Consider the following 120112-nt stretch of genomic DNA (forward strand, 5'->3'; position numbering starts at 1 on the left):
ATTTCTCTCTAATTTCATTAGTTATTCTTCCACCTCTTTCCTGATTTTCTATTGGCCAGTGGATTAAGAAACTATATAGTTTGGGTTCTTAATTTGAGCAACCTAAAGTTGTGTGGCTCTCCCTACAATAGTTTATCCATGTTGGATATTGTACTTGTGCCAGTGTCTTTGTTAGAACAATGTAAATGTAAAGTATGTATAAATTGCATTTCAAACCCTTAGTCACAAAGCCATAGGGCAGGATTTATGATTGCTGAGGTGGTAACTGTTCTTGAGGACAACATTGTAATGGCTGGCACAAAATGGTTGAATTGCATCATAAAATAAAGCTTCTACTCATTTCTCAGCAGCACAACTGGGCATGTTTAATGCGTGGGCAGCCCTTGTGCGCCTTTGTTGGCCATTCAAAGCCCATAAGTCAAGCATGATTGGCTTAGGTTCCATGAAACTTAGTTTTTTGTTTGAGTCTATGGACCATGAAACAATTTTTTTAAGGTTCTTGAAAGTTTAATGCTGGAAACTCCAATTCCTCTTATGCTTGCAGCCCAAAAATTTAGATACTTTTCTCCATTTTTTCCAATGTTAAGAATAAGAATATAAAATTAAAGAGTGCCTAACAAGAAAACCAGTGTACAAAGGACACATATGAAGAGCATTGAAGACAACAAGAACTATAAACAACACCTTAACCCCTCCCGTATAAACAAGTGAAGAATCAAGAATTGAATAAAGTTACAATCCAAAAAAATATTTGACCACAAGAAGATATTTTCAAATGGGTCACTCAATGGCATTTTCAAGCTCTCTATGCCCTCAAAATATCTTTTATTTCACTCCCTTCAAATGGATCAAAGAGGAAAAAGGGAACTAATCTCATGCTGATATGATTGACCAACTCCTTATTCTGCTTGCTGAGGACTTTAAAGGCCATTCCTGTTTCATCAACTAAAAATGTAGGTACTATGTTGATACAAGTCCTAAGTTGCTTCAAAACAATGAAAAATGCTGTTCAATTTCATCTTTGGGATGCACTTTCTTATAAATAAGCCAGAAGAATCTACCTTATTCATCTCATGTTAGCAAAATTTTCAACTATTACATACCTTAACGTATCCTCGTATTATAGTCATAGTGATATCAGGTCTCATGCAACAATTTAGGCACATGTCTTTTCCTAATTACATTTTTCAAAGCCTTAAATAATTCTCATGCTATTAGATGCCTTACTAACTTCTTATATTCCTTCTATTATCTTCTTGCATCTCTAGATAGATGAGGCCGATGTGTACAAGGAGACCAAGCAATACACATATAAAGATGGTGCACAGTTTGTCTTCATGGACCTGGTATTGCCCATTTTCCTTATCATATAATTTATTACTCACTTCAAACCTATCAGCTTAACTTGTGCCAGCTGCTTCAGTTATTCTGATTCATTTTCACTTATCAATATGTGAAAAATATTTCTTCTCATATGATTGCAAGATGCTGGCTCTTATTACTGCTTTCCACAGAGTACATTTGAAGAAATTCGACTTAATGAGTCTGATGTTGGAGAGAGGACAAAGTGGCTGAAAGAGGGCATGGACTGCAATGTGCTATTTTGGAATGGAAAGGTACCAAAGATTTTGAATATTTAAGTATTTAAACTTTTCTCATGATCTTTTCATTCAAGTTTTCTGTCACGTGTAAAGAGAGAAATTTGTGTTGAATGTGTTTAGGAGAGTTTGCATGGATAACTAAGTTCTTGGAATAGCACTCTTCAAATGGCTTACAATAATGAATCATAATCTGATGAACATTAAGCATCACAGATTTGAGGATGTACATGGAATTCACATGTTACATGCATTAGCAAACTTGTACATGGTTACCATTCATTTTATGAGAGGTGAAACAGCTGATTGATTTTTTCCCATGGTAATCAAATTAACTATTTATATGGTTGCAGATTATTGATTTTGAACTCCCCATTACAGTCAAGCTGACTGTTGTCGATGTTGATCCTGGCGTTAAAGGTGACACCGCACAAGGTAATGCGATTTGGTTTCTATTGAAGTCATGACACCATGGCCTACTGAGTTTACATGCCCATCAATCCATGCCTTGGGGATTACCAGTGGATGGATTCGGTCCCATGCAAGAATCTGATCTTGGAAATGATAAAACAGATGATCATTCTACCATTGCTCTGATCTGCCACAAACAGATCAGATGTCCTAATAGGGTTATGCAGGGCCTAATTCATCTGCTGTATGACCATAGTCTTGGATTGGAATAGTTTAATTAGGTTTGAAAAGTGCTTATCACCTATCAATCAAAATATTGACAACTTTGTTTTCTTCATCCAAGTAGCAGCAACTTAATATTTGGGCAGGGATGTGACAATCATAGAATTCAGTTTTTTTGAAGTAATAATATGCCATCATTGGTTCACCCATTGTGTATTTGGCAATGTTTCTTCAATTTTCTTTTTTGCTTTTTTTTTTTTTTTTTCCAATTCTTGACATTCCTAATCGCAGCTCACCTCTTTTTACTCTGGGAATGCTCAGTTTTCCCCCCGCAATACTGGTTTAGTAGTCCAAAGTGTCTGTACGTGGTTGGTGATTGTAAGAATTTGTGGGGAGGGAAACAGTTTGTTAGACAGCTTTTGCTTCTAATTTGGCAAACAATATTTTCTGGCAGGTTTGTGGGGAGAAAGAGGAAAAGGATTTGGACTTCCATTCCGTTGTGTATTTTTTGGATGGTTTGGAAGGAGAGAAATAGATTAGCTTTTAGGGGGGGGCTCTCTAGCTATTCAGAAGCTAAAGAATTCGTTTGTTTGTAACTTGTGGAGTTGGGCTAGGGTGTATATGGGAGAGGAGTCCTCTTCGCTTTTAGGTTTTTTGGAATGGCTTGCCGTTCCCTAAGGGGTGGTGAGTGTTGTTTTTGTTTTTGTTTATGCGTAGGCTACTATGTATACCTCCTGTATGCTTTGTGGCTTTTTGCCTAGTTTTATTTTTATGCGCTCACTTATCAAAAAATATTTTCTGGCAGGTGGATCGAAGCCAGCAACTCTCGATACAGGTGCTGTTGTCAATGTCCCTCTGTTTGTAAATATAGGCGATGAAATATTGGTGGATACAAGAACTGGGGAGTACAGGAGTCGCGCATAGCCTAAGAGATCCCTTATCTCTCGTCATCTCAACAAGATTCTACCCTTATATGTTTTTGTTAACTACCAATGCACTGTACCCATTGAATGCAAGGAAAATAAATTAGAGAGGCTAGATAGTAAAACAGTTGTAATCTTATTTTTTCTACTTTACATTGTCTGATTGATATGGTGAACTCTTTTTTTATGTCAGAAGGGAAATTCACATTCATTTCATAAGACATTTCTGTTTAGAGAAGGTTATGAACATGCTCGCACATTTGTCCTAAGCATTAGAACTCATCAAAAGTTTCTGGGAAACGCTCTGATTGACATGGTGAACTCTTTTTTTTTATGTCAGAAGGGAAATTCACATTCATTTCATAAGACATTTCTGTTTAGAGAAGGTTATGAACATGCTCGCACCTTTGTCCTAAGCATTAGAACTCATCAAAAGTTTCTGGGAAACGCTAGTGTGAACTAATGACACTATCAAATTCATTGAAGGCATGAGCATTTTTGAAACCACATGCAGCTGATAGAAGTATACAATACAAATAGGAATGTACAAACCATTGATCTGTCAAGTCCACCATTTGGTATGAAAGCTCACAAGCAACAGTAGAACCTACAAGTACACTAACCAACAATAGCATTCTTGCGGCTTGAATACTTGCCTGGCCTCTTGTGAGGGATCACACCTCTCTTCAGAGCTGCACCATATACAGTACAAGCACTCAACCATCTCCCCTGTTGGTTGAACTCATCAATCAAAAGGTTATAACAAATCCTACTGGGAATTCTCCTCCCTTCGCATATGAGAACCAAGATCGACAGTGCCTCATCAACCCTTCCCTCACTGCAAAGTGCGCGAATGACACTGTTGAAGGTGATCATCCTGGGAGGAGAATATCCAAACCCTACCATCTCATTTAAATACATCAAAGCCTTGTCTACCTCCTTGGCAACACAAAGGGTTTGGATCACTAGGCCATATGTATTGGGGTAAATGGCACAGCCCGCGTTAATCATTTTCTCAAACACTTCATGGGCATCTTTCAACAGCCCTTCTTCTTTCCATGATCTCCTGCACAATCCCCTCAACATGGTGTTCATCATCCTCTCATCCACTTCGAAACCAGCCTCCACCATCTCCCTGTAAATTCGCAGCGCCGAATGAATTTTGCCCCACTTCAATAGTCCATTCAACAAAGTGCTATAACTGATATAATCAGGCATGCAGTTTCTTTCTTTCATGTTCTTCAATAGATGAATCCCCTCTAATGGCCTTCCTTCCTTGCAATACCCATTGAACAGGGTATTGAAAGTGACCACATTTGGGGTCATTCCCATTTCCAGAGCTTCAACAAGCAACTCCATTGCCTCATCCGACCTACCCACTTTGCAAAACCCATCCATAACAGCTGTATATGAATATAGGTCTGGTTTTACTGAAGATTTCTTGATTTTCATCAAGAATTCATACGCATCCTCCACCCTCCCCACATAGCACAACCCCTTTAACAGGCAGTTATATGTCTGAACATTACCTTTGCATCCAATTCGACCCATGAACTCCAAAATCTCCACAGCTTTCTGCAATTTACCCCTTCTGCAGAATGAATTGATCAGAATAGTGAATGTTGCTACACTTGGTTGAAACCCAATTTCCACCATGTGCTCAAGAACTCGTTTTGCTTCACTCGGGTCATTTTTCTTGCAGTGGCACTTGATAATAATGGAAAAAGTCCAAGAATCTGGCACCATCCCATAGGATGATATATCACAGTAGAGTTTCAGCGCAAGGTCAGGCTCATCTGCTATGAATAAAGCCAGGAGCACATCATTGAAGACAGACAGGTTCTGAAATGCCCGTTCTCTCTCAAACACATGGATAATTTGGATTCTTTCAGAAGTGGGTAAGGCTCTAATCCTATCAACAAAGTTTTGGACTTGTAATCTAGTATTTCTCCTATCAAAGTCCATGCTATGTGGTTCTTCCTTGATGGGTCCGTCAATGGAGACTCCATTTGGACAAATCCTATCAGTTGCATTGGCGATACTGAGAGTGCTTTCTGATGGATTCCTAACAGGGAATGAGAGAGTGGTGGCATGGAGAAGCAGCTTACCTTGTTGGGTTTTGTTGTGGTTGTTTCTGAAGAAGCAAGGGCTACTAAAAATCAAAGAATGAATGGGTGAAGGATGTGAAGAAAACACTAGTTGAGAAGGCATGTATGTGGGATTCGTGAATTGGGGAAGAAGGCTATTGCAAATCATGATATACACCGCTCACCAAAGAGGGTAGTGGGAGGGGCATTTTGAGGCAAATGAGCTGTTTGAAACTACAATTCATCCCTGAAGATATTCTCTACGCCTTCACAAGGTTGAAGCAACACCATTAATTCAGGTCAAAAACAAGTGTTAAATACCCCTCGAAAATCTGTCGACACCCACATATTAATTTATTCTTTAAAAAATAGAACTTAAATATGGAAGGGCAAAATGACCTTCTCTTCATCCTTCTTCCTATCAAATTTGATAAATTGGCGATGAAAGCTATATTTTGTATTATTTGTTTTTGAACTTTATACAAAAATGTAAATGAATTGTATAAGGAAAGAAATGAATAATATTCCTAAGATATTGGAAAGTATCCTAAAATGAAGAGAATCAAATATTATTAATATTTTATTTTTGTGAGAATTAAATATTTCTATATTTTGTGAGAATCTAATATTATTAATACTTGATTTTCTCTAGATTTATGGAAATATTGGTGGAAGTGTCTTTTTACCCTTTATGTGCTTGATTATGTGTACTTCCTCATGTTAGAGTAGGAACAAACATGAACTTCTAATTTGTCTTATAACATTTGACAAAGATTTGGTAAAAATATCAGCAAGTTGAGAATGTGTGAAAACATAGTGAGTAACAAGAGTGCGCATAGTCACCTTATCTCGTACAAAATGATAATCAAACTCAATATGTTTAGACCAAGCATGAAACATAGGATTAACAAACATGTAAAAAGCACTAACATTGTCACAAAATAATTGTGGTGATTTAGAGAGGGACACACTAATATCTCGTAAAAAATAAGTAATCTAAATTAACTATGCTATGGAGAAAGCCAAAGAGTGATGCTCAACCTCAATGCTTGAGCAAGCAACAACTAGTTGTTTCTTTGAACACCAAGAGATACAATTTGTTCCAAGAAAAACACAATAACCCATGGTGCTCCTTCTTGTAGTAGGACAACCTGCTCAATTAGCATCACTAAACCAATAAAAGAGATATTGGACTGGTGGATAGGTAACGTAAATCAAAGTATTGGGTTCCTTTAAGATATCTTAAGATTCCCTTTATAGTTGTCAAGTAAGCCATAATGGGGTTACTAAAATATTGACATACCTGATTAATTGTCATATGAAAGTTAAGTATTAGACGGGTTCAACAATAATTTAGAAAGTAGTAACATCATTTAAGACATTGTTTGAAAGAGAAGGCTCGTTAGTAAGAACCTGAGGTGGGGCAACATGATTACTATTAAACATCTTAGTTCTTGAAAGTAGGTCATGTATGTACTTTTGTTGAGAAAGGAAAACTCCATCAAAACATTTAATCTCTACAATAAGAAAGTAACGTAAAAGGCCAAGATTTTTATTTACAAATTCATGGCTTAGTTGTGCAAGGAGACTTGTAATAAGAAGACTTGTAATAAATTGGTTATTGTTACATACAACAAGAACATCATCCACAAAAATGAGGAGAATTGTAGTTATGTCATGAGTGCAATAAATAAACAATGACGAGTTCACTTTATTGCAATAGAAACCAAATCGGGGCAAAAATTGTGAAAGGTGATTGAACCAAGCACAAGACACTTATTTCAAACCATATAATGATTTCTTTAATAAATACACATAATCAGGAAAAAAAAATCAATAAAGCCTGAAGACTACTCCATGTAGATTGTTTCCTTTAGTTGCCCATGCAAGAATAATTTTTTTACGTCCAATTGATGCATGCTCCAATTTAAAGAAAGAGATAGAGCTATGACAAGACACACGGTGGTTGGTTTAACCACAAGGTTGAAAGTTTCATTGTAGTCCACTTTTGATACTTGTATGAAACATTTTGCAACCAAGTGACTCTTAAAACAATCAATAAAACCATTTTCTTTATACTTAATATGATTTACCCATTTGGAGCTAACAACATTGATTCCAGATGGTGAGAAACAAACTCCTACATGTTATTATCATGAAATGCTTGAAGTTTATCTTTCATGACATCAGTCCAACTTAAATCCTTGAGAGCGATCTTTAAGGTCTTTGACTCAAATGAAATGAGATCATATACACAAGAAGAGGTTGGCGATGAAATGGGAAGAGCAATATAGTCACTGAGGTAAAAAGGTGGCATTCTAACTCAAACAGGTTTAGTTTATGGCACTAACTCAATTGGAGAGACTCATGAAACGTCATCGTATTCAAATTTAACTTTAGTGGAAGGAAAAGAATGTGTAAGACCTTCATCCACAATTGGAATTGAATTCTCTAAAGTTGAAGTATATGGAACCATTGGAATAAGGGTAGAATTTGCAAAAAAAAATGAGGTAGTTGCACTGTTCAAGCTAAGTTGATTTTCTTTGTTATTTCCTACAATATTTGGAATAAAATCTACAATAAAATTAGGGCTACAAAAATAAAAGGAATCATTTGACAAGGTAGTTTCCTTATTAGTTGAATTGAACCATTCATCCAAATAAGGGAAGTCAAACATTTCCAAATTTGTAAAATTAGAGACCACATGTAAGGACTTGTAAATAATGGTGCCTTCATCAAAGACAACATGTCTAGAAATACAAACCTACCTTGTTTGAGGCTCCAAGCATCTATAATCCTTATGAATCGGGTTATATTTGAGAAAGACACATAGATAGGTCCTGTTGGTAAATTTTGAACCACATTGATAATGTAATGATGAAAAACATTGACATCCTAGTACTCGTAAGCCATTGTAATCAGGATGCTTTTTGTAGAGCTTAAAGTAAGGAATAACATTGTTAATAGTTGAGGAGGGCAGCTTGTTTATAAGATATACAGTTGTAAGAAAGACTTCAACCCAAGGAGATAATGACAAGGTGGCATGAAAAAACATGGTCAATAAGGTTTCAACAATATGTTGATGTTTTCACTCGACCATTTTGTTTTGTTCAAAAGCCCCAATACATGAACAAGTAGCTCCATTCCATTATTCTAAAGATGCTTAAGAAAAATATTAGAGCTAAATTTTCCTCCACTTTCACATATGAAATGCTTTAATTCTTTGATTAAATTGATATTCTACCAAATTTTGAAACTTATGAAAACAAACAAAAAATTCAAATTTCCATTTCAAAGAATAAAACCATGTGAATCATGAATAATCATTGACAAATATTGCATAAAAATGAAAATGTTGATTTATAGTCACAGGAGCTGAGCCCCAAAGATCACAATGTATCTTATCAAGAGGAATTTTAGAAAATTTATTTGAATAACAGAGAGACAATTTGCGACTCTACCCCATTTGACAACTAATATAAATAGAAGGTTTAGTTGCTCAATGGTTATATCAATTAATTTCTATTCCTTTAATAAGGAAAGAACTTTTTAGTTTGGATGTCTAGGTTGTTGATGCCAAATTGATAAAGAATCATATTTCTTTATTGCACTAAATGCCTCTTAATTGTTTCCATTTAACATATATAGTTGTCTTTTCTTATGCCTCCTTATTGTCCTTTAATTTTAGTCCTTAACAACAAAGTCACATGAGGTGAATTCAAAAGTACGTAAATTATTTGCAGTAAATTTTCTAATAGATAACAAAATTTTCTTTAAATAAGAAACTTCTAACATGTCTTTTAAATCCAATTTTCCTTCATTATTCCAATATGAGAAATATGTAGACTATTTTCATTTCCAACATAAATAACAACATTCCCATCATATGATTTAATATGAAAAATTTTACTTGCATTGTTGGTCATCTGTGAGGTAGCACCAGAATCAACAATAAATAACTAATCATTTGAGTCGTTCATGGCAAGAGTAGCAAGAACTTGTGGAAAATCTTTAGATTGATAGGAATAATATAATCTATACCAACAATCAATAGCAAGATGATTTGGTTTTCCACATATTTGACAAGTTACTTTACTATTATTATTTGAGTTTTAGGACGTTGTTGTTGATGCCTTTCTTTTGGTTGAGTTGTGTTGTTATTTGACCATTTAGGAATGTTGACATTGCTTTGAGGATTATGGTTGCCATTATAGTGCTTAATAGGTGTGAATCCCCTTCCCTTTGAGTTGAAATTTCTTTTACCCACTCGGCCATTTTGATCACGACCTTGTTGTCCAAAGAAAAATTGTGTATGCTTTAATAATATTTTCTCTTCCTCTTTTTGGGTGGTGAGTGATTGTTTATGTCCTTGAAGAGCTAGCATAAACTAGTTAAAGAAATGATAAGGTGATTTAATAAGCATAACAAGTAAAAAAATTCCGTTCCTTGTCCTAAACCATGAGCCAATTGAAAAACTTTATTTTGGTTTGAAATTGGCTTTTTGACTACAACAAGATTGTCACATATATTTTTGAAGTCTCTTAAATATTCTTCAAAAAACAACGACCTCTTTTTGAGAGTCATCAACATATTTTTCAAATTCTTTTCTCTTTCTACTATAATAGAAAACAATTGCTCTTCAAAAGACGTTCAAACTTCATATGTTGTTTCAACACCAAAGATCATGCTCAAAACGTCTTCTTTCATAATTCCAAGAAGCCATGAAATAAGAAGTCTATCGTTATTGATCCATAGTTGGTATTGTGGGTTAGGACTTTTGATTTTTTCATCATCTTTAATTTTTTCAGTATGTTTTTCTCCATTTAATAGATGATGGAGAACATCGAGGCTATGAACAAAGGGAGTGATTTGACTTTGCCACCGTAAGAAATTTGTGGTGTTCAACTTCATAGAGATGAAACTAGAACATTGGTGAAATGACTAAGTATTGAGTCCAAGTTCTATGTTTAGGAAAGAGGAAAAGAATGAAGAAGAAGATATATATATTCCAAGCTTGATTTGCATAATACCAATTCTTGGGTTTGTTATGATACTTGGGCATTACATTTTTGGGCTTTGTTTTTCGTTTGGGACCGCATGCTTACTTGGGCCTAATTAAGTTTGTTCAACATTGGATTGGGCCTATTTACTAATTATATTGGGTCTGTATTTCCTTACTAATCCATTTTTTTTATTCAATAAAAGGTTCAAAATCAATTTTTTTTTTAAAAAATATTTTAATGAAATAACAGTCCAGAAAATATTCCTTTTAATAAAAGTCTGGACAGTTCTCTTAATGAAAAGTTCAGAAAAAATGTTTTTAGACGAATTTTAAAAACTATTTTTAATAAAAACTTGGAAATTTATTTGTTTAATAAAATTGTCAAGACAGTTAATTTTTAAATAAAATTATTCAAAAGGTTAATTTTTAATAAAACAGTTCAAAATTTTGATTTTTAAATAAAACTCCATAAGTTTTATAAATTAAAATTATAGAATCATTTTCTTAATAAAATTGGATTGAAAATATTTTTGTATATAAAAAAAAAAATCAATTCATTTGTAAATAAAATCAAATTGGAACATTCTTTGTTATTAAATTTGTAATTTTTTTTTTAATAATTGGTGAAAATCTTGTTTCTAAATGAAATCCAAAATCTTTTAAATAAGAATATAATTTAACGACTTTTAATGTGAAAAATTGGGATCTTGGAAACAAATTTGTGAAATTTCTTTCCCTAAATAAATAAATTGATAATAAAAAAAATATATTTTTGAAAAATTAAATCCAAAAAGAATCTTTTTAATAAAATTGGGTTGAAATTCCATTTTATAAACTTATATATATCTTTCTTTAAGTCCGTAGAAAATCATTTTTTAAAACAAAATATGAATCAAAACACTTTTGAAAATAAATTTATAAAAATGCATTCTAGAAAAGTAAACAGAATCATTTTTTTATAAATAAAATCAAATTGACCCTTTTTTTTTTTGTGTGAAAATTGTATTCAATAAATTCTTTTTATAAAAGATAAGAGAAATTCTTTCAAAATAAATTTGAATGTGAATAATAGTTAAGTCTTTTGCAAATAAATAAATTAAAATCATTAATCTGAAATTGTTTTTAATGTAAATATATTCTTTCAAAATTCTTTTAAATTATGTTGTGATTTTTTTGAATAATAAAACTTTTTTTCTAATTAATTTAATAAATCAATTTATATAATTCTCCTGTCATTTGTATTGTCGTATATTTACATCTTACTTTTCTTGATATTTATATTTAATTAATCAATTGTCACAATTCCTTCAATTTGTTTAATAAAAATAATAGGTATGGAAGATTAAAGAGTTGTTACGGTTTATTGTTGCATCTTCCAGATGGTAACCTGACTTCCAAATTTTTGTTTTGTTTTTTTTTTTTTTTCACAAACTTATCTTTTCCAAATAAATTTATATAGAATTTTATTTCTTATTTTGTTTCCCTTATAAAAATATACTAAAATAGGCGATAACTCCAAGTTTTTTAAAAATGTAATTTTTAACAAATAAAAACAAATCTCTTCATCGAGTAGGAGTAGACGTAAAAATGTTGGTCCATACACCATCACAATAATTTAAAGAAAAATTATTTATTGATTTGATAATGAATTTAATGATATATTATGATATGATGGTGGGTCAATGGATAATATCTAAATGTAGAGTTATAGAATTATGATATCTTTTATAAGATAGGGGGAAAACCTTCTTTAATTTGTTTTAATTGTGTATATGTGTTTTAAAATTGTGAAATTTCATTGAGATTGAGTACCAATATCTACGTGAAAAGGACGAGTATTACAAATGATATCAAAATTTATCATTAACCCCGACTTCAACTTAGAACTCTACTATAATGTTTTGAAAGGATCTTGCAATTTTATGAGAGAAAGCCGGGTATTAAAGACCTTGGTGGCATATTATGATGTTTAATGTTTATTGCACTAAAATCAGGGAATTATGATCCTTGTTATTTTCTTTATTTGAACCTTTTTGGGCCCTTCTATGTTTTATTAGAGTGAATATTTTAGGTTGACATGATTCATTCATAAGAAGAAAACAAAAGAAAATCTAGAGAGCTACCATTTGTTTTTTTTTTTTTTTGGATATTATAAAAGAAAAGAATCTAAAGAACCTTTAAAAATATAGAGCAACAAATTTAATCATTGAAGAACTCTTTTATTAAAAATTTATCAAGATGGGTTAAAATGTGCATAAGAGTATCTTTAATTGATCTTGTAGGTTGGGTGTGATCTAGACCATGGAGGGAACACTTTTTTGTATTTTTTTTTCTATTCATGCCTTTTGTTATCCTTTGTATATGGGACTTGGTGTATAGTTATTTATAATTTTAGTGATATATACTCTTTTTTTTTTCTTATATAGTTACTTCTTCTTTCAAGTGTAAGATAATATCAATTATAGCTCTCCCCTCACTACCCGTGAGGATGAGTTCACGCTTACCTAGCCTAGCCAATACTTAAATTGGATTCTACCTCAAATTTTCTAATTTACCCCAACATTTTTCACTTATTTGTGGGCAATTTTTGGATATCAAACGCAACTCCAAAAAGGAAAAAAAAAAGAAAAGGAAAGGATAGGCGATATACGCGGACAACATGATAACCAAAACTCGAAAAATAATAAAAATTCAACGACGCAGAGATCTACTAAATGCCTTCCAAGACACAAGGTCCTTATGATCCGGTACCCCTCTCCTTCCTCCCTTTTTCCCAAAAACTGGACTCAGCAACTTCTTCAGCACCCTCTTGAACCCGGACCCACGACGCCCACGTCGCACCTCCGCCCCCACCGCAGGCGGCTGAGGCAGGGGCGCAAATGACCGAGCCGCCCCTGGCTCCGACAGGCTCCGACCCAGCATCGCCCGCGTCAGCTGCAACTCAAATGACAGCCTCTCGAACTGGTCCAACAGTGTGCTCTGCTCGTCTCCAAATTTCCCAACAACAGCCGCTATTTCTTCCATTCTCTTCATATCGACCATTAAGCTTCAATCACATTCACATCAAACTCCTTCTGATGGGTTCACAAAGTATTTATTGGATGGACAAAAAGGTACATGAATATAGAACAGTTTGCTCTCTACTTTTATATGCTGACAGCAGCTGGTTGCATTTATTTGACAGTCCTTGGAAATTGAAAATATTCAAATATCGGTTTATTTGAATGCTTTCCGAGGATAATTCTTATTAGAGTTTCAATCACAACCTTAAACCCCATGGGAAGAATTCCTTGGGCAAAAACGGGCCAAACACTTTATTCTTTCTTGCATGACACAAGTTATGTTTTGTTCCTACAAGCTTCTTCCACACAAAAGCATTAACAAAAAAAAAAAAAAAAAACACAACTCAATATTGGTTTTAGATTGTAAAAATATAAAAATGCAGTCCTAATATTCTAATTCCAACAAAGAAATGTCACAACCTATATAAAAATAAAAATAAAAATAAAAAGAGTCAATTTGGTAACTATTTTTTAAAACAGTTTTGAAAAATAGTTTTTAAAAACGGTGTTTAAAAACTGTTTTCTAATGTTTACAAAATAAAAATTTGAGTGCGTTCCATAATGATTTTAGAAAATGTTTTTAAACTTTCTTATACTTTAAAATTTTTATCTTTCAAGTATTAAAAAAGATAAAAACACTTTTTAAAATTGCTATCAAATGCACAATTTACTTGAAAATCGAAATTATTTTAAAAAATTTTAAATATAATTTAAAAATGATTTTTATATATAATATTTTATTTTTAATCATTTTACATGTTTATATAATTATTTTTTAATACAACTATTAGAAAACAAGTGAAAATAATATAAAACAATTTTAAAAAGTTCTTTAAAAATACCATGTTTTTTGTTTTTAAATAGAAAATAGTTTTTTGTTACAAAATGTGTTTTTTTGATTTTTTTTATTAAGAATAATACAAAAAATTGCTCCCGAAAACAATTGTCAAACAGGTCCAAAGTATCCACTTTATTTTTCCTTGAGATAACAATAAAACCACCTTTAGTCAAGCCTAAGCCAACTGATTAGCCTAAGAATTTAATAGGTATATTATCTTTGTTGTTAATAAATACAATTACAAAGTTTTTAAATATATATATATATAATTAATTTTAAAAAATAATTAAAATTTGTTTTTTTTAGATAAGTTTTAAGGGAGATAAATTATGTATATTTATTTTATGTGTGCTAACTACACGTAATTAAAAAGCGGCCCAAGCTTGGAGCCCAGTGTAGTATATTTTGGATGGGTTTCGTTGATATCGTGGACCATTTCTCGGGGTTAAATGATTGGGCCAGAACATGGGCTGGGCTCGAATTAAAAAAGTCTGTTCAAGGCCCAGTCTAGACGGATCAGGCTCGGCCTAGGGGGGAAATGGGTTTGGCTTGAGGTTTGTAAATGAGTCCGACATATAGGAATTGGAATGAAGGCCCATTCGGCCCATAAAACCCGAACTGTCGATTCTCGCTGATTCACCCACTCAATTGCGTCATGGTGAGCTGGTGGTTCTCCACTTCCACTGGTTTTGAATCGAAAACAAAAACCTAAACTTCGATCTCCTTATACCCTCAATAACTCCTTCCTTTATTTAATGCGTGAAGTCTAAGCTCAGTGATTCGATTTCAGTTGCTATTGGCTAAGGACTTGTAATTTTCCAGGAAAAGGAGGTTGTTTTCATGATCACAAGTCTGTTTGGATGGATAGAAATGAATTTCTTCCTGTGATTTTCTTGCTTTTTCTGGTTGTAAATGTTTCTGGTGGTTCAGTAGCTGGTAAGTTCCGAAAATTGGCTGATGCTGAGCCAAAGGAGGATTCCACTGCAACCAAGGTAGTACTGAAAACAATTCTCTGATTAGAATTGCTTATTTTGAAGTGAAATAATGATTGCGATTCTGAGACGTAAACCATTGTTTTTAGATTGATCCGCCGCCGTCTCCAGTTTCTGTTGGCAATCAATCGGAGCCAAACCCGATTGATCCAGGCAAACTCGGGAAGGAGAAATCGAAGGATGCCCCAGTACCCACTACCAACTCTTCAAAAGCAGATTCAAAAGGGAAGCAAAAAGAGAAAAATGATAATAAAGCCAGTTCAGAACTGGGAACATATGGGACTTGTGATGGGTTACTTGAGAAGTGCACGGACCCCAAGAAAAAGATGATTGCTTGCATTCAAAGTTTTGAAAATGGTATTTTCTCATGGATTATGGTTTTGTTGCAATGTGGTGTTGCTTTAGGTAGAATGATTCTGTACTTGCATTTAGTATCAGTTTTAGTGAATGGGGTCTGCAAGTCTCATTTTGGAAAACTACTAAGAGCAATATCAAATTAAATGAACTAAATTTTTATTGACAAGATTTGTTGGGTATCATACTGAGTTGTTATCTAAATACTATTGTCTTGTCAAAACTTCTGATATAGAAGTATTTCAGAGATTGGCCTCAATTTTGTTACATAAGTATGAGAATATGATGGCTTAAACGCATTGAGAATTGAGATAAATGGCAGATTCAGGGCTAGACAACTGTGGAACATCCGTGCTGGAATTTTAGAGCTAGCAGCTCATTAACACTTGTACAACTTAGAGATTTTACTATTTCAAATGTTGAGTATAAAGTTTGGCAGGCATGTGTAGGAGTCTAAATGATGTCAGTAAAACTGTTACTGCTTCTGGTAGAACAATTTTGGACTTCTTGGAGGTGCATTTGCTTGGTAGCAAACACCATATCTGAAATTACTTATTGGGTCGAAAGGTGGCAGTCAGGAAGTGCAATATAAATAGAACAGCAATTGGATTGCAATGTTGACAACAAAATAAATGGTTTAGCTTCAAGCTTTTCTATTACATAATATGGAGGAAATCAGGAATTCAAAATTCCACTCTTATTAGTGAGCGGTAACCTGGTTACTGTGGTTACCATTCTCCCTTGTGTATCATTTCCACTTTTCTGCTTGTGGAGTTAGATGCAGCATTCTCCTGTAGTCTGAATAGTTTCAATGGGGATACCGAAACAAATGCATTTTTAGCTATTTGCTTTGTACTTCGTAGTTTTTTTTATAAGCAAATATTGGAAGTGGACTATAATTTAAAGCATTTCATGGTTCCTGTTTTAGAACAATCACAGTGGATTCTAATCTTTAGGTGTCTATGTTACGGCTGTCAAACAGAACTTAATATATTAGTTAAAAGCACGGATTCCTTTTTGAGATATTGAATTGTGTTGATGTTTATTCTATGATATGTTGGTTACTCCTCTATCAACATTTATTGGCATGTCAATCACTAGTTAAAGTGTAAATCTGTCCATGAGGGTAAAGAGCAACTAAAGTGTAACTTTGAACACAAGTGTCTGCTTTTGGTTCGGAAACTTCAACGGGTCTACATTTGTTTATTTCAGAATTGTGTGGAAGGATATGTGATTGTCCTGCTTATGTTTTGGAAGCTATTGATATTTGTTTTTTGTATTGGCCTTGAGTCCTATCTAAAGTGCAAGATGATGGAGAAGGTTCCAGGTTTTATTCCCATTTAAAGGCCAAATAGAAAAAACTTTAAAAAATTATATTTTTAGATTGATTTCTATTGTTATTTCACATGCACAGCCTTAGAGGCATGCTGAATATATTCTTGTTCATATAAATTTGTTCAAATCCATACTCAAGACTCAAACCAATGTGAATATTTTTATGTTTATAGATTCACGAGTGCACATATGCACAAACATATCCTCATCTCAATGTTTGGAGGAGTTCTTATCTCTGTGCTCCAAGTCCATATGAGTGTGTGATAGTTGTCCATGCCTGCATTCCTGGCTTTTATTTCTTTCTGAGTGTTTAAGATGTGTTATTGGACACATTCTTTAATAACATTTTGTTTCTTATTGGCCTTCTTTGTATACTGCCGGTGTACTTAGGGAGTGCCCCCTGTTTTGGCGTGTTCTAATATGATTTTTCTCTTGGTTTATAAAAAAAAAAAACATTTTGCTTCTTATAAAGGATTGATGTCTCACTGGGCATTGACTTTCTACTAAGCTATATCTGATTAGGATGGTTTCTGCAGTTCTACGTAGGATGAGTTAGTACTTCTGATGCTATATTATTCTGTGTGGGTGCTTTTTTTGTTGTGATAAGCTTTAGGCATGTTTAGTCACTCAAATTATCTATCTCAAATGGCCTCAAATCTAACCTCCTGTATCCATTTTTGCTACCCTTTAGTGGGGCCTTGAGTTCTTTTGCCATCCTTCGAGTAACTTGTTATTAAGGATTCAAAGAAGCTAATAAAACATCATTTAATGTCTTCTGCAAATTTGGAATGCTGTCTGACTGTTTGTCGCTTAACTTATTTTCTGTTATATTTGTTGTTTATTGACATGGATTCAATTCCCCACAGAATATTGTGTTGATATACCATTAGTTTTACATATTTCTTGTCAAGGAGAGAGATCTTCATTGCCTTCCATTTTCCTTTGTAACAGGATCCAAAGCCCTCATTGTCCAAAATGAAGGAGAGAACACTTTGAAAGTGAATCTTACTGTCTCGGATTCTGTGAAAGATGCTTTGGAGGTTCTAGTAATACCAAAACATCAAACTAGAAGTGTATGGGTCCTTTCTCTTCTGCTACTGTCTTTTTCTTTTGATCATTATGAAAGCCATTGGAAAAAGAATGATGGCATGAACCTGAAATACAAGCCTTTCTGATGGAACACTACTGAACTACTGTTCATATGATGGTTTTTAATCTTAGTGTAGTATCAAAAGTGTCACCAGTTTCTATTGCATGCATTAAATAGAAACATTGTCAAGTAATAATGATGAGGAAAAATAAGCTTACAAAAATAGTCTATTTTTGGGTGGTTTTATAGGAAATTGCATGAGATGACATGGTGGGGTAGTGGAGTGGGGTATGATTTCTTTTTTTGCTGTTTCTTGGATGAAATGATAAAGCAAGGTTGATTCATGTGTTCAATTTTTCAGCTTAGATGAGATTCATGTTCTAGAATTTTAACAAATTCACTTATTTGTGTCTTTACTGTATTGGTGTTAGAACCAGAGAATTGGAAAGAGATAATATCTCTGATACGAGAATAAAAAACACTAGGGACTTCAATGCACAGCTTGGTAGGGCACAATGGAGGGGCAGTTTTGCATAAATCATTGTCTGATCCTTTTCAGTGTTCTGTTCTCAAATTTGAGTATTCTTGCTTTCTGTTAATATGGCATATCTATTCCACTCCTTTTCTAGATCAAAATCCTCCTCTAAAATAACCAAATTGTTTTTATAACTGATATAGAGGATCACCTCCAGAATTAGATGATTCCTAAAACTTCTTCAAAAGTAGTTTACAATAGAGGAACTTTGGAGTCCTGGCCACAAGGACTTTGAGGAATCATCCAATTTTGGAGATGATCCTCTATTTCAGCTATAGAAATAATTTGTCCATTTTTAGAGGAGGATTTTGATTTTGAAAATGAGCAGAACAGATATTTCATATGAAAAGAAAGAAAGAATACTCCAATTTGAGAACAAAACAGTGAAAAAAATCAAACAATGATTTCAAAAAAACTACCCTTCCTTGGGTCTTACCAAGCTATGCTCTAAAGTCCCTGTGAAGAGAGAGAGAGAGAGAGAGAGAAAAGGGAGAATCCCTAATTATTGTTATTGAAAAATGGTAAAGAATACACATTGGACTTGGTATATATATATATACATGTTAGTGGGACCCATAATACAATAAGGAAAGAAAAGGAAAAGGAAAAGTAAATAACCTAAATAACTATACACTATCTAACACTCCCCCTCAAGCTGGAGCATATATGTTATATGCACCAGGCTTGTTACAAATGTATTTAATTCTAGGACCTCTGAGAGATTTAGTAAAAATATCTGCTAGTTGATCATTTGAATTGACAAAACTAGTTGTCACACATCCTGATGCGATCTTCTCTCTAATGAAGTGACAATCAACTTCAATGTGTTTGGTCCTTTCATGGAAGACTGGATTGGATGCAATATGCAAAGCGGCTTGGTTGTCACAGATGAGCTTCATCTGTTCATCCTTTCCAAATCTCAACTCCCGAAGAAGATGTTTCAGCCATATGAGTTCACATGTTGCCAGAGCCATAGCTTGATACTCGGCTTCAGCACTAGATTTGACCACTACATCTTGTTTCTTACTCTTCCAAGATATTAGGTTACCTCTAATAAAAACACAATACCCGAAAGTGGAACGTCTATCTGTGGGTGAGCCAGCCCAATCTACATCTGTGTAACCAACAACTTGGGTATGACCTCTGTTCTCGTACAACACACCTTAGCCTGGTGTGCTTTTGATATATCGAAGAATGCGGATTATAACATCCCAATGGCTATCACATGGTGACTGTAGGAATTGACTAACCACACTTACAGGAAAAGAAATGTCTGGACGAGTAATGGTGAGGTAGTTCAGTTTACCTACAAGTTGTCGATATCTCCCAGGATCTCCTAAAGGCTCCCCCTGTCCTGATATAAATTTGACATTTGGATCCATAGGAGTGTCTACCGGTTTACAGTCTAACATACCGGTTTCTTCCAAGATGTCTAAAGCATACTTCTTTTGGGAAAGAATCACACCGGAACTGGATTGAGCTATCTCAATCCCTAAGAAATACTTGAGTTTCCCCAAGTCTTTAGTCTGAAAGTGGGTGAAAAGGTGTTGCTTTAGTTTCTGAATACCATTCTGATCATTGTCTGTAATGATAATGTCGTCCACATAAACTACCAGATAAATACACTGCCCCGAAGAGTTATGATGATAGAAAACAGAATGGTCTGCTGTACTGCAAAACATGCTAAAGTCCTGAACAACAAAACTAAAACGGCTAAACCATGCTCGAGGAGATTGTTTCAAGCCATATAGAGAACGGTGTAACCTGCACACTAAACCAGACTCCCCCTAAGCAACAAAACCAGGTGCTTGCTCCATATAAACTTCCTTAGCAAGATCCCCATGAAGGAAATCATTTTTAATATCTAACTGATAAAGAGGCCAAGAACGCATAGGAGCCATGGAGAGCAATAGACGAACAGAAGCTATCTTGGCAACAGGAGAGAAAGTGTCACCATAATCAGAACCATAAACCTGAGTATAGCCTTTAGCAACCAAGCAGGCCTTAAGGCGATCGACCTGACCATTAGGGCCAACCTTAACTGTGTAGACCCAACGACAACCAACTGTAGATTTACCAGAGGGTAAAACAACAAGATCCCAAGTGCCATTGGAGTGTAAAGCAGTCATTTCATCTACCATTGCTTGTCGCCAGCCTGGATGGGAAAGAGCCTCAGGGGTGCACTTGGGAAGAGAAACAGAAGATATAGTAGAAACAAATGCAGAATAGGGTGAAGATAATCGATGGTAACTCAAAAAATTGTAAATGGGATGAGGATTACGAGTAGATCGATTACCTTTCTGAAGAGCAATGGGTAAGTCAGCAGAAGGAGGCAGAGCCGGGGCAGGAGAAGCCGAAGGGATAGGAAGTGAGTCAGTAGGTACCTCGACCAAAGAAGGAGGAACAGCGACACGATGACGACGATGATAAACCTGAAGTGGGCGAGAAGACACTGCATCAGGTGGGGAGATAATGGGAAGGGGTAAGACATCAGAAACAGGAACAGACTCAGAGGTGGAGAAGAACGGTGAGTCCTCAAAGAAAGTGACATCAACGAAGAGAAAGTAGCGATGAGTCTCAGAGGAATAACAACGATAACCCTTTTGAAGTCTGGAATATCCCAAGAAGATGCATTTTGTGGCTCTGGCAGAAAGTTTGTCCTATCCAGGAGTAAGAATATGAACAAAGCAAGTACAACAAAAAACACAAGGAGGAAGGAAATAAAGTGGTTGGTCAGGGAAAAGAAGAGAATGAGGAGTCTAATCGTGTAATACAGATGATGACATACGATTAATCAAATAACATGCTGTAAGAACAACGTCTCCCCAAAAACAAAAAGGAACATGACTATGGAGAAGGAGAGTACGAGTTGTCTCAACAAGATGTCGATTCTTACGTTCAGCTACCCCATTTTGTTGAGGAGTATGAGCACAAGAAGACTGATGAATGATCCCATGTTGGGACAGAAATAAAGTAAATGGTGTAGAAAAATATTCCTTGGCATTGTCACTGCTCAACACACAAATAGAAATATTGAACTGGGTTTGGATTTTAGCATAAAATTTCTGAAAAATAGAGAATAACTCAACTCGATTTTTCATTAAAAATAACCAAGTACATCGAGAATAGTCATCAATGAAAGTGACAAAATATTGAAATCCTAAAGTAGACGCGATCCGACAAGGACCCCAAACATCAGTGTGGACAAGTTCAAAAGGAGACTTTGCCCGATTATTCAAACGCTTTGGGAACGAGACACGAGTATGTTTCTCAAGCTGACAGGACTCACACGCAAGCGACGACAAAGATGAAAAACTAGGGACCATTTTTAGGAACTTGGATAGACTAGGGTGGCCCAGGCAACTTTGGATGAGGAGGGGAGCATCAGTGGAAATGCAAACTGCAGGAGTTGAAGGCGCGGTGAGGTGATAGAGGCCTTGAGACTCACGTCCTATGCCAATCATCTTCCCTGTACTCCGGTCCTGCAAGGTCACAAATTTATCAGAGAAAGTGATAGAACAGTTAAGAGTGCGAGTTATTTTGCTGATGGAAATAAGATTAAAAGGACACTCAGGAGCATAAAGGACAGAATGGAGAGGTAGGGAAGGTAGAGGATGAGCGAAACCAAAACCTTTAGCCATAGTTTGGGAACCATTAGCGAAAGTAACAGTAGGTAAGACAGAAGTAGTAGTAATAGAAGAGAAAAGATCCTTATTACCAGATATGTGATCAGAAGCGCCAAAATCTAGAATCCAAGGTCCAAGAGAAGATGTGTGGGTAAGATAAGCAGAAGCATTACCAGTCTGGGCAACAGAAGCAACAGAAGCTGACTTGGTGGCCTGATAATGGAGATAGTCATCAAACTCACTGTCAGTGAGGGAAATACCTTGAGATGTGGAGGAACTGGGAGGTTGAGGCGATTGAGGATCAGATGACTGGGCCACGTGGGCAGTGCGGGGAGGTTGCCCATGTAACTGATAACACCGATCACGAGTATGGCCAAACTTATTGCAATAGGTGCAATGAGGACGTTGGCCTCTACCTCGGTTACCACTGCATCCTCCTCGAGAACCAGTTTGAGAAACTAATACAGAAGAATCTGAAGTGTTATCAGATGACAAAGTCTGAGTGGAGGAGATACGGAGGAGGCGAGCAAACACATCATCCAAGGATGGGATGGAGGAACTGCCAAGAATCTGATCGCAGACGGTCTCGAGATCTGGACAGAGGCCAATAAGCGTAAGAACCATGAAAAATTTGTCAATCTGTGTTCGTTGATTCCCAACATCAGTAGTAAGAGGCATTACGGTCAAGAATTCCTCCTTAAGAGAGGCAATCTGGCCAATATAAGTAGATAAATCCATGTCTTGTTGTCTAACATTGACAATAGAAGAAGCCACCTTATAAAGATGTTGGATATCATTCGTGTATAATCCTTTCGCCTGATTCCAAAACTTAAAGCATGTTTTGTAGGCCCGAAGATGAAGCAGAATCTTAGGATCAATTGATTGCCATAACACACTACATAATTGTGCATCTATCTTTCTCCATTGTACTCTGTCAACCTCAGGGATATCTGCTTCCTGCGTAACAAGGTGATCCTCATAACCTTGACCCATAAACCAAAGCTCCACAGAGGCAGACCATGACAAATAATTTTCACTCCCAATCAATTTCTCCGAAGTAATCATAGGAGATTCAAATATGACAGAGGAAAAAGTGAAACTTTTAGTAGCCATATCTACTTATCTAGTGAACGAAATACGTTTGGATCGAAGAGAGCCCTAATACAGCTTATCGCGGACTTCCTAAGACACATGCAAGGCTTGGGGTGGAGAGGAAGTCACCGGAGGTCGCCGGAAAGGCGGTTTAAAGGGCCGGCGGAGACAAAAAAACCCCAAAAAATGCACTTTTAGGGCTCAGATGACACAAGCGCAGATGGAGGGTGGCTACATGGCGTCAGGTGAGGCTGGAGGTGGAAGCACGTGGCCGGAAAGTGCCCCACACGCCCTCAAGTGCCGGTGCGTGAGATTCAGGCCGCCGAAGAAGATACACGCGTGGATGACGCGTGGCTGGGATTCTTCCTTCAGTGCTTTGAGAAAAGTTGAAGATCTCCTCCTTGCGCACCTAATGGTATGGTTGGTGTCGGAAAAGGACTTCATCGGAAAAGTCACCGGCGGTGAGGGTTTTCTGACAGCGATACGGTTGATCGGAAGCTTTAGGAGATGGGAAGGGTGACCAGAATGAAACACGGTCACTGAAAGATTTCCCAGAATGGATTCACGGATAAACCGGAAATAATTAGGGTTTTTTTTCTCTCTAGGCTCTGATACCATGTGAAGAGAGAGAGAAGGGAGAATCCCTAATTATTGTTATTGAAAAACGGTAAAGAATACACATTGGACTTGGTGCAGTGGGGTATGGTTTCTTTTTTGCTATTTCTTGTATGAAATATGGTAAAGCAAGGTTGAGATCTTGTTATTGAGTTCAACAATTGGTCATGTGTTCAACTTTTCAGCTTGGATGTGCTAGGAATCTTGGATTACTCCGTTCACTGGTTTTGAATCTGATTAGGCGCATGCAAAAACTTCCTAGGCCTCTAGATCTATGCACCACGGAAACAAATGATATCAAAAAACATTTTAGATCTAGAATATTAGTGATTAAATGTGCTTACCAAGATTTGGATGTTCCCATACTATAGGTGAAGAGTGGAACAAAATATTGAAGAAGAGTTTGTACATTAAGTCTTCTACCCAATGGCTCCTCCTTGAATCTTGACACTTAAATGGTGATCTAAAAGATGGAGGCTATGACTCTTTCTCTAGAATGTAAGAGAGAATAAATGAATGGACAACAAAAGTTTGAAACCCTAACTCTTAAAGGGATATTTATAGGTTTCCACTGGCTTAAGTGACTTGAGCATACCTATAGCTTTAGTCACTTAATTTAGCCCAAATAGCCCAAAAAGGGTCTTGATTTATTAATTAACCCACTAAGGTTGTAATTAATCAATTAGTCTAGTTCAAAGATAAAATTCACCAACTCCTATGTAACCTTTTTTTCCAAACGCCCTTATGTACATAAGTGAACAAAAAACTAATTTAACCCTCATAAACCGTGCCATCAAGGAACCAGTGGGACCCATAAAATAATATTGATTTATTCAAAATCCAATTTTAAAATTGACTTAACATCCCACTGCAAAGAGTTAATTGCACTTTTGTACCCTATATAAATAACAATAAGACACAAAGTGCTGGGGTCTATGACTTGTTATCCATTGTATACAGTCTGCATATGAACTAACGTCACTAGGTGAATGTTAATAGCTTTTCAAGATTACATGTAACATCCTTGAATTACAAATCCTCCTATTGTGTGATCAATTAACATGTCTTAGCTCACAAAGAGCTCATGTCGAGTTTCATTTAAGGAATTTCTATGACCATAGTTTACCTAAACACACTTCTTTAGTATCACCCAAAGGGATGCGCTATCTCAAAGTCTACGAGATATCATGGTACTTCTATTGAATATACTTGTTGCTACCAAATTCCATAAAAAATGACTTAATTCATAAGGAATATATGATTATTTTAGGATTTTACCCTTAGGTCAAAGTTACTGCAATTTTGGCACAAATTTAGTATTCCCTCAAAGTTGAGAGACAATACAATATAGCAGCTTAATAAATTCATGATTACCCAAGAGTCTTATGTCATAACTCACCATATGTCCTATTCAATATGTGACCGTACACACTAGTGCAGTCACCATAGGGATCTCATCTCGATGGTTAATGCATTACAGCCTCAAATGGATTGCTTAAGTCCATGAATTGGTTATGAATTAATCATCTGCTTGTAAGGAAATCATAATTTAGATCTTTTGTACAACTCCTAATGCACCCAAGTCATATACAATGCAAAAGATGTCAGACTAGAATGCTCATAAGATATAATGCATGGAATAGAGATAGATAAAGGTGAAATTGGGATATTATTAAATAAATAATAAATTCTGAATTTGTTATATCATATCATGCTTTTAAGGACTCTATCATAACAACTGAGATTCATATTTTGGAATGTTGAATAATTCACTAATTTGTGTTTGTGCTTTACTATTTGAGATTAGGGAACTGTATTGTTTATTCTTAAGCAACTTTACACTTCATTTCTTGTTTGTTTTTCAGATGAACATCTTGTCAACTGGAAGCTCTAAGCTAGTATTAAATGCTGGAAATAAAGATTGTGTGTTTGAAAACCATCTTATTTCTGAAGGAAACTTTTTCCAGTGGCTCCCTCATTCTGAGCTAGTAACACCCATCTATGGTGTCTACTTCTTGTTTCTAACAGCTCTAGTTGTGGGAGCGATGTGGACTTGTTGCAAGTTTAGAAAGAGGAGACATCAGGGGGGAGTTCCATATCAAGAGCTTGAAATGGGTTTGCCAGAATCTTCTCCAGCTGTTAATGTGGAAACAGCAGCAGGTTGGGATGAAGGTTGGGATGATGACTGGGATGAGGATAAAGCAGTGAAGTCACCAGGAGGACGGTATGTAGGTAGCATCTCATCAAATGGCCTTACTACTAGGTCTTCTAACAGAGAAGGATGGGAAAATGATTGGGATGATTAGAATTGTATCAGTGAAGAAGGAAGAAGATTGTCCAATAAGAAGAAGACAAAGGATAGGTTTACAAGGAGGAATCAAAATATTGAATGTAAATCGTTTTCACAATTTTCTTTTTAGTGTTTGATAGTGGAAGTTATAGGACAGTTGAGCACAATTTTGGTTATTCCCCAGAAGTGTGTAAAAAGGGGTTGTTTTCTTCTGAAGAGTAGATGATAATGATACTATTATTATATGTAGATGATAATGATCATTTTGAGAATGCTTGTCCACAGACTTGTCATGTTGGAAATGTAATTCATTTTCCCTGATGGTTCCACTAAGCCTAGGTGGCCTGTTCTGGTTGTGGAAATTCTATTCATGGAGCCGTTGGCTTTGGTAATCAGTGCCTTTCAACCAACAGAGTTTTGATCTCTTGTCATTTAAGGTTGCCAGTCGGTGCTTAAGCTAGTGACCTATTTATTTATATAGTTAGGTTAGGTACCCCACTTTGATAACGGAAATGTTGAAATCAATTTATGAAGGCCCCTCTGGTGCTTCAGATGTGGTAAAACTTGAGGATGAAATACTCTTTTTTTTATTGGGTAGTTGAGGGTTGTTTGTCTAACGGATATATGAGCAAAAATACACCTAATTGTATGCAAAATCATATAATGGAAGGGAGCTTCCCAAGCATCATTCTTATATGTTCACCACTTCAAGGCCTCAAGTAGAATTACCACTCGACCAAACAGAAGGGATAAAAAGAAAAAGGAAAAGAAGAACAAGAATGGAATCACTTGTTTATTTAGAGGGGGGACCCAAATTAGGAAACACAGGGTGTTGGTGGCTGTCCTTCAATCTAAATGGAACCCCACAATGCTCCCCCACAAACAAAATAGATATGGCATATTTCACCTTTTTGTTGGGCATCTCCCCTGAATTGCTGTGGCCTTTTATTTTTATTTATTTTTATTTTTTAAAAGTTCCAAGCTTGATTTGGATTAAGCTAGCTCTTTCTTCCATTGCCTGTACACAACTTAATTCTCTTCATTCAAGTTGATAACCAGCTTAGCTCCATTATCAACAACCTTAAGAATTAAGTTAACTACTATGGACTTGGACAAAAATGCTTCATTATATTGCCTCATGCCACATTGTCATAAGGGAGGTCTCTGAAGTATTATACAAGACTCCATGATTCATATGGAGTCTCACCTGTTTACTACAGCTCCTCAGTCTTGACTCTCCACTCTTCAAATTTAAAAGGCCAACAGTATGGCAACATCATGACTCCATTCCAATTGCAAATGGCTTCACTAGCTAATTCAAAAACTGCCTTTACTCTTGTTAGTTCTCAAGTGTGTTCCATTCATTAAGCTGCTAAAGTAATTTCCTTGTTCCTTTGTCCCTGCAAAGAAACTAATGTGGGCAACCCATTTTCCTTTTTAAGCCTGCATGTCCATAAGAACCTCCCCCCAACCTCCCCACCCCCACAAAAAAAAAAAAAAAAGAAAGGAAAAAAAAAAAAAGAAGGAAAAGTTTCATTTCTCAGATTAAATGAACCTGAGATTTGTAATGGTAACAAGTTCATTTGTCTCCCACAATGCCTAACATTATATAGCCTCAAAACCAATGAGAGCATGGAGACCTATCACTCTTCTGACTCTCCATAAGCACGTAAAACAAGGTTAAAAGAAAAAGTTCTTCAAACACAAAAATTGAGCACTTCCCCCCACAGTCCAAGAAGGGTCTACTCTATTTTTTCACGAGATGCATGGATTGCTTTTGCAACTTTATGAACCCTTTGACTGCAATCCTTCTGGTTTTTAGACTGTAACTATGATAAACAATAAATAGTTTTTTTTTTTTTTTAAAAAAAAAAGAAAAGTTGTTTCTCCTCCTTTGAGAACAGAAACATTAGAAGTGCCCATTGAAAGACCCGTGATGATTTTCATGCACTAAATATTCCATTTCAAAAAGCTAATAAGTGCTTTTGAGGACCACGCATGTGATGTGCTTTGATGATGTTGAAACCATTAAGTTCCCTTGGGGTCCAACACCATTTTCGTTAGATCTCCCCCACCCCCCACCCCAAAACCCACAAAAAAAAAAAAAAAAACACCCTTCACGCCCCAAACATTAATAAATAATGATCAACCATACTGAACACAGGGGCTGACTCTGTGGTGTGAGCCTCACCCACCCATGCAAGAGTGCACTGGCCACATGATTAGTACCAGTGGGCAGACACAAATGGGCATGATGCTGTTTTGAATGGAAATATCATTTGGGACCAAGTCTTGGGTGTGAGGAAGGAAAGATTTCCCGGGAAAAAGAAAGGGAAGTTGGGGGGCAACCATAGAGTAACTTTGTTGAACTTCTTCAGTATTTGAATAAATTTGAACAAAAGTTGAATAAAATAAAGCAAAAGAGTGCCCTTCTGCAAAGATATTGCTGTATTGGAAAATGACCCTCACCATCAAATTATCTCCTTTCTTTACTAAATCTTTGTCTCCCGTGCCACAGTCAAGTGTTTTGGATGATTCACAAGACTTACAAACTCCTTCCGTACATGAGAAAATACTGTGAAGATACACTCACCCGCAAAGAGAAAAGAGGGTGAGGTAGGTAGAATAGGAAGGATTTATTCTTTAATTATGGAATCTTGAGGGGAAATGCAGGTGGGTGGGTGGGATGTTAAAATCATTTGAATGGTGGCATAGCTTTTGACAAGTTCATGTCATTATATGGGCACGTGCAGGTTAAGGAGAAGAATGGAGGGATTATTAGATTTGTATTCATACATCAAATGTGGAGTCCCACCTACAATATAAAAACAAAGGCAACAAAGTAAAACAAAACACAAAGATTCATTTCTATAGAAACAAATATGGTGGAGATAATATCAAAGGGTCCCAAATTGGTACCGGTGAAAAGGAATCCGGTAATATAACTGTAACCAGGACAAATAAAAAAATACAAACAAGAATACAAAACAACAAACAGAAGGTTGAAAAGAAAAGGACTTCCAACACAATCTATTCTCCTTCTAGCTAATCAAACAAACCGGATTCCTATTCCCCGATGAACCCCCATTACCTGGTGTTTTTTTGTGTTTTTTTTTCTTAACCTCTACAAACTTCAATTCATTCTAATGCTTGGCCTTCTGACGGGCATTGGATCAGTTCTAAAATGTTCACCACTTCTCCCATGTCTGGCCGATTTGATGGCACCTGAGATGCACATATCAGCCCAAGTTTTATCACTGGAATAGCCTCATCAGCTGGAAATTCCCCCTGGAGCTTCCTGTCAACACATTCTTCCACCTTACCTTCATCAAGTGCTCCCCTCACCATGTCACAAAGAACAACCACATCATCCTCCATGTATTCCACGGGTCTCCGCCCGGTCACTACCTCCAGAACCAAGACACCAAACCCATACACATCGCATTTCTCAGTTATTTTCACTGTTCGACATGCAAATTCAGGTGCCATGTATCCAAGTGCACTCTGAATCTTGCTGCTTAGAACATAGCGGTCTAACATTGGTAACAGCCTTGCCAAGGCAAAGTCTCCCACCTTGGGTTCACCGCCACTGTCTATCAGAATATTAGTGGATTTGAGATTATAGTGAATTATGTTCAGCTGGTGCAAATGGGCCAAACCTTTTGCGGTCCCAAGAACTATGTTAAACCTCTCTCGCCAAGAAAGGCAGCTTTTGCCTGGAACCTCATGGAGATGTTTATACAAACTCCCACTGGAGATGTATTCATAAATGAGCAGCTGTAAGGATTGAGTCCAGTAATACCCTTCGAGTGCCACTAGATTATGGTGCCTGATCTTTCCAAGGTTTTTCACTTCCCTCTCAAAATCTTCTTGGGACTTGATCAAACTTGAAACAGTCAACTTCTTGATAGCAACTGAACGCCCATCTCGAAGGATTGTTCGATAAACAGCTCCAAACCCACCACGACCGAGTTCACAATCCTTGTTGAGTAATGCATGTGCCCCAGCAACAAAGTCAGCATCACCAGAGAACATGACAAGCTTGCCATACTGAGCATCATTAGTGGGGGAATGACTAAAATCATCCCCACCAGATACTATTGGGCTGGCAGCAGCATGAGACATAGATGACCGGGCGTGGATGTTGAGGATAGTGATAGCTAAAACACCAAATGCAATGAAAATGGCTGCACCAATGGCAATGAGAGCAGAGATGCTGAGTATAATCTTGTGACGGCGATTTGAAGGGAAAGAGCCGGCATTAGAGGAGTTGGAAGAAGAATCAGGATTAAGGACAATGGGTTTGGGATGGACAGAAGGGCAGGAGCGGTTCACAACAGAGCCACAAAGGGATGGATTACCAGAGACAGATGATGGGGAGATGGTGTTGAAGAAGCCACCGGATGGCAATTCACCCTGGATGTTGTTATGAGAGATATTGAAGGATAGGAGGTGGGAGAGATTTGTTAGCTCCTTTGGTAAACTTCCTGAGAGATTGTTAAATGACAAGTCCACATTTTCAATGCTGGTGAGGTTAGCAATGGCTGCAGGGATTGGACCTGTGAGGTGGTTCTGAGATAAGATCCTACACAATTCAAATGAAAGGCACAAAAACAGGCACTTATCAGAACTGTTAATATGTAGGCTGCTAGATATAAAATTGAGAACAAAAATTGAGAGTAATCAACTAAATAACAAACATTTTATCCATGTTACCAGACAGGAAGAAAAATCATCATATTAACCAAGATCCACAAGGGTTCATCTTTAAATGAGAAGATACAAGTGGCTTTTTCTTATTTTTTATTTTTTATATTAAAGGATTCCAGATATAAACATCCTAATAACGTAAGAAAATCAAAAGTACCAACAAGCCTTTCTATTCGACTATTTCAAGTCACGAACTCAGAAATGAAAACTTTTTAAGAGTCTCAGGTATCAAACGGTTAGACATGCTTTTTTCCACCGTTTTTTTTTTCTTCTAACTATTCCTGCCACCTGACTTGGCTGCTGATGCAGTCACCTCATGTAACAATGCATCACCGTGTGAAATGACAACTTGGATCAAAATGCTCCAACAATGGAGGGTGGCAAGAATAGTTAGTATACGGATTCTGCTATATGGCACCACTTAAGGCAATATTGTGGATAGTTGAACTGATAAGACAGTGAAAGCTATGTGCATATATTTTCTATCAGGAGTATTGAGAAAATACAACCAGAAAAAATAAAGATGTTTCCACTATTCAGAAAGCTTCCATCAATCTGAATCAGTTAAAAATAGCACCAAAGAATATTTTACAACGCAGGAAAAAAAAAAGGCAGAAAGAGACAACTTACAAAGAGGTCAGTGACTTGCACTTCTCAATCTGGGTTGGAATTTTCCCAGTAAGAAAGTTCTTCTCCAGCTTTAGTTCCTTCAGCAAAACTGCACCTCTGATTTCAAAAGGAATGCTTCCATTTAGCTGATTGTTGCTCAAATCAAGGACATGTAAAGTTTTTAATTCACCTATGCTTTCTGGAATAGAACCAATCAGAGAGTTTCTCGACATATTCAAGAACTGCAAACTACTAAAAGCCGCAATCCCGGATAAAATTTCACCAGATAAGGCATTTGATGATAAATCCAAAACCTGAAGTCTTTGATAAGAGGCAGCCATTGACGTTAGAGGAGAGTATTCTACACTTCCATTGAGTTTGTTCCCCGCAAGTGAAATAGTTTGTAAACCCAAACTAAAAATCCAGGCGGGAAGATTACCTGTCAACAAGTTGTGGCTAACATCCATAGCCACAAGGTTAGTGCATTTTGTCATAGACTCTGGCAAACTTCCACCGAACTCATTAGAGGATAAATTTAGTTCCTTCAACAATAAAAGGTTTCCAATTGAATTTGGAATCTGACCCGAAAACACATTCGCAGAAAGATCCAGAGTCCCAAGGTTTCTCATCCCCCAAATCCAGTCAGGAACTTCTCCCGTCAACAAATTACCCCGTAAACTAAGATAATTGCACATTCTAAGTCTCTGCATCGACTCTGGAAGCCCCCCGGAAAATAAATTTTCACTCAAATCAAGCAATCTCAAAAGCAAACAACTTCCAATGCTGTCTGGGATGCGGCCTGAGAACTTGTTCTTCCCCAAATTAATTGCTCTTAGACTATTCAAACTTCCAATTCCTTCTGGGATCTCACCCTCCAGAAAATTATTGGATAAATCAAGCGATCTTAGCCCATACAAAGACCAGATTCCATCGGGCAATTGCCCAGAAAGCTGATTAGAGGAGAAGTTCACTCCCCTCAGTGTCTTGCATAAGCTCAACGTATCCGGGATCTGCCCTGAAAGCTTGTTCCCAGCAAGCGAAACAACGATTAGCGATCCACATTGTCGAAAAAACTCGTCTGGTATTGGTCCAGAGAGGTTGTTCTCACTCAAGTCAATAACTCGAAGGCTTGCAATGCGCGCGAGACTGGGGTTTATAGTCCCAGTGAAGTTGTTCTTCGACAACGACAGTATCCGAAGGAATTGCAGCCGCAAGAGGCCTCTACCAATCCGACCCGAAAGAGAGAAGTTGTCAAGGAGGAGCTCCGAAACACGGTTGGTCCGGCGATCGCATTTCACACCGGCCCAGTTGCAGGGGTCGTTGTCGTCATCATTCCAAGATATGAGCTTCGACTCCGGATCTTGGAGGCCAGCCTTGAACACAATCAACCCCAAAACGTCGTCGTTGAAGCCCGGGTCCAGAGATCCCAAAACAACAGGAACTATAAACAGAACAGCAAAAAGTGTCACCACCATTTTCCCTCTCCACTCAAGCCTGAAAAACGCTACTCCTCCATGAAAGCCTACGACACCAACCTCAGAAAGCCATGGACGCATGCAATGGAGCAAAAATGACACCGTTTGAATCGCAAAACAAACACCTCAAAACATAAACCCCAGCTACCAGAAACAATTAAATTTCACAAAGAAGAGACCATTTAAACCGGACGCCGAAAAAGAAACACCGCCGCCGGAAGGCCAGTGTCCCACCCGATACAGCTGAATCAGGCGAGAATGCCGAAAGATTACAACGGCGGCGGCGGAATAAGAGAGGTTTTGAAGGGAAATTGAAGGGGAAATAGTCGCAAAGCTGGCCGGAGAAGGGAAGATAAGTAGAAGGCTGGAACCCTAGTGGGCATTAAAGAGAGCAGTGGTATGTGTCTGTGCTGCTGCTGGTAATCTCTGAAAAGCAAGAGAAAAATAAATAAAAACAATAAATAAAAGCATTTAAAGTTGGTAACGGCGAAAAGTGAGGGCAGCTGTGGAGCCTTTATTACTTCACCTACGTACGTGGCGGTATTCATTCGGTCAAACCGGAATCCGAGGTGTCATCCCATGTGGCCCCTCCATCCCTCGTGGCATCTTTTCCGCTTGGTTTTATGTCTTAAAACTATAAATTATCCTTAAATACATCCTATTCAAGTTTAGTTAATCCGTGATTAGTCCTTCTCCAAGATTAAGGAAAGCAACTATTTCATTGATTACATATAAAAATAATAATATCTTAAATTCTCGAAACGAAACCTTGGGATTATTAAGAGCCGAATTTTTAGATATTTAAAAAAAATTAATATTTTTCCCTGTGGGAAAAAAAAAATAGTTTTAAAATTAAAAAAAAAATTAACATAAACTTTTTTAATAGAATTATTCCTACCCATTCTTTAAAAAAAAATAATGCTGCTATTTAATACTTTTTCCCACGTGTCGTCTCATAACAGCATTTGAAGAGATACAGAGACTTGAGAAATATACAAATTATAAAAAGACATAAAAAATCAGAAATCTGGGTCATCACAAAAACCAAACCTTTTGTCACACCACGTCGAACAATCAAACTAGAGAAATTAGAAAAATAAATTCTTAATAAATCTTCTCAATTATGATAAATTCTAAAAAAAGAAATCAGATAATGATGACAAAGTGTTAATGCTGATTCCTGCAAGTTAGATCTGCGCAGAGTGGTCGAACTTTTGCAGTACAAGCTGTCTCTGGAGCACATTTCTCTTTTCCATTTTTCTATCTTCCAATTTTCAAACTCTCATCAAAGCTTTGTGTCAGGTACTATTTGTTTAATCTTCTTCTGGGGGCTTGACACGGTTTGACTCGGAGATCTCAAAATTGGCAATTTTGGATTGACTTTAAACAGAGATCCACTCCCCGTTAATCTCCCAACTTCATTCCTGTAATCCATGCTTATTAAAGTTTTAGATCTCCTAAATGTGCTTCTCGGGGCTTGCCATGAAGTGCAGATGAGTGGCGTGAAGAGCGCTGTCACCAACCCCACCCCCACCCATATTTTTTTTTTGGAATCAAATTACAGATTTGTGTGACCGATGGACCCTTGATTTTTCTATGGAAACAAACAGGGTTGGTAGTCAGAACATAAGTGAATATGTCCACATTGAGAGAGAGAAAACTGTGGGAAATTTCCCAATTTGTCCATCAGTGGATTGGTATAATGACTATTTATTAGGAACTATTCACCGTGGTTTAAAACGTTAACTATAAGTTAGGTGGCATCAGCACTCGGTGCAAGCATTGGGCCCCGAGAGACTTGAGCCCATCGTCTAAAAGACAAAATAATTATTGAATATCTTTGATCGATTTTGATTTAGTTGAATCACATTAATTCTATAGATTTTTCAGACTTGAGGTGAAGCTTGAGATGATGCCCATGGTTCTTGTGTCGGCAGTGTGGTGCTTGCAATTTTGAAAATTGCGTTCTTTTTATGAAGGAAAAATGTGATTCAAAATTATGAGATGAATTCACAAATTATACCATCAAGAAGACGTGTACAAGAATCAATCAATGTAAGACATGTAATCATGGAAGAAAGGTTGCAACTTAAGCTACGTTTACATAAAATAAAATAAAATTAAAAAAAAAAGTGAAAATCATTTCTAATAGGGTATTTAATGGAAGGAAATCCCTCATGGTGTTTTACTCTCAAAGGGGAAAACAGAACATCAAGGAGACAAAATTTGAGTGTTAGTATAATGTTTGAGTAGCTCAAATAGTCAGTAGTAGAGTGGAGGAACAAAAAGCCTTGGTGCCTTGCTTGGAAGGCTAGTATAGCATATATCCCTTGCTTCGCCCCCATTGCTTCCTCCACGTGGTCTCATGGAGGAGTATCCGCAAGAAAATGTCATCCAACTTGTATAATAATTTTTTAGGTTTTATTTAGGAAGTGATTTTTAAAAATGGTTTTTAAGCACGATTTTTTATTTTAAGGTGTTTTATGATGTTTTATAAAATAAAAATCTGTTTCAAAACTTAAAATGATTATCCACATTTTAAAAATAATTTTTATTTGTAAGAGATATTTTGATTCTACAATGGAAGTTATTTTTAAAATTATTTTTCAAAAATTTAAAAAATCAAAGAGTTCTTTCATAAACCGTTTTTAAAAATAATTTTTCATTTTGATTTTGTACAATGCACAAATTGTAAATTCAATTTATATAATCTAAACCAAATTTACTTCACATCTTATTAAAAATAAAACATTTTTGAATAAAAAATAAATAGTTTTTAATAAATTATGAATATCAACCCAAACTTTGATGTCAATAATGTTAGTTCAATAATGCAAAGATAAAACAATCAGATATATAGTATACAAGGTTTTAATGTGGTTCGGTCAACCATGCCTAGGTCCACGGATGAGAGATAATGATTTCATTATACAATATAGAATATTATAGATGACAAAATCATATATAACTATTAGGTTCCTGAAATATCTCATGTTTCCCCACTCCTTGTATACCCAACTATGAGCCCTCTCAATAATGATTTCACTATACAATAGAGAATATTACAGATGACAGAATCATATATAACTATTGGGTTCCTAAAATATCTCATGTTTCCCCACTCCTTGTATACCTGACTATGAGTCCTCTCGCTCCACCGAGTACCTCCCATTCTTTCTCGCATCTCTATCCACCTTGTACAATCTTTACAGGTCCATCTACATTACATCTTATAACTTTTTCCTCTCATAACTTAAAATATTTATAGAGATATTTCTAACAGTCTTACTTATCCTATAAGGAAGTCTAATATTATAATGATATATCAACCTATAAATATTTTATATAATATTCTTTACAAAAAAAGAATTTATACTAATTAGGAATTTGGGACACTTCCTAACAATCTCCACCTTGAACCAAATTCCATGAAGTTAATCTTCAAGCTCTCCATGACACAAACATTTTTGTATCATATCAGCAAGAGAGAGCAATCGACTCCACCATCAGTGAAAATTCATTTTGTTTTCATCTTGTGTGCTCTGTGATCTTTTACTCTTGCGGAAATCTTCAATCCAAGCTCTGATACCAGTTGTTATGCCAAGCTTTGATGCCAACAATGTTAGTTCACGAACACAAAGATAAAACAATCACACATACGGTACACGAGGTTTTAACGTTGTTCGGCCAACCATGCCTACGTCTACGGATGAGAGAAAATGATTCCACTATATAATAGAGAATATTACAGAGGACATAATCAGATACAACTATTAGGTTCCTGAAACATCCTATGTTTCCCCACTTCTTGTATCCATACCTTACTACGAGCCTTCTGCTCCATCGAATACTTCCCGTTCTTCCTCACATCTCTATTCACCTCGTATAATTCCATCTACATCTCATAACTTTTTCCCTTCATGACCCTGGAATATTTATACAGATATTTCTAACAACTTTCCTTATTCTATAAGAAAATTTAATATTATAATAATATATAAACCTATAAATTTTCTATATAATATTCCTTACGAAAAAAGGAATCTATACTAATTAAGAATTTGGAATACTTCATAACAAATAATATAATAAAATCATAATTGATATTTTTTATAAACATGATAAAAATATAGATATTAATATTAAATGATTTATTTTCTCAAAAAAAAATTTAAATTTAATAATTTCTACTACTATTTATATGATTTTATAAATATTATAAAAATAGGGATATTATAATCTTATAAAAGCATAATTAATTGATTTTATTAAAATTAGTAATTGCTAATACTATTTTATTTTAAATAAATGTCAAAATAAATAAAATTTAATTTTTTTTTATGTATAAATAAACCAAAACTTTCATTATATGCATACATGTATTATTCAATTATGAAGATCACATTTTAAATTACTGTATTTAATCTATAATTAATCAATCGTTTTTTTTTTAATTTCAAATTATTTTTAAAGATTACAAGATTTAATAAGGAATTTAAAACATTAATTATGTCTATTATTTTCATAGTCATTATTTATATATATATATTGAGTTTTAAATTATTTTTTAAAATTATTAACTTAGTAATAATTTCAATACAAATTCTCACTTGATTTGAAATTTATTTTCTCTAATGAAAAAAAAATCAGGAAAACAATTCTCCATTTTATTTTGTTTTTAAAAATTGTTTTAAAGGAGCAATAACCAAATGGTAGTGTAATTTTTTTAAAACAATTTTATTTTTAAATCATATGCCCAAATAAGTATTATTTAGCAAAAAAAAATTCCAAAGGGTTTTTTTAAATGAAAATAAAAAATTATTTCAAACTATCTACAACATGAGTTTTTTTTTCAATAGAACTAAAAATAAAAATAAATATCTTAAACCATATTTATGAATATTATTGACAATTTTTTGTTTTCATCTTACATTCCCATTTTTACTTAATATTGAAATAGAAACAAATTATTATTCCAACATTGCATTTCTATATACATCCAAATGCAATAATTGAAATCACCAAATTCATTCATTTTCAAGAGAGAAAATACAAATAAAAATAAAATATCAATTTCCATTATCATATACCAAACATACCCTAAATGCATTTATAGTCAACTAGTATTCAACATAACATATGGTCCGGGGGGCCAGGCATGCAGTGGGCGCTCCCCCAATTCCTGATGTAGGGCCCTATTGAGCCCAAAAAAGCTCGAATCTGAACTTCGCTTGAAATTTTATGGGTTAGATTTAGATAATGGACCCATCCAACTCATCCCAAAATCATCTCAAAAGTCCGAAAAGCACGCTTCATCCCACCCAAAGCTCGAAATCTTGGGCTTGGGCTGGCCATGGCAGCCCGAATTTACACTCTAATTAGGAGGGCCCATAAACTTCTTAGATGCCCATGGCCCACAAAGATACGAATGGATTATGGATGCTTAATAGAAAATTTAAATAAGTTTCACTTTCCAATCTTATCGAAAAAGACACGTCACCTCAGGGCCCTCAACGTATTGAAGCGACTAGCGAGGGAAGACTTCTCCATATTGCAGTAGAATGCTTACTTGGCCATAATTAATAGAAATGGATGAAGAATACTTGCTTCATACTGCAAACATCAAAGAAAAATTCTCTAGCATGGGAGTACAAATCCTCTCCCTCGAATATAAATGGACGTTTTTTCTTCTTTAGATGAATACTTGCTTCGGACTGCAGGCATGGCATAAAAGAAAAAATTCCAAAGAAAAATTCTCTAACATGGGAGTAAAAATCGTGTGCATCGCATCTCATGGTGATGCACCTTGCATATATACGATGGGAAAGCAAAGCACTGAGCCGAGTAGGACAAAAGCGATAAGTTGCCAGGAAATGATTGAGTGGGGTCGCATCATAAAATAGGTGCTGATTACGTGTCCACCTAGCATCCCAGGTTGCCCCCATTTCAGCCCCAAGACCCAGCCCAGTGGCGCATCTCACACACACCCAGGCGCTCTTTACACATTCCCCCTCCGTTGCTCCCGCTTCTCCCCTCATTTCTCTCCTCAGTTTCTTCGCCCCTCTCTTCCCACAGAGCTCAGTACAATGTCTGTAACACTCGAGTCCATCTCACTCTCTAACCCTAACCCTAATCCTAGCCCTACCACCGGTTCTCCCTTGAGGATAACACCTTATCACCCATCATCACAATCATCATCATCTCTGCGCTTCGCTTCTCTCCTCGGGCCTCGGCCTCGACCTCATGGAGTCTCCGCTGTGGCTCGCACCCTTTCTCCCATAGGTCTCGGCCATGGTTTGGTCCCACTCACTCGTCGGACTTCGTGCAACCGTTTGGTGCTGGCATCTGCAGCTTCTCGGGAGGATTCGGTTAGTTCTACTTCTTAATTAGGGTTCTGTAGCTCTGAGCAACTCTGTGCGTATTGTTTGTTTGATTATCTCCGTCTTATCTTCTTCTTTTATTGCTTTGCTTTTTGTTCGGTTTTGAGTTTGCTGCATTTTGTTTCTGTTGTTTGATAATGAATTCTGGCTTTCCTAGAATTTGGTTGGTTTTTGTTGCAATTTAAAGGTCGTGAAGAAGCTTATCCTATGTTTGGTTGTCCAGGAAGTAGAAGGAAAGAATATGAAATGGAACTTTTTGAATTTATGTGTTGTTACTTGAATTTTGTATTATTTTTGTCAGAAACATAATGGTAACTTACCTTGTCGTCTCTGGTCTCTTTCCCTCCAATTTTCCCTGCCAGATGTTTGGAATTATTGTGGGGTTTCCAGGCTTAGACATCAACCCAATTGAAAGAAGTGGAATAGTTGGGAAAAGAAGGTGATTAACTAGATAAGGCATGGTAGTCATACGAAGCTATATTTTCCTCTTCACTAACCACTATCTCGTTCAATGATAAAACATCTCTCAATTTCTATGCGTGTCTTTTTATTTATTTGGATGACTGATTTTCTGAGTCAAGCATGCAGTTTATTTTTATTTATCTTTTTGCTTATGTTGTTTTTCTTTTTCTACTTCCTTTTCAAATTTGATCTAGTCTTTGTTTTCCAGTCAAAGATTGAAGTGGAGAAGGAAAATAATAATGTTGGAGCAGGAGCTGAAGCATCAGAGGAAGAATGGCAGAAGACACTAGCTTCTTTAAAAGAACAAGCTTTGAAGATGCAGTCTGTGTCACAAGAAGCATATGAGATATACTCTGAAAGAGCAAAAGTCATTTTAATTGAAACTTCAAAGCAGTTGAAAGCTCAAGCAGACAAGGCTAGCCAAGATTTGAATGAGCTTGCAAAAGTATTTGGTGAAGATGGTAAAGAATATCTGTCTTTAGCAGCAGAGAATTCCCCTGTCCCACTGAAGGATGTTGTGGAAACATTTACTTCCCCAAGTGATGATCTGGATAAAATTTCTAAAGTTCGTGACTTTTACCTTGGGATACCATATGGTATGTGTAATGTATGACAATACATGAATATATTTGACGTCCTAGTTTTCATTGTTTCATGTTTTTATCTTATGGGGTTTTGTGCTTAAATCCTAACCCGGAGTTTGTATCAAGATTGAGAGGATAGTGTGCGGTGTCCCTGTTTTGGGATTTCAATCTTCTTCATTCAATTTTTTATGCTTTTCAGGTGTGGCTCTTTCTGTTGGAGGCTTACTTTCCTTCATGCTAACTGGAAGCATTCCTGCCGTTAGGTTTGGTGTTATACTAGGTGGTGCTCTTTTGGCATTAAGCATCTCAAGTTTGAGAGCATGGAAAAAGGGGGAATCACTTGCTCTAGCTTTGAAGGGGCAGACAGGTTAGTAATCCAACAGAATATAGTCATTATACAATCAAAACCATATGGCATTATGGAAAAGAGATAATTTGTCATTAACTGATTATTTAGTAGGCTAGCTTCTAAAATATGCTTCATATTGCCATATTAGTTCGGTATTAGAATGTGTCTTTACTATTAGAATTGCTAGGGTTCTTTGTTCATCAACCATTTATTTTCCATATCAAAATAGGAGGAAATGAACGGAATTGATTTTTCTTTCTTTCCTTTTTTTTCACTGGTGTTATGTGATTAATTACATTATGCGTCTGATTTTGTAAATTTATGGAACTTTACCTCAATGTTTGAAGGCTTTAAGTACGCACAAAATTAGGTATTGAATGCCTGATTTTGAAGTTCATGTTATTTTTATTTTTCTAGTTACTTGATAGTATGTCTTTGAACAACAGAGGTAAGGGCCAGGCATTAGGACCTCTACACCACTTTATGAAAATGTTATGGGGTTTGCCCCTTGATTGGGTTCAGGTGGAATGCCCTAAATCTTAGCGTGAGAAACTTAAGTGCACTAATGTTAAAGCTTCAGTTCGTGTCTTATGTAATATATGTGCTTTATGCCTTGACGGCATTAGTTAATAAAGAAATAAACATATCACTGAATGAAGTCTTATAGTACACTTATTTTTATGCATTAAATATAATTTTAAATACTCTTAGGAATTTCTTTACATCAATTTTTTACCTATAAAAAAAATTCCTTCCTTTTCCAATATTTTTTTTTCTTTGGAAGGTTTGGTCTTGGTTTTTTAAACTTTTTCTTTCCTTGAGATATTGCAATTTTGTTGAACTGAAAGTTCTAATGCAATTTAATGAATGTGTGCTTTCTCTAACCTCTCTTTTTTTATCCATTCCTTGTGAACAATTTGTATGTTAGTTTTTCATGTATATGTCTGCAGTGCCTATCTTGCAGTAGTATAAAATACCTAAACTACCCGTTTCACCTCATGACACCCAGATTTAGAATTTAGCCTTTTCAGTAAGTGATTTTTCTGATTGCATGGTCACACTGACAGTGGACAAGGGTCTAGAAAGCCTTTGCTCCAATCCCTACGTTTGGTCATCTTTGTTTGGTCTTGTGATAATGCAATACCCTTTCAGCAACATTGAAACAACTTCCATTTTGCATAATCTATATGACCTGAAAATTTTAGGTACTGTGAAAATAAATGTGTCGATGTGTCTTAAGCATTTGGAAAATGGATAATTTGTTATGATAGCCGTTGATGAGCATATCTCTAATTATAGTCCAACTTGATTAGTATCCTGGTATCAGGCTGGAATTTGGTAATTCGTTACATTTTTCTTGCCTTTAAAATAACTTCTCTAACTTAAATTGTGGATCCATGTGAGTCCATCATAGTTGGTTATAGCACTATGCATCTGAAAAGGGATGTTTTCCCTTGAGCCTGTCGGGTGAAAAATGCCTGTCCAACTCTGTCATTACATGTTTTAACATCATAAACTTGTATATTTTGAGGTTGTTGGTCTGGAGATCCCTCCTCGTTCTGGTTTTTGGGAAGACTGAAATTGCTGTTGTTTCATAGACTTCAGATGTGGAAAAAAAGTATTCTCTGCCATTAAGGTTTTGGTCCCTTCTATAAAATTAGTGCCCAATTTAGATACATGCATATTTCATACTACTGTGCCCTCACTGAGGAAGAGAGTCCTTGTGTGCATGTGGTACACAGTTTTTGAAGGCTTCTATATAGTACTTTTAGTTCATATCATACATATTTAATTAATTGTTGTCAGTGACTTTGTACTCATTTTTTTTTTATTAGAGACTATTTGTCCTCACAATTCCCTGCACCTATAACAATATTATCTGCAGTCTCTCTCTCTCTCTCAAATTTTCCTTACTACCCCTGTAACAACGAAACAAAAACTGTGGCATAGATGATTCAACTTAGAGTTCAATGTTTTGTTACTTATATATTGCTAAGACTGCAACTTGGGCGAGTTAAAAGGTTAATTAGTACCAAACCCAACCCAAGGTCAGGTTGGGAATTCCTAACTCGTACCAAACCTGTGGACAATTTGAGTTCCAATGGATTATCGCAAGTTCCTATGGGTTATCAAATAAAAAAAATTATTTAAAATCTATAAAGTATAAGTTATATCATGAAATAAGATATAAAAGCTAAATATCTCAAATTCATAATATAAATCATTAGTTACTAATTTAACATAAATAACTATTTATAAATTCATATGTCAACTATCAAAGATACTTTATCAGTTTAGGGGAAATGATAAACTCATTAATCTAATATAATTTAAAATTAAGAATAAGTTAGAATTATTTCTTATCATTTTTATGTTTTTTTGTATTTTAATAAACAATATATAATACAATTATAAATAAATAAATAATAATGTGCCGGTTTGAGTTTTGATGGGTTGCTTGGACCTTCAACCTCCATCAACTCTAATATTTACAGATTTGGTGTTTTTCTAACCCAAGCGAGACCCTAACCCATTCAAACCTCACTTACACCAACTTGAACATCAGGTTGGGCATGGATTGGACCCGCCCTAGTTGCGGCTTTATATATAGCTAGTATAGCATCTAGGTGCTATTGTACAACCAGTGTTATTAATCATAGTTCATTCTGTTATAGATCTTATAAGTCCATCCTCGTGCTCTGATTTATTATGATTTTGGGGCCTGGTATGCTTACTCAGAGGTACATACATCCAATGCGATAGAACATACGGTTTCAAATTGCATGGTAATAGGAGACGAGTGTTGTTACTTGTAACCCTGGATAGAAAAATCTAAATTATTAAAGAGTCCATTATTTATTCTTTCTGATTGTTATGTTTAATGGTTAAGGAGTAAAATCTATTATAGAATTTGAGAACGGTTGGAGAAATGCCTTTTTTTTTAAATGAAGAGGATGAGGTAATTACTTTAAGCATCTTTAAGTTAAAATGAAATATTAATGATGGTAATAGGTAGACCTTGTTGTGGTGGAACTGGTTGTCCAAGATTGCTACTTATCAGCTATTATGGTGCAAGTGGTAGTCTATCTGTCTCCACATTTGCCCGTTGTCAACATCTAGACGTTAAGGTCGTGGTTAATAATGTGATTATGCAATCATTTGGTATTCATCAGGATAGTATTAATTTTGGATGTAGATGTGAAGCCAAGGTGTGTTTGATCCTTTCACTTAAAATTTCCAAGTTAACGATTTCATTTGGAGATTAAACTGACGATTGTTTCTGGAAATGCAGGACATTTTCACATTTGTTTTTATCTTATGCATGTTATACTTTGGTTTGGAATTCATTTTTTTATCTGGTCTGTTTATTCTGCAGCTATAGCAGGTATTATTTTTCTGAGGGAGATATGCTTACTGTCACTGGTAAGGGGCTCTTCATCAAATCCTCTCTTTTTTATTTCTAAAGTGCTTCATGCACTGGTTAAAATTGATGGCACCTTTCAAATATTTGATATTTTTTTCTTCAAATTTTTTATTCTTGCAGAAACCATCATTTTCTACTCGCTTGGCAACCATCATCAGGTTCTTAAAATTCTTTAAGCTATATCTTTTGTGTTTCTGGGCATGACTAAATATGTGTTTTTAAATTTGTTTTTAGAAGCTAGAGCAAATATGGAATTTTTGTTCTTTTAACTAAGCAGCATGTCCATATTTGAGTAAGCAATGAGATTGATCTTTTCTTTAGGAGGTTTAGTGCTGGGTTGCATGGTATGGATCTGGGTGGACATAAGAGCATGTGTGCTCGAACACTTTTAGGCCACTCCAAATTGGAATTTTAGTTATGTTTGACAAAGCAGCTGATTCTCCTAACCAGCAAGCGATGATCATTATCTTTTATTGTGAAGACTTATTCCTTGGAAATAACTGGTCTAGATAAAGGTTCAAGTCAGGTCCATCTCTTGCCACCAATCGGTCTCCTAGGACATTGGTTTCAATTCATATAAGATTTGATGTCTGCTTTAGAGCTGCTTGTGAAAGTAATCTAAATCCTTGAAGAGTGTTCTAATCCAATTTTCAACGTATCAGTAGAAGATTTGACTGCTGTCATGGCACCTTCCTCCCCAGGTTGAACTCCTAATTTGAGGAGTTTGTAGGATTGCTGCCACTATATCTGTAGGTTTTGTTCATAGGATCATAAGGTCAATTTGTATTCTTTAACACTAGCTTTTGCAATTTGATTAAGGAAACAAATGGTCAAGGGTCAAAGTATCGGCTGAGTCTGGTGCGACTTAGACGAATCATATCCGCCTCAGCAAGGTCAGCCATGAGTTCAATACTCAATTCATATTTCTGCATGGACTTTGCCTCAAACCAGTTTGACTCGGTCAACTCTGCCAAGTTCCTGAAACAACTCTGTGGAACCAGCCTATTTAGCGAAACCACTCCGAATTAGTTTTGATCCAACGTAGTGCACTAAAAAAACCAAAATATATCTTTGAATTACATGGAGATTCCCTTTGCAATGGAAGAAAATGAGGAAGAAAGAAACGAACGTGACTCCCTTGTCTTCACTATTCAGTTCTTCCATGAGAAGCTGAAAGCCAAGGACAACCTTGTTGGAGTCTGAATCAGCTTTGTTTGTCAACAGTAAATCTCTAGTGATATCTTATTTTCAATTTCACCCATGCCATGGTTGGGATAATGTCGAGAGCAGTCCCTTTTCTATATTGCATTTTGGGATTGAGAATTTTGGTAAAGTATATTTTATATTAAAACAATTGCGTTTTTGTTAATGTGATATTTCTATTTTATAACAATTTATTTATCATATTAATTAAATATCCATATATAATGAACTAAAATCATGTTGAATTGGGAATTTAGGAAATTTACCACATGTATATTATATGCACATATATTATAGTTAAAATATTTAACAATTATTAGGATATTTGGATAATCATTAAATATGATTATATAATTTAATATAAGTATATGTAACAAAACAACTTAAAAGAAATTTAGATAAATGTTTTGTAAATATTATCCAAATTAATTACAATAATTTTCTAATATAAATATCATTTTACTTGAATTGTATTACTCTTATCAAATCATCCCATATTAATCAATCAATTATTTAGCATTTATGAATTGAAGAAAATAATATATATATATATATATATATATATATATATATATATATATATATATATATATATATAATTAACTAGTCTAATCAATCAAGAGCATATAGTTCTTAATATTATCATAAACCAATTGGAGTGAGTAGTATTATTGCTATTTAAATAATATAACGTATTTAGAAGTTTATTTTATTAAAATTTTGAATCTATTCGATTTTATTTACTCTTATAATAATTTTCATTATTGTTCTAAATTTTTTTACTTATTATATTTTGTGTATTTCCTGATACCAATCTGGGATGCTGAGACCAATGCACATAAGGACCTCCCGAGTCAATGATCAATACTATGACTTTGTAGCATGGTGCATACTGGATTACAAAGTATCCATTACTAGGATTTGATTTCCTTCCTACTTACAAAGCAGCAGCATTTAGGATAATTATGCTACCATTAAGCGGACCACAACCAATTGGGAATTGGGATAACAGTTGATGGTTCTTGTTGTGATTCTGGTGTGGAGTCACTTTTCCATACAAGCCAGTGACAAAATGAGCATTTGAAAGCCATATATGAGTGCCTTGTGTGGAGTTATATGTCACTTTGTCTGCAGCTTAAAATTCAGTAGAAAGGAAAGCACATTCTGCTTATGGTTGAAATTAACCCTTCTTTTGGTTGTTGGATAGAATCAATTGGTAAAGAAAAATGCTTAGCAATTATAAGGAAGCCATTCTGAATTATTCCCCAAATTTTCCTCATTATTTTTGAGAACCAAACTGAGCCTAGAGATTGTTCATTGTTGAGGCACAAATAGGTAAGTCACAGTTTAATAAGTCTGAGGGCAATTAACAGTAATAGGGCTTGGGTTGGTACTTGTTCATCTTTGGAATTTTATATATATGACATAAGTGCCACATATGGATTAATGTCTTTGCTTTTATCATTCCTTTTTAAGTGATTTATTGCTTTTATCTAGTCAAGGCAACTAGGGTCTGCTGTGCTGGTGCCATCCATCAATCGTGTTTGATTTACTGCAACATCAGGGCATAGGATAGTGGGAACAGCAGCATTAAATTGATCATAAGATCTATTCATAGAATGATTTTGGTTTAGGGTGTCAAGAATTTTTATGAATGTCTAGTAGTTTCATATAAAGCATTTTGTGTTGATCTATGTGGGTACTAAATCTTTGGACATGTTCATCCACCTAATTAGAATTACTGAGGGAAATTTAGGGTTGCTTGTTCTTGCTTCTTTTGAGGATCTCTCTCTTGGAACACACATCCTTTTGATATCTGAATTTTGTTATGATACTCAAAGTTAATATGTTGAAGATATGCATTTTCATATCTATATATATTTGAGATGGTCATCTAGGCATTTTCCATATATTTTGGACCTCTGTTTCTATGTCATCCAAAATTGGGTTCATATGAAGCTCAAATTATAGTGAATTTCATTTGAGTGGATGCTGATAAGTTGTTGCTGTCTGCAGTGGTGCAATGGTGGCATTTTATTTGTATAGGATCATGTTGGATGGTGCTCTGATAAAAGGGTCGAACGGGGAAGATGGGAAGGAAAATTAGTGCATCTGTGCAAGGTTAGTTGGATTGACACATTATGGTGGTTTTCATACAATTTACTATGGAAAGATGCAATCTGCATGTTTTGTACTGCCACTCAGTGGAAGTGCAAGAGTGAGATAACTGGATATGAACTTACTCGGATGGAAAGATTCCTGTATGAATCTTAAATCTTTCGTATCTGCCAGAATGGAAACACTCCTTGGTTGATGTTATATATATATAAGCATGCTAAACTGATCCATGTATGTGCTTTTCAGGTAGAAGGCTAATCGGGCTGCTATTTCTCTTAAAAAGCTTGAAGATTTCAAAAGGTAAACATGCATGAGGCGGTTGGGAGGGTGCTGAATCCGAGTTTTTGTGAAGTTTCGTTTGTGTAATGTTGATCCGTAGTTACAGAATAATATGGTGAACATTCTCCCGATGTGGGAGGTGATAAATGAGGCGGTTGCCATTTTCAGTGGATAAAAATGGTGTTTGGTTTTTTTGGATTGCTTTCCTCATTTTTTGCCGCTCCTTTCTCTAAAAAAAAATCATCGTGAAATGGCAGTATGACAGTTCTTTTATGGATGCGTCTGATAATTTGCGAACCCACTAGTAACCAGAATTTCTAATAGGTGCAGGTACATTATGAAACAGCCATTTCCATAGGGACCAGTACTGTCCTGTGGGTCAGAATGAACGCATCAGTATGAAAATGGCAGATTCTCAAGTTTTTTTCTCACAAATACCCGCATGAAATTGTTATATGGGATGGCAGTTTCGAAGCAAAACATACCCTGTAACTTGATTTTTATGGATATATTAAGATGAATATATTAGAATATATTGAGAAATATAAAGAGTATAAAAACTTATGAAAATGTTAAATAAAAACTTTTAAAACTGAAATGATAATTTGTAAAATTTGAAAATAAATTTAATATTAAAATAATAATTTATCTACTTTATAATATATTTATATATATATTTTAAATTCATGATTTTTCGGTTTTTTTCTTAAATTAAATCGAATTTAAAAATAAATAAGTAAAATTAGTATATTGATTAAAATTTTATTTTTTAATATATATATAAAATTAAAGTGTGAATACAAAATATATAAGGCATTGTTCATATTATTAATGATTAGCATGTTTGCTTGGGGTAGGAAAATCGTGATAAATAGATCAAATATCGGTTGAAATGCGAAAAAATCACGATAAATTAAAAAATATCCATTAAAAATTCCGCATTGGGACCACGGATCAACCAAAAGAGAAACACATCGTAAGTGGGAAAAATTTTGTAGCTTTATGGAAGTATGCTAGCTAATTAAGATTCAAATATACATTAAGGTGTAGGATAAACAAATGTCTCACATGAAACAACAGTGAAAAAAGTAATATGTGGATGCAAGAAGTCATAGACTTCCCCCACAAAATGCAAGTGTAATTCCTACATGACAAAAGCCACCAGCTTCTGTTTTAACATCTCCACAGATGATGAAAAATATGTGGGGAGAGGATCTTCGGACATGGGCATGTCTCTCCTCTTCTCCTCTTTTTCATCTACCTCCATCCGCCACTCCAATTGTCTAAATGTCCCCATGGGGAACATGATTTGGAATCTCTCCTTGATTATCCAAAGGCATGTACTGTGCCATGATTGCCCTAATCTCAGAATCCATGTATCTCTGCAACAGCAAAAGGAAGTTGTCATTAACACAATCATATTGATCCTATTTCCATATAGCAATTACAGGCCTGTACCACATTAATCTAGGTATCTATGCATTACACATCTCACTCAGTAGTTACGTTTTTAAGATTTTTGTTGATAAATACTAATCAGTCTTAAGTATCAAAGTCTACCTTGCCTTAATTATATTTATATTTATTTAAGTAGGATTCAGTAAATGTCAACCAGAATGAACTAGGATAATAAACCAATAGTTAAAATCTGATCCATAAATCCCATGCATGCACGCCTATTGTGTAAGAATGTCAGAAAACATCAGCATACCCGGATTCTGTACTTGTACAGGGCATATCCTCCAACTCCAGCTGCTGCCAATCCAAGAATGATGACCCAAATAAAGCTCCAGCTAACCTCTGTTTTAACATGTTTACCTGCATATATTCCCAGATGGAGGAAATCAGCAGCAGTGCCCAATATAATCAGAAACTAAGAACCAGGTGCTAAGCCTCAAAAGGAAATCCAATAATTATCAATAATGGAGAACATCACAGAGCTTATATACCAAATAAATCCCAAATTCCGAGTTTATATGTGATGCACGGTCCAGCATAAATCAGTTTAAGTAGGCAGGTTGTTATGGTGCTATCCCTCTAGATCATGGAGCAAAATGAACCTAAATGCTCACTAGCACAGACTCAAATGCATACTCAGTGTGGTTTAGATACTTGGGTTTTATGTTGGTGAATTGGACAGTTTATTATTTCTTTCTCACTAGGATCCTTACATCGAAAAAGGAAAGCAGAAGCATTCAGAAAAATACTCACTTATACAGGCGTCATGTTCTCGCATGTACAATAAATTGCCACTGCAGCTGCACTCATAACTTCCCCAGGTATTCTTGCATTTGCACTCTGGACAATTGCAGGCAACCTTGTCCTTGCATTCGTTCACATCTATAAAACAGTAAACATTGATAATGCATAGAACCATCAGTCAGTATGAATGTCAAAGGAGAATTGGTTATGAATGAAGAGATGAAAAATGCATCTAGCGTTAATTCATCGACAAAGATGGTTCCATAATGAAGGCAGGAAATCCAGATTTCTGAAATCATATGCATGCATCCACATCTATAACAATGAACATTAATATGCATTGAACCATCTGTCAGTATGAATCGGTTATGAATGAAGAGATGAAACAACAATTATAAAATGCATCTAGCGTTGATTCATTGACAGAGGTGGTTACATAGTGAAGGCAGGAAATCCAGATTTCTGAACTTATATAAATATATATGGCATGACTATAGATAATTAGCCAGGAACCTAAAATGAATGGGTATGCCTGAACAAGCCCAATTATCCTTGTGTAATGCTGTAGTTCAGAGACACCAAGAAGAGCAAATGCAGTACCTTCACAAGTTTTGACTCCATCTCCCTTGAATCCCTGTGGGCATTGGCAACCTTTTGAATTGTCATCCTGAAAAATCAATTGAAGAACCACTTAAATTAAAACCAAGAAAATGTAATAGAATGATCATTATCATGAGAAGAGAGTATTATGAGAGAGGGAGAAATCTAGAACACATAGAAATTGGAACACTTACAACACAAGCAGAGTATGTGCTGCCACCTTTGGTTTCCTTCCAACAGCCTCCATTGTTGATTTCACAGCGTAAAGCTCCTGAAGCTGTTCAAACAATACATGCTCAAACATGAGGTCAATAAAACTATATAAATTCATGTAAAAGTCAAATGGCCAGTTCTAATAATATTGGAGAGACAATTGCTAAACATATGGATCTATTATAGAAATACATCATGAGGATTAATTTAAGCCTGTAATCCATAAATAGAACACTCACCTTCACAATTAGTATAACCATCACCAGTAAACTTGACACCTTGCACAATAGGACATTCACACACTCTGCCCCGAAATGTGTCCTATAACAAAATTATTTGATCAGAAGAACACCATAACAGAGAACCATTGAATCCCAAAAGAAGACATGCAGAGAACACATAACAGGAAACAGGCAAAAGACATAAAAGTACCTTGCATGCAGTAATATTAGCAGCCTTATCCTGCCAGCATCCACCATTATTTTCCAAACACTCATTTGTCTCTACCTCTGTAGAGAACAGTTAACAGAAGAAGATGAATACTGATTCCACAAGGGTGTGTACTCATTTGCTTCATACCACAATTTATTTCCTAAATAATATAATATACACTAGACCATGATCAATGTCACATAACCCAACCTCATTATGTAAACTATTTCCAGCAAAACACATCTAGCCGAAGTAAAAAGCATGGTTCATTCATTGTAGATCAATCATGAAATGCTAACAGGGCTGTAAGAAAGAAATTTAAGCTTTAAATATTTTTCATAAGTTACCAAAATAAACCACCCCCATCCCCTCTCACAAGGAATTAATGTAATTTAGTGGATGAAGAAAAAGTCTAGTGCAACTAGCAATTGGCTTTTACTTAGGTTTTCAACCATTAAAAAAGATGCACATGACAATTCTTCTTCACTAAATATACCGATATTGCACCAAATAAGCATATGAATGTAAGATAATAGACACAACAGCATCAAACTCATTCTTAATTATGACATCACTAAAGCCAGGCTTCAGTAATAAGTTTATGCCAAGATGGTTGCATCAACAATCATAACAGAGACAGGGTCATGTTCAGGAAAATTAAAAAAATAATAATAATCTGAATAAAATTGAATTGGGCTTTGCTAAATATCCTCGGAAGTGAGAAAACAAGATTCAAGATTATAGACAGTAATGAATCAACAAGATTCTGATCAAGTGAAATTGCATGCATGTCAGCAGGAGCATTTTAGTTCCTCTAAATATAAACAAAAAAATTGACAATTTTAGAAAGTAATAAATTGACCAAGGTTAAAAGCGAGTTCATTCCTGTGCGTTCACCCAAATATGGGGAGATGGGAGCTTGCTTTGTGGTGTGATATGACATGCTATGACGGACATTAATTTGGCAATTGCCAAAAATTGCAGACAAAAAAACAAATATAGGAGCCAAAGTGCAGTTCGATGGGCAAGGCTTATGAATAATTACCGTCACTAAGACAAATGGTTGGTTCAGTGGTCTCTTGGAAACCGGCACAAATGGCCTTGAGAACTGCTCCTTTGTCCAGCTTACCTGAAACCAAGCAGCAGTAAAGGTTACGGAAACAGCCCAAGGAGCTGGCTAGCAACTGAAATTCTTCTATAAATACTGCCACAAACCTCTGTACTGTCTATTGTTTATTACAAGTGTGGGCAATATAGTCACATCCCCACGGGAGCCTTTGCCAATCTGAAGCCAAAACTCAAAGAAAATGGAAAATCACAAACAATAAAATACAAGCAAGCAGCAAAATCTGGGAAGACAATATACAAGAGTATTAGTCATAGATAGTCTCTTTCACCTGTGCATCCTGTTCAGCTTTAAGAACTGGATTATCCACATCTGCCTCAGGGTCTCCAATACATTGGTCCATCTTCTTGACATCAACACCTTTTAAGCATATCACAAGAGACAAAATAAATTGACTACCAATGTATAATCTGCAAATCCAAGAATGTATACTTGATGACAAACAATCAGGCTAATGCCCAATGAACATTTTGAGGTATTTCATTCAACATTCCTGAAACTACAAGATTGATTGTACCCATTTTCCTTAAGTTTATATTTATAGTGAATAAAAAGTAAAAATGATGAGACTGAAGGTTGAACCTAGAAAAGAGCAATTGTACATTCATCAACAAGGGAAAAAAAAACGTCAGATAGCTAAAAAGAAAGAGGGGGGGGGGGGGGGGGGGGGGGGGTGGGAACAAATAATGAGTGAGCAGAAAACCCACCCTAGACAACATAATGACATTAACATTTGAATGACCCATTTTGTGGAATTCCGGCCACAACATTAGACAGTCCAGATTGGTAAGAGGTGGCTCACAGTGGCACATTCAGGATTCAAATATTATTTTATGTGACAATTACATCAGAATTCAGCAATTAAACAGATAAGTGACCATAAAAACTCAAAAAATCACAGGTGGTGTCTAGTGAGAAGTTCTGCAAACTTTTCAGAGATAAATTAAAAAGTTCGAGAATGATTATGGAGCAGCCTGTAAGCCAAAACAACTAAAAAAAATAAAAATCAATTCATAAATAAAATAAACAAAAACATCAACACAAGCATCCATACATTGACGCCCTGCCAATTACAGAAAATAAAGTAACTTTCAATCGGTAATCAGGGAACCACTCAAATTGTCAGAATCCTGCAAGCTTCACACAATGCAATATAATTGTGCATACATGTATCACAATAAACTTGGAAATTATATAAGAATTCTGAAAACTCTAAAAGGTCAGCCACAACTTTACGCTAAATTACACAATGCAACAATATGAATAAATGAATAAATAAATGGAACAAAGATAAAATCATAAATTGCCCTATTTTTAACCTTACCAAGAGACAGGATAACTTGATCTGCACACTCTTTAGAATACTTCTTATCTTTCATTGGACAACGAATTGCAAAATCAGTAACGTAGTCCCACCAAAGCCAAGGCTTTCCACTTTCGTTGGCCACTTTAAAAAAGCAAGCTTGGCGCAAATTTTGAACCACAACATCCTTCCCATCATACCCTCTACTGAAGTCCTGCTCAGGATCCGGGGCACAGTATCTCCCATGGTTGATGCACTGAGACTTGCACTGCTTGCTCAAAATAAAAGCGTCTGGGCAATACCAAGTTATATAATGTGGGGTGAACTGAGTATACCCTTTCCGCTCAAATATCTGAGCAGCTCCTTTAAAGTTCTTAACAAACTCAATCTGGCTCTCACACTTCGGCCCACACTCATCATTGCTATTTGTCCAGAATTCATACTCAACCCGCTCGTCCGGATGTGGAAGAGACTCCCTCCAATCAAGATTTATGTTAACCATGTCCCCCTTAGATAGAGCATTCTTGATACTGTCCCCAAAAGATTTGCTAATAAGTGCTGAGGGAATTGTTATGTTCTGAAGATAATCAGCATGTGCATTCTCCTCTTCAGGTGTGTCCATGGTGATCAAAGGTTCAATCTTGTCATCTGCGACTAAAATAGCAGCTGCTCCTGCATTCTGAGCATTCCATGCCTTCAAGGTGAAGAAACAATCTGCAAAACCACCAATCTCAAAAATAAGAATGCACTTCACCAGTAGACCAGAACAATATAAAGACACATTGGAAAACCATTGCATGCAAGTCTCCCTTCAAAACTCTTTCAGCTGCCTTAGGAATATTTGGTTTAAGGAGTGACCAGTATTTGCATTTTCTTTTACACCAAGCAGAAAATAATCCCAAATCACGAAAATGAAATATCAGAAGAAAAGCACATAAACAAATTAGTATAGACAAATTTTCACAAATAAAATCCATTTGCAAAGATCGAATACCACTCAAGATTTTAACTTAAGCTCCTTAGAAACATGTTCACCAATTAAAAACATCAAAGAACAAAAGTTGAGATTCTCTATTCAAGCAAACAAATCTCAGTTCTGCAAAGTTAGGGAATTCACACAACATACAAAGACAACAAATTCGTCTGGAACAACATAACCAAAAGAATTTGCAGTAGTGGTCATTAAAATAAGATAAACTCACACCCGCCGACAGCAATATATGAACCTTTTCCAGACAAGTTGCCTTACAAGCTTAAAAGAAAAAACTAATTCTAATCGAGAAATGGAAAAGTAATGAAAAGGTCACCTCCACGATCGGCAAGAAGAAAGGTGGGTAACCCTCCAGGCTTCGATTTGAAGGAAATCTCGACATCCTCGAAGCCCTTGCAAGCCTTTTGATTGGCTTTGGGATAAACCACAGTCCCAACCATGGTTCCTCCATACTGAGGAACTCCAAAATTCCCAATTGCACATTCATACACGTCCTTCAATGACTCCGGAGAAGTCACTCTCAAGCTGTTCTTCTCCACCACAAACCTCCCCACGCACGACCCCCATAACACAAACCATACGCACACTAAAAGCCCTAACTTTTCCCTCATTTTCCCGCAGATTCTCCCCCAAAGAGAAGAATCAAGATCAACCAAATCAATTTACTTGGCTCTCCCCAAAAATCGAGTAATAATTAAATGAACCCAAATTCGATGAAATTGAACCAAACCCTCTCGTAAAAACAGGATGTACACAAACCCGGAACAAAAATTAAAGATTAAGCACAAACCCTTAAGGGTCTTCAGCAGAAGAGATTGGGTTTGGGTGTAAGGAAGAAAAGAATCCCAAGGAAAACAAAGGAGGCTTCCAAGGAGAACAAAGTGATCTAATCAGTTCTAACTTCTAACTGTTTTCCAAACAGGATTCTATTCCGAGAAAATCACTTCGCCTAATCGTTATACACTCATAAAGAGAAGCTCATGTACGACCCGTATCCTTGAACTAATAGGAGATCTGAACCGCCATCAATGGAGGCTTAAGAAAAGGGTTCAATCCACGCTGTATTGTGTTTGATCGCGACATGATCAATTTCTCGCGTTAATTTGCTTCCCTCATTGCATGCCTTTCGACGGCCCAGATTTTCCCCGGCCCACAGATTGGCTTTAGTGGTGGGCCACACTTGAGTTTGCTTCGCATTTAAGTTACGTGTCGTGAGGGTTGAGCCCCTTGATTGGTGTGGCTCAGAGAGAGTAGCGTGGAGCCGAGTGTAGAGGAATAATAAAAAACGTGAACATTGTGATAACCATCAGACAGATAAAACCCTTGATTAACAAATATTTTATTTGTCAGACGTGTCTCACGCAAAAAGACACGTGGAAAATACGACAAGAGTTTGTGGTATTGGGCCGAACAAGCCCATTTAACTGACACCATTGGATTGGGGCCCAGTTGGGGGTTGATTCCATTTTTTGACCCACATGGCAAGGTCGATAAAAACGAGGTGAGATACAAGATACAAGTTGAGAACGAAACGCTGCGTTTAGACGTGGAGCCGACAATCTCATTGACCATGGACATCCAAGGGGCCTAAATATCATCAAGCAGCCAGGGATCATATATTTTTCCGTAACTAAAAGTTAAATTGTTAGTCTAACATGATATGATATACATAATTGATCTTGGACTTTTTGAATTAAATTAGTCGCTTAACAAATCCTTCATATACATATGCTTCATGTTTTTTTATTTTTCATTTTGGCCTCTTTCAACTCCAATGGTCGCTATCAACTCCAAGATTACAATTTCTCCGGTAGCTTGAACAAAAATATAAGGCAAATAATATTATCCGAAATAAAAGAAATTATTATCTAAGTATTTGTTTTTTTTAAATTAAAAAATCAAAATATTTAACTTTTTTTATTTAATTAAAAATAAATATCAATAAATACAACTAAACTAAACTTATTATTAATAAGTTTAATTTAGTTGTATTTATTGATATTAATAAATTACTTTTAATTAAATAAAAAAACTTTAATATTTTAAAATTTTTTAATCTAATAAAAAAACATTGGATAATAAGATTATCAATTTATCAATAAATGAATATTTATTAATTTAGAAAAGTATTTTATTCAAGAGTTTTAAAAAAGAGATATCCAAACCTTAATATTGAATTTAAAAAATAAAAATTATAAAAAATTACAAAATATTATATTATGAATTTTTTATGTTTACTATTTTTTTTAATGTATTTTTACAATTATTAATTTATATTTACTTAACCCTTAAGGATTCTTAAATAAAATATTATCTGACTTTATTAATTTAGCACACTACCTAAAGGGGACCATAAGATTCTATTTTTTTAATGAGATTATTAATTTATATGTATTTGAAAGAAAATAAAAAAGAAAAAAATAAAAATAATATGGATTTAAAATTAATATTAGAATTTATAACTAATTTTAATTATTTTTTCTTGTTTATTTTATAGTTTTCATAAGAAAACTAAACATGAAAAATAATTTTTTTTTCTCTCTTTCATCGGTACTTCATCTCAAACCAAACACGACAGCTGAAAAAGTCATGCCTCTGATCAATTTAAATTAGGAAGCCTCCAAATCAACGGAAGAGATTGAGAGGATATGGTCCTATGGATAAATAATTGGGAATTAGCCCAGGAAGCAGGTATGGGAAGCAAGCTTTTGTAAAACCGATTCAAATTTCTTGGGTAACAGACTGCTGAAACGGAAGCATCAAAAGCTAAGAGAAACTGCAAAACCCAACAATATCAACTATTTGTTGATCAGATTTCGTCTTCAAAAAAAAAAAAAAAAACCCTGAAAGATAAATAAAACCCCACATGAATTCGACCTCCCAAATCAAGTCTCAAAGCAATGAAGAATGATCAGTGGAAATGACAATGGTGATGGTGGCGGCAGTCAAATCCGAAGCACTGCATCAGAGAATAACCGGCCGCGGAGACGCATCTCCCTATTCCTCTAAAGATAGAGGACACCACCAAGCATGGCCAGCAACAGCACAGCAAGAGGAGACCATGCTCATCATCATCGTGGTGGTGGTGGTGGTGGTGATGACCCATCACTTTCTTCAACCTTCTGACAAACACAACACAAACCCTTATCTTGGATGAATCTTTGCTGTTATCTAAGAGAACAAATATTTTCAGAAAAGGAAAGTTAATGGGCTCACCTTCACCCAGGATTTCTTCAGGAGCCCTTGTTTTATCTTCTCTTCTGCAACTATCAACCACCCTGAAGCAAAACTGGGTCCTTGTCTGGGAGAGAAGCAGAGATTTGGTGGAAATCCAGAATCCGGAGGAAGATTAGGAGAAAAGTGCGTTGGCTTTGCTGTCATAATCTTGGTGTGGGTCCTTTTCATTTATTCACTCGAGGACAAACATGCTGTCTTAACTATTAAGGTTTTTGTTTTTTGTTTTTTGTTTTTGTTTTTTTTTTATAATTTTTACTTTAGATTATTTTTAAGTTTTAATAAAGTGATATGACAATGACACGTATCGGCCGACGAAGGGTGCTTTTGAAATTGTGAAAGTTTTTGAAAAGAACAGGGAGAATCTTCCAAAATCATAAAACTTCATATATGAATAAATAGAAATAAAAATAGAAAAAGAGATAAAATCTAAAAAAAAATTATTAATAGCATGAAGTATGAAATCACATCTTACTCAATAAAAGCAATAATGTGTATTTGTTTATGGAAAACTTGTTGAGATGATTCAAGAACTTCATGATCTATGTGAAGGAAACATCTTGGAGTGGAAATCTTGGGAGAGCAGGATTCGATTCACTTGTAATTTACTATATATTGGTAAAGAGTAAAGAAAGAAGGGGATTACAACATGGGTTGTTGAGCCCCTGTGATGATAGATTGATAGGTAAGAAGGAACCAAAAGAGTATCAAAGAAGAAAGACGAAAAATGAAGTGGGTAGAGAGGAAAAGTTGGTGAAGAAAAGAAATTGTGAAATGAGACGACCGGGTGATCTCCCTAAGGAGAAGTTAATCCATGATCACTTATCTCTATGATCACAGGATGGAGTATGGACAGGTAAAGAAAAACACAAGAAAGATTTGTGAGAAGTGAAGGTAGATTGGAAGAAACTAGGACCTATATAACAACATTATAAATCTTACTAATGTTACAGTCATACTTTCATTTGAGCGTTACATGGCTTTAGCAGGAGCCCTATACATGTATATTAATTTGTATAAGAGAAACTACAGGCAAATCCTTAGATAAGCAACCAAGCTTTGTGTATTGGGAATTCCTGTCACAAGAGACGGATTAATCATTTACTCTTGCTTATCCTCCTCAAGATCATCTCCAAGCCCGAGTACATGATCTGTTGCAGTTGATGCCATCCTTTCCTTTCTTTCCACCATGTCTGGTATGTTTGCCACGCTGCTTGTCAGTGAAACACCCTCCTCGTCGAAGTCTGATCCTGTCTCCTCAGAGTATGCATATCTAAAAAACCCGACATCAAATTAATTGGCATAATATATGATATCCTTGGTTCATCTTAAAAAGCTAGCAGAGTAACATAACACTAGAGAAATCTAGCTCCAGGAGGCTATTCTACTTGACTCCCTATGCTTATATTTGAAGCATAGGATAATTAATAGCCATTGAATATTCCCATCATTAGTGCACATGAAAGTTATATAATTAATCACCAAGTAACAATAGCATGCTACCATTATATTAATAGGACAGAGATAAAGCTTTTAGTGCACTCCAAGTCCAAATTATAGTTTCCATCAAGATGAATGAAGCCTGTAAGGTTTTCATTCACATTCATAATAAGAAAGCAACAGTTATTTCGTTTTTACCTTCATTACAATTGCACAAATAATATGCCAGTGAAGAAAAAAATTGAAAACCTGCTTGCTGGAAAAGTATATGTAAATTTTTAAAAATGACGGATGCTATTGTTGTTAGAATAAAAAATCAAGGGGAAGCGTAAACTCAGACTTTTGTCTGTAGTGTTACATAGATTTAACCCATTGAAACTTTAGGGGATTTTTGATACATTCCAAAGTTCACTGAAATGAGGTAGACACCGGTCACAGTTTAGGGGGTGGTATGTGTAATCTCACAAAAGTTGATACCAGGGTACCAACTTGGCTATTTCTTAGACTGATATATAGCTAAACAGAACCATGGCCCATGGGTCCCTTCATTTGAGATTACAAGCTATTGTAGAGGACTCTTTTGAAAAATGGTGATGGAAAAGAGAAAAGCTATTCCATTTTTATGATAGGTGAATGCATGTTTGATGTAGGACAACCCTAGGATGGTTGCCTACACTCAAGGGTAGGTGGGCTAGGGTTTTATTTTTAGGGTGTAAGGAGAGGAACAAGGAATAAACTTTATGGTAGAGAAAATTATAGGATAAGAAATAGAGAGAAAGAAGAAACAATGAAGAAAAGATGGAAAACCTTAGAGTCTCACTAAGGCCTTCTAGGAGTCTCACCTAGAGAAAATCAATGGAGTCTCACCATTGAGGGTTGCAACCTTGCAATGAAAGAAAGTATAATATTATTCATCAAAATTCATTCCTTTGATTTACATTGATTAGCCTATTTATAGGCTTCTCTAAGAAATCCAAAGTCTACTAGGACTCTAATAACCTATTATGATTCTAATTCTAATTATAACATCCAAAGTCTACTAGGACTCTAATAACCTATCATGACTCAAATTCTAATTATATTATAACTCAATTAGCTAATCCTAATTAGACTCCAACAAATATTAATCCTAATTTAATTCCAAGTAATAATAATCATACTTTAATTACAACTAATACTAATTCCTTTTCTTGATATATATCTTGAATATTCATCCTCATCAATTCCCCCTGACTTGAAAAAAACTCGACCTCGAGTTTTAGTGATTTTCCACGATCAATTGAAATTCCGAGCAATGCCTTCCACCCTTTCTTTCTTCGTCGTCTCTTTCCCATGGTAAGACAAGATCTCAAGATCTCTTGAACTTGTTCAATTTCATGCAAGACAAATACTGGACTTCGAAAAACTTTTTGATGTTGTACAACAAGTTGATAATTCTCAAAATAATTATGTGTCCTCAACAAACTTGTGGAAAGTTGTTTCCCACACTCTTCTTGTAAATTGTTTTGTGGAAGAATAAGATTCTTGAATTCCCTATATTCAAAAGAAATTTCAGCAGATTCTTCATGTTTGCCACCACTCACGATAATGTTTGGCCTTAGGAAGTTAAACATCGATTCTTCTGAAACTTCTTCAACTTCTTTGAGCTCTTCTATTGGTTGATCTAAGATTAGTTTCATCACTTCTTGCTTTCTAGATTCATCATTGATGATTTCTTCATCCTTTCTAGTAACTTCGACTTGCTTTTTAATAAAAATATTTGATGGCTCTTCTAGTTTCAAGGGTGCTACTTTTTCCTCTGGTTGCTTATGTGGTGGAATTTCCTTCATTGGACGAAGGATCTTCTTTCGCCCATTGCGCACAAGTGTGTAAGTGTTCTCATAGCCATCATGTTGGACCCTTTCATAAAAAAGCCATGGTCTTCCAAGCATAATATGGGCAACTTTCATTGGCAAAACATCACACCATGCTGATAACTCAAAATTATTACTGAAATTAAACGTCACTAGACAACGAGAACTCACCAAAATAGATGCGCCATTTACCCATGCTATTTGATAGGGATTTGGATGATCTTTTGTCTTTAGATTAAGCTTCTCAACAAGCTCCTCTGAAGCTAGATTGGAACAACTACCTCCATCAATAATTAAAGTACATAGTCTCCCTTGACAAGCAACACGAGTTTGGAAGATGCTAGTATGTCGCCAATCCTCCTCTTCATTTAGCCTTGGTATGTTCACGTTGTAGCCTTCAACCATGTTTGCATACGTTGCTCCACTCCTCAATTACATATGCCTTCATGCTAAGAATTTTCGCTCTGATACCAAAATTGATGTAGGACAACCCTAGGATGGTTGCCTACACTCAAGGGTAGGTGGGCTAAGGTTTTATTTTTAGGGTGTAAGGAGAGGAACAAGGAATAAACTTTATGGTAGAGAAAATTATAGGATAAGAAATAGAGAGAAAGAAGAAACAATGAAGAAAAGATGGAAAACCTTAGAGTCTCACCTAGAGAAAATCAATGGAGTCTCACCATTGAGGGTTGCAACCTTGCAATGAAAGAAAGTATAATATTATTCATCAAAATTCATTCCTTTGATTTACATTGATTAGCCTATTTATAGGCTTCTCTAAGAAATCCAAAGTCTACTAGGACTCTAATAACCTATTATGATTCTAATTCTAATTATAACATCTAAAGTCTACTAGGACTCTAATAACCTATCATGACTCAAATTCTAATTATATTATAACTCAATTAGCTAATCCTAATTAGACTCTAACAAATATTAATCCTAATTTAATTCCAAGTAATAATAATCCTACTTTAATTACAACTAATACTAATTCCCTTTCTTGATATATATCTTGAATATTCATCCTCATCAATGTTCCACCTATATTTTTTTTTTTTTTTATAAGTAAAGGATATGCATTAAAAAGGCAAAACGCCACAAAGCATACAGGAAGTATACAAGGCAGCTTAGGCCTCAAAAAACAAAAACAAAGAATCACCTCCCTTTAAGTGGAAGCTGTCCACTCTAAGAAGCCTATAAGGGAGAACGCCTCCTCACCTACATACAATTTGGCCCAACTCCACAAATTACAAACAAAAAAATTCTTTAACTTTTGAATGTTCCACCTATATTTGTAGATTAAACGATGAGCAAAGCCATGGGATATGGGATGGGTTCTCAAAACTAACCAGTTACGAAGTGCCAACAAATGTTGTTTAAGTTTTAGGTTCACAAAATGTGTAAGATAAATTATCTTATTGCAAACAGCAGGCCCTACCTAAACTTTTAAATCAATAGTGGGGCAAAATCACCACCCAAGAAGCAAGGGGAGGAAGTAGTAGAAATCAAAAAACAATTAAAGGGCAAGGTCACAGAGTGTACCTAGTTGGGTTGCGAGTAGGAGCCCAAAGAATACATATGACAATCAAGAGCGCAAATGAAAGCAGATTCCAGAAAGCTGGAATAATCCAGGCAATTTCCCAAGGCTCACTTGATGGGTCACTTGCATTGAAGTATAGCTGAACCAACAGAAGTTAGAGGAGCTTGAATTAGAAGTATCAATTGGAATAATATTTACCTACACCACTGTTTTTTTTTTTCATAAGCTAAGAAAATTTTCATTTTATTTAGTATTATTCTCCTAAAATTAACCTCCTATAATAATCAACTTAGACACCATTGCCAGTGTTGTCAAGGGTCATGGAATTAATGATTCCCCAGAAGTTATTTTTGAACAGAACAAGGGGGAAAAACTACCTCATAACCTATCCATGCAATAGAGAGCACCACAGAAACTGCAAGTGAATTAGTAAACTTTCGATAGAGCTCAAGTTTAGCCATGCTTCTCCGCATCTGCATTTTAAATAGACAGAAATGGAACAGAAGATAATCATTTTGAAGGTTGCAACAAGTAAAATTGAGGTATAATTCATAATGATTCAAGAATGACCATAGAAAATTATTGAATCAAGTGGTCCATATGGTAGGTACACTACACATTTTTGTTATGATATAACTGATGTCTATAGTTATTGTAACATGTTATTAATTAAATTAATCTATCATATATTACATACAATAACCGAAAACAACTTAAACAAATTCTAGGGTCCATATTGAGACAGTAACAAAACCAGAAAAAGGAGGCTGAAACAGAAAGGTTACCTGAAGTTTCTCTAAAGTTATAGATAATGAGGAGAAAATCCAAAGAATAAAGCAGGCATCCAAGAAAGTGACTGGAAGCACTAAAATTAACTTTGTTTTATCAGAAAAGTCATTTATGCTCCTCAAATGTTCAACGAGTCCAAGTGCCTCTGAAGCAACAAAATATATCAAACCAAGAAGAAGAACTTTTGAGGTTATACCACCAAGTGTTGGTCTCACCACGCCATAGCCCATTGAAACAACCAAAAGGAGAAGGCGAGACACAGTTTTCTTAACAGCGGTAAAGCTTACTGCCCACAATGTAACACCCACTGGTCTGCTTCCAGTAGAATTAAAATTCGCATATTCAAAATACCAGAGAGCCACTTCACACATCCCAAGAGCAATTACTGCAGAGATATGGTAGTGCAACTGTATAATATCTTTCCAGAACTTGACAAACCTTAGAAACCAGACTAGGCCAAGAGCAAGGTAAGCTAATGACATGAAGCCAAAGAAAGTCATTAAAGGAGCCATCTTTCCAGGTAAATAACCTTCTGGGTTCCTCCATATAGTTCTTCCTTTAATAATTGTGCCCTTAAGTTGTGGATCACAAATCATAAAATAAAGATAGTACATTCCGGTACTATTTATATCAACAGATAGAGGAGACATATTGACCACTTCATTTTTTCCTTCAAAGAAGGTTTTAATGCGTTTTGGCCACCCAGGGTTGTCTGGGTTGTTTTGGATAATAACCTCTCCGACCTTGCAGGATATATCCTTGGAAAGAATTGGGGTGCAACATATGGCATCATGTTTGTTAAGGGAAGCTCCAATCTTCTTGCTGTCCTTTATCTCAAGTATTATGGCTTCCACCAATCCAGTATTCTGCTGCATTTCATTCACCTTGTTAGTTGACTCTTTTGTCCTCACAAAGGTGACAGAATCAAACCTGAAATTCCATCAATGAGGGAGACATCCATCATTAAATTTGTCCAAGCATTATGAGATTCAGCGTATTAAGTAGGAAACAGTTAGTGCTCTTTGACTAGTGCAAAACAAAAGGTACCCATGCTTAATGTCAATCAAATCCAACAATAGAATCATCAAGTTATTCTGGTTGAGTAAAGTTGGCAAAAAGAAAAAATAATAACTGAATACTTAACTTCTCACCTGTCAGATCTTGACCAAGAGTAGCAAGGAGTGGAGAGAGAATGCAAGAGAGAGAGAGAGTGAGAGAGGGCGAGAGAGAATGCGACGGCGAGTGCGAGGGCGACGAGGGGGAGGAGAGCTCGGCGCCGCGGAACAGAAGAAAGGAGTGCAGCTTCTCAGTGGAATCCAAGGAGTTCGAGGTTGTTGTGGAGGGGCGAAGAGGAAAAATCCAAGGCTATATTGTGGAGAAGAAGGGAGGGGTGGCCTCATGGGTCCGATTGGGTTCGGATAGCATAGGGTTTTTCTTAGAAGGGTTGAATCTCTGTATTAAGGACGAGAATGAAGCAAGTTGGGGAAGGGAATGGAAGGAGCAGGGGAGAACGTATGCTATGATACGAGGGATGAACAAAGCGGGGGGGTTTATAAGGCTAGGGGTTTCCGATATAGAGGGGAAGAGGTTCTGCATCTTCATCCCGAGAGGTAGAAGGGATAAAAGGGGGTGGACGACCATGGCGGAGAAGCTTCATCAGATGGTAGGGTCTTTCGGCAAAAAACCAAATAATCAGAAAGAAAAGGTTATGGAGAAGGCCGGTGGGGGAAGCTCGTTTGCAGCAATGGTGAAACGATCAATGTCGGGTACCCCAAATGCAGTCGCAGTAAAGGTGAAAAGGGGGGATTCCATAGGACTTCTACAAAAATTGAATCATTGTGCTGTGGCGAGGTGGAAAGATAGGTCAGGGGGAGAAGATGACCTTGCGAGGTGGGGGCAAATCTGGGCAAAGTCGTGGAATCTCAAAGGCAGTCTAGGGCTGGCTAAGCTGGATAAGGAAAGAGTGCTGCTAGAATTTGAAAAATTGGAGGAGGTCAGACGCGTTGTTTCCTTTGGGCAATGTGCGATGGAAGGAAGCCAGGTAAGGCTGGAATATTGGAATCCAAGGAGTGGATGTTGGGCAGAGGAGGAAGAGAAAAAAGAAGCCTGGGTGAGGTTAGTTGGGCTTCCAATCTCGTTTTGGAGCCCAGAGATTTTGAAGAAAGTGGGGGATGAATGTGGAGGATTCATCGCAGTCGATGAACAGACGAAGCTGATGAGGGAACTCCAATGGGCCAGAATCTTGGTGAGACTGAAAGGAGATCTTAGACCTAGTGTTCTGGAGATCGAAACGGAGGAGGAGACTTACGTGGTGTCGTTATGGTGGGAGTGTTGGCCGGTGATAAGGAGAAAACGCAGAAACGAAGTTAGCCCTGAGGTTAGGGGTGAGGAGATGTCACGCGCGGGGCAGCGAGTGACGAAAGAGTGGGTGAGCGTGAGGCCCGAGGTGCAGAACCTGCCTGTCGATGGGATGGCTGTGCAGGGGATGGGGACGGGTCGGGTTGAGATCAGCCCTGATCTGAGTCCGACATTAAGGACCTGGGCTTCTAATGGAAAATCTGCAAGTCCATGTGAGGGCCCAAAGTCGAGCGGGCCCATGGACTTAAAAAGGAAAGGAGTGGCTGTAAGTGACCCAGAGGCAGGCCCGTCACGTAGAGCGGAAGATGTGGGCTGCCACGCTTTAGGCCCAGCTTCGTTGTCAGTCCGTTTGCTAAATGAAGGCCCAAGCGGATCAAAGGCCTGCTCCCAACAGCCCAATCCAGAAGGTAATAGTAAGGAGGACCCAAAATCGTCAGTAGCCCAAGAGGTGGTGGACTCCCTGCTGCAGCGTCTCGTCCCTTGTCATATTCCTGCACCTGAGCCCTTTGTTGCGAGAGAATCTGACGACACAAGGAAGCTTCATGGTGGGGTCAAGTTGACAGAGACGGATAGGGCGCTCGAAGAGGAAGCAATGAGGTATGGAATGGGGCCTAGTTTGAGGGGGAAAAGGGTGTTAGGGGACTCTCATCTCAATTCTTTTATTTTTGATCGGACTCCGGAGGGGGAGTTTTTCGATCATTCTGGGGATTTGGGCGAGGCAATGCGGGCTGATAAGTCAATGTGGCTTACAGTGTATGAAGATAGTAATGAAAGGATGAATGGATGCAAGGAATTGGAATTATCCAAAAACAGTAACGATAAAGGCAGGGGGATGGATGGGGGTGGGGACATACATGATGGTCAAGTTGAGGGAAGGGAGCTGGAGGGCAAATGGGATGAGAGTGGCTTGGCGAGGTTCAGCCAATTTTTGGGATTCCCCACGGAGGGACTGGAGAAGGAAATACTGAATTTTTTGACCAAAATCAGAAAAAGACGGGAGAATATTCATAGCAAAGAGCTACTGGAAAAGTCTAAATTTGAAAGGGAGCTAAGAAGATTGGAATGCTCCATAAATTATGAGGGGGGGATGAAACAGAAAGGCTCGGTTCAGGGCAAAGGGCGTCAAATTGTGATTGTCCAATGAAGGTGAAAATTCTGAGCTGGAATGTGAGGGGTGCAAATGATAGTTCCAAAAGAAAAGTGATAAAGACGTTTTTAAGAAATCAGAGGGTGGACCTAATTTGCATTCAGGAGACAAAAATGCAAATTATGACGGATAGCATAGCGAGAAGTTTAGGCTCTGGGAGATTCCTAGACTGGAAAGCTGTAAATGCGGAGGGGGCTTCGGGAGGAATTTTTATATGTTGGGATAAGAGGACTTTGGACATTATAGATTGGGAGGAGGGTCAGTTTACGTTATCTTGTAGATTCCGGAACGTAGAAAATGGAATTGTCTGGGCGTTTACAGGAGTTTATGGCCCGTTCTCTAAAATGGAAAGAAATGCGTTATGGGAGGAGTTTGGGGCAATTAGAGGGCTGTGGGAAGACCCCTGGTGTATAGGGGGGGATTTCAATATTACTTTGTTTCCAAGGGAAAGGAGCAGACAAAGGAGAATTAGTGCAGCAATGAGGAAATTTGCTGAAACTGTGAATGACCTTGGGCTGGTGGATCTTCCTCTTCAGGGGGAGAATGTACGTGGAAGGGGGCCAGAATAATCAGACCTGGGCGCGTTTGGACAGGTTTCTGGTGTCTCCGTGCTGGTTAGATCAATTCAGTGGGATAAATCAATGGAGACTGCCCCGCCCGGTGTCTGATCACTTCCCAATATTGTTAGTGGGGGGTGGGATAAGACGTGGGCCGACTCCATTCAGATTCGAAAATATGTGGCTTAAGGCTGAGGGCTTTAAAGAGTTGGTGCGTAGCTGGTGGCAAGGAATAGATGTAAGGGGCAGTGCTAGTTACAAGTTGGCTACTAAGATGAAGGAAATAAAAAAGAAGCTGAAAGTCTGGAATAGGGAAGTTTTCGGTAAGCTGGAGAGCAACAAATCTGAAGCATTGCAGCAGGTGGATTTCTGGGATAGGGAGGAAGAGGAGAGAGTTCTGACTGTGGAGGAAACAGAGCTGAAGAAAGAAGCTAAGGAAAACTACAGAAAATGGGTGATGATGGAGGAAACCCACTGGAGACAGCTTTCAAGGGAAATATGGCTGAAGGAGGGGGATAGAAACACGGGGTTCTTTCATCGTATGGCAAGTGCTCACCGTAGGAATAATTCTCTGGAGAGAATTAAGATCAATGGGGAATGGCTGCTAGAGGAGCAGGAAATTAGGGAAGGAATAGCTAATGCGTTTAAAAATTTTCTCTCAGAAGATAAGGGGTGGAAGGCGGATATTGGAGGAATTCAGCTTGAACAGATCAGCCTTCAAGAGGCTGAGAATCTGGAGAGGCCATTTTTAGAAGATGAAATCCATGCGGCCCTGATGGAGATGAATGGGGATAAAGCCCCTGGCCCGGATGGCTTTACTCTGGCCTTTTGGCAAAGCTGTTGGGAGTTTATCAAGGAGGAGATTATAGAAATGTTCAAGGAGTTCTACGAGCATAGCTCTTTCCTCAAGAGCCTTAACAACACTTTTTTGGTGTTGATTCCCAAGAAAAGTGGGGCTGAGGACCTTGGAGATTTTAGACCCATTAGTCTTCTGGGGGGGTTGTACAAATTACTGGCTAAAGTGTTAGCTAACAGGCTGAAGATAGTGGTTGGAAAGGTGGTCTCTACCTCCCAGAATGCTTTTGTGAGGGGAAGACAAATACTAGACGCCTCCTTAATTGCAAATGAAGTGATAGACTCGTGGCAGAAACGTAAAGAAAAGGGTCTTATATGTAAGCTGGATATAGAAAAAGCTTATGATAGTATCAACTGGAAATTTCTGCTGAAGGTGTTGCAAAAAATGGGCTTTGGGCCTAAGTGGGTGGGGTGGATGTGGAGTTGCATATCCTCAGCCAAATTTTCAGTGCTGGTTAATGGTGTGCCTGCAGGTTTCTTTCCTAGCTCTAAAGGTCTTAGACAAGGAGATCCCCTGTCTCCTTATCTCTTTGTGATGGGGATGGAAGTGTTAGATGTTCTTATAAGGAGAGCTGTGGAGGGGGGCTTCTTATCAGGGTGTATTATAAGGGGTGGCAGTGAGCCTTCGCTGAGTATCTCTCACTTGTTTTTTGCTGATGATACAATCATATTCTGTGAGGCCAGGAAGGAGCATCTAACCCATTTGAGTTGGATTTTATTCTGGTTTGAAGCGGCGTCAGGCCTAAGGATTAATCTAGCCAAGAGTGAAATCATTCCAGTTGGGGAAGTGGTGGAGATGGAGGAGTTGGCTGTTGAGCTAGGTTGCAGGGTGGGGTCTTTACCGTCTCAGTACTTGGGTCTTCCCTTAGGGGCTCCTAATAAAGCGCCTTATATGTGGGATGGGGTGGAAGAGAGAGTTAGGAGGAGATTAGCTCTTTGGAAACGGCAATATATTTCTAAAGGAGGAAGAGTCACTTTAATAAAGAGCACTTTGGCTAGTATGCCAATCTACCAAATGTCTATCTTCAGAATGCCCAAGATTGTTGCTAGAAGATTGGAGAAAGTGCAAAGGAACTTCTTGTGGGGAGGGGGAAATTTGGAGGGGAAAATTCACTTGGTAAAATGGGAGGTGGTATGCACAGATAAGGAGAAAGGTGGGCTAGGCCTTAGGAAGCTAGCTTTGTTGAACAAAGCTTTGCTTGGCAAGTGGATATGGAGATTTGCTTGTGACAAAGATAATCTTTGGAAACAAGTGATCAAGGTGAAATATGGGCAGGAGGATTTTGGGTGGAGGCCAAAGAAGGCTAATGGGGCAGTGGGAGTAGGGGTTTGGAAAGAGATTTGGAAAGAAGCTGATTGGTGTTGGAATAACATGACATTCAGAGCAGGGAAAGGCAACATGATCAGATTTTGGACAGATGTGTGGTGTACAGAGTCAGCGCTATCCCAATGCTTTCCTCATCTCTTTGGGATGACGGCTCAAAGGAATGCAACGGTTGAGGAAATGTGGGATCAGAATTCGGGACAAGGAAATTGGAATCTGAATTTTTGCGGGATTTCAATGATTGGGAGATGGAGGTGGTTGGGGATTTTCTACATATATTGAGGGTCACAAGCCCTCTTTGGAGGAAGATTCAGTCCTGTGGAGGAAAGGAAAAGAGGTCAGTTTAGGGTCAAGGAAGCTTATAGCTTGTTGGCGAGGTCTGTTGATACAGAGTTTCCTCTAGGAGCATTTGGGTGGCAAGGGTGCCATCTAAAGTTGCTTTTTTTGCATGGGAGGCGACATGGGGGAAGGTGCTCACTTTGGACAGACTTCAAAGAAGAGGGTTTCAAATTCCAAATCGGTGCTTCATGTGTGGATGCGAGGAAGAAAGTGTAAATCATATCCTTATACATTGTACAGTAGTTAGAGCTCTATGGGATATTGTTTTTGGTTTAGTTGATGTGAAATGGGTTTTTCCAGAAAGTGTAAAGGAGGTCTTAGCTAGCTGGAGGGGCTCGTTTGTGGGAAAGAAAAGGAAAAGATTTGGGACGCCATTCCGTTGTGTATTTTTGGACGGTGTGGAAGGAGAGGAATAGATTAGCTTTTAGGGGAGGTGTGTTGAATGTGCAGAAATTAAAGAATTTTTTTGTTTGTAATCTGTGGAGTTGGGCCAAATTGTATGTAGGTGAGGAGGCGTTCTCCCTTATAGGTTTCCTAGAGTGGATAGCTTCCATTTAAAGGGAGGTGATTTCTTTTGTTGTTGTCTTTTGAGGCCTTAGCTGCCTTGTATACTTCCTGTATACCTTGTGGCGTTGTGCCTTTTGAATGAATATCCTTTACTTATCAAAAAAAAAAAAAAAAAAATAATAACTGAATTACTCAAAGTCTGGCCACAATATGGTAGATGAAGCATGCATATGTGTGAGCCCAACATCCAATAAATGGAACTTTCCATTTACTATGGAGTTGTGATAGAAACATACTGACTGGAATCAGAAATAGCACATATATAGAAAGTTAAATGAGTTGGACTTGTTCTTTGTCCTCCCTTTATTAGTAAGCACTATAGAACAAGTTGGAATTGAGGAATATGAAGCAGCAACTGATAAGGAAGAAAATTCCCCTATGTGTCCACTGTCCCCATTTGTAACATTTTAATGCTGATGAAATAAACATAACACAGAGCAAGAACCCAAATATGAGTGAATTCCATTGATATGGATTTGTATAAATAAAACTATGAAGATTGAAGAGTTCTTTTGAATGTAGAAACCAAGCCTAAAAGTGTTGAACATGTAACTCATCACACTTTTCTTAAGTTCATTAAGATAATATGATGATCTTCAAACTAAACTTCGATTTACTTTCCAAAAGATAACAGGTTTGTTGTCATAAAAAGCCTTCAAGTGCCAAGCAAGCTAAAAGGGCAATGCAACTCTAGATATTAAAACATGATTAAATTTCTTTGGAATTAGGCAAACTGAAAATGCTATAAACAATTCCAAAAATAGCCTCTTTTAAGAAGCATATTAAGTTGGTCAATATTCCTGAACGTGGAATCTCCCACATCCCTGCCCCAAGTCCTTGCTACTTGAGCAAGGCCTCAAAGGCAACAGTCTTGGTTATTTCCAAATTCTGAAGGTTCCATCTAGGTGTCAACTTGGTGAAAACAAGGCAACGTTATAGCAATAATGTGGCAAGCCTTAGTGCCAGTGTCAAAATGGCACACCATAATCTCCAAGAGCAAGTTGTCTTACCCTAACCTAATCCTCGTAAGGATTGAGCCCCGGATGTAGGACTAATCCCATGCAAGGTTTCAGATTTACAGCACACATACAAAACCAAATAATGCCACATTTTTCAGCATAGCGAGATGGAATCTTCAATCAAGCTTCCAACTTTCCTAAAACCATTACTTTCTGAAACAGATAGCAAAGATGATTTTGTCCAACAAAAGCTGGATTTTGTCATGTATCAAGAATTATTAAGCCTTATTACAGCCTTTCCAGTGTAAAGAACGAGTTAGGCAGTGATCAACAAAATTCAAGCTAGAAAGAGAGGGCAAAAGTGTGAAGTTCAGGATCACACATAACAATCCATCCATTTTCAACAATAGCAAGATTCCATCTCAATCTCTCAGCCATTGGAAACAGAAATTTCAGTATTCACCGAAGAATTGCGTCATCCACCACCCAGTCCAACTCAGTGAATTGAATCTAGCAATTCAAACAAATAAACACGAAAATGAAGAACAAAAACAAATGAGACCAAGAATTACCTAATAAAGGACTTCCCCTTGTTGGTTTTGTCTTTGGACTTGGGTTGAGAAGCGTAAAGACCCTCACTTCCTCCATGGAAGAAGAAGGAATCGGACTGAGTAGTAAAAGGCTCGTTTCTGTACTCATGAATTGAAGCACCTGCGTGTATGATGGAGTTGAATGCAAGCACAAACCCCAAACAAAACCCTAGCAACCATTTCTCACTAAATCTTCTTCTCTGTTGCATCTCCTCTTTCTCAGAGGAAAAGGGTAAGGGAAATGACTTAAAAGTTAAATATCAGAACCATGAACTTGACATCGGACCTGATTCATTACCAACCCAAAACGGCGTCGTTCTACTCGGCTGCCTTGTTATCACAGGATTGGCTGGCTTTTTAATTAGGAAGTTGGTTGAACCATATTTTTTTCCAGGGTTACTTAACTTCCCCTATTTTCTACACCTTTATGTCATAATTAAACGTGAAAAAAATTTATAAAAATAAATTTAATTTTAATTATAATTGATTTTTTTTCCATATTTTATATAATAAATTCAAATATATATATAAAAAAAATCAATTTCTTTTTTTTTTTTTTTCAAGAATCAAATATAAGTTAAATTTATTATAGAAAGATAAAAAAATTATATATATATATATATAATAATAATAAAAGTGATTATAACTATTATTTTCTTTTTTGGAATAAATAATGTTAAATAACGTGTATATAAAACATAGAATATAAATATGGGAAAAGTGTTTTTTATACATCCATATGAAAAAAAAAAAAAAAAACTCAAATTTATAAAATACAAATTTCAAACTGCTATCTAAAAATAATTAGCATTTCATGTACTTTTTGATCGAAGATAACTTTAATCATTTAGACACTATTTTTTAATTATATAAGTATTATTTTTTACCATCTTAGATACTACTTTTGATCGGTGAGTACAAAATTTAAATTATTTTTAAATAATTTATGGTTTATGATTATTTTTTATATGAGTGAGTGGAAATTTACTTTTCTTTTATTTTTTATTAGAATGATGCATTTCCCATTGAAATATTAAAAAAATGCAAAAAAAAAAATTTAAATTGCTCTTTCTACTAATCATTTCAGTGTATCAATTAGGAGCATAAATAAAGTCGATCAACAAACAAAATCGATCCAATTCAACTAAAACCAATTTAATTGATTTGGTTTTCAACAACTATAAATATCAATTTGGTTTAAGAATTTTGAGAATTAATTTGTTGATCTGATTGATGGTTTCCTTATATTCTAACTAATAAAAACCAAATCAAATTGACATTTTAAAGCTTTAATCCCTTGTAATTTATAATTATTTAAATATTAAATGTGTTTTTTATATTTATTATTATACATAATTTGTCGACACTATTAAAGTAATTCAATATTATTATGATCAAATTATTTTTTAAATGCATTTATTATGTTGTAAGTAAAAAAAAAAAAAAACTTTACAATGAAGTTGGAAAAAACAAATTGAACTTAACATTTAAATTCATTTGTAGCCAATCACTCGATAATTTAAACCGAAACAAATCAATCTTCAACAAGCTTGATCATTTGTTGTTTTCCATCACTAAAAGATCGACTTGATATTAAGTCAAGTCAACCATATTGGTTAGTCCAATCCAACTAAACTCTTATTACAAGATCTTCAACAAGCTTGATTTCTTCCATTTTTCGGTCACTAAAAGATCAATTCGATTCTAAATTAAGTCGACCATATTGGTTAACCCAATCCAACTAGGCTCTATTACAGGATGGAGTACTGTGGCCCAGCATCCAGTATTTAAATCAGAAGTCCCCTCCATGCAGCAACAAACACAGCTCGTTGTATGGTGCTATTCCAACAAAATAGTCACAAACCTTTGGTAGTTATTATTATAATAATGATAATAATAATCAAAATATAAGAATTCATAAGCTTAACCTGTCTAGTTGATGCCAAAGCAAACCAGCTTTTAAAGAAAAGCATGTGCTTAATGCATCACATTTTCTATAATAGCGTCATGTTGTAAAAGCACCTGTTTGGTGTAGTATGCAGTGGCATGAACTCATTGCATGGATAATTAATTTAATTAAACACTAATATTAATTTAAACACAAAAATTAGCATTGATTTAATTAACAGGAATGGCATGAAGAGCTTAATTAAAAGCCTTAGTGGAAACCCCACTCAGCCATTTTTTAATTAATCAAACCCCATATAACCCTAATGCCCATTCCATACTTTCCACCACACTGCAAAGCATGAGTTCACCCTTTTCCTCATGACGTAGAACTCCACTATCATGGCTTCCCATTAAAGGAATTCAGCTGGAGACGGCCTTGAGGAATTAACAGGCTTCATTCTTTGGGAAGAGTTCCTCTTGCATGCGTGCCTGTTGATTGAGAGATGGGAGGGGTTGTTGATTTGAACACCATCCTCGTGCCCTTCAGTCTCTTCCTCACAGTGGGCTACCATGTTTTTCTATGGCACAGCATGAAGAGGAAGCCCTTCCTTACTGCGATTGGAATGGAAACATCGATGAGGAGAGTGTGGTTTCAAAAGGTAAACCTAATTCCTAATTCCTAATTCCTAATTTCATGATCATCCACATGGATCTTCATTACAAATGATTTCCCGAGATGAATTTATGTCTTCTGCAGGGTGGTGTTAGGATGGGGATACTGGCCGTCCAAAGCTTGAGGAACTCTCTACAGGAAACCGTACTGATTGCTTTGACCGCCATTGCCATTAATACAGCATTGGCAGCTTTAATCAACAATGCATACTCTGCTAGCCACAGTCTGATCAGCGGTACATTTTTCGGGTCGCAGTCTGGCCCGATCTTCTATCTGAAGTATGTTTCTGCCTCACTGTTTCTGTTAGCTAGCTTCTTCTGCAGCTCCATGGGAGTTGGGTGCTTGATAGATGCCAGTATCTTAATAAATGCATCGGGCGAGTTCTCGTCTCCTGGATATGCAGAAATGATAATGGAGAGAGGGTTCATGTTCGCCCTGGTAGGCAACAGGATGCTGTACATGGCCTTTCCTTTGCTGTCATGGATGCTCGGTCCGGTGTCCCTGGTGGTGTCCTCGGTAGCATTGGTTTGTGGATTGTATGAGCTTGATTTTGGCAGCAACTGCACAATAAGTAAGAAGCAAAGCCTTCTCTTCATTAAAGAAGATGCAAGGAAATATGAAACTTAAGGTTATTTTTGGATCTGGGGAACAGCTTGAGAAAGAAAAGAAATAGATCATAGGGTGAAGTATTTGGTGCCCTGTGAACTATAGCCTATGTTCCACTTTGATTTTAGCTACTAGAATGATATTGGGCGTGATGTAAAATAGCCTTGGAGCCATTTGGCACCAAAGTTGCCTGGGTTTCCTTCCAACCACTCAACCCTTCTCAATGAACTTGGATCCACTCTGAATCACAAATTTAATTTTTTAACAAAAACTATTTATTTTTTTAAAATAAATAAATAAATTTATTACAAATGGGATATGTACATCTCACACCATAATTCAATATTAACATATTCTATACTAAAAGGATAAAAAAATGATGATAGATAATATATCATGCGATTATCTCATCTCTTATCGTAAATCATATTATATTCAGTCAATCAAATATTATCTTTTAATAATTTTATTTTGTTTGTGTAATTTGGTATTTTGTTGTCAAATCTTATAAATCTTAACTCAAATGACAAATTTCAGGCTTGAAAACACAACTCAGCTAAATTAAATCAAATAGCGGTCGATTTTATTTTATTTTTTTTAAATATTAATAAATTTTGGAATCAAATAAAAAAACTATAACAAGAAAATTTCAACCATATAGCATTTAAAATGGTACGCCAGGATATCCTTTATGTGTGATAATAGCATTAAAAAATTATACAAATCAATATTACAAGATAGTCAACATAGAAAAAGGACCACTAGAATCAAAATATACAATAAATAATAAAATAATTTCTATATAACTTTAGAAACATATAAAATATTTTTTCATATTATAAAAATATATGAAAATTTTAAAATCGTAAACTTGTAAAGTTTATAATTAAAAGATGATTTAAATATAAAATAATTGGAAAATAACACATTAATTATAATTGTATTTTATAATATACCTATTAAATACATATGATTGTTCATGAGAAGGAAGGAAGATATGGGAAATTACAAAATGAGGAAAATATAAAGGTAGATAAGAAGGAAAATAAAAAATATAAAAATATAAAATAAATTTAAATCAATAAATTATTTTTGTACATAATTTTAAACTTATTTAAATTTTTTAATATAAAGATGAAATAATTTGAAAATGTAGAAGTTTTTAACTAATTTATATTATATTTTATCTATTTTTATTTTTTATGGTATAATTAAATATAAAAAATTCATTTATTTATTTTTTTTCTTTTCTTAGTACTCTCCGATAAATAAATGAAAGAATTTGATTTAATAATCATCTATCTTCTTAATCTGTTATATTTATGATAATTTGATAATTATATTTGAGAAGATAGTTTGAAATTTAAAGTTTGTTTGACAATGATTTTAAGAAGTGTTTTTAACTCTTTTAATATTTTTATCGTTCAAGTATTAAAAAAATTAAAAATATTTTTTAGAATCACTATCAAATGTATTATTAAAAGAAAAATATTTGAAGTATTAAAAAAATATATTTTCTAAAATTACTACCAAACTCATCTTAATTTTTTTTTTTTTTATCCAAGTCAATAGTTTTTAAAAAGGAGATACCATAACCCGATCATTCTCGAGAACGACCGATGGGTCGTAACAAATAGTCCAGTGCTTCAACCGGAGTCTGGACCGGGCCGTAGTCCAAACTCACATCAATTATGATGGCCCATAATTGGATTGATCTGGGCCCGGCTCAAAGATCCAAGAAACCCAAAAATGAAAAACCAATGTGATAGGCTGATAGGGACAATACAAGAATTTCGACTTTCTATTATGGAGGTAATGCCCCTATCACATGGGCTTTCATTGTATCCACCATTTTGCTTTTGTTTCTATTCACTACTTTTGTCGTCACAAGCAATCGCCAATCTGCTACACGTCCTTACCTCATCTCAAGATTGAGATTTTGTCCAAGGAATTTTGTATCCCATTAAGTTTAAATGTCCTACACGTCTTTGTTTAAAGGTGAATTTTTTTTTATCATAGATTGAAAAAGTTTATAAAAACTACAAAATTAATTACAAAATTTTCAATTATCCTATGAAAAGTTTTGTTATCATCTCGTGAAATGTATGGATCCATAAAAATCAAATAGTGTTTAATAAAATTTAACCCAACCCTTTTCTCGTTATTGAAAAAGCCACTTTTAACTTTCAAAATTTACAGGAATATGTGATGGATCCTTAATTTCAGAACAAAAGATGTTTTGTTCCTCAAGTAATTGAAAAATGGATTCATTAGATTCCTCCAATTAGTGAAAATTTCAAATTAAACTTTGAAAGTTCAAGGGAAAAAAATAGAAATGTATCAAGATGGGTTTAGAGATTCTAATGGCATGATAAAAGTGTCTGTAAGCAGGTATATGGGTAATGCGTCAATAATTATTACAAAATGTATGATTTTTAGAGATGGTGTTTGCTAAAAATAATAGGTTTTTAAATTTAGGGATTTAAGGTGATTCAAAAGTAGTGATAAATAGTTATAACAAAAAAAAAATCATAATTCTATTATGTTGTTGGTGATAAATATTTGAAAGATATCTCAAAACCTTAATATTTGTATTTGTCGTCATATTTATAGAGAAACAAATAGAACAACAAATTATTTAATTAGAAAATATATCTATAATTTAAAGTCTTTCACTTAGAAATCAAATTTTCCTAAAGATGTTATAAGATTTGACTTTGAAGATTACTGCGGTTCTTTTTTCAATCAAATGTGTAAATTTTTTGCTTTATATATATATATATATATATATATATATATCACGAGAAATGTTGAAAAAGGTTTCTATCATCCTAAAAGGACCTCTTTAATCAATAAAGAGTATATCCATGACAAATTGAAAGGGAAAATAACATGAAGCAGTGAAAAGGGAAATCAACGTCTAACTTGGTGTGATTTTGTTTGATTTGATTCAAGTAAAAAGAAATTGACTCAAAAATCAAATTAATTGTTTGGATTTTTCATGGACAGAATCAATAAATTAAAAAATGGAAAAAAGTGAGGTTGAATATGCTTATTTGCATGTGGTTTGAGAGTTCTTGGGATGATGGATTTGATTGTGGCCCATGTCCCCATGTAAGTCTCGAGTGATTGAGTGGTTGAATCTCCTTTTAAGAATTATTTTATGAAATGTAGCCATCAAATGATTCATTCATGTGGAAAAAGAGTTAGCGATTCAAAATGAAGTAAGCAAGGGGGTTGAGTCCTGACCGAAGCACATCAAGCTGTCCCCCTCCACCATACGCCCATTGGGGAGCAGAAGAGGCCCAAATCAGTAGGGCCAGTGCCCAACTGGGGTTGAGGCAAAGGGGGCTCCCTCATTCACAGTCACATTCACACACCCGCCTTCAGCCTTGGCCACGTTTCTTCTCTTTTTCAATAAAGTTTTGCCTTTTGGCTTTCTTTCTCCACACCCAACCACTGCCTCTGGAAGTGGCTGCTTTACATCCCTCAAGTGAGGCTCCATTGCCCCTTTCTGCGGAATAGGGTCACACCCCCATCTTGCCCCCACTTTCCCTATTGGTTGATTTCAAAAGAGAAGAATGGGTTAAGGCTTTAATCCATTATTAGAAATTGATAATGATTTGGGTAGGTTGAGTTTTTACAGCTCCATTTTCTAAGATGAAAGGAAACCCAAATCCATCATCATCACCATCATATCTTCTTCTTCTTCTTCAATCCCTGTCCTCCCAATTGTCTTGTTTTTGTTTTTTGTTTGCTCATTTTGTAGGCCTTGTAGAGGATGATGTTTTTTACTTTTCATGACAGCTTGTAGGGACTAGTACCCTTTGAATTTGATTTCTTTATTGGATTCAAGTCATGGGTATGTCCTCATGTGCAGAAAAAATCTTTTCCAATGTATTTACAAATCCAAGGTCGGTTATGAAAGATTGGAACTTGAAATTAGGGTTAGATCACGAATCCCAGACTTTCATTAATTTAGTTTTGATTAGGGCTTATCTTCTACTTAATTTCTTAAAAAATTGAGCACTTGCTTCATATTTTAGTTGTGTTTACACTGAACAAAAGGCTAGTGTGGTCAAATGACAACCACAAGACTATGTGAACCGGATCATTTCTTGAATTCTATAGGCTACAATTAGATAAGCTTTCTATGGAAGTATTTTCCAAACCTTTCTTTTTTGAATTCAAATGGATGTGAACTTTTCTAGAACAATTTGACGAGTATATGAATGGGATAGAATGAGAGGGAATCTTGTAAAGAACTTCAAGGTTTGATTTGTAATCATACGATGAATATCGCAATTTTTTTTTTTGTCATCATCGATAAAGAATGGAGACTAAGGAGATTACTTTAAACTTTTCCAAACGAATATCAACAAACTTTGGAAGATAACAATATTTTAAAAACAAAGTAAAAAGATCGTCACAAAATAAAATTATTAAGATATAATAATGTCTTTCTTAACTCGAGAATAGATCAACTAAATAATGACTCCTAGAACAAACTTGTAAGGTGCGATATTAGGAGAAGAATCATCGAGTATAATAATGTTGCTTTTGAGCCTATGAATGCATCACTTAAATAATGAACAAATCGATAAAATGTGATGTTAAATATTACAAAAATTATATAAATGATAAAGGATTTTAATGAAGCTTTGAAAACGATCACAAAAATTATTTGTCATAAATAATAAAAAAAAAATGGACATAATTATGGGCATTGCTTTAAACTTTTCCGAACAAAGATTAACCAACTTGGAAAATAAAGACGATTAAAAACCAAAATAAAATATCGACATAAAATAAAATTATTGAGTTAGAATAATGTAAATGATCGATCAAATGATAACTATAGAACAAACCCATGAGGGGTGTATTATGGTCAAGGTTCATGAATTTGAGTTGGAAAATGTTACATTGGGAGGAATTATCGTGTTCAACAATATGACTTTTAAATTTGCTCGTGAATGGACCAATCAACTGGTGAACAAATCCATAACATATGATGTAAAATATGATAAAAGATTTTCAAATGAGATGATAAAAATTCTGGTGAATAGATCACTCAAATGATGAACAAACTCATGATATGTGATGCCGGCCTCAAATAAGAAAGATGGAATTTTGATACAGCACGGATGAAAATTTTGATAAGATTTAGGGAAGGATCACAGAAATTACTTGTCAGTTTCAGCTTATATTCCAAATAGCAACGATGACTAGCAAGCTACAAGACAAAGCCTGAACTGGTGATGGAAAAGTTCCCAAGTAGTTGTGACAGTGGTGGAACCCATGATGGAGTGGCTGAGCCATCATCAGTCTGGCTTTTAGTGCCATGGTGTTAAAGGGTCTGGGGCCCTATATTTTCCCACACACGAGGGTTGAAAAGGCATTCTGGATATGTGAACACTGTTCCAATTCGCGCGTTCACACTGCCCAGTCCCCCCACCCCCCATCTTCCATTTTCCATCTCATCACCATAATGATTGATGTTGAAATACTTTGAAATTTTCATCTCTCCTCATGGAAACTGCTCCACTGTTTCCAGCTACCCCTCTCTCTCCACCTATTTTCTTGGGAGTTTTTGCACAAGTCAAGGCATTTTTCCCTCTTTTTCTCACACAATTTCAGGGAAAGTTCAGGCTGATCAGATGGGACTGGTTTAATAGGGAGACAGGATATAGACTAAGATTACTTGGTTTGAATTCCTGGGCACGTTGCTTTGTGCTGTCTGTTTCCTTGTATGAGGGTGCCCAGATCAACATATGGACAGTGATTGTTTGATGTGAAGTGTATCCCATTTGGAATTCTCATTGAACGACACAAAAGGTTATACTCATCTCGATGACGGCCCTCGTCAAATATAATTAATTGAGATTCCAAAATAAGATAAACATCAGATGAAATTCATGCGCAGTTCCATGGAAACTTGGAAAATGGGAAAAAACGAAAATAAATTTTAATCGTTTTCAAATATTTTCATCCGTTAAAAAGATAGTTATATAAATATAAAAAATAAAGTATCATTGATAAAAATTATTTTAAAAAATATAAAGTAAAAATATTTCTCTTCTTAACTAGACTTCTATAGTACAAAATTTGAACATTTTTTAAAAACTGTTTTTGAAAACACTTTTCAAATCAAACCCTATCGAGGATAAATTTTTTTACATTAAACAAAATAAATAAATGTTATTGTTGTTGGGATGTCATTTGTATTTTTTTGGCCTGGTGCCTAGGCTAGAGCCTGCGCGGCGCCCAGAGTAGCCTCTCCAGGATTCGAACTTGTGACCTTAGGGTTCATGCGGTTGCCATCCTGGTACCATCTTGGCTATCCCAACAAAAACGTCGGCGCCGCGCAGGCTCTAGCCTAGGCACCAGGGTCAAAAAATACAAATCACGTCCCAACAATTGTACTTGCCATTATTTCATATTTTCTAAGGGAATGTGTATTCCATCATGCATTGCTGTTGGTCTGACAGCCTTGAACAGTCTTTGCTGTTGCAATCCATCTTTTTCCATTAAAGACTCTGCTTCACTCTCAAGATTTTCCGATCCTAAATGACACCAATGTTAATTGCGGCACTCTATCCCCCACCCACCATTTCGATCATCTTTTATGAGATGCCCCATATCAAATTATAAGCACACCCAATAGCCAAATGGTCCTCCACTTAATCTTTGTGGGGTATATTCGTGAATCCATTTGAATCTATCAGATGCAGTGAACAGTTGAATAATAATTATCCATTCATTTCCACGTATCTGAATGAGATAGTAGGTTAGCTTATATCTGAATGAGATAGTAGGTTAGCTTATAGTTTTGATACTGATCATGTGAGTTTGGATATGAGTGTAAGTACTATGAACACACATAAATCATAAAATTAAAGGCTCCATCCATTATTTTACAGCTTATTCTGGAGATGATCAATTCACTCTTTCTACATTACAGCTGAGGAAAAAAAAAAAACACTAACACTAACACTCAAAACCGATAAGAACATCATCAAAGTCCATCATCATATCATCCAAACTGTGAGTGCTGTCCGTACAAGAAGAGTTAACCCCAGAAAGGACATCGCCATGATCAGACCCCAGATTGGATTCAAATGTGGTGAGCTCCAGTGACAGAAGATAATCAGAGGATGAGGAGTTGTTCTTGTTGTTGTTATTGGTATGGTTATTGTAGGTCACCTCCTGATCATCATTGGGGATCTCTTCCTCTTGTTTTATCAAGGGGAATGATGAGAAAAAGGCGTTGCTATCATCTTGATTGTTTGATTCAAAGCTGAGCAGAAAGGAAGAATCTCTTGCAGTAGAATTTTCCACCATAATCTGAGATGACTTCAGCATGCTTTTGCATGTGTGCTGGCCGTGGTATGTGGTTTTGTACTTTGGGGGCTCATCTTCAGTCATCTGAACCTGTTTGGTTGCCATGCAGCCCTGGTCATGCTTGTGGGTGCACCTATAGTAGCTTCTGCACAATACAAAACCCAAGGAGTAATTTTAGAATGTTTTTATTATATTTCCATACATTAATTTTCAATATTACTATTTTGGTTGAGAAATTACTGTAAAATGTTTGATTATGAGGGTTGGTCCAAAAGGTATTGACAAAGTTGTGATGGGTTTTCAATGAAGGATGAGTGTGAACCATTTGGTTGGTGTTTGTTAGATAATAGGAAAGAAATGATTGTGGGTGTGACTTGATAATAAAGCAAGTTTTGGGTGTATCCACTTGAAGCGAAGGGACAGTTTTTCCAAGACAAGCAAGAAAAGTCAGGTATGTTTTGAAAAATTAAGAAATTGATAAAAATAAAAAAATTTCCAATCAAATCCCCCCCTTATTTTGGTAATAGGGTTAGTTTGAATATGAGAGATGTAATCAAAATATAAAATTGCCAAACACTGGTGTTTGAGAAAGCACACAAAATCATTTTTTGTAAAAAAAGGCAAAATATACCATCATCAAGGGAAAGAGGCAAATGTTTCGATTTGGATCGACGATGTAAATAGGGTTTCAGAGCACCTCGACGATGTAAATAGGGTTTCAGAGTTGATGCTCTTAAAATTAAATAAATTTATGCATTATAAAATCTTTTGAAAAAATATTTATGTACGAGTTTTATTAAAATATGAATGTGATAGGTAAATTTTATAAAATTAAGAGGATTTGTGTATCATATTTGATTTGATAAATATCGTAAAAAGGGTTTCAACATACCTTTGATGTTTAGCATTGAGTATAACTTTTTGTCCGTACTTTCGCCAGGCATAACCGTCATCGTGAAAATTAGGGGTGATTCTGACCCAAGATTGCGAATTCTTCCTGCAGATTATGAAACAAATTGCAAAATACTTGTCAAAAAATTTTCAATTAAACATGAAAAATCTCAAACGTTGATAAATTGATAAAGTTCTATTTGTTTCATTGGAAATTAAATTAGAACCCCATGAGAGATGGTAAATTGGGTGTGGAATCAAGGGCATAATAGTCAATAATACCCAGTTTCTAATTGATCTGGAATTCACAGGCCGGACACCGAAGAAATCATCATTAAAATGACCAAACTACCCTTCATCAATAATGATGATGATAATATAATATAGTAATCAATAATCACCTTCGCTTGTAACAGCCCCTGCGATCCTTGGTGGAACTCTTACCACTCTCGCAAGATTCCTCCGACCTCCGGCCATGCCAACCCGGCGAATACAGCTGACCACTCGCCGGAATCTGTGAGACGGCCTCGTCGGACTCGCCGGAATTCAATATAGAAAGAGTGTTGGTGAATGACCTCGAGATTTTCACTAGAAGATCCTGGGCCGACTCCTGTTGATCCTCTCCGACGAGGACGCTGCGAAGCTGCTTGGTGAAGGAGCGACCTCGAAGCAGCTCGTCGATGGCTCTTTTCCGATCGCCGGAGATCTTTTCCGACCAGGTGCACTCCATTGTGCTCATGGTGGCGTCTGTGTGCCTCTCCATACTCACCAAGTGAAGATCAAGAGGAAGAGCTTTTATCTATGAAAAAAGAACATACCATTGTGCACTTGCAAGGAAGATAAGGGGAAGCTTTGTGGAAAATTCCCCCCTAAGAAAAATTCACCACCTCACGCGCATGATCACACCCACTCCAAATGCTCAATAGTATGAAGCCACGTAACTTACTTTCTCTCATCTCATTGGCAGCCTTTATTGCACGCGCTAAAGGAGAGTGTGGAAGGGTATGTCATTGATGTGATGTCATCTGGTGGTGTCATGGCTATGACCTCATACCCATGTTGCCATGTGGGGACCACGTGAGATGAATTGTTTTAGTGTCTACAAGGTGCGGGCTCCACCTTTTCTCGACGGGACAAAAACTGAACGCCGAAATGACGGGTTTGGCCTTGTCTCTGTCAGCGGATCCTGCAGGTGTGAATGGGGGTATTATGGAAATTGGAGCTTCTAGCAGGTCATAAGAGGACAACGGATGGGTAGTTACTGCTAATACAGACTTATATTTTTCATTTCTGCAAGATTCCTTTATTGGATAATGATGACTTGGGCTGCTAACATGTCTCAAGGCTCATCATCCTCCATGTACCTTACCCATTCATGGCCATCGATTTCGACAACTTTCCTTGACTAGATTAGAACCGTCCGATGCAACCAACTCCTCCTAATATATTAGAAATTTGTAATGTCAGTTGGCCAACAGTTGATCGCACACATTTTTGGCTTTCACATGCAGCAATCTATGAATCACTTAAATTTTCCCGACAAGATCGTCAACATTTTATACCCAATTGCCAAACGCTCCAAATGATTTTTTTTTTTTTTTTTTTAATGATATCATAAGTCAACACCCTTTCACCCCCCACGGCATCTGAGAAGGTGATGTCCGTACGACCAGGTGTTGAAAAAAATTAGAGGGAAGTTGGCTCCTCAGCGGCAGGAGGGTCTTGTTTCATACTATAATTCCAAACTTCCAGAAAACAAACTGACAATATTAGTAGTTTAGAGCCATTTTTGGATTCGCCTTAATTAATATTTTTTCCATCAATTCATAATTAAATGCATCAAACATGCACTTAACCATAACTGACTGGTCAATGCACATCCAATTGAGCTTATTCTTAATTCTTCTACAACTGGCCAGCCCATCTAATTAAACTTATCTTTAGAATAATCAAGTGGGTTTTTATTATCAATCTTAGTTAACTTGAGCCCAATTAGGTTTTTTTTTTTTTTAATTTCAAATTTATTATTTTTTATTACATTGTGGTATAAGAATGGTAAGGAGGTGGTTGGGATGTCAGAAAATAGTAGAGAAAATGATTTTATTATTTTAGGGCACCCCCTATTTGTGCTTTACTAAATGGGTACTTGGGGAGTTGAGGTATTTGGAGCCAAGAAGAAAAAAACAAAAAGATTTTTTTTTTAATTTTTAATTTTTTTTAGAATATTTATTATTATGAGATAGTTGAGGATGAATGCTTTGAATTTTGTAAACTAGTGATGTTGTTTGTAGTTTGTTAGAAAAGTTCATGACTTCATGCATTGAGCCTCGTGGAAGAATCTTATTTCATATTTAAAAACACCCCCACTCCTTCAAGGCTATTTAAGGAACCAATGGACAAATGTGCACATATAATTATACCTATTCGTATTTAATGAAATTTTGAAAAAGAAAAATTTGAACAAACAAAATTGATCGGATTAATGACTTAAAAAAACAAATCAATAAATCTTAAATCAATTCAATTCGATATTTAATCTCATTTTTCTTTATTCTAATTGAATTTAAGTTGGACAAATTAAATCTTATTCAAAGGAATTGATTCAAAATTTATTCATAAAGTTTTTTTTTAAAAATATTTTTGTATATATTTATATTAAAATTTGAACAATAAATAAGATAGAATTTTAAGGTAGTAATAAAAAAACTAAAAATAAATGTATATATTTTTTAAAAACTTGGAATTGCTGCGTCAGAAAATATCATATTTGAAAATAATTTTTAAAATATGATATTTTAAAAAGTAATGTATTTTTGGCACAATACCTGTATTAACGGGATATCTGCCAGAGCAAGTGCCAGCAAGGCCAAAAGACTGAGAAGGGTAGATAATGGCATTTTGGTCATTAACTCCCCACATGGGATATGAATAGAAAGCTCATGACAGCTGGATCAAACCCAAAAAAGGTCTAAAAAAATAATATATTTGAAAAAAAAAAAAAAAAAACAGTACTAGATTACTAGATTCTAAAGAAGATACCGGTTTTGAGCACATGGTATTATTGACCATTCTTGGGTGGGCCCTGGGCCTTTGGATAAGGCTGGTTGTTGGGCTTCAATGAGTGAGCCCACCCTGTAGAGGGAAAAAAAAAAACAAAAAAAGTTTCGAGACGTCGCTTTCACCCACCCTTTTAGTTTATTGTCTTTCTTTCTTGGCTTGAGCAATCAACTTTATTCAAAACATACAAATATTTAGAGGTGATATTTGACAAAAAAAAAAAGAAAAAGTAACATCCAAAATCAAATAGATTTCAAATCTTGGCAAAGAAAATATTTTCTTGTGAATTAATATTTTCAAATCTGCTACACTCTCAAAAAAAAAATAATAATAATAATAAATAAATAAATAAAAAATAATCATTTTTTGTAATTCCATGAAAGAAAAATTCGAGTATAAAGAATTTGTTTTTGAGTGTCGCATTCATGGAAACTGCATTTTCAGAATTGATAGTAATAAAAAGTTATTAATTTTAAGCCCCGGAAGAGGGAGAGGGAGAGGGAGAGAGAGAGAGAGAGAGAGAGAGATGTATTCAATAATAGAGCTGAATGGCCCAATTCCTATAATATTTTTGGGCTGCCGCAGAAAGACAAAATATCAGGTTGTGCCCAGTGCCCAGTGGCCTCCTCAATTCAACCCCAAATCCATGGTTGATGGACTCCTTTCAACACCACTTATTATCTGATGTCCATTTCTCACATGTCATATGAACATATACATATAACCAACCAAACATATCATCATTAAATCCCAAATTGAAAATGGACCAAAATGCTTATAAATTCCAAACCCAACTCCTCTAGCCTTAAAATATCATGCAGATGATAGGGATTGAAAGATGTGGTCACAATTTTATTTATATTTGGAAATGGCATTGTATCTAATGGAGGTCCAAACAAGACCTATACATGTATGGTACGGAAGGCTTATTATCCTCTTCCTCTCTAACCCACTTGAAATTATATTTCATATGATTAAACTACAATTATATTTCATTATTTTTCTAACTGTGGACTAAAAAGGAATACCAATTACAACCATTTTGCTGAACCAGGCAGCAAACCTTCTGCCAAGGATCTACGTATCAAATTTCCATTTACCTCCAATGTTGAAGGCAAGCAGATGTCATTGACAGTGGGAGGGAAGACAAACCCAATTTCGGTGTCGACCCTACAAGCAAACATTAGGATTCTCATCTCCGACTTTATTACTACCCAGTGATTCAGACCCAATTGGTTGGCAACTAAGGATTCCATATCCTCCCTCTAGAGTCAAATGTCATCGGCAAGGTTTCCATGAGTTCAAATGGGAGTTAAATGGATCATATAGTTGTAATCAAGATTTCCATTCACTAACAATCATAAAAAAAAACCTTCCCTGGATCAAAGCAAATGTGTAATCCAAATAAAGATTACACTGTTGGCAGTAATAAATTGAGCATATCTCACTAAGTTGCTGATTCAGAAGAGCCACAACCTCTCTATACATAATGAAAATTTTGATCTCAAGGTTACATCAAGATCTCCGACTTGCACAATAAAAGGAACTTTCTCCTTCATAGTCTGCCATCAGCGGTTATTTAAACAATCTACAGGTTCCCCACCGGAAAGCACGTTAAGATGGTGCAGAGGCAGAGGAGGATAAGAGGCCTATAAAAGGAGTTGACCATGTCCTACGTCTTTCCCATCAAGGAGGTGCATAGAGACGTTGGAGATGGAAAACAAGAAAAACAAGGCAATTCGCATTCACTCTCTCCTTCAAGGGCTTCTGCCTCAAACCATATACACTCGGTGCCAATGGCTGAGGCTGAGGGGTTTGTTGTCCTTCTAGGTAGAGGGATGCGATTTGCCCTGCCCTGCCCTTAATAAGGTATCCATGATAGCACTCCTCTGTTCAAGAGCATCGCTCCTGAAGGTGGAAACACAACTGGATGGTGATCAAGAAACAAATGACTTGGGATGTTTATCAACTTTCTTTCTCTTTTTCTCATTCCATTTTTAAAGTGTGAGAAATGACACACCTGATCTTTACAGAAAACTATTATACACTTCGGTCTTTTCACACTTTATGTGTATGCCCTGGTTATGGACCCCTACAATCTGTGCCAAGACCAACCCTCATAATTCTCAACCATATTGCTTGAGATACCTGAGTCATGATTTTATCCTCCTTTCTCCAGCCTCTTTTTTCTTCCCTGACCTGAATCATCCAAATCACATTCTTTGTACACCAGCCCTCCCTCCTTGGCATGACCATTGTCCATTCTTTCCTTTCATTCTGTAACTGGTTACCCTGAATTTACTTCCTTGTCAACTGTAGATCATTTGTCCCACATGCTGGCAGTCAACTTGTATAAAGCATCTGAAGACAGAGAAAACCAATATGCAAAAACATCAAGGTCCAGCAAAAACTGAGATATAGTAACTGTCTTTAACAGATAAGAACCTATATCTAACATTTCTTTATGATTTCCCAATCCCATTACCTGGCAAACAAAATATCTCCACAAATACTATGAAACTACTATAAAAAAACAAGATGGGTGCTTTCAGACATCTCAGGAAAAAGGAACTTTCCCATAGCTTTAATTTATACAGCAGTTGCAACAACTTAACTCGGTTTTCAGACTTTCAAAGGGGTTCAATTTATAAAATGTATAGGGTCATTTTTCAAGAAATGGCATAAACTGCATCTTTTATAAACACATTGTGATGATTCCTATCCTTCATGCAGAAGGATTCCGCTTTCAAAGGAGTGATATGATTCAGCTTGAAGGTGATACAAGGAGAAGAGGACCTTTGAAAAGAATGTGGGTTGGGACCATGCAATATCAAGGTATATCAGTAAATTGAAGACATCATCCTAGAAAGAGTTAAACGGCCATAAGATTTTGTGCAGTTGACCACATGTAGTTGTTTAAGACCATGTTTTGAGTTGAATAGTTTCCTATTAGTCACACTTATTTATGAAATAAACTTTCTTGTTCCTTTTCCTACCCTTTAAAGTTCGTCAAAAGCAAATTGTTCTAGACTTGACATACTATGTTACATATATACTACGTATTTAAAATTTTATATATGAAATGTTCATTGGATCACTTCTAAGAAGATTTGTGAGCATTTTAACAACTATAAAATTCACTAACCTAAATGCCCATGTAGTGGCAAGTAGTACTAAACAAAATAAAATAAAATAAAAAGGAAGGAAAAGGAGGGGGGGACAGAGAACATCAACATCATTTAATTCTTATTCTTGTAATAACAGAAACAAAAAGGGGAAAAAAAAAGAGGAAAACAACAGAAAAAAAAAATAGTGGTACTTAAGTTTCCTTTCATTCCTATTCTTTGTTGGATAAAATCATTTCATTTTAAGTTGTATAGGAGGACCTGGCATGTGGTACAATGAATATTCTTTCTTATTCCCCTTTACCCCCCAAGAAAGATCATTTTTGAATAAAATCATTTAACATGTTCAGAAAATGGTCATTTTTCAATCAATTTCAAACATGAAAAGTATTTGCATTTTTTAAAACGCAAAAAACAATATTTTGGCATTTGTTAAATTTTCGGGAAATTTATTCTTGTAAACAGTTTTAGAAAAGCATGCAATAAACATGTTTAGAGTTTCATGTTCTTTTTTTGTGCCCCCCCAGAAAACAGAAAAAAATTTCTCATTTTGCTACCAAGCAATAGCTTCTACATCGTTTACATGGATAAATCATCACAATCTCCCAAAACTTTAAAATAGTAAAGAAAGGCACCCTCGTCCACATCAGTCACTGTGTAAAATGAAATTCATCACCCAAAGTTTTTTGATAGGCAAAAAGTAAACAGCAATCTATCACGAAAATAAAGGCTAAATTGCAGTAAATCTGGCAATAAATAAGCAAAATATCAAATAATTAATGCATAATGTATCAAAACAATCAACAAAATTGAAAGAGATAGATCCACACAACCTGATTCTAAATATTTTAGAACGCAAGCTGTTAGCAGCAAATAATATTGTGATTATGCACCATGAATGATATATTCACTCACCATGGGATTTCACAACAGAGCACCAGAGGAATGCAACATGGTGGACAAACTCAAGAGAAGCCATATCAAAATATGAACTGAGTAGAGAGTAATATACATGTCAACCAGAACCTTTACTTGATTTTGAAGGCAAATTATCAGGCTGGTCTCCCAGTATCTCAGCTTCTCTAGCTATCTGGATATCCGAAGGCCAAAAATTCTGACGTATAACTTTAAAAAGAAAGCGAGGAAGCAATGCTATGGTTAGTATAAGAAAAATAGACAGCCAATAGGAAGGTGACTTTGCCAGATGATAAATTGTCCTGCCAAACATAGAAAATATTGGAGTTATATTATAAACCTGAAAAAATGAAGATAAATCATAAAAAGTGTAGCGTAAAAAATTAATGACTATAAGGGAGGAGACTAACCCGTAATTGGGGAAGATAGGTATAGAATCCACTGCAATCAGACAAGCATATGTAATGATAATTGATCCCCATACTGCAACATGAGTAACGAATATCCATCGTTGAACGTCCATTGCCAAGTGTACATTCACAAGAATAACAACAGTGATTGTCCACAAACTACCCATACTCCATATATCAATTGAACTCTCGCTATAGATGAAAACAGGTATATAAAAGATAACAAGACTCTGCCATAGCGTGTCAATCATTGTGATCCAGAAGAGGCTCATATTGTAACTTTCCTGTCTATGTCCCGCGCCATAAAGTCTTGGATACTGGAGTAGTGTCTCATCATTAAGGTCCTTATCCAGAATGCCAACAACAATGGTAGGGATGGAGGTATAGATAAGTGAATAGAATACACTGCTCAAATCTGTTAATGCCGAAGTTGTTGAAAAAGCTGTGGACAGTATATACCTACAGATACAAAGGAAAAGCATCTTAATATTTTTTTTTTTATAAGAAGCTACTTTAGGTCTGATAACTTCTTGAACTGAAGCATGACAAGTAATTCAGTGAAAACAGAACTGTACACTCTGGATAGATAAATCAACCAATAATACTCGATGGTTACTCATTTAGCCCATAAAAGGTATTCACACAGTATGAGGGCAAAATGAACTTGGACAAGAAATTGTGGACAACCTTTCAAGAATCCTATGACAATCTTCAAAGTGACCAAAAACCCAAGTCTTTACTCGCAAAACATTTCAAGACAACATAAAATAAGTGCAAAATATATAGGATCTTTTTTCTTTATGTGTAATATCATCATACCATCCAATCCTGGATGATTTTGTCTTCATTCAGAAAACACCCCTTTCAAAAGTAGTTTTATTGTGACTGCTAAAAATCATCATTAGAAATATCAGCATCTTAAGAGACCATACCATGGCTAAATGCTAGTGATCCTGAAAAGGGCCTCCAACATCCATTTCATGGACCAATCAAATCGACATTACACTTGATGGAGTAATGATAGATGACAAATCCAAAGAGAAATTCATGTCATCCTACATGCATTTGCCTGATGGTTGTTGACAATTTTATTTCGTATAAAAATTAGAAACCTTAGCATAGTACGAAAGTAGAGATTTGGGAATTATTCAACATCAAAATAATTCAAAATTAAGGAGTTATCAGGAATATATTGGAAAAAGTTGAGCACATACAAATGAAACTAAGAAAAGCAATGAATGTAAAGAAAGGAAGACCAATATTTTATTATTCAATATTCATAAGGAAAAATTATAAAATTTCACTTGCAATTTGGATTTATTTGTCAAATTTGAGATATGAATAACAAATTCAATAATCAATTATTCATATGATTAAACAGGATAAACCCATTTTTCATTCATTTCATGAAAAGGTATGATTAGAGAATTCTGGGAAAAAAACCAAAAACTTGTCTATGGCTAAACGTCAAAGCTTAAGCTTTAGATTAAATAAATGAATACAAAAAGAAAAAGAAAAAGAAAGTTAACCAAATTCGAATTATATTCTCTTAGATATTATCCCTCTTTAAGAAATCATTTTCACATCAAATGGTTTATTCACAAAATATTTCCAGAATTTCCAAATCAGAAATCATTAAGAATGTGCCACTTGGAGAAACATCTAGTGCTTGTCTTGGTGCCATTTTTTTTTTAAACTTTTCTTATGAGACGACTCTAATGATTTCCACACTAAGCTGTTCTTTCTTTTTTCTTCCTTTTTTTCCTAATAACAAGGGCAACCCCCTATTCCCTCATCAAGCACAAGGACTAAGAGTAAATACAAATAAACACAATCACCTTCAAACCATGTATGTCAGCAAATCCTGTTTATAACCCTTGTGGCAGCCAAACCAAAGATGCCCAGATTTATGGTTTGCAACCATGCTAGTTAAGATAGTGCCTTAAACATATTCTGAATTTCTTATTCACAACCAAGCCCTCTCCAAGAAAGCTCCTTTATTTTACATCCTAAAGGCTATTTCTTACATCCGCTCAAGTGGGGTGCACCAACGAAGAGCTCGTGACAGAGGAGTCAAGGTACCCTGCTTCTTCTCCTTCCTTTTTGTTTCCTTTGGAGGTGCAGGTTCTCTCTTCTTCTTCTTCTTTTCGGGAATGGGTTTTGAAGGGGACTGTGTGGCCAGAGTGGACGCAATTTCAGAAGGAATGGAAGGGGAAATCCTCCACCGCCCATTGAGGATTTTATGGGATGACAGGAGTTCAGTGGGGTGTGCGTCTGGCAAGATTCAGGAGCTGGTAGAGACTAGGCTTGGGGATAATGACTCTGATGAAGGGTGGTAGAGGTTGAGAGGCCGTTAGCTGAGGATTAGTCCACCAGTTGTCTTGCTCAGTTTGGTGACTGTCTGGGCATGCCTACGAAGATTTTCGAGGTGGAAATTTTAACTTCGTTAAAGAAGATGAAGATGAGAAAGGAGCAGAAAGCTCAGGTGGCTGGCGGCAGTAGGGTCAAGGTTGGATCTTCAACGTTCGAGAAGGAGCTTTGAAGGTTGGAATGTACAGTCAATTTCAAAGGCTTTGGTAGCGGAAGAGGTCAAGGGTGGGAGGGGTAGGTCAATGATTCAATCGGTAAATGAAGCTTAGAATTATGTTATGGAATGTGAGAAGGGCTAATGACTTCAACAAAAGAAAGGACATTAAGTCTTTGGTTAAATCTCAAAGGGCAGACTTGGTCCATCTGCAAGAAACCAAGATTCAGGAGATATCTACTGGTTTGCTTTGTTCTCTTGGCATGGGCAGGTTCCATGAGTGGGGTGCTTTGAATTCGCAAGGTATGTTTGAGGGGTCCTGATTTTTTGGAATAACAAGGTGCTAAAGTTGATTGGCTTGGAGGTGGGAGAGTTCTTGATATCTTGCTGGTTCAAGAATTGTGAGGATAATTTCCGTTGGGTCTTTTCTGGGGTATATGTCCTGACTGTGAGCAGATACAAAGAAGCTTTTCAGGAGGAGTTAGGGGCTATCAGGGGCTTGTGGCAGGACCCTTGGTGTGTAAGTGGTGATTTTAACATATCAAGATTCCCTATGGAGCGGGACAGTAACTCAAAGTTGTCTTCTGCTATGAGAAGATTCTCGGAGATAACTGAGGAATTGGAGTTCAGGGACCTTCCCTTACAAAGGGGTTCTTTTACTTGGAGAGGTTGTTAGAATTTTCAATCTCAGTCAAGATTAGATAGATTCCTAGTCTTAGAGGGTTGGGAAAGCCATTTTAGTGGGGTGGCGCACAGCCTTCTTCCCAGACCTATTTCTGATCAGCATCCCATTTTGTTAGACAAGGGAGGGTTGAGAAAAGGCCTTACCCCTTTCAGATTTGAGAACGTGTGGTTTAGGGTGGAAGGTTTTAAAGATTTGTTGAGTTCTAGGTGGATGGGAATTTAGTTAAGAGGTTCTTTTAGCTTTATTTTGGCTCAGAAGTTGAAAGCCATAAAATCTTCCTTGAAGAGCTGGAATCAGGTGGTGTTTGACAATGTTATTTCCAGAAAGGAAATTGGCTTTGAATCAGGTGATGTTTTGAGATTCTATGGAAGGGACCAGGCCCTTAACTATGGAGGAGTAGAATGTTAGGCAACTGGCTAGGGAGGAGTTCAAAAAGTGGATTTTGTTGGAAGAAGCTTCTTGGAGACAAAAATCAAGGGAGTCATGGTTGAAGGCTGGGGATAAAAACACTGGTTTCTTTCATAAAATGGCTAATGCCCATAGGAGAAGGAACTCCCTGGTCAGGATCAAAATAAATCGACATTGGGCCCCTGAGGAAAGTGAGATTAAAGACAGCGTGGTCCAAGCTTTTCAGTCTTTGGTGTTTGAAAATGGGGACTGGCGTCCCAATTGTTTGGGGTTGGATTTTGATGTTTCAAGCATTGATGAGGCAGCTTTGCTGGAGGCCTCGTTCTCTAAAGAAGAGGTATTCAAAACCCTCTTGGATCTTAGTGAAGATAAAGCTCCAAGCTCGGATGGTTTTTCCTTGGTATTTTGGATGTTCAATTGGGATTTTGTGAAAAATAAGGGTGATGTGTTTCTTTATGGACTTTCATGAGCATGACAGATTTGTGAAGAGTTAGAATGATTCTTTCTTGGTTCTTATTCCAAAGAAAGGAGTATTTGAAGATCTTAAGGACTTTAAGCCTTCCCTCTTCAGTGAGAGAGACGCTCACAAGTTAGCATGGGTCTTTTGTGGGTACGAAAAGGAAAAAGGTGTGGCGGGCTGCTCCTTTGCACCTTTTTTGGACAATTTAAAAGGAAATGAATGGTAGGGCATTTGAAAAAAAAAAAAGCATTCTGTTCAAAGGATTAAACTTAATTTTTTGTGTAATATTTGGGTGTGGTCCAATTTATTTATAACTCTTGGCCCTTCTTCTATTGCAGATTTTGTGGATTGGATAAGGTCTTATCAAGGGGTGTCATTTTTGTTGTCCCTCTTTGATTTTTTTGATGGCATCTTAGGCGTCCGTTGTATACTCCTAGTGTACTTTGGGACACTTTTTGGTGTTTTTCTTATTAATATATGTTCTTTTTATCTATCAAAAAAAAAAAAAAAAAAAAAAACCAAGCCATTTCAAGAAAGCTCCCCTATTTTTTTTTGATAGATAAAGCTATATAAGATAGAAGAAAGCTCCCCCATTTTACATCCTAAAATCCTACTCTTAAATTTGTTTTTTTGTTTTTTTTCCATGCACATGTCATTTGTTTTCTAATCCCTAGGTTTACCAGTAGTCTGCATAGGAATCCCATCAAATCCTGAGACCTTAATTTGAAAAAACTATCTACAACCATATTCTGAGAACTTAATTTGAGAAAACTTATCGACAACTATATTCATTTTTTCTTCTTCTGAAACTATATCCATTTTTTCTTGTCCTGAAACCATATTTCAAGACAGAAGTTGCATCACATTCATAAAAAGTTCCAAGTTCTATCAGAATGTATAGAAGACTAGGAACTAAACAAAGCAAGTGCACAAACATCAAACCTCGGTCACATAAAAAACTTCAAATTCAGCCAATATCAAATACATAAAAGACAATTAAGAGAACTGGGGGTTAACGGGAAAAAAAAAAAAAAAAAATTCATAAATACCAGAATAGCATCAAAACAAAAACAGCATTGCGGTAGAAGTTGTAAAGAACCAAATAACCAACACGCTGATAATTCCAGTGTCCATGCACCAGAAGCAATCTTTTCAGAAACCGAAACTGTCCCATTGCAAAATCCGATGCCATTACTGCTTGACGCCCCTCCTGACCACATATTCCCACACCAACATCTGCCATTTGAATCATTGAAACATCGTTGGCACCTGCACAGGTGTCAGTAGTAAGAGGAAGGAAAGAGCAATACCAGCCTAGCAACCAATGTGTGTACCCAGAAGAGGGGAGGGGGGGTGGTGTGCAGGCAAGCACTTGTATGAGTTTGTGTGTCTGCATCAGTATGTACATTAAATTTAAGAAGAATAACAGCACTGCACCCAATCAAGGGTGTCTGTGGGTCTTTGTTGACACTTCCCACATACACACATGCACACTAGCTCCCCATCTCCCGTCCCCAACAGCAAAGGAATTATTGAAATAACAACTCACCATCTCCTATAGCAAGTGTCATATCATCAGTACGACTCTTAATTAGATCAACAATTCCAGCTTTTTGCAAGGGTGCAACACGACAGCAAAGGACAACCTTACAGGAAGTTGCAAGGTCGAAAAGCTGTTGAAAAGTTAAAAAAAAAAAAAAAATGTTACCATGAATATCACATTCAGCATGAAGTTATGTATTTATAGTCTGGAAGCCAAACCAACAATATTGTGTGTGCGCTTGAAATCATAGAATAAAAATCAAGCTATGTTTCAAGAATAAGCAAATGAGCACTCAAAACATATCATGTTGCAAATCAAAGCTTTCACTTGAAAGAGGGTAAAGATGCATGCCTCTGACTCCAGATCTTTCTCTAAAATGTACACCAGGCTATTCCCATCAATTATGAGTGCATGTGATGCGCTCAGCATCTCTTCTTCCTTCCCTGAATGCTGTTGTGGCATGGTAGAAGACTTTGTGTTGTCCAGAGTGACTTCAGCATCCTTTTTATATTTCAAACACTTACTTCCACAATCTAATGATTTCACAAAATATTTGGCCTTAGCATCAGCCAAAAGACTTCTACACTCATCCTCTGAATTCCCATTTATAATAATCTGATTCATATCTGTAGTCAGGAGTTTGCTAGAGAGACCAATTGAAATCGCTGTCTCCTGCTTATCTCCAGTTAGAACCCAGACCTTGATTCCAGCCTGCCGAAGAGACTCAATGGCTTCTGGTACACCATCCTGTAGCTTGTCTTCAATCCCAGTAGCCCCAAGAAGATTTAACTTGCATTCAATGAAAGCTGCTGTTTGACGAAGTTTTACAGATCTATCAGTCAATGAAGTGCTTGCATCTTCATACTTGCACTGCCACTCTGAAAGTTCCTCATCAGTGAGATCCCTAGCAGCAACTACAAGTGTGCGTAAGCCTTGTGATGAATATTCGGTCAAATGGCTCTGAGTTGCAGGCCTTACATGACTATTCCTCCCACTGTCTTCTGCTAAAATGCTAAACATTGAAGAATCAGCACCTTTCACCAAGACTTTCACAGTATCATTGGGGAATCTGATGACAACAGACATTCTTTTGCGCACGCTATCAAACTCATGCAGACCCAACAGATCCAGCCTAAATTGCACATAGAAATAATGAAGTAATTAATCAATGAATACACAACTTTAAGCAACATAGCATTTGGTATATTATTTTTATTATCCAAATATTCAATTCTAGAGCAGCAACCAAGTAATAAAAAACAAGGATAGTTGGAGAATGTACCAAAAATGCACAGTATTAAGTAAGAGGTTATTCTACCTTAGTTTCTCGCCATTGACATCAATCACAATATGCCCAGATGTGCGCTCAAAAAGAGTATATCCATAAGCAGAAGCTGCAGCAACTAGCGCTTGCTCATCAGGAGATTCACCCTGATAATTGATAGCTCCTACATAATCATGTAATCCACTCTCTGTGCAACTAGCAGATGGAGTAGGAATAGGGATCACAGTATTACATGCAGCCAGTGTGAGGAAAAACTCATGTGCTGCAATCCTTTCATCTCCAGCTAGGTCTTTATGCAACAATTCCATGAGTTCATTATCAATGGCAATTTGAGATTTAAGCTTCTGTCCCCTTCCCTCTACAGTTGTTGCATGTACTGAAAAAAGGTCATATAAAATGGGGGTCAACAGGGAAAACTGGGAATGCTGTAAGCAGGAATCACCTCTATTTTTTATTTTATTTTTAATTGCTTGGTGAATCTCCTCTATTGAGTGACCAAATATACAGTGTTCAAAGAGATTGACATTAACTGAACATGACCAGCATTGTGCACAGCATCACAAACTAGAAAGTCTAAGTGCCATGTGCTAAAAACCAAGAGAAATAGTGATTGCAATTGTTGAAAACTGCTATGTGCTAAAAAACCAAGAGAAATAGTGATTGCAATTGTTGAAAACTGTAGTCTCTTTAGGAAGAGGCACTATTGCATATTACACAATGATAATATGATAGTTTTATCATTTGAATAAGAGTGTATGGTCTCTGTGTCTCTGTGTTTATGCTCCCAGAATGGCATAAACTGCATCAGACAATAAAAAATAAATTAAAAAAACAACAACAACAACAACACTTATTCTTGGCCCAGTTTGAAAGTTCCTTTATCCCAAATTCCAGCAAGCGATATTCCATTTAAGATCTCCTAAAATCCTAATTTGTTCAGTTCAATTCTCACTCAAAACTCCTAGTCTTATAATCTTCAAAGTTTATGATAGGCAATAAGAATAATATTAAAAGCCTCATAATCTTCCAAGTTTGAATTGAAATTTATATCAAATTTATATTAGAAAAAAAAAAACAAAATAAAAAAAACTGTTATATAAAATTTTTAGTTGTGTTTGCCTGTTAAAACAATGGAATGTTATATGAAACTATTCTCTTATCTGAAAAGCAAAAGCATTAGCCATCAACTATGATAAATGGTTTAACCAGAATTTTATTGAACTCATAAAGCTAAAATATCTTTAATTTTACCTATAAAAAAAAATTGAACTCATTAATCTAAAAGAAAACTGAATGTGGTATAGAAAGGGATCTAAGCTATGGCTACATCTTCTATACCTTTTTCATATTGCATGCTATCTAATATTAATACTTCTTAAATCTTTAACAACAATGTTACCCATCTGTCAATATAGCATAGTAGATTTGTTAGAAGGAGGCTCCCTGCTTAGAGGGTTAGTCCTCATTCTGTCTTGTGTGGCATTTAAGAACAGAAAAATTGGTGGACTTTTACAGGGAAGAAAGAATCAGTTTTTAAGCCAAAAAGGAGAAGCAAAAAAAAGTTAATATTGGATTTTTCACTCCAGAGTCCCAGATTCAAACCGCCAGGGTTTCTTAACCACACTAAACTAACTCTTTCTCCTAACCTGGTGATAGAATAGTGAGAAGAGAAGGGATGGGTCCTTTGTGGGTAAGAAGAGAAGGGAAGTTTGGAGAGCAGGCCCCTTATGCATCTTCTGGATGGTTTGGAAGGTAAGGAATAGAATTGTTTTTGAAGATGGCGTACTTTCCATCCAAAGATTGAAAGTTCTTTTGTTTGTTTTCTTTAGTTAGAGACTAAGTTGTTTATAAAGGATGGTCCTTCGATGCTAATTGGTTTCATTGATTGAATAAGCTCTCGTTGAGGGTGGAGATGTTTTTGTACCTCCATTTTGGCAGCCTTTTTTGTTCTATCTGTGTGGGGATGGGCGTATCTATCTTGTATACCTTGAGTCACCATTTTGGTGCCTCTTTTTAATATATATACTTCTCTTTACTTATAAAAAAAAAAAAGGGTTATAGGTGATTTTCTTTAGACCAGGGCTCTCCCGGTATCTTATGCTTCTAATAGACCGTGCTCTCTTCTTTTTGGTGCTGTTTAGTGGGTACTTGGCTTTAAATAGGAAAATAAATACCCAACAAAGCTACTAACCAATTTTGAGGTCAGATGCATGCTGGCATTTCATTTATGCAAATTAAACTAAATGAAATGTATGCGCAAATATATGAACCTAATTCTAGAAGTTATATATTGTAAGCTAGAGATGCTAAAAGAACAAGAAGAATGCCAAAACAAGCACAATGAAAAGAGCTAATGAAGAGAGACATGACCTACTATGCCATGAAAACATCATACAAAACAAGGTAAAAGAAGAATAAGGCCCTGGATAGAATAGAATTGTGAAATTTGTTTAGCCAGCCCCAAAAAGTTGACACAAGGCAACACTGTGCATATATTAAAACAAACAAAAAAGAGCAGGAATAAACAAAAAAAAAAAGGAAAGAAAAAAAAAAAGGCATAACAAAACCAAGCATTATGCATTTGAATGAATAAGACAAGAGGAGCATTTCACAGCTTTTCTGAACGTTGTGAGGAGATACTCCAATAATGCTGAATTTAAATTGTTTAACAGGCTAGAACTACAACTGGATCTTTATCAAAAACTCGACAAAGTTAGAAGGTAAAATGAATATACTGATTTACCTGAACCATTTTCCTCCAATGGATCAGCCCTAATCAAGAAGCTTCCATAATTCTTCCCATATACACTAGCTCTTCGGAATTCCATTTTGTTTTCAGTAAGTGTCCCTGTCTTGTCTGAAAATACATATCGTACTTGACCCAAATCCTCATTAATATTCAACGATCTGCACTGAAACCTCGTGTCGGAGCTACTGTCATACATATGCTTGTCTTCAATCATAAAGTACGATTGCCCCAACCGAACCAACTCCATTGTAATATACAGAGATATTGGTATCATTATCTGAAACACTATAATAGAACTCAAAAATGAGAAAAAGGTTTCCATATAAATCCCATAATATTTATATGATTTCCCATTAAACCTCCCAGTGGTGAAGTATCTTTTCCTGTAATAAGGCAGAGTGTCAAGCTGGTTTTTGTGTCGTTCAAGCCATAAACCCATTCCAACAGCCACGGCAAGACACATGATAAAAAGAAAAAAAGACAACCACAGGGTCTCTCTGTTCATGTAAATTTCCAGTTTGCTTCTTTTGGAAGGAGAGGCTGCACTGTTCAACATTGCTTTTGTTTCCTGTCCCGCATACACCACTACGCCAATTACCCATTCTGTGTTCTTCAACTGACAACCACGCAGAATGATGTTTGATTGGTTGAGGGGAAATCTTTGCCCATTGAACTCCATATTCGCCTTGAACTCATAAATATTCCTATTAGGTTGTTCACATTTGATGAGCCCTGATATGGCTCCCACATCAAGCACCGTCGAAGCAGTTTCCTGCCTAGCATACCTTGTCTTCAGGTTTGACTCACCATCCAAATTCATTGTCTGAATGTAGGCAATTCCGCTGGGATCACTCGTCCCTAGCAAAACCATGTCACAAGGAATTGTCTCATCTGCACGGATCTTCACCACCTCACCAGCTTGTATCTTTTTCCATTTTTTCTTCTGAAATTGACCAGCATAAAGCACCAGAGCCTCACGGTTGTTCTCCACTTCATCTGACCTGTGCCTCCGCCAATCTTCATAGCCATCTTTAACAGCTGTAACACAAAGCACAAAGAGGAGAGGAAAAAGAGATACTGTTCTCCCAAAGACAGCCAGAGGCGGAAGCTGGTTAAGAGCAGCAATACCCAGAAAATACAAATAAGCAACACGATGGAACTGTATGAAGATGTTCTTGGGCAAGAAAGTGATCAATGTGTACTTGCTAGTCCGGATCCCATTCCCTGTGAACTCATACTTATCATTCGTCCTCCTCCAATCATTTATATAAATCAACCTCGGATCCTCCTCATGTATCAGATCCTCTTCAAACTGCACACTTTTATGGCGACTCCTTTGGGGTTTGTTCCACTTTTCCTGGACTCGAGAAGATGCCCCCGAAATTTCAAAGCTCGTGGAGTTGTTATGCAGCTCCATTGCAGTCCACAATTCCAGGTGTTTCCTCTCCTGTGCGGTGCATTCCAATTCACATCCAAGAAACGACTTTGTGGGTCCTCAAAGATGGAAGATGAGAAAGAAGGATTGGAACGGAGACAGCTAACAGAGCCTATGCTCCAACACGGGGAGCTCAGGATAATGCACCACAGATGAAAGACCCGAAATGATGGCAATAATGGTTGACTGGAACTCACAAATAAATTCCCAATGAAAACATGGTAGAATTGCCCACACCAATTCCACTTCTACGACCCAAAATCAATGTCGGTTTCAATCCTCAACGGATAAAACAACCCAAGTAATTCGAGCTTCCTTCCTCCACAAATGACAACCCATCACACCAAAACACAATCTTCATCTTAAATCAACAACGTTCATTCTCCCCAAACGATCTTTCCAGCTCAATAAATCGAACATATTGTTTAGACCTAACCAAACCAACAAATACCATTAGTTAAAATGCACTCAAACCCCTTATAACATGGACCAAAATACACATTATTATAATAAAAGCGGTTCTCAATCTTGGACAAAATAAATTAAACAGCACAAGCCTAATGAAGACGATGTACGGCCCTCTGCTCCCACGGATCAAAAGACAAAGACCGACAAATGTTCACTAATTTGCAAGTCTAATGATCACCACTCGTACATTCAATGTCGACACATCGCTCACCGCCCCGAAAAACAACGACTGTCTACGGATCCGCAAGAAATGCCAAAACTAGAAATAGACGAGACAATCAGAAAGCCACTGCCCCTTATTTGACCCCAATTCTCACCAAAAGCCATTTCCAAAACACCCACATTACACCCCAAACGCAACCAATTAACAAGATTAAGCACCAAGAAAATTCACAAAATAACGAAACTAACCTCCCAGAGAAACCCTAACGAGCCTCCTCGAGAGACGCGAAGGGGATCAGAGAGATCAGAGAGGTTCTTCAATGCACTGAATACGAAATCATAGTAAAATGGCAGAGCCTTTTTCCCAATTGCAGATCTGAAGCGGTGCCGAATCTCAACTCAGAGTTTTCATGATTCGTTTTTCAGAGAGGCCGCTGCTTCATGCCATGATGGTGATGATGTTGATGATGGCAAACTGTGAAAAAAAAAATTGAAAACAAAAAGAAAAAATAAAATTGTATACGTGAGAAGAAGGATTAGAGGGCACGGTAGGCGATGAAATTGCAGAGAGGCAGAGAGGGACGGATGGAGGAGCAGGAATCTTGGCCCTCTCTCTCTCTCTCTCTCTCTTTTTTTTTTTTTTTTTTTTCACTGCACTTCACTCTTCCTCCTCTCCTTGTCTGTTATTTTACACAAAATTACTATATTAACCCTGTTCTGGATGGACCGCAGGGTCGGGCCTCTATCTTGTGAGTCAGAGGCTTTGGCTTTTGGGTCTGGGGATGGGACTGGCTTGGTTGCTTTTCTGTTACGTTTTGGATTGCAGTCATGACTCATGAGTTATGGACTTTGCATTTTACTCTTTTTAGGCCAGCGTTGCTGACACAGAGCTAGAGTCGTCCGTGAGGCTTCGGATTGTCCCTTCCCTTTTATGTGCTTCCTTTTGTCGATTTTACGAAACTACCCCTTTCATGATTTTGGGAGAAGTTTAACGGTCCTTCCAGATTGTATAGGAGTAACACACGCGTTCCTCGTGAATTCGTTTTAAGAATTCTTTTATAAATTTCGTCAATTTGTATTTTGTAAATATATTTTATGTATATAACTCATTTTTTAAATAATAAAATTTATTTTTTAAAAAAATTATTAAATATATTTAATTATTTATTTACTTTAATATTTTTTAAAAAATAAAATAAAATAAATTTATAAGATATATTTCCTATCTAATTCAATATAATATTTTATCTGTCAACCAAATAAAGTCTTTTACTCTTAAAAAAATTAATTTAATCTTATATAAAATTATTAATATTTTCTATTTTTAAAGTATAAAACATAAATAATTAATATTGGAAGTTCCGTAGGTATTTTCTTATTTTAAAAATCAAATTCATCTATATTTTTTTTACAATTATATTCATCAATTAATTTTATATTTTATTTTAAAAATATTTTAGGTCCTCACAAGATAATCTCTATACTTGAAAAAAAAAATTAATATCAGTAATTTGACATTTTTACCCTTATATTTCTTTAAGAAAAATATTTTGCATGTGAGATAGAGATTAAAAATTTGATGGGGAATAGTTTTGTTTTAAAAAAAAAATTATATTTTATGTTTTTAAAATAGCTAGCATTATTATTCCAAATATGTATTTATTTTATTCTATATATATATATATAAATAAATAATAAAAAATAAATTAAAATATATATTATTTTTCAATGTTTAAAATAAAAAGTATATTATATTATAATATTTTATTGTATGTTATTTTACAATATATTTTTAAAATTTTTATTTTTTAAAAACAATTTTAATTTTATAATAAATATTTTATTTAATAAAATAAGTATATAAAAATAAAAAAAATTGATATATCGTACATCTTAACTTGAAAATTAATATATATGAAAATTTTATTTTATATATATTTGAGATTAACCCATCCAGGATATAAATAATAAATAAATAAATAAATAATATATCTCATTATTAATCATATCTTATATTTATTTAACGGATAAGATAAGTAATGGTCCCATGGACCGTATTTGCTTATTCAACTAAACATGGGAGTGGCACAGAGGCACAGGGATAATGGCTTATTCCAATTATTTCGAGTTGAATTTCGCACAGCGTCAAAGGAAAAAGATGGGTCAGATCCTGGCCCAAACCCGTGCAAATATACCATAAACTCAATGGAGAAACACTGGGCTCAAGTCCAAGCCCATATTATAATCAGCAACAGTACAATTTAAGCCCATAAGGCCCATTTCTGATTCAGGCTCTCAGCACAAAGACAACCGTCGGATCCGTACCCTACCGCAAAATCTTTGTCCCCTTTCACAAACGATTAGTAGGTCTACAAAACAGGGGTGAAAAACACAGTTTCTGTACTACCTGGAGGCAAAATATCAAACTCCGGTCTCATATCACGATGATTCAGCTCTCTGCCGTAGATCCACACGAAGTTCTCCAATAAATTACTTGAATTTGTCGGATCGCCCGAGGTTTCATCCATATAATTCGTCTTTTTTCTCGGATCAGATCGATGGAGAGAGAGTTGGTGGAATTGTTCGAATCGGCGAAGAAAGCGGCGGATGCTGCCGCCACCGACGGAGTTTCGTCGAATGGACCGGAGGTGGGCCGGTGCGTGGATGCGTTGAAGCAGCTGAAGAGTTTTCCGGTGACGTATGAGGCTCTTGCATCGACGCAGGTGTGGTTGGGAATTGCGATTCTGATGAATGTTTGTTTTGGAATTTGATTTGATTGTTAATGTGAGAATATTCTATTATGACTGGTTTTGATATATGTTAATGTTGATTTTTATTTTTAATGTTGAGAAGAGATTGATTTTGTTGAAAGAAAGGGATATTGGGTGTGTTTGGTTGTTTGGAAAAAGTGGTGCTTGGAGGTGAGACAAAAGAAACTGATTTTGTTGGGTGAACTGGTAAAGTTAAAGGTTCAGAGGATGCTTTTCTTTTCGCTTTTGTTATTGGCTAGGGAAAAAAAAAAATTGTGGAGAAATTTTGACCTCTCCTGCCATGAAATTAGGGCATGAGAAAATTCGGAAAAGAAAGCCAAAAACCAGATGCCATCATCTGATTCCATGTATTTACACCTGTGGGATGAATCCACCAAGGAGGAATAATTTTCGCTCCAAAGTTCTTCTTCCAGCTGGCACATTACCCGAGTGTTCTAGATTTCGTACACGATTATATTTTATGCCTCTAAATGTGTTAGAAAAGGAAACCAGAGAAATTGTTGCTAACAGAAACCATTTTCTAACAATTTATGCTTGTAGTCAGTGGTGTGGCCCCTGCACCTGTACTTTTTCTTTTTTTAATTTCAAGTGTTGGGAATATTCTTTAGTTAGGAGGTAGTGTATAGAATCCAATTTGGGAATTCAGAGTAAGTGTCTGTACTGCATAGGAATGTGACCAGGATGCTGCTAGCATTGCTTTCTTGTTAATAGTTGCTGCTCTTGGCATGTAGAAACCCTCTTAGCAGGCTTCTAGTGTGGTTGTATTAATTAAAGAAACCAGATGTTGGTATGTAACTAGTTTCTCTCTCAAGAATTAAGATCAAGATACTTGTAAGTTGTGACTAATTTTTATCCAATTCCAATTAGCTTGTTTTGTGTTCTTGTCATCATCCTTGACAATTAAGCACGCTTTTTTTAAGGTTTTTTTTGGCACATGTAATCAAAATGATGACAATGAACACTGGAGGAGCTTCTTGAATTGTCTTCTCTTTTCCTATTGTCGAGCACATGTAACATTAGCTTTAATGATCCTATATTTATGAAATTTACAATTATTGAACTTACTTTTACATGCACCCCACTACTTTTGCTTATTGTTATTATTGTTGGGTTATTTTGAAGTTTCAATTATATGGCCAGAATATCGGAAATGCCCATACTAATGAACTTGGTGAACTATTTTTTCATAAAAAATAAATTGTTCTATCTTAATCTCTATATTAACCTTTTTCGCATTTGTTGCCCTGACTTTTTCATTTTTATTAAAAAATAAATTTCAGGTAGGGAAACGGCTTCGACATCTCACAAAACACCCTAAGGGGAAGATCCAGAGTCTGGCTTCTGACTTGCTTGAGATGTGGAAAAAGGTAGTCATTGATGAAACAAGAAATAAGAAAAATGGTGGCCTTGATAATAACGGTTCAGCAAAGGCCGAGGTTTCAAAGACAGAGACAGTCAAAGTTGAGATGGCTCATAAGGCAGGAGGGGTAAAGGTTGAGAAGGTTTCAAAGGCTGAAACTGTCAAGATTGAGAAATTTGATAGAGGCAGTTCAACAAAGCCTGGTAGTGTTTCTAGGACAGAAACTATCAAGGTTGAGAAAAGGGTTGAAAATGTGGATGAAAGGAAACAATCTTCCAGTGTGAAGAAACCACCACAAGCATCTAATGGTCCTCCTAAGCTCACTGCAATGATCAAATGCAATGATGCCTTGCGTGACAAAGTTCGGGAGCTTCTTGCAGAAGCTCTGTCCAAAGTTGCTAGCGAGGCTGATGAGGACATAAAGGATGAGGTAAATGCATGTGATCCAATTCGAGTTGCTGTCTCAGTAGAATCTGTAATGTTTGAGAAGATGGGTCGATCCAATGGGACCCAGAAGTTTAAGTACAGATCCATAATGTTCAACATCAAGGATCCAAACAACCCAGATTTAAGGAGAAAAGTTCTTCTCGGAGAGGTGAAGCCAGACAGGCTTATCAATATGAGCCCAGAAGAAATGGCCAGTAATCAGAGGCAACGTGAAAATAGCCAAATCAAAGAGAAAGCTTTATTTGATTGTGAGCGTGGTGGCCCACCAAAGGCCACAACTGATCAGTTCAAGTGTGGTCGCTGTGGTCAGCGCAAGACCACTTATTATCAACTGCAGACGCGGAGTGCAGATGAACCAATGACAACCTTTGTAACATGTGTAAACTGCAACAACCATTGGAAGTTCTGTTAGTGAGGTTGCCATTTATGCTGGATAACTGATCAGCTGTGAAGCTCCATCCCTCTTTATAATCATTCATCATTGGTGCCTGTGGTCTTTGATATCTTCCGAAGACAGTGGTCCTTCAGGTGCATATTTATGTTTTTGTAGGATAATTTGTTAAATGGATAATCAGGCATGTGATGAGGGGGTTTAGATATAGAATCTATGCCTAGTCCTAACAAATTTAGATTGATTTTCATTGAATCAACACATTTTTAATCTTGTGTCAGCTTGTACAAGCGATGCCAAACTTGTTCCATGTGGAATCCATTAAATCTGTTTTCTACTTGGTAGATGTCTTTAAATTAGGAGTGAAGCCTTTCTCTGATTTCAAGTTGAAGTTATGATTATGAACTCAAAGTTGGTCCAAAATTCATCATGTTGCTGTTATTGTTGGTTTATTGTTTTAAATGTTTGCATATTCAAGTTAGTTGTGGCAAATATGTTATTCTACACTATTTTTCTGCTGTCTATATATGTTGTTCATTCTGTTTAGGATGGGGCTTTTCGAATTTGCATTCTGGGTTCCTTTGAAACTTGGATTTGAAAATGAAATAGGGTTATTGGATTTGAAACTTTATTCTAGTGTAGGATTCAATGTGACCCTTCTAACATGTTTGTAACCTTGGTTTTGGGTGTTATCCCACCCCTTGAAATCATTTTAAGTATGTGGTTAGGTAATAAAGTTAATATTATCTAAATCTTGTTTTAATTATTTGGTAAGAAATATATATATGAAATAGATGTGCTTATCAAGAGAAAGTGTTATTTTGAAAATTGGAGTTTTATCACCAATTTGCTTGCGTAGGTGGGGATTCGGTATTATTTTGAATCATTATGTTTCTTTTTTATTTTTAAAATTTGAAAATAATAATAATTTTTATATGAAATGTAACTGGAAGTTAGGGTGAATTGGTCCAAGAGTTGGTTGCCTAGTGCGTGGAAGAGACCTCGATAACATCCGTTGGATTTTTTTAGGCCAAGCCTTGAGTGGGCGAATGCACGCCCCAAGAACCCTTAGGTTGTATACCCCAACTGGACCAATCTGACTTACTAAGGAGTTATCAGCCCCCCAACTATACTCTGCACACCAAAAGAAGGTCCACTACTTGACGCACTCGATCCTCCTCATAAACTCTTGCCCAACAACATCCGTCATGTAGGTGTCACAGGGGCCTGAGCCCATTCACTTTACCAGGGCACCACCCACACTTATGACTCTTATTTGAGGGATGTGTCCTGTCAACACTAGACATTCACACGGTAATCTGTTTTGTTTAGTACATACATGATCGATCAACGGCAAACTCGACACGACACCCCACATATCAATTGTTGCTTACCTCTTCTTGAGGAGAGATTTGACCATCTCATGGGCCAATCGCACATGGTAAATAAACACTAAATGAGCAAGACTTAGCTCTTAGAGTGAGGGAGGTCAGTTCCTACACACCTCAACTCCCTTCAACCTGCAGCTCCCTTCCTTCCTACCACGTCTTTAGCTCAAGGTCAATCCTTTTTTTGTCCCACTTCATTTAATTCGGTCGTAACTTGGTCGTCCAATGGGTGTAGTTGAGGGTTCCCTGAAGGTAGTGTCTTAGTCACCTGTTAACCTAGTTGGATTGTTGGTGGATCGCCCCATCCCCACAAGTTCAAGCACCAACAATGATACTAAAGAATGATGGATGGATGATTGTCTCACAAAAATGCTAAATGGAGTATATAACAATACATGGATGATTAATGGGTGAAGGGAACCCTACTTATATGAGTTGATCCTTGGATCAAACATACTTCTTTGATAATCCTCCCTCTTATCAAACAACGGAGTGTCACACAAATAACAAACTCTATCACAATACTCATAGTCAAGTTGGAAAAAATTCAATTATCTCTTCTTTGAGTGGCTTAAAAAAAACCCAAAGCAATACATTTTCACTGGGCAGAACATAAATTTTTTCTTGAATTACAATCTTTGTACAATTTTTTTTTGTTGGTCTTCGTGATGACTTCGAGTGGGTGAAAGTAAGTTTGAAATCCAAGTCACTCCCATCGAAGTTTGAACTTAAACTTCAGTCTAAGTTTGAACTATAATAGCTTCTTTGGCAATGCTAACTTAGATTGGAATCTTATGGTCTACTAACCATTTTTTAAAGGAAAAAATAGTTTTCTAATTTTGAAAATAAGTTCAATAGAATTTTGATTCATAATATTTCTAGAATTTGTTTCAAAAATAGATTGTTTTTTTTTTAACAAATTTTGGAAAAAATAAGTCAAGAAAACTTTTATAACTAATGAATATAACTTTTCCCTTTTTTTTCTTATTTATAAATCACTTTAAATAAATAAATTGTAGTACATTTGTACACTCCTTACACGATTGGTGAAAGTGTCATACAAAAGTACCATATAAGTAATACATTCTCAAGGTCAAGCAAGTGAGAGACATGCTAAAAGATCCACTACTTTAATTCCTGTTTCAAAAATGGATAATTTTGTATCTAACTGTATAAAGGCGGGCGCAGATCTATGAATAGGAGATGTTGTGCGAGTATCTACAGGACCTAAATTATCAACAGGCTCTCCAAGCACGTTGAAAATTCGTCCGAGAGTCGCTCCACCGACTGGAACACTTAGAGGAGCTCCCGTGTCAATCACTTCCATTCCTCTCGTTAGACCATCTGTAGCACTCATAGCCACAGCTCTAACTCGATTATTTCCTAATAATTGCTGTACCTCACAAGTCACATTAATTTGTTGACCGACAGTATCTCGACCCTTAACTACCAGCGCATTGTAAATATTAGGCATCTTGCCCGGGGGAAAAGCTACATCCAGGACCGGACCAATGATTTGAGCGATACGCCCCAGGTTTTTTTTTTCAAGCGTGGAAACCCCAGGACCAGAAGTAGTAGGATTTATTCTCATAATAATAATAATAAAGTCAAATTAAACGAAATTTTTTGCGAAAATTATCGAATCCAAAAGTTCGATAGAAAGTTGATCGGTTAATTCAATAAGAAATGGGAGTTAGCACTCGATTTCGTTGGTACCATCCAACCGAATCCAATTCAATTGTTTACTTATTCAATGAGCTAATTTTTAAGTTCAACCAAGCCGTTTTCAAAATGATGAATAAGATTATGAAAGTCTTTCATTTGTCTATCATTATAGACAATCCCATCCATATTCTTTATGGAATTCGAACCTGAACTCTATTTACGATTCATTATTTCTATCTCATTTCTCATTGACTCTTATTTATTTCTTATTTCAGCATATCGATTTACGCCTAGCCTAAGCCTATTCTTTTCTTTTTTATACCTTTTCTTTTAATGTTAATGGATGAATTCTTCATATTTTCACACCTAGGATTTACATATACAACATATATCACTGTCAAGGGGTGAATTTATTTATTCCCCAAGGAGGGGGAAGCATATGATGTACCACAAAAATGTATTCTCCCATATAAGGTCCACTACTGCGGAAGGAAAGGCTATGGGATTATGTACATTGAGATTCACCTAGCAAATATAGTTGGGGAAAGAATTTGCCTGAATCAGATTTTTTAAGGAACGTATCAAGATAGAATTAGATTTGACCCTTGTATAGTTAGTGTAACTATCTTGTACGATTGTGTAAAATCCATGTTTGTATTCTTATGTACAAATATGTTAACTATATTTTTAGTGGTTTGGTAAAAGGAGTAGTTGTTCAAAATCCACACTCTTATTCTTGGATATGTGTATAAGTATAGTAACCATATTTTTAGTGATTTGATAAACGAAATTTGTATATCAATTGCTTCTTAAGAGGACCTTATACATTTACCGGAAGTATAGATTTACAACTCCAATATGTGGATATGCAAACTATTAAAGGAAAGAATAAAATAGTTTTGAGCTAGAGGCATGAAAAACATGACATGATGTAACAATTTTAGATGCATTAACAATTTTAAGTATTTATGTTTCTTGGTTTTCTTTTATTATCCCTTATACATTAATTGGTTATTTGAGCAAACATGGTCATATCACTTGCATCGTATATGACTTGTGTGTGTTAGGAGTTACACAGATAATACAAGTTATGGTTCTTTATAAGATGATAAGTTGTTAACAATTAGTTCATGGATTTAAGCAATTCAGTAAAAACTATAACACACTACCTTCTAATTAGAGGGATAACTTATCTTGACCATCAAGATAGATTTCTCATGGTGAGTGCACTAGTTTATAGTTACATATTGGACAAGACGTATAATGAATCAAGACATAAGACTATCGATTGTCATGATTCATCAATGTTAGCCCAAGGGTTCTCCTAATCGAGTTTTGATGATAACAAACCATGGTTAAGTTACTAATTGGTTTGAATTGTAAAGAATCTCAGGTATTAATTTGGAAATTCATCAAAGGACCTAATGGATACAAGATCAAGACATTTTGAGGACCTTTAATCATAGGAAACAAATGTAAAATGAATGCATAGGTGCATTTAGGTTTTACATATCATTTCATGCATCTTTGGAAAACTCGGTTTATTCTTTAAAGTTACAATTTCATTAAAATCCGAGTTTTATCAAATGTATCTTAGGCAAAACGTTTCAAAATTGGCATATTAATTTACCTAAAGACCTTGCATAAGTGTTAGAAAAGAAAAAAAAACAAAAAAAATATAGATTTTCGAGGCTAAAAAGTTGAACCGATCGAGACACTAGGCCAATCGGCTCAACCGACCAAGGTACCGATCGACCGGTTACCCTTGCCCAATCGAGGTCCAGTCGAGGAGTGCTAAAAACACTTTCTCTCATCCAATAGTCTTCCCTTCCCTGTCGAGGTATCATCCTTCCCGGTCGACCTTCGGTCAAGGTCCAATTGAAGCAACGATAACCTGCCAAAGCATTTAATGCTCTAATGGCTAGTGAACCGGTCGACCTCCAACTCGACCGGTTGAGGCTGCTTTTTGTTTTTCTTGGCTCCCAAGGTTAAAAACCTATAAATTGAGAGCTCCACTTCATTTATGACATAGAGAACACTTACATTTATTTGTTTACCTACTTGTTCTTGCCTTAAAAACTCTTATTTCTTTCTTGGTGCATTAAATCTTCACTTGCATATCCTTTAATTCACCTTTGTGTTTCATCCTAACTTTGATTTGTATTTGAGCTATCATTGAGCTAGGTTGAAGGATTCATTCTTGTAAAATTGAGTGTTAAAGTCTTCAAGTGAGTTGAATCTTAAAGAGATTGTGTAAGAGTTCATTGGAGTCAGAATCCAAGTGTAAAGGAGATTAGAAGCTTGGTTGAAGCTTCAAGTTAGTAGAACTATCACTCGATTAGGAGCTTGAGGAGAGTAGACGTAGGCAAGGAAGTGTTGAACCATTATAAAATCTGAGTTTAATTTCTCTAACTCTATCTCTTTATATTTGTTTCTATTATACTTGAATTTGTTGTGTTGAAATTTTTTTTGAAAAACCGAATTCACCCCCCTCTTTGGTGTTTTTCTCATTTAAGATTAACCTTTATTTTCTCAGTCAAGTTACTATGTTGCATAAACTTTCAACATTAAGGGGATATTGAGCATGTGCTAAAATCAACAAGATGTTTTAACCTATGAGTGAGACCCTAATGTGGCCATATGTCTCTACGAATTAGGTCACTATTGATAAAGGTTAATGATAACAAATATTTTTAATAGAAGTATCATGATATCTCATGGGATTGAGACAATGTATTATTTTAAGTGATCCAAATGACATATGATCAAGAATACACTAGTCATAACATTTCCTTTAATGGAAATTTGACATATGCTCTTATGAGTTAGAGTATGTCAATTGATTACATAATTGAAGGATTTGTAACTCAATGATTGGATAAGTAATTTTGTGATATGACTATCTTCTTAGGTTACAAACATCAATTCATGGGAGGTCTACATATAGTGAATGATAGGTCATAGACCCAAGTTTCAACTTATTATAATTTCATAAGATACTAGAGTGCATTTGATTGTCTTTGGTAGTGTTGAATCAATTTTAGAATTGAATTATGAGAAAACCAATATTTTCCTATGGATTTCAATGGTCCTTACTGGAACTCTTAGTTTATGGAAGCACATTTTATTTGAGACATTTGAGAATCTAGTTCATAAGTGTGCATAAAGACATTTTGGTAAAAATCGTAAGGGTTGTACTAGATTTTATGAATTGACTTTGACAAATTAATTAATTAAAAAATAATAAGCTAATTAATTAATTAAAACCCAAGTGGATTATATTAGGTGATACAAACCCAACTTGGGTTCAAGTCACTTAAGTCCACAAGGAAGCGTATAAATACCCCCTTTAAGGGTTAAAACTTTAAGGTTTTTTGTCACTCTATCTTTCGGAGAGCCACTAGAGAGAAACCCTAGCCTCCCTCAAAGAAGACGAAAAAAGTCCACACTTTCCTCATGCCTAGAGTTGTGTGAGTAAAGATTAACTAAAAGAACACTAGCTAGACGAGCTCTACAACATTTATGAGAACTTCATTAGATTGGAATTAATCTAGAAATATCCAAATTGCAAGTATACTTTTCAATATTCTCTAAATTTAATCATATTGGTTTTTGACACTAGGTTTTTCTATTGCATTATCACTAGAGAGCACTAGTGATAGATGCATGCACCCTACATGATTCGAGGTTAAGGAATGGAGTAATCTAGAGTTCCCAACAAATATGACACAAAATAGCAGAACATGATAAGATACAAAAATGGAAATAATAAAGGAGATGCATATATTTAAGTGCAAAATGGTGAGAATCTACTCCAATCAATATTTCCATAAATCAAGAGCATAGGATATTATTAGGGGAAAGAATAAAATAGGACACATAATGAAAATAATAAAGGAAATGCACATAACATGTACAAAATTAAGTGTATAATGATAAGAATCCACTCCCGTTGATATTTTCGATATTTTCATAAGTCAAGAGTAATTAAATATTAATAATATCTTATTTTTGTAATTTGGGTAATGATATTTATTTTTCTTAATTTTAGGATATTTATTAATCTTTTCTTTTTATAATTCACAACATATTCTTGTATAAATTTTTTAAAAGAATTAATAAAACTTAACGCATCCATTACCAAATGATCAAACTTTTCATGTTAGCAAATTAATCACTCATTACTAACAAAAGATGAGAGAAAACATTAAAAACAACATAGTCAGTCAAAATGGTTGAGAAGGCAAGAATTTCAATTTGAAGAAAAGTGGCTCCACCTTTCATATGTAGGCATGAATTTAAATTTGAAGAAAAATGGCTCCAGCTTAACTTAAAGAGGGCATATTAAGAAAAATAAAATAATAAGACAAAAAAATGGTAGAACATAAATGACAGGATAAAAAAATTGAAATAAGGAAGGAGGTCTATAAAATAAAGTTTATAAAGATAAAAACTCATTTCGATCAATATTTTTATAAATTAAAAGTAATCAAATATTAACTTTTAATTTAGGAAGTATTATTTATTTTCTTTAATTTTATCATTCAATTTTATATATATATATATATATATATATAATTCACAACACATTCTTATATAAATTTTTAAAACTAAAACCTTCCATTGCTAAAATTATCAAACTCTTCACAAACATCCATGAGAAGAGTATATATAATGCATCTTTCTTGGAAGTGAGTAGCCTTGGACTAAGAAAATAAATAATAAGTAGGAAAATTAATGGGAAATACTTCAACTCCTCTAAAATAAGTTATCTTATGCATTTTTGTACAGTTAGTTCATTAATATTCTTGAATGTGAGCACAAGTGTGTTAACCATGATTTAGAGTGTCTTTGGTAATGATTCTGAGAAATGTTTATAGCCTTTTTAATACTTGAAAAATAAAAAATTTCAAATATTAAAAAGATTATAAACACGTTCAGAATTCAAACGCACTATTAGTGATTTGGTAAAAAGAATTCATAGAGCGGTTTCTAGGTTGCTATCAAGGAGGATTTTTACTTGTAAATATTATTCAAATGTTTGCCAATAAAGGTTATTTTTTTTCTCATACATTTTATGTCCTTTACATTAATCATGCAAGATATGATACCTCAAGTCATAATCATATTCGAATATCCTTTAGGGTTATTTGATAAAAAAACGTCATTAAAAACCCAAATTTAAAAGAAATAGGTTCCTATTTTGTAAACATGAAGTGTATGCAAAAATACCCTTAAACAATTTATTAATATTCATCTCATATCAAACTTCGAACAGGCTTTCCCTCGTTTGAATGAAGTCAGTGTACGCACGCCGATGCATAAAGCCGTAATAAACTCAATCATCATCCAAAAACGGCCATGATGGCTCCGTACATTTTTTTCCTCCTTCCAAAAGAGACTTTTGACTGGAGACAGAAATGAAAGACTTCAACAACCGGCGCTCGACATTTTCAATTTTCAAATTCTAACAGCAAATAATGAGGTATTATCTTAATACATCTGTGGAATAAAAAAGGGGAAAAAAAAAGAGAGAGATGATAATTATCCAACTCCTAAGCTCATTTCTCTTTACCAATTTCTGAACTATCCAAACTCAAGCTTGGACTCGGACTCGGACTCGGACTCGGTAATGTGCTTTGTGATCTATCCAAACCCGAACTCGGACTTGGACTCGGCCATGTGCTTTTTGATCTATCCAAACCCAAACTCAGACTCTGACTCGGACTTGGCGATGTGCTTTCGTCCGTAGATGGTTTTAGAAACAATACAGATCGACGCCGGAAGGGACTTGCCTGCGATTGCGCTGCGTCGATCTTCTTCTCTCTTTCCCTCTCTCTCAGCGGTCGAATCGGAGATATTCTCTGAACACAGCATTGATCAACACAAAAATGATTAATTCTTGAGAGAAATTTGTGATTAAAGTAAAGACGCGAATTTATTATTATTATTATTATTATTATTAGCCTTACCACGGCTGATCTGAGTTCCTTCAATCTGTACAACCGATCGACCTCCATCTCAAGCTTCTTCTGCTCTTCTCCTCTCTGTTTCACCTCCTTCATCCACATTCCCATCACTAGATCCCTCTCTCTCAGCATCTTCTCCACCTTATCTCCCTCTATTTTCAATCGCTCTCGCCTTTTCCGCACTGCGCTCAGCTCCTCCGCAAGCGACGCATCGAAAGATTCCATCTTCACCGGAGTCGCATACACCGGATGATTCTCCTTGTTCGAATCCGCCACCCGCGAGATGTCTATCCATTCTGGCTTCGCCTTAATCTGAACCGAGTCCAGATCCGCAGAAATATTCCTGGGTCGGAGCGGTTTCCTGCCTATCTTTGTCCGGAGCTTCTGAGTTCCGGCGACAGGAAATCGAGCCGTTGGCATATTTTCTGTTGGAAAATAGGTGTTACTGAGTTCCGGGACTGGAAATTGGGCCTGTAATTGTGAAGGAGAGATATTAAGTATTAACGAGAAGTGTTTTTGAATTTGAAAGAGGCAGGCGCTAACGGCTACAATTTTATAATTGGTCTTTTTTTCTTTAAATGTTTGGCTGGCTGATTGGTAGAGATAAAGCCGGACCTAAGCCCTAGATTCTTGCTGGGAGCCTGAGATTTAAGCCTTGAAATTACTAAAGAGCCCTTGATTTTGATGGGTGCTTGGATCCTAATTGGGCCAGGGCATTGACCCATAAAGCCCGATTAGTTGATATATGAGTCAAAAATAATAATTACTCTTTTGTTTTGTGTTCTTTTTTTATAAAAATAAAAAATTCACGAATGAATTAGTTTAACGATAATAGAAGTCCATTTCAATGCGCGTTGTTAAATCAATTTAACGAATTAATAACTTAATTTAAGTTATTGAATAAATTAAATATACTTAATAAAATAATTTAATATCATAATTTAAATTTAAAATAACTTTAAATATTAAGTTAAAATAGTTAATTTATTCTTAATTCTATTTTTTTTTAATTTACTCATCTAATGAGAATATATTTAATAAGTCCACATTTATAACTTATTTTTTTATAAAATAAATATTAATTAAAATGCTTAATAATAAGCATTAATTAAAGAGAATAAAAATATTAATTTAATAATTTAAAATAAATTTTAAGTTAATTTTACTGAATAATCTTAATAATTAAATAATAAATTTCAAGTTAACTTTTTTAAGAGAACTTAAATTATTAAGTAATAACTATTAAATTTTACCAAACACTCCTAATAGGGATTTATACTTTTTAACTTAAAAAGGGTTTTATATATATATATATGAAAAATCATTTATGCCATATTTAGTTCGGAAAAGTTTAAAGAAAATTATAAGGGAAAAATTAGAGAGAAAAAATAGAAGGAAATAATAAAAAATAAATAAAATAAAAATAGTGTGAAACTAATGTTTGGTTAATCTTGATTTTGATGATAACAAAATAAGATTAAAACTAATGGTTATATTTCAAGTGTGATTAGGTAAGACGATTTTCAAAGTAGTAATCACAAAGACAAAATCTAAGAAAAGAGAAATCAATAAGAAAAATAAAGCTTCAAAGAAGTTCTTTTCAAGACTTAAGTTTTATAGGATCTCTTTGTAAGGTTGTTGGTGCACTAGGTTTTTCATGCATTACGATATTAATTTATACACTAAAATCATCCAAAAGTAATTTTGTTTTAAATTCTTTAAAATCGGACGATTTCATGTTTTCAACTAAAACCTTGTATTAAATGTTTTCTAAACTTGTTTAAAAAGTTTTAAGTTAAAAATGATGATTGTTGAGCCAAAAACGACTCAACCAGTTGAACCAGATGAAGAACCAGTCAACCCCCAACTCAATTGGTCAAAGGGTGCAAAAACTTTCTCTCTCTTCCAGAACGGTTGTTTAATCGATTAAAGTTGAACCTTAACCGATTGAGGTTGAGCCTCAACCAGTCGAGGTCCGATCAAGGGGAGGTTAAGGTCCAACGATCACCTGTCAAACATTAAATGTTAACGGTTAGTCAACCAGTCAACCCTCAACTCGACCGGTTGAACCTCCAACGTCCAGTTTAACCCTTTTACTCTATAAAAAGGCTCTAATCTTCATTATTTCATTAGCATATACTTCCTAAACCTTTCTTGAATATATTTGAACTTTGGGAAAGTATTTTTTAGTGCACCACTATTCTAAAACTTGTATATATTTAGTATACCATTCAATCCTAGTTTTCTTGTAACATTTGAGCTTAAAGTTTTGTACTAAGATTTTATGAAATTATTTATAAATATTTGAGATTAAGAATCTAAGTGTGAGGTATCACTTGAGGGGTTGTTCAAGAGTGAGGTATCTTTTGAGGATTATAAAAGGTGTTTGGAGCCAAAAGTCCAAAAGGGTTGATTAGAACCATAATCCAATTATATTGCTTGAAGGCTTATGTTGGAAGTCTTGAATTAGTGAAACATAAAGCTTGAGATTAACAGTAAAGGAGAGTGGATGTAGGCCGAATTACGTCGAACCACTACAAAATCTTGTGTTTGTATTATCTCTTCCCTACTCTCTTACTTTATATGCAATTGTTTCTATATTGTTTTATTATATATTTGCATATAATTGTCTATTGCATTCATATAATTTAAATTTATAAAAAAAGATCATCACCCTATTTACACCCTCCTTCCTCCCCCCCTTCTCCTCTAAGGTGATTAACATGATTTTTCTAACAAATAGATTTAAGTTAATAAATTATTTTTATACAGTATTTTAAACTTTTTTCATGGATTTAACTCTACTATATATAAATTAAATAATTTAAATATATATAAATTTCTTAATGATTTTAATTATATTTAACTTTTTTTGCATTTTTCATAGGAAAACTAATAATTTTTTTTACCATTTTTTTCTTTCTCTAGTACTTTTCGAGAACTAAACATGGTTTTATAATATTAAAAAATCATTTATAATGATTTATGAAATAAAACTTGATAGATGATTCTTCTAAAAATGCTCTCATTAAAAATAATTCAAATAAAAACGTTGTCAAATGCATTTTAAATTTTATATATATAATAATTTGAAATATTATAGCAATAGTATCAAGAGCATAATAATTAAAAAGTGGGGTGTAGACCCCCATATGGGGCTCGGTTTTTGTCATATCCCAGCAACTCATTCTTACCAGGTGGAGGCCTCTCAATGAGCCACTTGTCAACTCGTGGATGGCTGTTGGGAATCAAAGTAGTGGATGGGAGATGCAATCAGGGAGTGACACCTGTCAAGGGAATATTCTGAGGAGCGGGTTTGTTATGCAAAGGCTGCAGGCCGTTAGTGAGGGTAGAGGTGCAGGGATTCTAGCAAAGAGCGAGAGGAGAGGATTCTGTTAGGGGGATTT

General features: G+C 35.8%; 12 protein-coding genes and 1 long non-coding RNA gene across 16 annotated transcripts in view; 5 read left to right on the plus strand and 8 right to left on the minus strand.

The window, feature by feature from the left end:
• LOC117920986 (elongation factor P) overlaps positions 1-3377 on the plus strand; it is a 5123-nt gene extending 1746 nt beyond the window's left edge. The window contains exons 4-7 of the mRNA XM_034838719.1: positions 1269-1346; positions 1515-1616; positions 1952-2033; positions 3037-3377. Coding sequence (XP_034694610.1) covers positions 1269-1346; positions 1515-1616; positions 1952-2033; positions 3037-3155 — 381 coding nt within the window. The 3' untranslated portion in view covers positions 3156-3377. The remainder of the gene's footprint in view (positions 1-1268; positions 1347-1514; positions 1617-1951; positions 2034-3036) is intronic.
• A 395-nt stretch (positions 3378-3772) lies between these two features.
• On the minus strand, positions 3773-5365 carry LOC117920616 (pentatricopeptide repeat-containing protein At1g09900-like). Its single transcript, XM_034838221.1, has one exon. It carries the CDS (start codon positions 5363-5365, stop codon positions 3773-3775), a length of 1593 nt encoding a protein of 530 aa, XP_034694112.1.
• A 9425-nt stretch (positions 5366-14790) lies between these two features.
• LOC117921256 lies at positions 14791-26401 on the plus strand. Its single transcript, XM_034839098.1, has 4 exons — positions 14791-15135; positions 15225-15492; positions 17776-17897; positions 25648-26401. The coding sequence occupies exons 1-4, from the start codon at positions 15004-15006 to the stop codon at positions 26086-26088; spliced, it is 963 nt and encodes a 320-aa protein (XP_034694989.1). The 5' UTR covers positions 14791-15003; the 3' UTR covers positions 26089-26401.
• A 2514-nt stretch (positions 26402-28915) lies between these two features.
• LOC117920843 (probable LRR receptor-like serine/threonine-protein kinase IRK) lies at positions 28916-33284 on the minus strand. Its single transcript, XM_034838502.1, has 2 exons — positions 31413-33284; positions 28916-30657 (listed from the first exon to the last, which is right to left on the minus strand). The coding sequence occupies exons 1-2, from the start codon at positions 32945-32947 to the stop codon at positions 29211-29213; spliced, it is 2982 nt and encodes a 993-aa protein (XP_034694393.1). The 5' UTR covers positions 32948-33284; the 3' UTR covers positions 28916-29210.
• A 5544-nt stretch (positions 33285-38828) lies between these two features.
• LOC117920713 (protein FATTY ACID EXPORT 3, chloroplastic) lies at positions 38829-47863 on the plus strand. Its single transcript, XM_034838304.1, has 7 exons — positions 38829-39234; positions 39917-40304; positions 40492-40659; positions 44018-44064; positions 44186-44223; positions 47285-47389; positions 47633-47863. The coding sequence occupies exons 1-6, from the start codon at positions 38953-38955 to the stop codon at positions 47373-47375; spliced, it is 1014 nt and encodes a 337-aa protein (XP_034694195.1). The 5' UTR covers positions 38829-38952; the 3' UTR covers positions 47376-47389; positions 47633-47863.
• A 783-nt stretch (positions 47864-48646) lies between these two features.
• Positions 48647-55572, minus strand: LOC117920349 (vacuolar-sorting receptor 1-like). Its single transcript, XM_034837816.1, has 12 exons — positions 54849-55572; positions 53563-54255; positions 52510-52598; positions 52328-52397; positions 52158-52241; positions 51113-51189; positions 50920-51001; positions 50662-50744; positions 50468-50534; positions 49877-50005; positions 49377-49483; positions 48647-49047 (listed from the first exon to the last, which is right to left on the minus strand). The coding sequence occupies exons 1-12, from the start codon at positions 55141-55143 to the stop codon at positions 48949-48951; spliced, it is 1875 nt and encodes a 624-aa protein (XP_034693707.1). The 5' UTR covers positions 55144-55572; the 3' UTR covers positions 48647-48948.
• Positions 55573-57226: 1654 nt separating this feature from the next.
• On the minus strand, positions 57227-58178 carry LOC117920980. The gene is made up of 2 exons (XR_004652282.1): positions 57749-58178; positions 57227-57654 (listed from the first exon to the last, which is right to left on the minus strand). It is a non-coding gene; the product is annotated as an uncharacterized LOC117920980 (long non-coding RNA).
• A 466-nt stretch (positions 58179-58644) lies between these two features.
• On the minus strand, positions 58645-72332 carry LOC117920335 (transmembrane protein 87B-like). The gene is made up of 5 exons (XM_034837794.1): positions 72070-72332; positions 63388-64321; positions 62980-63075; positions 62605-62741; positions 58645-59039 (listed from the first exon to the last, which is right to left on the minus strand). Exons 1-5 carry the CDS (start codon positions 72294-72296, stop codon positions 58868-58870), a joined length of 1566 nt encoding a protein of 521 aa, XP_034693685.1. The 5' UTR covers positions 72297-72332; the 3' UTR covers positions 58645-58867.
• A 2047-nt stretch (positions 72333-74379) lies between these two features.
• LOC117921028 lies at positions 74380-75508 on the plus strand. Its single transcript, XM_034838780.1, has 2 exons — positions 74380-74636; positions 74735-75508. The coding sequence occupies exons 1-2, from the start codon at positions 74481-74483 to the stop codon at positions 75275-75277; spliced, it is 699 nt and encodes a 232-aa protein (XP_034694671.1). The 5' UTR covers positions 74380-74480; the 3' UTR covers positions 75278-75508.
• Positions 75509-82122: 6614 nt separating this feature from the next.
• LOC117919600 (WRKY DNA-binding transcription factor 70) lies at positions 82123-84275 on the minus strand. The gene is made up of 3 exons (XM_034836794.1): positions 83890-84275; positions 83490-83594; positions 82123-82742 (listed from the first exon to the last, which is right to left on the minus strand). The coding sequence occupies exons 1-3, from the start codon at positions 84249-84251 to the stop codon at positions 82244-82246; spliced, it is 966 nt and encodes a 321-aa protein (XP_034692685.1). The 5' UTR covers positions 84252-84275; the 3' UTR covers positions 82123-82243.
• Positions 84276-87906: 3631 nt separating this feature from the next.
• Positions 87907-103364, minus strand: LOC117919627 (phospholipid-transporting ATPase 1-like). 3 transcript variants are annotated; one of them, XR_004652109.1, is made up of 9 exons: positions 102964-103364; positions 100644-102515; positions 97934-98276; positions 96967-97747; positions 96622-96745; positions 96122-96341; positions 90996-91454; positions 90586-90887; positions 87907-88906 (listed from the first exon to the last, which is right to left on the minus strand). XR_004652109.1 is itself a non-coding variant. In XM_034836834.1 (9 exons), the coding sequence occupies exons 2-9, from the start codon at positions 102064-102066 to the stop codon at positions 88866-88868; spliced, it is 3576 nt and encodes a 1191-aa protein (XP_034692725.1). In that variant the 5' UTR covers positions 102067-102515; positions 102964-103364; the 3' UTR covers positions 87907-88865. The 3 variants fall into 3 exon arrangements, 2 of the variants coding, with proteins under 2 accessions (XP_034692725.1, XP_034692724.1); XM_034836834.1 differs by having other exon boundaries at positions 90703-90887; XM_034836833.1 differs by having other exon boundaries at positions 90697-90887.
• Positions 103365-105060: 1696 nt separating this feature from the next.
• LOC117920934 (transcription elongation factor TFIIS) lies at positions 105061-108160 on the plus strand. Its single transcript, XM_034838638.1, has 2 exons — positions 105061-105437; positions 106766-108160. Exons 1-2 carry the CDS (start codon positions 105273-105275, stop codon positions 107702-107704), a joined length of 1104 nt encoding a protein of 367 aa, XP_034694529.1. The 5' UTR covers positions 105061-105272; the 3' UTR covers positions 107705-108160.
• A 7869-nt stretch (positions 108161-116029) lies between these two features.
• On the minus strand, positions 116030-117240 carry LOC117920893 (high mobility group B protein 13). Of its 2 annotated transcripts, XM_034838582.1 has the most exons (3): positions 116709-117240; positions 116415-116600; positions 116030-116366 (listed from the first exon to the last, which is right to left on the minus strand). In XM_034838582.1, exons 1-3 carry the CDS (start codon positions 117123-117125, stop codon positions 116298-116300), a joined length of 672 nt encoding a protein of 223 aa, XP_034694473.1. In that variant the 5' UTR covers positions 117126-117240; the 3' UTR covers positions 116030-116297. The 2 variants fall into 2 exon arrangements, with proteins under 2 accessions (XP_034694473.1, XP_034694472.1); XM_034838581.1 differs by having other exon boundaries at positions 116030-116600.
• Between the last annotated feature and the right edge of the window lie 2872 nt (positions 117241-120112).

The sequence above is a fragment of the Vitis riparia genome, chromosome 8, assembly GCF_004353265.1.
Source record: "Vitis riparia cultivar Riparia Gloire de Montpellier isolate 1030 chromosome 8, EGFV_Vit.rip_1.0, whole genome shotgun sequence".
Classification (NCBI taxonomy): Eukaryota; Viridiplantae; Streptophyta; class Magnoliopsida; order Vitales; family Vitaceae; genus Vitis; species Vitis riparia.

Coding starts and splice junctions, on each gene's coding strand:
- LOC117920616 (XM_034838221.1), bottom strand. CDS start 5,365: ATGCCTTCTCAACTAGTGTTTTCTTCACATCCTTCACCCATTCATTCT.
- LOC117920934 (XM_034838638.1), top strand. CDS start 105,273: ATGGAGAGAGAGTTGGTGGAATTGTTCGAATCGGCGAAGAAAGCGGCG. Junction 105,438..106,765: donor AGGCTCTTGCATCGACGCAG/GTGTGGTTGGGA, acceptor AATAAATTTCAG/GTAGGGAAACGGCTTCGACA.
- LOC117920893 (XM_034838581.1), bottom strand. CDS start 117,125: ATGCCAACGGCTCGATTTCCTGTCGCCGGAACTCAGAAGCTCCGGACA. Junction 116,601..116,708: donor AGGAACTCAGATCAGCCGTG/GTAAGGCTAATA, acceptor TGCTGTGTTCAG/AGAATATCTCCGATTCGACC.
- LOC117920349 (XM_034837816.1), bottom strand. CDS start 55,143: ATGAGGGAAAAGTTAGGGCTTTTAGTGTGCGTATGGTTTGTGTTATGG. Junction 54,256..54,848: donor TCTTCTTGCCGATCGTGGAG/GTGACCTTTTCA, acceptor GTGGTTTTGCAG/ATTGTTTCTTCACCTTGAAG. Junction 49,048..49,376: donor TGTACAAGTACAGAATCCGG/GTATGCTGATGT, acceptor TTGCTGTTGCAG/AGATACATGGATTCTGAGAT.
- LOC117919600 (XM_034836794.1), bottom strand. CDS start 84,251: ATGGAGAGGCACACAGACGCCACCATGAGCACAATGGAGTGCACCTGG. Junction 83,595..83,889: donor AGGGGCTGTTACAAGCGAAG/GTGATTATTGAT, acceptor CATAATCTGCAG/GAAGAATTCGCAATCTTGGG. Junction 82,743..83,489: donor CTCAATGCTAAACATCAAAG/GTATGTTGAAAC, acceptor TGTATTGTGCAG/AAGCTACTATAGGTGCACCC.
- LOC117920713 (XM_034838304.1), top strand. CDS start 38,953: ATGTCTGTAACACTCGAGTCCATCTCACTCTCTAACCCTAACCCTAAT. Junction 39,235..39,916: donor CAGCTTCTCGGGAGGATTCG/GTTAGTTCTACT, acceptor TTTGTTTTCCAG/TCAAAGATTGAAGTGGAGAA. Junction 44,065..44,185: donor AGATATGCTTACTGTCACTG/GTAAGGGGCTCT, acceptor TTATTCTTGCAG/AAACCATCATTTTCTACTCG.
- LOC117921028 (XM_034838780.1), top strand. CDS start 74,481: ATGGGAGGGGTTGTTGATTTGAACACCATCCTCGTGCCCTTCAGTCTC. Junction 74,637..74,734: donor GGAGAGTGTGGTTTCAAAAG/GTAAACCTAATT, acceptor TGTCTTCTGCAG/GGTGGTGTTAGGATGGGGAT.
- LOC117920335 (XM_034837794.1), bottom strand. CDS start 72,296: ATGCAACAGAGAAGAAGATTTAGTGAGAAATGGTTGCTAGGGTTTTGT. Junction 63,076..63,387: donor TAACTTTAGAGAAACTTCAG/GTAACCTTTCTG, acceptor TTTAAAATGCAG/ATGCGGAGAAGCATGGCTAA. Junction 62,742..62,979: donor TTGCATGGATAGGTTATGAG/GTAGTTTTTCCC, acceptor CTGTTGGTTCAG/CTATACTTCAATGCAAGTGA.
- LOC117921256 (XM_034839098.1), top strand. CDS start 15,004: ATGGATAGAAATGAATTTCTTCCTGTGATTTTCTTGCTTTTTCTGGTT. Junction 15,493..17,775: donor CATTCAAAGTTTTGAAAATG/GTATTTTCTCAT, acceptor CCTTTGTAACAG/GATCCAAAGCCCTCATTGTC. Junction 17,898..25,647: donor CAAAACATCAAACTAGAAGT/GTATGGGTCCTT, acceptor TTTGTTTTTCAG/ATGAACATCTTGTCAACTGG.
- LOC117919627 (XM_034836833.1), bottom strand. CDS start 102,066: ATGGAGCTGCATAACAACTCCACGAGCTTTGAAATTTCGGGGGCATCT. Junction 90,888..90,995: donor CCTATCTTCCCCAATTACGG/GTTAGTCTCCTC, acceptor TATGTTTGGCAG/GACAATTTATCATCTGGCAA. Junction 88,907..90,696: donor GCCTTCAAAATCAAGTAAAG/GTTCTGGTTGAC, acceptor CTCTGTCTTCAG/ATGCTTTATACAAGTTGACT.
- LOC117920843 (XM_034838502.1), bottom strand. CDS start 32,947: ATGCGTCCATGGCTTTCTGAGGTTGGTGTCGTAGGCTTTCATGGAGGA. Junction 30,658..31,412: donor TGCAAGTCACTGACCTCTTT/GTAAGTTGTCTC, acceptor TGAATTGTGTAG/GATCTTATCTCAGAACCACC.